Source organism: Podarcis vaucheri, assembly GCF_965113315.1.
Source record: "Podarcis vaucheri genome assembly, chromosome: 6".
Taxonomy (NCBI): Eukaryota; Metazoa; Chordata; class Lepidosauria; order Squamata; family Lacertidae; genus Podarcis; species Podarcis vaucheri.
Genome location: NC_138764.1, coordinates 24933649 through 25077827, shown reverse-complemented (window position 1 = coordinate 25077827; position 144179 = coordinate 24933649). Strand labels below are relative to the sequence as shown.

The 144179-nt window shown below is 43.7% G+C and overlaps 2 protein-coding genes and 1 long non-coding RNA gene across 8 annotated transcripts; all 3 read right to left on the bottom strand.

Annotated features, from left to right (window-relative positions):
- Positions 1-24986: 24986 nt before the first annotated feature.
- On the bottom strand, positions 24987-111784 carry PTPRC (protein tyrosine phosphatase receptor type C). 4 transcript variants are annotated; one of them, XM_082225426.1, is made up of 32 exons: positions 111645-111784; positions 111440-111558; positions 70622-70654; positions 67041-67232; positions 65856-65984; positions 63355-63456; positions 60166-60183; positions 57033-57263; positions 56011-56136; positions 55149-55295; positions 54222-54359; positions 52890-53048; positions 48703-48902; positions 48308-48371; positions 48025-48133; positions 46754-46794; positions 45813-45922; positions 44964-45054; positions 44603-44679; positions 44445-44481; positions 42435-42532; positions 40374-40499; positions 38717-38874; positions 36532-36667; positions 33866-34015; positions 33043-33133; positions 32779-32915; positions 31767-31901; positions 31408-31530; positions 28226-28407; positions 26759-26894; positions 24987-25932 (listed from the first exon to the last, which is right to left on the bottom strand). In XM_082225426.1, exons 2-32 carry the CDS (start codon positions 111501-111503, stop codon positions 25660-25662), a joined length of 3813 nt encoding a protein of 1270 aa, XP_082081552.1. In that variant the 5' UTR covers positions 111504-111558; positions 111645-111784; the 3' UTR covers positions 24987-25659. The 4 variants fall into 4 exon arrangements, with proteins under 4 accessions (XP_082081552.1, XP_082081553.1, XP_082081554.1 ...); XM_082225427.1 differs by lacking the exon at positions 67041-67232 and having other exon boundaries at positions 111645-111783; XM_082225428.1 differs by lacking the exons at positions 65856-65984; positions 67041-67232 and having other exon boundaries at positions 111645-111783.
- LOC309534681 lies at positions 98485-99584 on the bottom strand. Of its 2 annotated transcripts, none has more exons than XR_014220834.1 (3): positions 99323-99584; positions 98934-99274; positions 98485-98565 (listed from the first exon to the last, which is right to left on the bottom strand). It is a non-coding gene; the product is annotated as an uncharacterized lncRNA (long non-coding RNA). The 2 variants fall into 2 exon arrangements; XR_014220835.1 differs by having other exon boundaries at positions 98934-99270.
- A 10432-nt stretch (positions 111785-122216) lies between the features above and the next one.
- Positions 122217-143031, bottom strand: LOC309533857 (receptor-type tyrosine-protein phosphatase C-like). Of its 2 annotated transcripts, none has more exons than XM_082225518.1 (14): positions 142780-143031; positions 142056-142151; positions 140937-140978; positions 138116-138148; positions 136696-136779; positions 134623-134853; positions 133339-133464; positions 132508-132654; positions 128885-129093; positions 127163-127226; positions 126862-126979; positions 124323-124384; positions 122855-122993; positions 122217-122736 (listed from the first exon to the last, which is right to left on the bottom strand). In XM_082225518.1, exons 1-14 carry the CDS (start codon positions 142841-142843, stop codon positions 122724-122726), a joined length of 1428 nt encoding a protein of 475 aa, XP_082081644.1. In that variant the 5' UTR covers positions 142844-143031; the 3' UTR covers positions 122217-122723. The 2 variants fall into 2 exon arrangements, with proteins under 2 accessions (XP_082081644.1, XP_082081645.1); XM_082225519.1 differs by having other exon boundaries at positions 124350-124384.
- Positions 143032-144179: the final 1148 nt, after the last annotated feature.

Genomic DNA, 144179 nt, shown 5'->3' with positions numbered 1-144179 from the left:
GGGTGGGAGAATGACCTTGAAGTAATATGCCACTCCAAATAAGGAAAAAGTCTGAAACCTCAAGATCTAAGAAAATGTGTTTGAATCATGAATCTCCATCTTGTGACAGTAAATGGGGGGGGGGGGGAGAAGCCACCACTGGTATTAATTTCTGACTGCAATGAGATGGCACAAGTGGTTGCCCCAAATGTCAATGACACCATCTGACGTGTAAATCATTTTAATTATCAAGTACAATCCGTGCTAATTGATGCGTTTGTGAGGAAATAAGGAACCGGAGCAAGATCCTTGCTCCTGTGGAATTTGCTTTTAAAAATAATCTCAAAGGCCTCAAACTACACAGTGAGCAGGGTCACATGACACATGCTGGACTTGGCAATGGCTCCTGTGGAGGTGAAGGTGAGCCCAGCATAGAGCATCTAGAGCAAAATCCCTTTGTTGCTCAGACTGACAAGCAAACCTTACCTGAAAGCCCTTACAGAAGTCAGGGAGCACCGCCTTCTCTCTTTGGCCCATTGGTGCAAAGAGGCCCCCTGGTTTGATGGAACTGCTTTCTTTGCATTTTCTGCTTTGGTCAGAACTGGATGGACTGGATACCCAAGCTAGGTCCCTGGCAGCTCTCACATTGTCATAAGAGCTAGTTAGCCCTTTCATTGCCTATAGACAGCCACCCAATCTTAAACAACTCCTAACCCACAATAATACTACAACCAGACTTAACACGGACACTGGCACCAGAGCCTGCAATAAACCCAGATGCCAACTTTGCTGCCACATACACCCGGACAACACCATTACTGGCCCCAACAACATCACACATACCATCTCGGGACTATTTAATTGCTCATCGTCTAACATTGTGTATGCCATCAAATGCCAACAGTGTCCTTCAGCTCTCTATATTGGACAAACAGGCCAAACCTTACGCCAAAGAATAAACGGACATAAATCTGACATCAAGAATCACAAAACAGAGAAACCAGTAGGAGAACACTTCAATCTCCCAGGACATTCTATACCAGATCTCAAAGTAGCTGTTTTACTACAAAGGAATTTCAGAAATAGACTGGAAAGAGAAGCTGCTGAATTGCAACTCATTACCAAACTTAAAACCATGGAGAGACCTGGTCTGAACAAAGACATTGGATTCTTATCTCATTATACATGACTAAGCCATTTTTCACCTTCTCACCCCTTGCCTTTTCCTGTAAGACCTATTGCAGTCAACAGGCTCATCTCAGCTATCTGCCAATCTCCCATTCCCACCACCCTTCTGAGTAATACCCCTCCCCACCTTCTCACTATATAGAAGGGTCTGGCAACTTCTGTTTCAGTGTATCTGAAGAAGTGTGCATGCACACGAAAGCTCATACCAAGAACTAACTTAGTTGGTCTTTAAGGTGCTACTGGAAGGAATTTTTTTATCACAAGAGCTAGTTACCCTTCACCACATGAGGAAGCATTTATTGGTGTCTTCTGAAAATCAAGAGTAATGCCTTATACAGTAGCCATAACCTGGTTTAAGGACTGGCATGTCCCTGGGGATTTGAATTAGGGATTCAACAGCTTGAATCAGAAACTTGGTAGCCTGAGATGAGCCCTTAGCAGAGGGAGCTGTTGTGAACTGTACAGGCCCAGTGCTCAGAGCTGCCTTCGGACAAAAAAATTATAATAGGAGCAGTACTTCTTATGTGTGGTGGTACTCAATGGTACAAGACTCAGGATGATTGCTGTGTTGGTCTGACGCAGTCGAAATAAGTGTGCATGCACATGAAAGCTTATACAGTGGTACCTCTGGTTACAAACTTAATTCGTTCCGGATGTCCGTTCTTAACCTGAAACCGTTCTTAACCTGAGGTACCACTTTAGCTAATGGGGCCTCCCGCTGCCACTGCGCCACTGGAACACAATTTCTGTTCTCATCCTGAAGCAAAGTTCTTAACCCAAGGTACTATTTCTGGGTTAGCGGAGTCTGTAACCTGAAGCGTATGTAACCTGAAGCGTCTGTAACCCGAGGTACCACTGTACCCAGAACAAACTTAGCTGGTCTCTAAGGTGCTATTGGACAATTTTTTATTTATTTCAAAGGTACAAGATACTGTCACCTCTTTCCCCCCCTGTCCAAGGTAATCATTCTGCTCTGGCACTCACAGCACTTTTATCAAGTACTGGCACCTCATTATTCACAAAAAAGTGGAGGGGAGAGAGAACTGAATGGAGTGTATAATGTTGATTCTTGTGACCAGCTGCCTGAGTGTATGAAGACTCAGATTGGCCAGACTGGTCAACAGAGGACTACTTTCTAGCTCAGGGACCCTGAGCTTAACCCCCCCCCCAGCTTTTTCTCTAGATTTGGGCTGGCCCTGAGAATTAGTTGCGATAAAAGGATGGTCTGTACACAATCCTTTTCTCTTCCCGTCTTGCAACTCAGTGTTTTTCTGGATTTGCATGAGCAATATTAAAACAAATCTCCAGATCTGTGCTTCGTGAATCCTGCTTAAATTAAACCATGCAGCGTCAAGATTCCAGGTGGGTCAGCAAAGAATGTACAAAAACGTGAAACATGACATTTAGAAAATAGGCAACTTCTCACTAACTCTTTTGGCTGCCATAATTGTGCTATAGGTCTCAGTCAGGGGAGATAAGTCAAGATAGCTCGCACAGGCAATAAATCTTTGTGCACAAAGGCACAGTGTGCAATTGCCCCTGAGGAAATCTAACTATCCTCATACTACATTAGGCCTATCTAGTTTCACAGGGCTTCTTTGAACATCTTCACTTCTGTTGGGAGAGTTGCTGTTTTGCAATGCCAAAAGTGGCACTTTTAAACAGGTGGTTTTCAGGATCACTGATGATCAACCAGAAAGTAGCAAAGGCTTAACTTGTGCTCCTTTTACTGGGTGAGAAATTCTGTTTCCTCCCGTCTTAACAAAAAGCAGAGCCTTGCCTTCTGCTTCAACAGAACGATTGCTGACACGATGAAGCTGTTTGGCAGGCAAAGGTGTGCATCAGGGGAATTCAGAGCCTAGTCAAACTCAGATTCTTAACTAGCTGGCAGAACGTTTTGGCTTTGCTCACACACACACACACACACACACACACACACACACACACTGAGTAATAGGAAGGCAAGGCATTTGGACGAATATTGAGCACTGAAATCACTGGCTTAGAGCTTATTCCTATGAATGCAAACATCAATTTATGGGGTTCAGTGCCAAAAGATGTGATGATGGCCACTAGCTTATACAGGATCAGTCAAATTCCTGGAGGAAAGATCTATCAGTGGCTGTTAAGACAAGAAAAACAGCGTCCATGTACAGAGGCAGTAAACTAGAATAGCAAATGCTGAGAGTAGACAACAGAAGCACAACTTCACCTTTCTTACCTGTTTGTGGTTGCCTGGAGGCATCATGCTGGGGAAGCATTTATCTGTTACTTTTGAATACAAGCTTGAATCCACCATTCCTGCTCTGAACAGCTGCCTAAAATAACAAATCTAGTGAAGGAATGAGCTGATAACACTGGACTCATCCACAAGGCCAGAAGCTACTAGCAACTTCTTTACCATGCAATGACAGGTTTCACGTGGCAAGCTCTGAAATGGCCTCTTTATGCCTTTATGTCAACATGAGCTCAACGTGAGTAGAGGGATGAGCAGTGCCTTTTTAATACACTCTTTAAAAAGGGTGTACAGCAAGATGTCCAACTGTCCATTCAGACTTTGTAAGATGTGCTACTTATCTCCCTTGAAACAAGATAAGTTGGGCAGCTTCAGAGGCAGAGCTAGCTGCTCTGGGTGCCTGTGCAGATCTTGTTTTTGCTAATGAAGAGTTGACTCTAACATGATTGGTGTGATTGCTTCTGCCTTGTCCCTGTCAGTCTATCAGAAACTGCCCGGTAGTCCAGTAGGGCAGTATTCTTCAAACTTGGGCCACAGACTACAACTTCCATCATACCCTGGCCAAGCTGGCTGAGGATTAGACCTGCAATCCAACTGCATATATTGATTCTAAGTTGAGGAATATTGCAGGAGGGTACCATAGTGGTTTAACATGCACATGTTGCATTTGATACAAATTTACATGCAAAGTGTTGTTTTAAGTACTCAAGATAAACACCAGACAATGCACAAAATACCAGGAGCTTTTGCCTCTTTCAGGTATATCTGCCCTAAAGATGATAGGCTACAATCCTATAGCAGAATAGGTCCTGCTCCATAGATTTATCAGAGATATTTGCATGGTCAGTTGCTTAATCATAAGAGTTCCTCTTCTGTCGTGCTCAACTCTGTGCCTCGTAGCGGCCATGCAGATGCGTGAACAAGGAACAGAAACACCAAAGGCAAGGCCACATGAAATGAGGCCAGGGACAGCATCCTGTCAAACTGCAGCTGGCGGCACTTGCAGCTGATATTAGCAGCTGCTCCCCTAAAGAGCTGGATCAGCCGAGAATGTCAGCTGTGGTAGTCGGACCACTCCTAGCCTTGCCCAAAGGGCTTCTCCTTCTCCCATACTGGTGGAAGCCTATACACAAATCTTTGCAAACCAGCTGTTTCCAAACTTTAAAAAAAAAAAAAGATTTTTCTCCACCATTTGCTAAAAAGAAAGAAGATGAGAAGATTGCCTTCAAAACATCCAGTGTTTGGAAGCTACAGCTTTGTTTTCCTAAAAACAATATATGGTGGCATTTGGGGGGTTGGCTGTTGCTGTTGTTTTAAATATAAATTAACAATTAAAACTCTACCAGTAGGTAAATTTATTTAGCCTAGTATGCCTACAGCTTTTGCCTTTAGCTTAGGCTAACTGAGCTAACATAAACTCTCTTTCTGTCTGGCTAATTGGCTTCCCCACTTACAGAACATTTTACACAGAATGGGCTAACTTTCTGAAAGCTCTGAATTAGCTCTCAGGCAGAAGTCATTTTTACATTTTGTTCTACAAGGACATTTAAAAAATCCCTAGGAATTTAATTGAAATTTACTTCCACAAATGTGAGGTCGGGGAGGGGGGGTAGACTGTGTGAGATTTTTCCCCTTTTTCTTTCTTTCTTTGGCTAAAGGGAAACGATGCCAAAAATAAACAACTGTCTTTTTCATCTTTTAGAGTTAACATGAGAGAGAAAAACAAGAGATCCACAATGAGCAATTATGTCTTTGTCTTTCATGTCATTTTTTACATCATTCCATGATCAGCCAGGCTCAGAAGCTGGAAGGCAACATTCTAGGTCAGTAGCTTTTGCCTCTTGTGTATTTTGATAATTAAACCAGAAGCATTTAAATAACATTCTGAAGCAGAGGCAAAATAGCCAAAGATGTGTGGCACACTGAAAGATTTCGGCCATAATATATTTTATCCAAGCATCACGGTTATTCCTGCAGGAGAAGTAGCCTACATGTCAGAACCAGTGCTTCCAGGGTCAGTTCCAAGACACAAATTTAGGTCCATTCCTACTTAAAGTCACTATATCACAATTTACATAATTTTGGGCGGACTGATTAATGCAGTATGCAATTTGCTTACCAGGGCCGTCTTAAGCATATCCAGCGCCATGGTGCAAAGATCCCTCCGGCACCCCACCCCCTGTTTCCCAGAGCTGTCGACCTTTTCCCAAGCCTCTGCAGGGATCGCTCTCCTGCTGTGGGGGCTTGGGAGGCAAGTTGCACGCCCGTCAGCCATATGGTTGACGGAGCTGGCGGGTGTGCAGGAGGGAAAGGGGAGGCCGCCGGCAAAGCTGCGCAGCCACACCACTCGCTGGGGCACCCCTGAGAGGCCGGTGCCCTGGCGCAATGCACCCGTAAACCCAATGGGAAAGACGGCTCTGTTGCTTACTAACTATGCAAATCAAGGACCATAAATTTTACATTTCTAGCAAGTACCACAGCTGGTCCTGCCAATAGGAAGAGCAGGGTGGTCACTTCACGCTATACGATAGGATATATACAATATACGATATCTTTATTGTCATTGTTCCATACAGAACAATGAAATTGAAAAACTACATAAAACATTCAAAACCCCCTAAAAACTCTGAAACCCCATTTTAAAATACAGTATACTATAGAGACTCCTTATGCTGCGTTTAGAACCAGAATTGCATTTGCGTAGAAACTGTTTCTCAGGCAGCTAGTCCTGGCCTTTATAACCCTATACCTTCTTCTAGAAGGCAGAAGCTGAAAGAGATCATTTCCGGGGTGCGTACTATCCTGTGCTATCTCTGCAGCTTTCTTATGGCACCTGGAAGCATAGATTTGATCTAAGGTGGGAAGAGTGCACCCAGTTATTCTCTTTGCAGTCTTTACAACCCTGGACAGCATTGCTTTTACCTTGGCTTGCAGCTCCCAAACCACACACAGAGACCATAAGTTAATACACTCTCCACAGTGCAATGGTAAAATGCCATCAACAGGTCCTTTGAGAGATTCTTTTTCCGGAGGATTCTCAGAATGAACTGGATCTTGCAGGGCAGGGAGTGGCAAGGAAGTGTTGGAGGGCACCGCTGTGTCTTCCACGCAGCCCGTCCTGCATCATATAAGCTAGTTGTTGACTTTTGTGCAGTGCATTGCTCTCCTTACTTCCACTGCTCCAGCATTATATAGCTCTGCAGCTACACTTATTTCAGATACGAGAGGGAACCTTTTTTGTTGTGGGCCTTAAAAGTCTGGGCATGCTAGTGTGAAAAAAGGAGGGGGGTGAAAGCTGATCACCACTGTGCAGAGAGCTCCCAATTGCTGCACCAGTGGCATGTCCACTAAAAAAACAGCATTATAAAAGAGAGCCAAAGGGAGAAAACAACAGACAGAACAGTAAAGGTAAAGGGACCCCTGACCATTAGGTCCAGTCGTGACCGACTCTGGGGTTGCGGCGCTCATCTCGCTTTATTGGCCGAGGGAACCGGCGTACAGCTTCTGGGTCATGTGGCCAGCATGACTAAGCCACTTCTGGCAAACCAGAGCAGCGCACGGAAACGCTGTTTACCTTCCCGCCAGAGCGGTACCTATTTATCTACTTGCACTTTGATGCGCTTTCGAACTGGTAGGTTGGCAGGAGCAGGGACCGAACAATGGGAGCTCACCCCATCGCGGGGATTCGAACTGATGACCTTCTGATCAGCAAGTCCTAGGCTCTGTGGTTTAACCTACAGCGCCACCCGCGTAAACAGAGTTGCAAATAAGGGGGGAATTTGACAGATGCAGATTCTCATTTATTATTCTTATCTGACAAGCTGTGCCTGTCAAAAATCCTCTTAAAAATATACTGTTATTAAGGGACACTGATCCTGCTCTCTCAGTTGTTAAAAACAAGGGTAAGGACAGGCAAACACAGTAGAAATATGGGTCTGTTGTTGGGAGGGCTAGGGTTAAATGTGAGTCCTGGCAATATTACCATTTTGCAAGTGAACTGACTTGGCATCCTGGGATATTTCCCAGAATCCTCTGCAACATGCCAGGGTTCTATGCCGGTAACACATGGGGCTCTTCCGTTGAAAGGGGCAAAGTTTGCAAAGCACTAATGTGGGATAGCCGGAAAGTATTCTGCACCATGAAGAATATGCCCTGAAGAAATCAGTGGGTAATATATAACAAGGCCATTTGTTACCCTAATAAAAGCTATCCAGAACAAAGATATATATTGTGTCCGTTTCTGCACCACAGGAAGGGAAGGCTTTCTGCACTGACATTCCCAGCTTCCAACAGGTGCTGTTGCTGCTATCAGTGCAAAGGTCCCATTCAGTACAGTTTCCCGCTCCCATTACGTACCCTTATGAGAAGGAAAACAGGAGAAAACAGAGAGGTCGTTATACTAACCTTAAAAGCCCTCACACCCTGACCTCAGCTATGTGTTTCAAGCTGTGCAGATCACAGAAAAGAGGGGAAAGTTGTCCACAGAAGGATATTTTCTGCTCCAATAACCTTGCCTTTGTTAATTCTCTGCTTGGGGGGAGAGAGAGAGAGAGAGAGAGAGAGAGAGAGAGAGAGAGAGAGAGAAATGTCAAGCCGTTTTTAACAGCAGCACACAGGTGCAGCGCCCAGCTATCAAAAAATAAAAAATAAAAAGCTTGTTGTTGTTATCTTGTCCACCATTGAGATCACTGAGAGAGAGACAAAGAAAAAATGAAAGTAAACATCCATAGGAAGGCAAAGATTATCTTATTATTATGGACCTTTGAGATGTGACCCCCGCCCCTGCCCCACAATTGTTTGGTTTTATCTCAGGCATAAGCAAACTCGGCCCTTCAGATGTTTTTGGGACTACAACTCCCATCACCCCTAGCTAACAGGACCAGTGGTCAGGGATGATGGGAATTGTAGTCCCAAAACATCTGTGGGCTTTTTCGCTCTTGGGGGGGTTTATTTCTACCTTGTAAAATGCCTTATTCTGCTTTTATCTATGTCAAGAGGTTGCAGGCTAAAAGGTGGGAATTGATTTTTCAAAAGAAATATTTATATAAATATGAGATGTTCAGCACATCAGAGTATTTTTTTTTAAAAATACTCTGCTCCCTTAAGTGGTTATCACTCTCTGTAGGGAACTAGTTTACTTTTCTGAAGAAGAAAAAGCTTTCCCCCCCCAAATGTTCGTCCAGAATGTTTATTCTGTTAGCCTAATTAATGCCAATTTTGCATATGTGTGATTAATGGTCCCTACTGGCATTAGTAGGGGATGCAAAGTATAACCCTACTGGGACAAATATTGGTGCTGATACCTATACATTAGCACTTCAAGCACTGATACACAATAAATCAATTTTGTAGTCCTTTCCGAATCATAGATCAGCAAAAGCAGCTGTGTTTTGTTTTTTATTGCTTTTTTTATTGGGGGCACACACAAGGGGAAGGGGGAAAAACTTAACTTGCCAGTTCTACTTAGATATGTGCTCACATATGTGAAGAAGAGGCTACTGCAATCATTTGGCAATTGTGCTTAGCAGAGCTTCTTATTGCGAACCTGTTTGCAATACTAGGATGCATCTCCCTACTAGCTTGGTCCATTCCTGGCTTTCTATGCAAACCTTAGAATGAGATGATGAAACCCACTAGGTGGAATATACCACTTCAGACTATGGTGGGTGCTATGGGTACGAATATAACAAGCAGTTCAGTTCAGTGGGAACTCCTCATGTAGGAACTCCATTGAAGCGGACACTACACAAGAGAATAACCATTCATTTCACAAATGTTCGTGCAGGGAAGCTTCCTGTGTATATAAGGGAGTGCTGTGATCCAATGTTAGTGCTTTTTGGAGCTTTGCATGGCGTTATGTTATTTCTATAAACTGCAGCTCTGTGTTGCACATAGGATGCTTGGTCCTTGCCTGTTTTGATGCTACCTGAACACAGGGCTTTTTTCACCCAGAATTCACTGGAACTCAGTTCCGGCACCTCTCAGGTGGGCACCATTGCCATTATAAGAGAACAAGGGAGGTGTTCATGGTGAGTTCCAGAACCTCTTTTTCCAGAGAATTAGCACTGCCCAAACACAATACTTTTCTGGCAGTGAGGATCCTGCTGAGAGCTGAGTAACCAACAGGCAGTGTGAATGTGTTGTCAAGTATTATGGTAAGCAGTCTTGCTGAGTTGGAAGGGACCTCAACTTTAGTCCAAATAAGGCCTCCATTTTGGAATCTGAGCAGACCCCTCCACTTCGATTTTTTGCTAATCCTTGCCCGTTTTCCTCGTAATGCAGCAAAACACAAAACAAAAGTTTTCAGGCAGTCTTGCTACCTGAAGTACTTTGAAAGGGAATTCTTGGGACTAAATCTGGAACCATACACAGTGTACCTGGGCACATCCCGGGTGGGATTTAACCATTTATTTACCTCAGATTACCCCCAAAAGATGGAACATTGAAAATAAATAAAAGAGGGGGAAACTGTTCCTTGAGATACTTTGGGCCCCCAAGCTGTTATTACTCAGCTTTTAATGAGTTGCAGTACCCACATTTCCAAGCCTTTTGCCTCTTCAGAATTTGTTGTCAACAAGAGAGCTAAAACCATAAGGCCAGCCATGATTATTCAAGGGGGATTGCAGCAATAGAGAGGTGAGCAGGAGAGAGGGAAATGGTGAGAGGAATAAGAAACAGAAGAAGAAATTTCTAGAAACAGGAAAGGAGAATCATGGGACATTCTCAAGTGACTTCTCATGTCACTTTCTTCCTACAGTGTACAAACTCATGCTTAGGCAGAACGCCTGAGGAACTTGAGAAAAGCTAAAAGCATAATTAATGAAGATTTCCCCCCCACATTTATATGATGGCTCACTCACATATTTATTTATTCATTTGGAACATCTGTTGACCAACCAATCAACAAGGTCTGAGTTGCTCACCCAGAGTTTAAACAGCATTGGAACCTGGTTATGTTGAAAAGATATACTACAGTTCCTGGATCTCTTTCTTCTACAGCTTCACCAAATGGGCAAAAGCTCCCACATAGTGATTGCAGCACTGCACTGAAACTGTGGCTACCATGTCCGGATCAGCTCTCCCGATAATACAATCTGGCACTGCTGTTGTTGCATTTCAAATCACGAAACCAGAGACCTCAGCCCTTGAAGCAATCTTTCACACATTTCCACTAGACTTACCCTCCCTCGCTGCCTGTTCCAAAAAATAGCAAGCAGTCAGGCTCCCAAGAATGGTGCCTGGGTGTCTCAAAAACTGCTTATACGCTGCACATTTGTAGACAGTATGACTGCTAAAAAACAAAGCGGGGCTGGGGGCTTGCTTTATTTCAACACTTTCATCTCTAAATATCTAAGTTTACACACCAACCCGGGTATCTTTATAAATTACTTGAACACAGCATGAAATACTATTAAAGGCATAGATTCCAGGCCATAAATCAGAAATTGCCTGCTTGTTAGTAATAACTGTACAAAGTATATATTTTATAAGGAATGCAATTAAAGACAGAAACATATGTCTAAAATTACCAGAGATTTAACTATGAAGCCTATCAGCAGTCTTGTGTCTCCATCGGGATATATTTACTTAAGAAGAAGTCAGCAAGTTTTGTTTTGGTCTGTCCCCCCCCCCCCCCGAAAAAATAAGTCCCCTATTGTAAGAATTACACATACAAGCTTGGAATAATGTTTGTGTTTTTTTAAAAAGCCAGGTTGTTATTGCTGATACCTGGGAAAAGAATATGCACAGAATATATATATGTACCCCTTGGTGTACAGTGTGTCTTTTCCATGTTGTAAATTTCAAATTAATCAGATATGTGACTTGAGCTGTTTGCATGAGGATGTGGCTATGACTACATAGCAGTCCTCATGCAATGGAAACAAACAATGGATGGGGGCAGTGATGGAATTTGTGGTGGTGAACAATGCACCAAGGCTACAATCTTACAGAGATTGTAATCCTATAATTTTCATCGACTAACGGCTCTGTCAGAAATAATCAGAATACACAATCTCTCTCTCTCTCTCTCTCTCTCTCTCACACACACACACACACACACACACACACACACACACACACACGATGTGGTGAGTGAGAGAAAACTGAAAGGCTTATTTCTTTTAATCTTCACCATCGCCACAATCAAAAACTCATTTCAATAAACAATTTCACGTAACAAACCTATTCCAACAAGTCTGTTCTGCTCTGAATGAACCATTTCCTAGTTATAACCAGTGATCATCATCACGCATCATCTGTATGGGATTCAAAATACTGAGCCAGCCCTTTTGATCATCACTACTGATATCATTGTTCCCCCAGAAAGGGTTCTTTTTTTCCTGTATTTCTTACAGCTGTCTGTATTTTGCTTCCCTCCTTTTGCAGGTTTTTTTTTTGGGGTTGTGTGAAGAAGGGGCGGTTGGCTTTATCTGCCCTTCAGTTCCTACCTTCCTGCTTGCGGAGTCTATGCTTCCTTAAAGGAAGCATGAAATTATGCAAAGCTTTCCCCCTCAGGTCCTCCCCCATTTCCCTCCTGCAGACAAACCCTCTCACACGCCTAATGAGGGTAGCCAGTGAAACTCAGCAGCTGCCTTCACTCACCCCAGATAAGCTCATAATGAGAGGCGCTGACTTCTTGGAACATTGGTCTTCCATTGTGTGGGGAGAGCCCTGCTGCAGGCGAATTCCCTCATGACGCAAGTGCCAGAGACTGCTGGCAAACATCGCCCGAGTAATATTTCACATGAGGAAATTTGTGAAAGAGAAAGTGGACGCTTGCAGAAGCCCACAAACAAACACGGCCAAGCTGGGGGGGGGGGAAGAATATTAGTGGAAATAATTGGAATTGTAGTCCTATTCCCCTGCCCCAAGGAACTTCAAACATGGCAAGTGTCAGAACGACATAATGATCCACATAATGCAAAACAGAGTTGACACTTCAAAAAGTTATGCATATAGGCTCTCCACAGACATGTTTGTGAGATTGGAGGGAGAAATTTGCTACCTAGTTCCTTATATTGACTGTCAACTAAGATGATGTAAAATGAAATTACCGTATTTTTCGCTCGATAACACGCACCTAACCATAACACGCACATAGTTTTTAGAGGAGGAAAACAAGGGGGGGAAATTCTGAATGAAACAGTGGATGTATCATTTGTGTGCTTCATGCTGTGGCCACAGACATGTGATTTGACGGTGAGTTTGGGGTAGCCCAATGCAAAAATCCTGAGGATCCCTGTGGATCCATGCTTTGTAACCACGGTTTTTTAACCATTAACCATTACAGCCCCAGGCAACAGTGGGTGCATGATTTTTTTGGTGCAGGCTGTAGCCATGGACATGCTATGTGATCTGATGGTGAATTTGGGGTGACCCAGTGCAAAGATCCTGAGGAGCCATGTGGATCCGTGCTTTGTAGCCACGTTTTAAGTGGGGAGGGAAGGAAAAACATAGAAGGGACAAGGAGCACGAGAGGGGTGTGCAGAGAAGCAGCTGGCTAAGAATGCAGGAGAGGGATTTAACAGGAGGGAGGAAAGGAAGGCAAAAGTCCCCCCCACCCACCCAAGCTAGCGCCCCCTCTCTCTCTCCCACCTGCATGTTTTCTGGCTGCCTGGAATGCTTCCCTGGACGCAGCAGCAGCAGCACCGGAGCACGGAGAGGAAGCACGGATGTCCCTGCTCTTTGTTCTGTTTGAGCAAACACCAACCGAAACAGAAGAGGGTGGGCAGTAAGACCCTGAGGCAGAATGCAGGAAAGCACCCGCTTCCTCTTTTCAGGTTTCCCTCCTCCAGTGACGGTGCAATATGATTTTTGCCTGATTTTTGCCCCTGCACTCGGGACAGTCGGCTCCAGGGACCACACATTCGCTCAGTAACACGCACAGACATTTCCCCTTACTTTTTAGGAGAAAAAAAATCTGTGTGTTATAGAGGGGAAAATACGGTATAATCTTAATTATATGTTTATTGTTCTTTCTGTGGACATTGTATTAAATGTTTTAATTAAAAAAGAATTATGGCTATACAGTGGTACCTCGGGTTAAGTACTTAATTCATGCCGGAGGTCCGTTCTTAACCTAAAACTGTTCTTAAGCTGAAGCAGCACTTTAGCTAATGGGGCCTCCTGCTGCTGCCACGCCGCCGGAGCACAATTTCTGTTCTCATCCTGAAGCAAAGTTCTTAACCTGAAGCACTATTTCTGGGTTAGCAGAGTCTGTAACCTGAAGCATATGTAAACTGAAGCATATGTAACCTGAGGTACCACGGTAGTAAAATATTTTAATCCACCATGTTACAGATAGTGAGTTAAGTAAAAAATCTTACGACCATTGAAGCCAAGACCACAGGAAGCAGCCTCATAGCAGGTGAGGTTACATGCCCATCTTAACCCACTATTATCTACACTTGGTTTTCCCTTCCTCTTGCTTAATCTCCATATATTTTGAACTACAACTCCCATCGGCTCCACCAGCATAGCTAAAGAGCTGGTGGGAGTTGAAGTCTAAAACATCTGGAAAGAAGATGGTTGGGGAAATCTACTCTAATGGCCCAGGGGTCAATCAGGGTGTAAGAACAAGATGATGGATTGCAGAGAGCTAAGGACTGTAGTGTTCTAGCAACTGGTTGCTTTCATAGCCTAGTCGACTGGACCCTACCTGGCTGGACCTGTCTGCAATTTCTTAGGCCAGCCTTCTTCAGGGCCTGTTTCCCCCCCCCAATTTTTTTTATTGATTTTCCACAGATTTTTTTTTCCAAAACAAACAAATAAACAAACATAAAATTCCACCATAGTTGAATCAAACTTCATAACATTGTAAAGTGACTTCCTTGTATCCCCCTGGTTGGATTTCAGTGTGTATCATTTTTCCAACACCTAAATTCTTAAAAGATTAACTTAATCTCTTATCATATTTCTTTCTAAACAATTCAACTTTAAACATGTTAATTCATCATATCAAATATTTAAATCCTAGGCCTATCTGGTAATTGCAAGCTGTCTAATTAAGTTAATTTAACATATTTAACTAAATAGTCTTTAAATTTCCTCCATTCCTCCTGGTACTCCTCCTCCTTCTGGTCGTGGACTCTTCCAGTCAGGTCGGCTAGCTCCGAAAGGACCATCATCTTCATCTGCCAGTCTTCCACTGCTGGTACTTCTTGTGTTTTCCAATTCTTGGCTAATAAAATTCTAGCAGCAGTTGTGGCATACAAAAATAATTTAACATCTTTCTTGGGCAATTCCAATCCTGTTATTCCAAGAAGAAAGGCCTCTGGTTTCTTAATAAATGTATATTTCAACATTTTTTCCAGCTCATTATAAATCTTCTCCCAGAAGTCTTTTTGGGGCAGGTCCACCACATATGAAAAAAGGTACCTTCTTTTTCTTTACATTTCCAACAGTGTGGTGTAGTGGTTAAGAGTGGTGGACTCGTAATCTGGTGAACCGGGTTCACTTCCCCGTTCCTCCACATGCAGCTGCTGGTTTACCTTAGGCTAGTCACACTTCTCTCAGCCTCACTCACCTCACAGTGTGTTTGTTGTGGGGGAGGAAGGGAAAGTAGAATGTTAGCCGCTTTGAGACTCCTTAGGGTAGTGATAAAGCGGGATATCAAATCCAAACTCTTTGCTAATTTTACAGGAGTTAAGTACCATCTATACATCATTTTCATAATATTTTCCTTTAATTTCGTACATGCAGTGAACTTAACCCCTTTCTTCCACAATCTTCAAACAATATATTATGTCCAACATCTCTTGCCCAGTCTATCATTCCTGATTTAACTCTAGGTGCACGTTCTGGGTGCACACATAGAGTGGCGTAGGGCGGGTTGCTGGTGTCCAGGGTGGGGCAAGTATTGTGCTCCCTGCTGGACTGGGCAGCTGGGGTGGAGGCGTGGGGAGGTATGAAGCCCTCACAGAGGGAAGGGCGAGCCAGCCCAACTTCATCAGCCAGACCAGGGACATGCATCCCTTTGCTGGCCACATGACTACAGTGAAGGCAGACCAGTATCAGCCTGCTTTCCCTGTGTATTCATAGCTAATATGCCTGATGATTCAGAAATGTCTAGCCTTATCCGCCTCTGCCTCCATAATTCTGCCCTTAGGCAGTGCCACATTTTCCTAGCCTATAGGAGCAGCCTGGCTCCTTCCCATTTGGCAAGTTAGTGTTGAGCTGGAAAGTAAGTCCTTTGGTTTCTAAAGAACCCTGAGGTGAGAGAGAGGGTGAGGGTGGCGAGCTGGGCAGGTCAGCAGATATTCTCATAGATGGGTTATCATTTGTACATCTGTTGGAAAACCATATCAGTCACATGGTCACTAACAGCTGTTGCATCAGACTTATAATGAAGCACTATATACAAAGTGTGTGCATTTGTGTGCGCGCTGGTGGTGGGGAGGACATTGGAACAGATGATGGAAAGTGATTGTGCAGGATTCCTTGATAGGCAAGAGCAAACAGATTCCAGTTTCAGTAAGGGACAACTTTACTAAGCCTTGGGGGGGGCAGCTCATGTGTAAAGGGCTTTGTTATGAACTTTAGAAGCTACACAAAATGGAACAGTGATCTGAACACAAAGCAGCCTGCGCATAAGAAAAGTATCTTATGCTGTGCTGATGCATAGTGCTGAGTCTAAATAGATGAGATGGTATAATGTGCAGTACAGGATTGTGTGATGAAACTACCCTTTGGAGGTAGCAATATAGAATGTAACCAGTAAAATAAGAGAAGTCCCACACCAGTGTTCAAAGTGTTTGTGTGAAAGGGGCACAGTGTGCAAGACCCAATCCCAAACCACAGGGCTTCTTACACTGAGGAGGTAGGGAACTCCTAACCATGTTCTAACCCCCACAGGAACGTGCAGAGAATTTAGCGTGCCCATCCACACAGACTTAAAAGCTTCCTTTCAGAGCTTTCTGCCCATCACAGAATGGCTTGGGAGACACACATGGGCTGGAGCTGCTGGGGAGAGGGCTGGCACACACACACACACACACACACACACACACACACACACACACACACTTCTCTCCTTACACACTTGCCCCCCAGCTGTTGCTTGAACACCCAAACAGGGCTTCTGCCAGGCCTTAAGAGGGAATGTTTTGTTGAACTGACACCACAGCTAGTTATTATTAAAGCAATAACATATAAAATGAACGCAGCACCCCAAATATTAGTCTGACTTGGTTTTCCTTTGCCCTTAAGCACACACATGCAAAAGCAAGGTCTATTTGATTTAGTAATAGAATTCTGTAATTTTGGGCAGTGGAAAGGGGGGGGGGCTAAATGCAAGAGCACCTCATCACTCATATAATTGAGAAATTAATCTTGGGTACAGAAGGTAAATGGCCTATGTAAACCCCCCCTCCTCACCTTTGTCAGTGCTACTCTGTGTCAAGAGCACTGGCAACTTATGGCTGGCTTCCCAAGACTGGTCCTATGTCAAGCAAAGAGTGCCAAGGCTGCTTGCAGTGTGCTTGTGTGTGTGTGTGTGTGTGTAGGAGGGCGAGCAAACAACTAGATTTCAGTAAGGTTTTTGACAATGTATTCTTTTGACATGGTATTATTTATTTATTTATTTTGAGGGCAGGATATTTATTTATTTAAATTTTATTTAACATAATTGTTACACAATATAAGCAAAACACTGCAAATACACACACGCATATACACTTCAAATAAGCACATATACATAAAAAAGGAACAAAAGAAAAGAAAAAAGAAGAAGAAAAAATAAAGAGAGAAGAAGAAGAAGAAAAGTTGGAAGAATTTCTTCCAAATTTATTCTACAAATACAGTGGTACCTCGGGTTAAGTACTTAATTTGTTCCGGAGGTCCGTACTTAACCTGAAACTGTTCTTAACCTGAAGCACCACTTTAGCTAATGGGGCCTCCTGCTGCTGCCATGCTGCCAGAGCACAGTTTCTGTTCTCATCCTGAAGCAAAGTTCTTAAGCTGAAGCATTATTTCTGGATTAGCGGAGTCTGTAACCTGAAGCGTATGTAACCTGAAGCGTATGTAACCTGAGGTACCACTGTATCTCAATATGAAAATAATAATAAAATTTCATTGATTGACTTCCATCACTTACACTGCACTTCCTATATACATTTTAAGCATGGTATTCTTGTGGAGAAGCTGGTAACATGTTAGGTGGATTTGGGGCTGGTTGACTGACCAAACCCAGAGTGCTCACAAATGGCTGGATGCTCATCCAGTTTGAAAGATGACGCCAAACTGGGAGGGGTAGCCAGTGCTGCCAAAGACAGAATCAGGGTTCAGAATGACCTTAACAGATTGGAGAACTGGGCCAAAACTAATAGCGCTTCATGGGAAAGAACTGGTTAGTTTAGACAGATAAATGTTGGAGAAGTTGTGCTGAAATGCCCTGTAGTGTTTTCTCTCTGGTCAGAGATTACTGCAGATGCCAACTTTGATAGAAATCCTTTGCATTTGTGGATGTTCGCACACTCTTAAATTATATTTCTTTGGTGTGAGAACTAACAGAGGGACAACAAAAATGGATTCTGGGAACCCTGATGGTAGCTCACGCTGTAAGGTTGGAAGGGCAAATATTCGTTCACTCTCACTTAGAGGTTTCAAGATCTCACTACCCTTTCTATGAATGCAGGACTTATCATTGCTCAGTTTTGTTGAGACACCTATTTGGACTGCCTGAATTAGTTTTGTAAATTTAAAACAAGACTGGTGGGATATTGTTGCTGTTCAAGTCAACTGGCAGCGGTTTGTTGTTGTGGTTAAAGTTATTATTCTTATTTGTTAATTAAAATAAAAGACATGCCGATGGAGAGAGTGAAATTACTCTATGTGAACTGGTCCAAGCAAGCTTTTGTGCACAAATGCATGACTTAAAACTATCAGCTTTGCACTTGTGATGGCAAAACCTTATATAAGTTTCTGCTGAAATGAGGCTGTGCAAACATACAGTTGGCAGCAACGTCTGTTGTTTAATCTGGCATGCTCACTTCCCCCCAAAGACGTCCAGCAGCCTAACAGATGAACACCTGCAAAGACAGAGTTTCTTTTTCCTTTTTCTTTTTTTGGCCCAGCTCAAACTATATCCTGTTCTTACGTTTCTGTTTTTATTTAGCCCAGGTTCCTTTTTTTAAAAAAGCATTTCCTGCCTGTGTGGTCTTTATCCTGAAACCACTTGCAACAGGCCTTAATTTGCACTGAATTATTTCAAAGCCTGAAATCATTGCACATTTCTTTGTTGCATTCTTCTTTCTGGGTGGAAAAGTATTGCGTTGCAGCGCATGGGTATCGGTGTAGTTTATGGTTCAGTTTCAGAATGTTGCCAATAGGGGTGAATAAACATTTCAAATATGTTTTTTTTTAATATATAAAAAATATCAACCTTCCTGTTTGGTTTACTTTTTTGGAGTATGGTTTTAATTTCAGTTTTGGTTCGTTACAACTGTTTACCTTGGATTTGTTGGCATTTGATTTTCTATTTGAGCACAGAAGTGCCTGTTTTGACAGAACAAGTCCCATCCCATGATTCACACATCGCACAGTGGCACATCTAGGTTTTCCATGGAAAATACGCTGATCGCAGCTCCCTGAAGGGTGTACTCGCGATGTACATTTGCAAATCTATTTTGTTGCATCTGCGCTTAACATTTTAAGGTGTGGGCTGCACAGCACAATCCTGTCCATGTTTATTCAGATGGAAATAGGCCCCACTATTCCACATCCATGGAAGTGAGAGCTGGACCATAAAGAAGGCTGATTGCCAAAGAATTGATGCTTTTGAATTATGGTGCTGGAGGAGACTCTTGAGAGTACCATGGACTGCAAGAAGATCAAACCTCTCCATTCTGAAGGAAATCAGCCCTGAGTGCTCACTGGAAGGACAGATCCCAAAGCTGAGGCTCCAATACTTTGGCCACCTCATGAGAAGAGAAGACTCCCTGGAAAAGACCCTGATGTTGGGAAAGATGGAGGGCACAAGGAGAAGGAGACGACAGAGGACAAGATGGTTGGACAGTGTTCTCGAAGCTACCAGCATGAGTTTGATCAAACTGCGGGAGGCATTGGAAGACAGGAGTGCCTGGCGTGCTCTGGTCCATGGGGTCACGAAGAGTTAGACACGACTAAACGACTAAACAACAACATTCCACATCCCCCCATTCCATTTACAGAAGCCAACTGGACTGGCAATTGAATCTGGGAATTGGCACTGGCCACCATCCTCCACCAATCCAGATACCTGATGGCTAGTTTAGAGGGCACAAATCCCGCCACACGCACACACAATTCCATCTTCCAACACCTCACCACTGCTCTCTGTCCCTTAGAATCTGATCACCAAGGCAGACGCTCCACCCTGCCGAAAGTTAGAGCCAGCCCTGTGCGCATTCAAAGAATTCCAGAGGCTGAAATTGCCTTACTGTGCAGTTCAATAGAAGATTAAAGGACTGAAGGGTCACCACCCTCTGTCCTGCTGCCTAAAGTCACCCTTTACAGGAGTGATGGACTGCTCACAAATGATCTCTAAACTCATTTAAATACTATGTGATTAAATTGTAGGGAGGGACAGTCTACTGTAGGTGACCTGCTGCAGCCCCAAATGTGTCCATGTTAAGAAACATGCAATGGGGTCCTAGAAGACATTGTAGGAAAGAGGTGTTGGGGGCAACAACAATGGAATGGCTAGGGATGAAGTCAGGGGCTGAGGGGCTCCATAAATTGAGACCCAAAGGAGCAAGGCAGGGGTGAGGAACCTGTGGCCCTCCAGATGTTGCAAGCCTTTTTGGCTAGGGCTACCAGGAGTTGGGGGACGCGGGTGGCGCTGTGGGTTAAACCACAGAGCCTAGGACTTGCCGATCGGAAATGTCGGCGGAGCTCACCCTGCGACGGGGTGAGCTCTCGTTGCTCCTGCCAACCTAGCAGTTCGAAAGCACGTCAAAGTGCAAGTAGATAAATAGGTACCACTCTGGCAGGAAGGTAAATGGCGTTTCCATGCGCTGCTCTGGTTCGCCAGAAGCGGCTTAGTCATGCCCGGAAGCTGTACGCCGGCTCCCTCGGCCAATAAAGCAAGATGAGTGCTGCAACCCCAGAGTTGGTCACGACTGGACCTAATGGTCAGGGGTCCCTTTGCCTTTACCAGGAGTTGGAGTCCAGAAACATCTCAAGGGTCACAGGTTCCCCATTCCTGTTATTGTGAGGTCTTCAAAGCACACCACAGGGCAGCATCCTTTGCTGGTGCCCAGGGCACAGAGGGTAAACAAAACCCACTGCGTCGGCCAAGCCTTATTGCTGCCGCTTGCCAGATGAGCGCAGGGCACAGAGGATTCACGGGCCTGTGCTGCACTGCCAGTCCATTCAGTGGGGAGCCCGACTGGCCAATGGAGCACTTGACAGGTGCAAACCCCATTCTGGTTGGGTGGCCATTCAGCGAGGAGGCTGGGGGAGCGGCAGCAAGGCCAGGCCAGGCCAGGCTTGGCACAGGGCTCTTTCTAAGGGGCTTTCTCACCTGTTTTAGAGCCTCATACTGGAGCTCAGTTGGTTAGAGCATGGTGCTGGTAATGCCAAGGTTGCAGGTTTGATCCCCGTATGGGTCACCTGCATATTCCTGCATTGCAGGGGGTTGGGCTAGATGGCCCTTAGGAACCCTTCCAACTCTATGATTCTAGGTATAGATGTTCTGCACATTCCCTTACAAAGGCAAGCATTGTGCAAGTCTTTGTGAAGCCCATGCAAATATCTGAACGGGGAGTGAGTTAACTTCCTCGTCTCCTCTCGTGGCCATCAGAACAGTGCCATACTCAGCAGAGATGTAGCTAAAAGCTTTCCTCGTCTTATCCTCCATCTTACATTTATGAAGTCAAAGGAAGCAGTGACCACAAACTGAATTTCAAGGCCCTGGCAGCATGCTCCGTTTAATGTACAGTAGTACCTCGGGTTAAGTACTTAATTCGTTCTGGAGGTCCGTTCTTAACCTGAAATCGTTCTTAACCTGAAGCACCACTTTAGCTAATGGGGCCTCCTGCTGACGCCGCGCCACTGGAGTACGATTTCTGTTCTCATCCTGAAGCAAAGTTCTTAACCTGAAGCACTATTTCTGGGTTAGCGGAGTCTGTAACCTGAAGCGTATGTAATCTGAAGCGTATGTAACCCGAGGTACCACTATACATATAGATGCACCTGTATTGTTTTGTCATGAAGGAAGTATGATACATATTGAGGAGGCACTGGAGTTGGGGGGGTTAACCCCCACTATTAAAAAAAACACCAAAGAACAAGTTGCAGACCTCTGAAAAAAAGATTGGGAGTCTCATTATGGAAATACTTTGATTCTTGGGAAACTGGGCACACACAACAGCCGTGATCCTGCACAGTGGGCTAGCAGCTTAAAGTTAGGTGTGAGTCCCTCAGCCAGATAATACCCACCAAGCTTGAAAACAGGGTGAAACTATTTTTGTCCTTTAAGCCAAGGATGGAGAAGCTGAGGCCATTTAGCTGTTGTTTGACTAAAAACCTCATCATCTCTGACTTTTGGCCATGCCAGCTAATGGGAGCTGAAGAAGACCTCAATTTCTCCACCCCCATGTTAAGCAAAGACCCTGCAAATTTTTAGTGCCACCATAAAAGCCCTCCCTTGCTTACAGTGCAATCTAACCATGTCTACTCAGAAATATGTCTTATTGAATTCAATGGGATTTACTCCCAGGTAAGTGGGGCTAGGGTGCAACTTCAATCTCATTGTCATTTGCACCAATGGCCGTGAATTAAGAACCACAGGTTTCATCCTTCTTTCCGTATTATTTTACTTACTTGGAAAAAAAGTTATACAGGCTGTTTAATCTCTAAGTGGCATGCACAATAAAATTTTCTATAAAACACAGCTGTGATCTACAGCACTGTTAAGACATGAGAATAATAGAAACAGATAAAATCAATAAAACTTTTAAGACAAACATAGGCTAAATTCCATGCTAGGGTAGGTTTGCGGAAATAAAAGTTTTCAGTGGACATTTACTGCTAAGTATTTGTCTCAAAGCACTTTTTGTTTTAAAGATGAAATTCTATTTGAAATGTTTTAGCACAACCTAGTGGACAAACACTGTAGTTATATGGAAACCTAGTATGATACCTTTGGGCACCTGAAACAGACGGACAGCTGTCCCTCTTAGTTCAGTATATTTTTGTATTATCTCCCCGCCTGCTGTGAAGCAATTCCCCACCTTTCCTTCATCTACTGCTTGACCCTAATTCTGCTCCTGCCAAATTACCATTAAAATATTTGATACCTTGCTATTCTCACAGGTTTTAGACTATCTACATACCCAGGGACAATTCTCTGTCACATATACCTACCTGAGATGGACCCAGAGAAAATTACCATAAAGTAATTATTAGACAAGCTGTGATGTTTGGTGTCCTACCTCTTCTTAGCCCATAGCACTGGATGGAGGTCAGGGGAACCCGAGTTGACACAAATTTTCCCCTAAGCTTTATTTTATTTATTCTTTATTTATTCAACTTATACACCACCCTATACCTGGAGGCCTACATTCATGAGCTCCCGTTGCTCGGTCCCTGCTCCTGCCAACCTAGCAGTTCAAAAGCACGCCAAAAAGTGCAAGTAGATTAATAGGTACCACTCCGGCGGGAAGGTAAACGGTGTTTCCGTGTGCTGCTCTGGTGTTGTGCCAGAAGCGGCTTAGTCATGCTGGCCACATGTTCCAGAAAAACTGTCTGCAGAGTGGACAAACGCTGGTTCCCTCAGCCTGTAAAGTGAGATGAGTGCCGCAACCCCAGATTCGTTCGTGACTGGACTTAACTGTCAGGGGTCCCTTTACCTTTACCTTTATACCTGGAGGCCTACATTCATATTTTACTTTCTGCTCATGGCAAATATCAAGAATGTTAAGGGAAGCATAATAATAATAATCATATAATCATAATCATAATAGCAATCTGACTTGCAAAAGTGTGCTGGAGTAATGCACACCATCTGTAGAAGGAAAAATGTAGCCTTGTGTCTGCAGTGATTTAGGTTTATATACAAGGGATGCAGGTGGCGCTTTGGTCTAAACCACTGAGCCTCTTGGGCTTGCTGATCAGTGGTTCGAATCCCTGCAACCAAGTGAGCTCCCGTTGCTCTGTCCCAGATCCTGCCAACCAAGAAGTTTGAAAGCATGCAAGTGCGAGTAGACAATTAGGTACCACTGTGGCAGGAAGGTAAACGGCATTTCCATGAGTTCTGGCTTTCATCACGGTGTTCTGTTGCACCAGAAGCAGTTGAGTCATGCTGGCCACATGACCCGGAAAGCTGTCCATGGACAAATACCAACTCCCTTGGCCTGAAAGCAAGATGAGCGCTGCTCATACTATTCACATTCCTCAGTGCCACAGCACCAATACAAATTGTACAGCCCAAACTACAACTTTTTGTAAGTTGCTTTGAGTGACTAATAAATGCTAATAACCTTGTAACACCTATGTAGTTTGGCCCTGAAAACCATATATTTTGTGTTGCAGAAGACAGCAATTTAGGATGACCTGTAATGTGTGTGTGTGTGTGTGTGTGTGTGTGTGTATTTTTCAACCTACCTTGTTTATTAAAATGATGCCAAACCTTTTCTATGCCTCAGAATAATTTCTGAGGGGTTATTTTTATCTGATATATTATTTTTATTTCAAAGTAGAAAGAGAAATAAAACATATAAAACTTATTTTCATATAAAATTTGCATAATTTCAGGAAGAGTAGCATATACAAGAATAAAAAGAAAACCTATTTTAAGAAAAGCTTCATTCAAGCCAAAGAAAACTCTGTGTGTGTGTGTGTGTGTGTGTGTGTGTGTGTGTGTGTGTGTTTGTAATATTTCAGGTGTGGTAACATGTGGAAACCAAGTAAACTGACTGATGTCCGTCTAGCAAATTTCAAAACATTCAGTGTTCATAACTTACAAGCAACCTTTTTGCACATCCTAAGGGGAACAGTCAGTTGGATATCTATGAACACAGTGACATCTTGAGGCAGGTTGGAGAAATGCAAGTCTTGTAAAAATAGGATCTTGCAGCAGTACGGTTACTTCAGTATTAAAGGTAAAGGTACCCCTGCCCGAACGGGCCAGTCTTGACAGACTCTGGGGTTTGTGCGCCCATCTCACTCAAGAGGCCGGGGGCCAGCGCTGTCCGGAGACACTTCCGGGTCACGTGGCCAGCGTGACAAAGCTGCATCTGGCGAGCCAGCGCAGCACACGGAACGCCGTTTACCTTCCCGCTGGTAAGCGGTACCTATTTATCTACTTGCACCCGGGGGTGCTTTCGAACTGCTAGGTTGGCAGGCGCTGGGACCGAGCAGCGGGAGCGCACCCCGCCGCGGGGATTCGAACCGCCGACCTTTCGATCGGCAAGCCCTAGGCGCTGAGGCTTTTACCCAATGCTCAATGTCTACAATGGGCATTGTGCTGTGTATGCACCAATGCTACCATCTGCTCACCGGAGGGCTTATTCCCCAAACAGCATATAATTTATGCCTTCATCTGCCCCAGCTGTTACATGTCTCTCCCTTCCAATAGTTTAACTTCACCTCCAAAGGTGAATTCATCTCCATTGTCTTACAAGACACACAGACACCAACAAAGACAAGTACCTAGGGGTGCCCAGTGTAATTTTCTAAACCTAACCCCCTCACCCTACCCCACACTTTGATCTTCATTTTCTTCTGCCATATCCCAACCTTGTCTCTTTAAGAGTCTCTTTAATCTAGAAGTGTTGCACTTTGCTTTGGCTATCTGCCTGTACATTTAAATCTGTAGTTGCATATGATGGGTGATACGTATCTAAACTATGCCAGCGATTTTTCTCTTTTGTCAAAACAAACACAAACAAGTTAAGATTTCCTTTCCTCTTTCAGTGCTATGTAAAATACCAACTTGTAAAAAAGAAAATAAAGAGCTTGGTACTATACAATTAAAAAACAACAACAACCACACACCCCAAAGAGTGCAAATATCATCAAAGGATTAAAGATGGCGACTCTACACACAAACACACTTGCACAATTCACAGTATGCTGAAGCTATCTACAAGTTTCAAGTGACCTATTGCGTACCTTTGCGGGGAAACAATCTTTTCAGTTCATTAAAAAAAACCTTTCTCTAAAGAAAACAAGAGCTTGGGATTGTGTGGTGAGAGAGAACATTCCCCCAACATTTGCTGCTGAATGAACCATCTGTGAGGATGTACAGAAGCCTTGAAGGGAAGAATAAGCTTTTAGGCTATTTCAGTTAAAATTGGGTTTGTGGGTCCATTGGAAGAACTTTCTGCTTCTCTTGATCCATCCTTTGTTTTAGATTCTTCGTGCTTTTCCACATTATTCCCACTTGTCTGGACTGGAAGGCAGAGATCAACGGTAACAGAGTTAGCCCCTTCGTCTTCCTTTACATCATTTGGAATATTCACTTTGTGTTCTTGGTTTTTTTGCAGTTGTCCATTCTGGGCAGGATACACGCTGGCAATAGCATCGTACAAAAACTGATAATCCTCCTAAAAAGGAAGGAATTCAAAGAAGGGAAAGAGAAAGCAGAATGACTATCGGCACAATGGTGTCCTATACTGTTCTTCCTATCTCAAGTGGTTTCCCTGAGCAGGGGCACGAAGGCTGGGAGACAGGCAAAGTGTGGTTGCTGGGCTTCTTAGCATCAAATTCTGCTGGTGTAAAACAGTGGGTTTTATCAAATGAAACTACAGGGCGCCCAAGTTCCTAGGAAGCTTATCATGGGTTCCTTAAACAATGGCAGATACGCCTCTTTGAAAGACAGCTAGGCTTTCACTACCAACCTTCCCTGCATTAATCTAGCATTGTTTGATCTATAGCAGGCAAGCTCAAAAAGCTCAACAACTTTGGTCAATCCAATGGGTATATCACTGCCAGTTTTTTATAGTGGCAGTAGATCGCAGTCTCTTAGGAGTTGCACATGCCTGATCTATAGCATTTAAAAAATGGGGTTTCAACATTAAAACACAGTACTTAGTTACTTAAACCGACAGAGCCAGTCTGCATTTTCACTGCACTCACATTTAATTATTCTATTTTTATTGTTTTAAGCCAAGTTTTGCTAGCCACCTTAAATCGTTTACTTTAAAAAGTAGGATATGAATATTTTAATTAATTGATTAAAGAAAGCCACTCTGAGCCTGGCTTCGGCTGGGGAGGGCAGGATACAAATAAAATATTATTATTATAAGAAAGAAAGAAAGAAAGAAAGAAAGAAAGAAAGAAAGAAAGAAAAGCTCGATCCATCTGCTGAACTGCAGTGATATCTGTAGTATTATTCCCAAATAACAACTCAACTTAGTTTGATCCACTTACAAAGGAGGAAATCATTGCTGGCCGGGCTCGACGGAGAGATTTCACGGTTTGGAAAACATCTATTACGCCTTCAGTCTCTGCACTTTCCAAGAGATTCAGCAAAGCACAGAATACTCCTGTTTGCTGGGCACCATCACTACAAAATGATATTCCGGGAAATCAACAGTGTTAGTCTACAGAAGCCATATGACAGAAAGTTCAGCAATGCTTTGAAATAGTATGATATAAGTGGGACCTGCAGCCAAATATTGCGGACACCATGACCGCCACAACCACCAATTTTTTGCATTTCCATCTCAACAATCAGCATTTAGTGGCCACAGCGCTTGCTCAGGTGTCATTAGGTTGTTTTGGGATATCTCCCCAACAAATAGTTATATTTCTGCAAACATTGGTCCTCTTGTACTTAGGCCATGCTCTTTGGCTACATATGCAATGGTACTCAATGGCAGAATATTGGAAATACAAGGAATTGTGATATTTCATACAGAGCAGGAATAGACTATACACAATCTCAAGACTTGCTCTAGCATCTTGCCACGTGTAGTTAATACAAGCCAAAGTACAATGTCAGTAATGTAACTAGGCTAAGTTAGGAAAGACTATTACCTGGATGAGATTACATTTTATTTTATGAATTCTTTTCAGGCCAAAGCCTGAAATATGAACATCAAAGGATATAGCCAGTTATTGAAAGAATGTTAAATTATATATTTTATTTTGCAGCATGGAATACCTAAACACATTTTCAAGATGAGAAATGAAAACCAATTGTCTAGTATGGCCAACACAGAGTGTTACTGTCGCATCTTCTTACTGGCTGCATCTGTAGCCTAACACAGCACAACAGATTCTGGCATTTTCCAATGACATTTGGGATGTCAAAAAGCCCCTCACTGAGGTTTCTGTGTGAGCTAAGCTCAAAGTGGCCTTCTTTTTCTAGTAAGGAGGGTGAGGGGGGAAAGAAAAATCTCGCGAATTTTCTCAGCAAAATTCATTCTGAGAAATTTCTGCTTATCTTAGCTTATGTAACCAGTGAGACCAGCCTTAAAAGATCTGCACTCAGTCCTTTTAAAGAAAAAAAAATGAGGTTCTGGTACTCATATCATGATAACAGTGCCGTGGGCGCCAGTACAAAATGGCTGCCTTGAGAAAAAACAAAAAGAGGTGATGGTACTCCATGCCAGTGAATACTATCACAATAAACCCACTGCCCATGCTTATTCTTACCTTACGAGGGATGCAGGGGGCAGGGCACATAGAATTATAATCTTCCAGGTGTGACCACAAGGTATGAAAATGTACAGTGTGACCCAGCCCAAACCAAAGAGACGAGAGTTCTGGACTTATTACAGACAAATCAAACCGAATTCCATACCATATATAGAATGTTGAGAGAAATTGGAGAGGAAAAAATGGAAATCAAGCCTCAAAGCATGTTGCGATATCTCCAAAGTTTACACCTACCAGCAGTGAACAACAAGGGGGACATTGCTGCTCCGCATATTTGCTTCAGCTATTACATCTGGTGGTGGGAGCTTCTGTTTAAGGTCCTGGATCATGGTGACTAAGCTTTTCGGGTTCTCTGGTAGAACAAAGGTTTTCCATTTATGGTACTGGTACTGAAACACTTTTCGGGTTTCTTTCCTCTGCAAGAAACAGATAAAAGGGGAGGTTTTTCAAAAGATGACAAAACAAACCCGGAGGGAGTAGAAGTCATTTGGCTGAGAACCATTTAGAGAATGAAATTAATTGCACTCCTGTGCAGAAAGATACCTGGGGATGTGTTCCAGAGATATTGAGCTAATCCACCATTCTCCCCATAATAATAATAATAATTTTTATTTATACCCCACCCTCCCCAGCCGAGGCCGGGCTCAGGGCGGCTAACAAGCAATAATAAAAACAAGTTGAATGAATACAACTTAAAAACAAGATTAAAATACAACATTAAAATATTGAAACAATAAAATATTAAAATGCAGCCTCATCACAGGAGGAGAAAGGAAAAAGAAAAAAGAAAGAGGGGGAGGGAATCAAATTGGCTCCAAGCCAAAGACTAGGCGGAACAACTCTGTCTTACAGGGTCTGCGGAAAGAAATCAGATCCTGCAGGGCCCTGGTCTCATGAGGCAGAGAGTTCCAGCAGGCCAGAGCCAGTGTTGAGAAGGCCCTGGCTCTGGTTGAAGCTAATCTAACTTCCTTAGGGCCCGGGACCACTAGGGTGTTGCTATCTATGGACCTTGATGCTCTCCGTGGGGCATACTGGGAAAAGCGGTCCCGTAGGTACGAGGGTCCTAGGCCGTGAAGGGCTATAAAGGTCAAAACCAGCACCTTAAATCTGACCCTGTACTCCACCGGGAGCCAGTGCAGCTTGAAAAGCACTGGGTGAATATGCTCCCATGGCAGAGACCCCGTGAGAAGCCTCACTGCTGCATTCTGCACCCGCTGGAGTTTCTGGGACAGCTTCAAGGGCAGCCCCGAGTAGAGCGAATTACAGTAGTCAAGCCTGGAGGTGACTGGCACATGGATCACTGTGGCCAGGTCGGGGAAAAGTAAGGGACCTTAAGAAGACTGATAAGCAAGAGGCCTCAAAAGATTTCATAGATCACCCAAAACCTATGGTTATAGTTAGATTCCGGGGAACTGCCATCTAAAGGGGTGATTTTTAATTCCATAGTTGCATGGCCAGGTTTATTACATTTTTAAAAAATTCCCTGCTGTTCCTTATCTTAAGGTAGAGCTATGCACAGATGCCTCCGAATCCTATTTGTGGGTAGAGAAATTGTGGGGAACATTTCAAAGAATTTCTCTATAGAGATGAAGCATTTTCCAAGCACTTGTTGGGTATGGGGTTCACCATTAGCAGTGGTCGTTGCAAAGCTTATTTCTCACACATTCCCTTTTTATTTTCTTTTTTGCTGCTAATGCCAGCAGCAGCAGCAGAAAGCCTAATTCCCATTTTGCTTCCTACACAATGTCCCAGACATAGTGTCATTCTGGGGCATAAAGAAAAACAGTGGGAAATATCTGGAGAAAGCTCTACCAAATGTCTCTCTTTTCTAAAAGAAAACAAGAAAACATCTTTGGGAATTCTACCTGGGGGGCAAATGGCTTCTGAAAAGTAATCAGCTATGCTTTAAAGTGGTTATTGCTGTCTGTATATGGGTAACATGGAAGTAGAGAGACTCCTTCTCCAGAAATTTAAAGTCAGTGAGAAGGCGGGGTCACTTCTGATAGTCTAGAGTACCGTCATTCTGTTTCTTCTATTGCTTTATACTGTTTCACATAATTCAGTTGAAGAATAGGTCCCACGTTGTAGACAGCTGTTAAAAGAATGTCTGAAAATTTTGACTACCACTTTCAAAACTCTCTTTCTAACTTGATCTGCCTCCATTCCATGTGGAACGAATGGAGCATCAGGACATAAAATAATCCCAGCTGAATAGATTCAGGCCAAGGACCATCAACTCCTGTCCCAGAGTGGCCAACCAGATACATAGAGGAAGCTGCACAGGCAGGACCTCAACAACCACATCCTTTGCGTGTTGAGGTCCCCAAGCCACCCCCCGAACAACTCACACATAATTTTATTTAAGGTTTTTGGCATAATTTTGGCCACAACTTTATTAAAATACATAAATGTGAGTGGTTGCTTAGGTATTGGTTAAGACTATCTGTCCCCCTGCCTTGGGACAGAACTGACTTCTGGATTCCAGCGAAAGCCAGTAAGGGAAAACAATGTTGGGGAGAAATGGAGCTGAGCCACAGGCCCTCACCTCTCCCCGCATGCTCCTCGGGGCTTGCCAGCCCTAGCCCCATTCCAGGGATTCGGACGAAAACATGGCAAGCCCCTGGATTCCTTTAATGGAATTATCTTTCCGCAGCAACCTTGGAGGGGCAGGCCCAGCCAATCCTTACCCCTCCTCCAACCAATTGGATAACCAATGCCTAACCGCAACCTTAAAAGTTGTGATGATTTGCTATGCAGTATGCAAAAACCAAATGGCCCAGCCAATCAGCCAGATGGACAAAATTCCTACTAAGCCCCTGCCCCAAAAGCAGACGACCCCATGACAGGCATAGCAAGGTCAGCGCAAAACTCCCGAAATTAGGGCGGGTGATCCGGTGCATGCAGCAATAGAGAAAGCTCAAAGCCGTGTGCACAGAATATAACAGCTTTGATCCCTCCGACCAAATTGGCAGCATAGAAATTACCCCAGCAACCCAACCATCCAATCATTTCCCCAGGCCATCTTTCTAACCCTGCCTAGCAACAGAGGGGTAGCCTGGGAGACCCCACCGCAACACTTGCTCTCCATGAGGGAGAACACGCTTTGTGTGTCCCAGATGGCTTTTGCATTTGGGCATTGGCACTGTGGTGTGGCATCTCACCATAGAGAGCAGCTTCCACATCACAAGACAAATGCCTGGCAGGTGTAAGGAATGAGAATATGGCTCAGGTATGCCCCAATTTTGTTATTGCAAAGTCAGAAATATGGTTCAGAATGGCATAATTATATTACAAATGCAACAGCCTGGCACACAGGAGAAAGTGGAGGTGAATGGCAGCCCTTTTCATTTTCTCAATTTTTTGAAAGCGAAACAAAAAGGGGGAATTGGAAAGAAATCCAGTCCTTGTGTATTTACCTTCACGTGTGTTACATCAAAGGTACGGACAGTATAACTGGAACAATGGTTGACATCCTTCAGTTCAACCGCAATACCATCATAGGTCCTCTTTTCGTCTCCCCAGTACTGTGCAGAGAATTCCTAGAAAACGAAGAAAAGCAAAAAAATCACTGGTTCCCAGCACTGTAGCGTTGAGCTGGAAGATGTAGGGGATGCACTTGGAAAGAAGAGATGAGAGTGTCAAATCAGTATTCCATTGCTGTTTGTCCCAAAAAGACAAGCAAAAGCCTTTGGTGAGAGTAGTAGGGGGGAAAAAAGAGTTTTGGTATTTCTTAGGAGGAGACACCATGCCATATTGCAGACTCATAAAGACTAACCTGTGTGTCATCTTTCAGCTCCGTCAGCATAGCGATAACTTTCACTTTTCTTTGATACACCATGTTCCAGAAGTCACCAATGGTTTCTGGGAGAGGCCCTTGGGTTGCTATCATTGCATTTTGAAGCCAGTAGCCCTTTAAAAAAAGAGAGGAAGAGAGAAAGACCTGAATTTTTTGCAGATAAATGGGTGGTGGGATGCATGACGCCACACAGAGATTGATTTCATACCAAGTTAAGGGGGGAAATCCAATCTTTTAATTTTCCTCTGTGTAATATAAACCAAATTCAGGGCAACAGCTGAATAGTCATCTGTAGTTCAGTTGGGAGAGATCAGTAGAAAACATTTAAAAACTTGCATATTGTTCTGCGCCTTCATTTGCATGTCAGGCATTTAGTCGCCATTAGTTTTGTTTATTTTTTAATGGCACGTTGTGGTTTAGTTTTGAAAAAGTAAGTGATAATAACTTATCATTTTGTGCAGCTGGAATGGAACCTTGGCTATAAAGCTGGCATTTAAAATGCAAACCAAAACCCAGACCTCATCTCTTGGTTGCTACTTAAAAACTGGTTCTGTGTTTAAAATGACTTTAAAGGTAAAGGGTAAAGGGACCCCTGACCATTAGATCCAGTCGCGGACGACTCTGGGGTTGTGGCGCTCATCTCGCTTTATTGGCCGAGGGATCCGGTGTACAGCTTCTGGGTCATGTGGCCAGCATGACTAAGCCGCTTCTGGCGAAGCAGAGCAGCGCACGGAAACGCCGTTTACCTTCCCACCTATTTACCTACTTCCACTTTGACGTGCTTTCGAACTGCTAGGTTGGCAGGAGCAGGGACCGAGCAACGGGAGCTCACCCTGTTGCGGCGATTCGAACCACTGACCTTCTGATCGGCAAGTGCTAGGCTCTGTGGTTTAACCCACAGCGCCACCAAAATACGCTATTCCAATGGACAATAGTTACATCAATGTGACTTAAAATCTATGAGACGGATATGTTATCCAAACATACATACAGTTATATAGGAAGCATTGATATATTTGTTGGGCTCCTCGCATTCGCTCTCCTCGTCTGAATCCTCATCGTTGGAATCGTGCTCACTCTCTCGGCTGCCCTCCTCTTCACACTTGAACAGAACTCTGTTATAGTCATCTGCAGGGCAAGAAAGCCAGAACAAAGGATGCCATTTAGATAGTTTCCAAGGAGTTAATGTCAACCCTCTGTCACAGAAACCAAGTGTGTGAAATCTACAGTTATTTCTGCCTCCTCAAATACTCACATGGAAGGACTGTGGAACTCCGATTTTTACTTTTATTTTCATCTCTGTTAGCTGCTCTCTGTGTCTGCCAATTCCTGTATGAAGGCAGTCGCTAAAGAAATTAAATATAGAAGAGATTATTAAGTAGAAATGCTAAATAATCACTCAGCGTTCTTCTCTCTTTACGCTACATAGTTTTGCTCCGCAATCATCTTCCCAACTTCAGTCTAGGAGGAACAAAATGAAATGGGCCCACAATAAGCTGTTGAGAGGCAGAGGGTTGTATTCAACTACCGTATTTTTTGCTCTATAGGACGCACCGGACCATAGGACGCATCGGATCATAGGAGGGGGAGAACAGGAAAAAAAATTATTCTCCCCCTCTCTGCTCAGCGCCCCTTCAGCAAAGCGTCAGGAGAAATGGAGCCCCTTCCATTTCTCCTCCCACTTCACTGAAGGGGCGCTGCGCAGAGAGGGAAAACTGTGCAGCACCTCTCCAGCGAAGCGAAGCCTGGAGAGCAAGAGTGATCAGTGTGCACCGACCTTGGTGGAAACTCCTGCTGTGCTCCGAAGGCTTGCGGATAGCTGCCTGAAGCCCCTGGAGCGTTCGCAGTGGGCGTTCGCACTGCGCTTCGGGGGTTTCAGGCTTCAGGCGGTCATCCGCAAGCCTTTGGAGCATGGTGGGAACTCCTGCTGCGCTCTGAAGGCTTGTGGATAGCTGTCTGAAGCCCCCGGAGCACAGCGGAAGTTCTCTGCGCACACACATTTTCTCTTCACTTTTGGAGGGGGAAAAGTGCGTCCTATAGAGCAAAAAATACGGTAACTTTTACTGAGAGCAATTTACCTGGAATTCAGCTTCCAGTGGAGATGGGTCACTGGCAGGATCTCGCTTCTTCAGGTAATTGAGGCAGTTGTGTAGTTCTGGGATATTGACCTCTGTTTCACCAAACTGGATGTATTCAACCAAAGCTTGATGGATCAAGATGTACTGTGACTAATGTTCCCCAGGATTCCAGATTATGCCAGTTGCAGGATGGAAAAAATGCAGTTAAAAGAAATGTAGATACAATTCCATGACTACAGCAGTATACAGAGCAAATAGAGACTGAATCCTGGCAAGACAGAGGCTCTTTGAGTTGATGCCTCTGTAGGCTAGGAAGACTTGCTCTAGATCAGTGTTTCCCAACCGGTGTTCCGTGGCACACTAGTGTGCCGTGAGACACCGGCTGGTGTGCCGTGGGAGGGAGGCGGGCGAGTCGGGCGGCGAGAGGCGGCGGCGGCGAGGATCCGCGTCGAGCCGGGGGCGGCTCCGCGGTGGTGGTGCCGAGCGGCGGGGCAGCGCGCGCGACAGCGGAGGAGGAGGAGGCCGGCATGTCCGGGCAGCAGCAGCAACAGCAGCAGCAGCAACTCCCGGCGACGGCTCCTCCTCCGCCCGCTATCGCCGCCACCACCACAACAGCCGCCGCCGCCTCAGCTGCCGCCGTCCCTCAGTCCCTCGCTCTGCTGCCTCCTCCCACCCCGGCAAGGGGAAGGGAAAAAACGTTCACTTTTGTGCGTCCCTCCCGGCGTGACGCTGCGCGCTGACGTCACGGGGCGGGGCTTTAATGGTGGTGTGCCGCGAGATTTTTTTCCGGTAAACAGGTGTGCCGTTGCCCAAAAACGTTTGGGAAACACTGCTCTAGATAAGGGTGCACTTTCCGCAAGGGCCAAGTGTATACTTTGGGGTAGTCTTCCTCATTCCTCTATTCTTAAATTCAGTTCACATTTCTGTACCAGCTTACTGTGAATTTCTCCTTATTATCATTATCATTATCATTATTATTTAGATTTCTATACCACCCTTCATCCAAAGATCACAGGGCGGTTTACAATTTAAACAACACACAAAAATACGTACCAAAATGGCAAACCAAAACAATATGCACGCACCCTTTTAATCTAGGAAAGGGCAGGGCTGTAGGTGACATTTGTATGCTATTTTCCCTGCTGTTATCTTTACTAATATAGGCACACTATATACATAATTTGGTGTTGGGGGAATTGGGAGAAGTGCAAATTTCAAAGAAGAGCATATTGTCTCAGGAAGAGAAAATGTCCTCCCCATCCCTCCTTTGAAGACATCCTTCCACATTTGTTTCTGTAGCACTTGGGGAATTTCCATCTTTTGTGGTCATGCCATACAGATGAACGGACCACTCAAGTGAGCTCTTTAAAGTTCCTACCAGTGAGCAAATACCGTATTTTTCTCTCCATAAGATGCACCTGACCATAAGCTGCACCTAGTTTTTAGAGGAAGAAAGGGGGAAAGCCCTGTTTTTGGGGGGATCAGCTCAAAGTTGTTGAGCTTACTTTGCAAAGGGAAAAAATCCTGTTTTTATGGGGTTCGACGCACAGTTCTGTAACTTCTTTAGGAAAGGAAAGGGAAACCGTTTCTACGGTTTCCAGACAGATAATCTAATCAGCCAGTCACATGTCGCTGGGGAAACAAACAGCCTCTGTCTGCAGAACATTCAACAATGGAGGCCTGGGCAAGGGGGCAGGGCCAGAAAGGGAGCCAGTGATCACCACACATTCGCTCCATAAGACGCACAGACATTTTCCCTTAGTTTTCAGGAGGAAAAAGGTGCGTCTTATGGAGCAAAAATTACGGTATATTGCTTGAGTCGTCCACCAACCAATGGAAAGCAGGGTGCTGCTTACTAGACTCTAATCACAAGAAATCCAGAAAGCAGAGAGATGCACTACTGCTGGAATAACTGAGAAGGGGTGGGACTGCAATGGACCACCTGCTCCAATCAAGAGGCAAGATAGTCATATGCACAAATATGAAAGGATTTATTATTACCTACTATGGAAGAATGGTTATTGAAGTTAATGGATTTGGCTGAGATGGCAAAGTTGCCGCGCTTAATAATATAAAAATCATAGTTGAAATTTATTAATGATTGGAAGCCCCTTATGGATTTTTTTGCACCAAAAGGACAATGAGCTTGTGATATCTAGGTTTGAAGACTGAAAAGAGCTTGGCTTATGGGAAATAGAAGATTGATGTTATTCTGGAGCAAGAGTTTTGCATACATTTTTAAGGCTGATAGAAGGAGAAACGGAAGTCTTTTTCTTTTCTTTATTTACTTTCTTTTAGTTTTTATGTTAAAAATGCTTGACATTTGATGTTCATTTCTGTATATTGTTTTTTAAGCTTTAAGATAAATAACTTTTTTAAAAAGGGTCCCACAATATATGGGGAAGGAGATGCCAGCACCTGTCCCAGTGTGAATCCATACCTCTACAAGTAAACCCCACCCCTTTTTTCTTTTTTTTAACCCTACCAAAATATTTTCTGAGTGAATCAATCTTCCTACCGGATGGATCATCAACAGGCTCTAATAATCACATACAAGAAACAGTGGATCCTTTGTCTTGGTATCACCTGTAGGCTATTCCAAGGTTATCATAATGAATCATATATATATATATATATGGTCAACCATCAAAGCTCTGACAGCATACCTCCACCTGCACCATAAGACACCTCTGCCGCCGCAACTTGACAATGTAGCCATAGACATCCATTCTTCCTTCAGCCTCTAGGCCCTCCAGCATTGCATCAATTGCAATATAGGTTCCAGTGCGCCCAACACCAGCACTGACAAGGAGGAGAGAAAGCAATACATTGCGGATAACTGTGGCTGCAATCCTGTACAACTTACGTGGGAGTTAGGGCCACTGAACATAAATGGGGCTTTCTTCCCAGCATACTTGTGTTGGATTTTGCTGTAAGATATGCGACTTAAGGGAAATGACCACTCCACGCTTAAAACGGGGGGCGCCCTTTGCGTGGACACGCGCAGCCCCTAGATCTGGAGTGGCTCCAACAGCATAGGCTTGGTTTGCCTTCCCTCAGGTGGGATACCTGGAGGTCTCCGCCTACCTCAGTCAGTTGTCCAATCCTAGCTGGGGGAAGCGTTGCCAAGGAGACCAGGCCAGGTAGGGGAGGGATTACCTGCCCACACAATAGAGGGAGGATCTTACCTGGGAATCCTCACTTGGCTCCAGAGCTTCTCCCACCCTACCCACCCTCAGTTAATGTCTTATTTGCAGGTTAACTTTTCTTCACAGGTTTTGCAGGTTAACTTTTCTTCACAGGTATGCGGGCGCTGCTGCGTTAAGGTCGCTGTGAAAGGGCCGGAAAGGAATTTCCCTGCATTGGCAGGTTTCGCCTTTCCCGTAGCAAAACGTCACAACTTTGGCAGTATCAGGCCTTGGGCAGAATCCTTTAGTCCATCTTCCCCTTTGCGGCGGCGATACCAGGGTTCCCCATTAAAAGGGTTTCTGAAGGGAGGCTTTGACCATACACCGAAAGGTCGTCATTGCTCTCCCCGGTGGCGGCGGCGTAACGGGGGCGGCTATCTCTGCTTGAACATATGTTCTCCAGAGCCGGCCCATTCCCCCCCCACACACTGGATAACTCTGATGCCCCCTAGGTCCCCGGCTGGGGACCGGGGAGGGAGAACGCCCAATGCCTGAGCCAAGGTCTACCCACATTTGAAAGTTAATAAAGTTGTGGCCAATTTAATCCCATAGCACGTTGTCATGAGTCATTATTTCACATGACGGGGGGACCGCGCGGGATCTGGGGACTCCGCCTGTCCACGCAATACGTTCGCTTTTTAAAGCTATTTGAGGAAAATAAGCAAACACTGACCAAGATCAGATGTGCATTTCTGTAGGTATGGTTAACAGCAGTAAGAATTGTGAGGGGCAGGGCAAAATCTGTGTCTGTGTGTGTATGTGTTTGTTTAGATAGCAGTACTTGTAGAAGTGTACACACGTGATAATGTTCTCTGATTCAGTTTTCTTTGTAACTTCAGATAGCGAAGAGAACTACATGGAAATGAGGCTGTAAAATTCCAGAAGTGACTTGCATCGTTTCAGAGTGAGAATCACATTTTCGAATACTCTCCTATGTATATGAAAAAAGTTCCCTGCATACAGTTAACTAGCATACCAGGGAGAATGTGTTAAAGCACCCTTCTCTCTGTTGTGTATGTGTCTGCTTTACTTACGGGGAGTTTGAGGAGCATTCAGAAATAGTATCCCAAAGTGTCCCAGGCCAGACACTGAGGTCCAGCTCCGAGGGCCTTCTGGTGGTTCCCTCACTGCGAGAAGTGAGGTGACAGGGAAGCAGGCAGAGGGCCTTCTCAGTAGTGGCACCCTCCCCGTGGAACGCCCTCCCATCAGATGTCAAGGAAATAAACAACTATCTGACTTTTAGAAGACATCTGAAGGCAGCCCTGTTTAGGGAAGTTTTTAGTGTTTGATGTTTTATGGTGTTTTTAATATTCTGTTGGGAGCCTCCCAGAGTGGCTGGGGAAACCCAGCCAGATGGGTGGGGTAAGAATAAGGTTGTTGTTTTGTTGTTGTCATCTGAATACAGGTAGCACAGTCTAGAATTCTATCACTTCATTCTACTGCACCTATAGACCCAGCCTCAGTTAAGCAGAGAGGATGAGCTACCGTATTTTTTGCACCATAACACTCACTTTTTTCCTCCTAAAAAGTAAGGGGAAATGTCTGTGCGTGTTATGGAGGGAATGCCTACGGGTGGCATGCCTACGGATTTTCCTCCTCTAAAAACTATGTGCGTGTTATGGTCAGGTGCGTGTTATAGAGCGAAAAATACGGTAATTCTTACCTGCAGTGGACCACAACTGGGCCACTAAAAAAGTTGCTGAAAGCGTTAACTCTGCGTCGGAGCTTGAGAAGGAGATGGGGATTATCAGGGACTCCATGGTCTGGCCAGCTGGTGAACTGGATGTGGGTCACATCTCTTCCTGTGGTCTTTTCCCTTCTCTGGGTGAAAAGGAGTGCATGTAAACATTCGCCACTGTCGTTTCAATTGCAAATATAAAGAGCAAGGAAAGAGTGGGACTGCCCATCTTCCAAGTGGTGAACAAAGCTCTCCGGCTTCCTTGAGCTTAGCCAGAAATGGAGGGAGAACATGGATGGACTTCTACACTGGTCTGTCTGAGCAACTCATGTTATGATTAAGCCTCATGAGAGGATTCCTCCAGTGACATTACAGCACCACGAGCCATGTTCCTCCAAAACCAAATATCTGCTTAGTAGAAGAGCAGGCGAAGTGTAGTGCTTAAGAGAGCGGGAAGTGAGACACATTCCACCCGTCATGGTTTGCTGTACTTGCCTTACCTCTTGTCACTGGCATCACTGTGGGTTATCAGAATAATAATAATAATAATTTTTATTTATACCCCGCCCTCCCCAGCCAAGGCCGGGCTCAGGGCGGCTAGCAAGCAATAATAAAAACAAGTTGAATGAATACAACTTAAAAACAAGATTAAAATACAACAATTAAAATATCGAAACATTAAAATATTAAAATGCAGCCTCATCACAGGAGGAGAAAGGAAAAAGGGAAAAGAAAGAGGGGGAGGGAATCAAATTGGCTCCAAGCCAAAGACTAGGCGGAACAGCTCTGTCTTACAGGGTCTGCGGAAAGAAATCAGATCCTGCAGGGCCCTGGTCTCATGAGGCAGAGCGTTCCACCAGGCCGGGGCCAGTGTTGAAAAGGCCCTGGCTCTGGTTGAAGCCAATCTAACTTCCTTAGGGCCTGGGACCACTAGGGTGTTGCTATTTATGGACCTTGAGGCTCTCCGTGGGGCATACCGGGAGAGGTGGTCTCGTAGGTACAAGGGCTTTAAAGGTACATGAAGGGCTTTAAAGGTCAAAACCAGCACCTTAAATCTGACCCTGTACTCCACCGGGAGCCAGTGCGGCTTGAAAAGCACTGGGTGAATATGCTCCCATGGCAGAGACCCCGTGAGGAGCCTCGCTGCAGCATTCTGCACCCGCTGGAGTTTCTGGGTCAGCTTCAAGGGCAGCCCCGCGTAGAGCGAATTACAGTAGTCAAGCCTGGAAGTGACCGTCGCATGGATCACTGTGGCCAGGTCGGGGAGGGACAACTCTGTCTTACAGGCCCTGCAGAAAGAAATCAGATCCTGCAGGGCCCTGGTCTCATGAAAGACCCTGGCTCTGGTTGAAGCTAATCTAACTTCCTTAGGGCCTGGGACCACTAGGGTCCCACTCGGAAGGGGAGGGCAAGGTGGTGGTGAGGTTGGCATGGTACAAATGCCAGTCTGTTCCTCCAGGTGGCATGTTCGCACCATGCCAACCTTCCCGCTGCCCCAGCGCTTCCCCTCTCCTGTCGCTGCGCACCTCCTGCTTGGTGGTCCTTGGAAAACCACTATTTGCTTTACTTATTTACCTCTTTTACACAAGTATTATTGCAAAGGCAAGATTATGCAAAGCTCTGCAAGTGTTGCTGTGCTTACGTTTGTGATGTGCAGCTTCTGAATGTTGTAGTCGGGGCACACTTTACATTCGTTTATCTTCACAACGATGTCTCCGTAAGATGCGGTCTCCTCTTCCATGGATGGCCAATATTTGGCACATTTGACCTGTAGAAACGCAAGGACCATCAACTGCAACCAGCCCTAACATAGGTTTGCATTTATTTGTTTACTTTAAAAAATTGTATACACTGATTTTCTCCTCCACATTGGAGTTGCTCGAAATGGCTTACAAATAAAAAAGCAGGCATAAAAGTAACCAAGATCCAACCGTTAAAACTCAAATTATCAAACTAAAAATGGCATAAAATAAACCAGTTGGTACTGCAGTTCAACCCTTTGTTCTGTAAGACTGAGTAGGAATGGCTCCAATATGTGGTATAGTAGTTAAGAGTGCCAAATTAGGGCCTGGGAGACCAGGGTTCAAATACCCTCTTGGCCATGAAGCTCACTGGGTTACGTCAGGAATCAACTCTCGGCCCAGTCCAACCTCACAGGGTTGTTGGGAGAAAAAATGAGGAAGGAGAAAACCATGAATGTTACCTTTTGCTGCTTGGAGAAAAGGTGAGATACATCTGAAGGCAGCCCTATTCAGGGAAGTTTTTAATATTTAATGCTGTACTGTTTTTAACATTTGATTGGGAGCCGCCCAGAGTGGCTGGGGAAACTCAGCCAGATGGGCGGGGTATAAATAATAAATTATCATTATAATTATTATTATTATAAATGTAAAAAAAATTACAGTCAGATGTGATCTTGGCTGCGAGTCCTGGAAGACCTGCTCCTTTCCCTGAAGGAATTTTTCCGCCTCACCTTGGAGGGCCGGGCCCTGACTGACTCCAGCTACAAAAGCTGAGGTTTGCTGGGCAGACTTTAGGGCTGGGGTATTGTTGCTGTTGGTTTTTTGTATTTTTATTTTAGATCTTTTGGAAATTGTTCAGTTTGGTGTGTTTTTTTAAAGGTTTTATTTATTGTTTACAACAACTTTTGGTACGCTGTAGTTAGGTATGGCTTTCATGTTGCCAGCCACCTTAAGCATCATTTGAAAAGACAGCATACAAACAAAATTATGTAGAAGAGTAGAAGAGTTTGGATTTCATATCCCGCTTTATCACTACCCGAAGGAGTCTCAAAGCGGCTAACATTCTCCTTTCCCTTCCTCCCCCACAACAAACACTCTGTGAGGTGAGTGGGGCTGAGAGACTTCAGAGAAGTGTGACTGGCCCAAGGTCACCCAGCAGCTGCATGTGGAGGAGCGGGGAATCAAACCCGGTTCACCAGATTACGAGTCTACGCTCTTATCCACTACACCACACCACATCACACGTACAGGCGGTGTCCATTTTAGGCATTTCCAATTGAAGCCATGGGTCATTTCTGACCCAGAAGAGGAATGGATGGGGTGGAACACGGGTGCTGCTGAGGTATAATGGTGGGGTGGACTTATGCATGCTCTGTCAACATGAGCTTTGACCTGGAATGCAACCCCCACAGAAACGGTTTTGTTTTTTGTTTTGTTTTGTTTTGTTTTAAAAGAGAGAGACAGAGGAGAGCTCTGTTGGGTCAGCCCAAAGGTTCTTCTGCTCCATCTTCTCATTTCCCACAATGGCCTGCCTGATGCTTCTCAGAAGTCCCTGTGCATAGCATGAGGAGAAACAGTTTTCCCCCACCCCCCATTCCAGCAAATGGTAAGCATGCGCTTCTTGGGAAAACTTGGCCAAGACAAACCATAAGAAATGGTAGTAGCCATACACTGGCAGCAGAGCCTGGACAAGTGAATGCATGCTGCTGATCAAGCCAGTAGCCATTTCCTGCATCCAGATTACCAGTGTCTCCCCAGAAGAATTTGGGTTGGCTCATAAATTCATTAGCAGAAGTTATGACCCACCACAGAGCCACAACAGAGCCTTTGTACATCCTCTTGGGTATTTTGTGGCCAAAGAGGTTTCCCATAATTAACCGGATTGGTGTAAGAATAAAGGAAGCAGAGTCATGCATATTTTTACAGTAGCCACAACAGGGGAGTGCACCTCTTTCCCTCACCCTGTTTCCTTCCTCGCAGCGAGTCACCATGACAACGATGGTTGCCTTCTGCTCCCAGATCATTCTCCAGAAATCATCCGTTGTCTCCTCCTTGGGACCTGGGCAGAAATATTTACTTTAAGCAGTTGGCGTGATTGCCATGGGCATGACCCAGCCAAAGATAGAAGCACTTTTAAAGAGAAGGAAAGAGAGTTAAACGCACGCCCCACAGAAATCAAGGAAACTTAAAAGCAATTAACTTTGGCTAGGTCAGGCCAAATCCATGCACAGTAGGGTGAAGGAGGTCTGGGAACAGGGCAAGTGAGTGGCCCAGCTGATCAGGTGAATGAATGGGTGAGTAGTCTGGGAGAAAGGGGGGGACACAGCTGGGGACACAGGCCTTCAAGTACTCTCCACTGTCGCCACCACCATGGAGGGGAAAGTCTTTCTTCCCTTCACTGATGCTATCGGCAGAAGGAAGTGTGCGTTTCACAATCCACACTTCTTTCTGTCAGGGCAGGACAGAGAAGAGACTGTCCCCTCTTCATTCCTCCCTCCTCTGTGACTGGCAGCAGCTGCATCCTCTTGGGATTGGGGCGAGCTGTGAGGAGATGGGGAAGCATTGGGCAAGCAAGCTGTGAGGTGATGGAGATTTGCAGCGGACGATGGCGGGTAGGTGAGGTTGAGGTGGCAGATAGATGAGAGACTGGAGCTTAAAGGAGCTGTGAAAATATAGGGGATTGAAGGGGCTGTGTGGATATGGGAGGAATAAAGGAGATGTTAGAATATAGGGAGGTTGATGGAGTTATGAGGCTATGGGAAGCATGGGTGAGGGGTAAAGGGAGGGGATAGGGTTGGAAAGGGTGGGAGGTGGGGCTGGTTAGCAATGCAGCAGCCCCTCATATGTATGAGCACGGAGAAAGAGAGAGAGACTACTTTCTTGAATGATTTAAGGTGGAAAGGGAAGGAAAAAGAAAATGTGTGCTTTGGGGGGGGGAGGTTATTGGGTTGTTGTTCTTATTTTGAATATGTATTTTGTGGTATTTTGATTTTATTCTGTGAACTGCCCTGGGACCTCCGGGTATAGGGCGGTAAAGGTAAAAGGTAAAGGGACCCCTGACCATTAGGTCCAGTCATGGCTGACTCTGGGGTTGCGGCACTCATCTCACTTTACTAGCCAAGGGAGCCGGCGTACAGCTTCCGGGTCATGTGGCCAGCATGACTGTTAAGTTGTGGGTTGACATAGCAGACGACACAGCAATTTCTCCAAAGCAGCTCTTTATTTTGTAAGCTGGAACAGAACTGAACTGAGGAGCTCAGTCAGCCTGCTTATATAGAGCTCCAGAACAATGTAACTGTTGCCATTTTCTAAAACTATCCAATCACTGAACGTCACTTTTCCATCCTTCATTTGCATAGCTATCTACAGTATCCCCCTGCTGGCCCAGGGTGAGAACTTCAGTACATAACAATGACTAAGCCGCCTCTGGCAAACCAGAGCAGCACACGGAAATGCTGTTTACCTTCCCGCCGGAGCGGTACCTATTTATCTACTTGCACTTTCGAACTGCTAGGTTGGCAGGAGCAGGGACCAAACAACAGGAGCTCACTCTATTGTGGGGATTCGAACCACCGACCTTCTGATCAGCAAGCCCTAGGCTCTGTGGTATATTCAATAAAGAAGAAGAAGAAGAAGAAGAAGGAGGAGGAGGAGGAGGAGGAGGAGAAGAAGAAGAAGAAGAAGAAGAGTTTGGATTTGATATCCCGCCTTTCACTCCCCTTCAGGAGTCTCAAAGCGGCTAACATTCTCCTTTCCCTTCCTCCCCCACAACAAACACTCTGTGAGGTGAGTGGGGCTGAGAGAAGTGTGACTGGCCCAAGGTCACCCAGCAGCTGCATGTGGAGGAGCGGAGACGCGAACCCGGTTCCCCAGATTATGAGACTACCGCTCTTAACCACTACACCACACTGGAGGAGGAGGAGGAGGAGGAGGAGGAGGAGGAGGAGGAGGAGGAGAACCAAAATACCAACCTTGGGCAGCAATGTATTTTCTTGGTTCTGTGAAGCCCTACAAGATAAAGTAATTTGTTATTATGCCCGGACAAACTAATATCTGCACATTCTTAGGAATAATTATGAATAACGTTTTCAATCTGACATTAGGAATTTTGCTAACAGTGGTCACTCACGTCAATATGGCTTGCATTTATGTAGTCAGATCCAGGGTCCCCGAGTATTGAAGAAAGCTCCACACGGTTGTAGTCATCTTTTCATATAAACAGTCATAAACAAAGGTTAAGAAGAAGAAGAAGAAGAGTTTGGATTTGATATCCCGCCTTTCACTCCCCTTCAGGAGTCTCAAAGCGGCTAACAATCTCCTTTCCCTTCCTCCCCCACAACAAACACTCTGTGAGGTGAGTGGGGCTGAGAGACTTCAAAGAAGTGTGACTGGACGTTATCAAAGGTTATCTTCAGTTTGATATAAATTTAAGGGAAGGGGGGAAGGATAAAGGATTCTCACGAAGAACCCAATTTGCAATATGTACTTACAAGGGAGGATGTCAATGTAACGGTTTTTGTTCTGGTTGTAAGACTTGCGTGCATCTTTTATTGTGAATTTACTGAAAACTCTGGGAATGCTCTGCAAAAGGACAACAACCTCAGCAAAAAGAATTATGTGAAACCATTGCCACCACAGTTAGGGATAAATGACATATTTAGCTCTTCAAAACTATTCACATTGAAATATTCTCAGAGTCGCAAAGTGATTTCATGCTCTTTATTCAGCTCATAGTGGTGAGGAGGAATGAATGAAAGTCTGCTTTATATACATTATTTACACGATGGGCTGCACATGATTGGCTAATTCTTGAATTCTACTGTAAGCTAATCAGGCTGCGGATTCACTTATATCTGGAGCATGATTGGGTGGTTCCTGCCAACCAATCATACTGCTGCATTGTTCTAGGACCAATCAGACTGCTGCATTCTGGATCCTATTGTTCTAGGACCAATCAGACTGCTGCAATTTGGATCCTATTGTTCTAGGACCAATCAGACTGCTGCAGTTTGGATACTATTCAACTCAGTACATAACACACATCATAATTCATTTCAACTGCACTCCTTAATCCAGTTTATCCACACTCAGGGCTGCAAGCCAATTCCCATTTACTAAGGACTAACTGCCAAAGGATTCAGCAAGACTCATCTCTTATAATGCAATTCTAGCCTTCTGAGCTACACAGCTGTGCTCTGCACCTCCCCCCTCCCCCCCCCAACCTTGAGCCCTTCAGGGAATTTGGGAACTTCTTACCCCATAACAAAAGCAAGCCAGCCACCAGCATTACTCATATTTCTGATTTACACTTGGCTAATGTCTTTTAATGGGGCACCAACCTGAAATTCATCCAGGAAAAGTCTTCCTTCATCTGCTATCTTCCTCTTATATGTTTCCCACAACAACTCTGCAGGAATTGGGTCTATGTTCAGCAGATGTTTCTCATCATCTTTAAAACACGGAGAAAAACATATATGTCATGACATTTGTTTCTTTTAATACATATCACACAAAGGCAATCCATATTTAAACACATGCTCAGGTTCCTATAGTTTTGTTATAGGTTTGCAATCAAGTTATACAGCTTGAGTGCAATGAAATGACATTTGGCAAAGCACTACCAAATAATTCACATTATTTAAGAGTATTACATTCTCTTAAAGAAGGCATAGAAATATGTTGGATTACAACTCCCATAATTCCTGACTATTGGCCATGCTGGCTGAGGCAGATGGGGACTGGAATCCAATATCTGAAGACCATGGGTTCCCCATCCTTAAAACATGTACATTTAACAGCATTACAGAGTTAGGTCTGGAAGATTTGTCAGGTCACAAGAATTCCCTGATGTTACTGTTGGAAGTTTGGATGCAACTCAGTTTAGAGAACAGGGTTTTGCATTTTCACATATTGAGCTTCTCAGGCAAACAATAGGCTTGTTTACCTTCTTCCCAAGGTGAAGGGAAGTGACATAGGCTAAGCCAGGCAAGACAGCTTACTCTATGGCATTAACCCCTTCATCCATTAAGTAGACTGAATCATGTTGGTTATATGAGACTGGTTATCCCACATACTCTGTGTACTGAAGGGTTAACCGAAAGGTAATAAATCCTGTTACCCCAATAGTTATAATGCCCACAAAGGTCCATGAGGAAAGTTTCTACATTACGGCTCCAAGAAGCATGCTTCGGGGTTCAGTACTGCTACAAAGGCTTTATGGTGAGCTAGACAGAAATATCAATTAAATGCTTGCACTTGCCCAAAGCTGGAGAATACCAACCTCTGCCTATGATAAGAGGCTGCATACCTGTATCTGGATCCCTGTAAGAAACATAAACGGTTATGAAGCCTAAGAGCAATGCTCCATGTTAACAAAGCATTCTGCAACCAAATTCTAAGGTACATCCAGCAAAGTTTACGAGTGAGATCTGCAGGCTCGTGTCTGGTTTGGTCCTATGTCACTCCAGTATTAGTAAAAGTCATAAAAGCGATGCTGTTCAAGGAATAACAATATAACTCTTTCCTATGTGACTATAACCCAACTCCCATGGAGGGTACTTTAGCATGAGAAGGAATCAGGAGTGGCCAGCAGGAAGGGGCAAATGGTTCGCCTGGCCTCTGAGCAGCAGTGCCACTGTAGTTTATAGAGACGGAGAGGAGTGAGGTGGCAGGGAGGTCGTTCCTGCAGACGCACTGGTGGTGCCCAACTGGTTTCAGCAGTGCATTTGCACAGCCTTGACCCTCCCACCCCTCTTCTTTCTGGTAAGCTGCAGTGATGGCGCGGATTGGGGGGGCCATGTGTGTCTTTTTAAATATACATTTATTTATCTGGTTTTTCAGATTAAAGTTTTACAATCCCATATCCAACATACAACATAAATACAAGATTCCACAGAATCTCCTGGCCTCCCTCCCCTCCCCTACTGTTAGTCATTTCCTCCTGCATCTTTTATAATAATCCAAAACTTTTACATCTCCATTATGTCCCAAAGTCACCATTAAACTACAAGTGTTATTCCAATCCTACTAACGATTTTAGCTGTTTACAGTGGTTTTTAAGATAAATTATAAATTTTCCCCATTCCTTATTAAAATGGTGGTCTTCCTGATTTCTGATTCTTCCGGTCATTTTTGCCATTTCAGCATAATCCATCAATTTAATCTGCCATTCTTCTCTGGTAGGGACTTTATTTTCTTTCCATGGGAGGCCCTGTGTGGCTTGATGTAGCTTCCTGTCCAACCACCCCGTGAGAAATCTTCACGTTTCTCTACCTTACTTTACACTTCCTGACATGTGATTCCTTATAGATATCACCGGAGAAATATGCAACCAACAGACCATGGCCAAAGGAAGCCACTGCGAAGCAGGCGTTAGATGGTTGGAGTAGGATTCTCGTAGGGTTGTTGCAAGATGGGAAAGAGATAAACTATGTACACTTCCTTGAACTCCTTGGAGCAATGTAGTAGGTAAATAAAGGAGAAAGAAATCTCACGCCATTCTACATTATATCGATAAGTACTTAAGAGAAGAAAGGAAGAGGGGTTACTTACGATGATCGTTTTTTGTTAAGAGTGTAGATTTTATACAAAACAAGGAGCAAAGCCACAGAGGTCACAATAATGAGGAATGCCAAAAATATAATCAGGGCTTGAGAATTATCTGCAAAATTCGAAAGAACAAAGGGAGAGAGAAGCTATGTTGAAAAGGTTTAAGAAATGCTAGCAAAAGTTTGTTCCATTACTCGCTTTCTAAGCCTTATGTCAAGTCCTGCTTTTGTGGTTTACATGTAAATTAATCAGTAAATTGATAGGAGTGGTTGAAACTTTAGCTTACATCTGGTTGTTACTGGATTAGAGGCCAAGGCTTCCGAGGTATAATTCCCGTTGCTAAAACCAACCTAATAAACAGAAAGAACAGCGGATACTATTTTGATTTGTCAAAAATGTATCACTGAACACAAACAATATCCTAAATGGTTTCCCATCTAAACTGAAGATGCAATAATCAAAAGAGCTACTTTTACACAAATGGCTATTGCCCATTGGGACTGGTAGGGCAGCAGACAGGGAGCCCAGCACTAGGTGGCGCCAAAGCCAGTGGCAGGAAGAGCCGACTAATTCTAGTTTTGTCTGCAGCTTCCACAAGGGAAAACACCATTACCCAGGGAGGTAATGAATTAAATGCATCTACCTATATCTCAATGTAAACATCAGAATTAAGCAGTTTACCTTAAACGTGTATGTTGTCAGATAAGCTAGGTCTTTAACTTCAAAAGAACAATCTTTCTTCGTTTTATTCTCATCCTCCAGGTACAAGATATATTCTTCTTTGGGGCCGTTTATTTGTTCTGGCTTTGAGCATTTGATCTTAACAGCATTGTTTGCTTCGTTTGATAAGTCCGCTTTGAGATTTCTCACACCTGTTGGTTCTGTTTGAAAGACAAATAGTTAAGGCATAATAATAATAATAATAATAATAATAATAATAATGCCATTCATTTACAGTGGTACCTTGGGTTAAGTACTTAATTCGTTCTGGAGGTCCGTTCTTAACCTGAAACTGTTCTTAACCTGAAGCACCACTTTAGCTAATGGGGCCTCCTGCTGCGCCACCGGAGCACAATTTCTGTTCTCATCCTGAAGCAAAGTTCTTAACCTGAAGCACTATTTCTGGGTTAGCAGAGTATGTAACCTGAAGCGTATGTAACCCGAGGTACCACTGTATATACTGCTTATGATGTCCAAAGCAATGAACTATACACCAAAAGAAAAAATTATACAGTGGGATTCAACAAAATGCCATCAGCAGGCAAAGTACCAAAGGCCTCCCAGAACATAGACTGAAGCAAAAACCTTGTAAGCTAAAGCCTGGAAAGTTGTTTAAAAAGTTTAAATTTCCTTCATTTATAATTACTGAAACCCCCTTGGAAGCAGGAGAAAAGGGGGGGCGACTTTGTTTAACGCCTGCAGGAGAGGGAGTGAAGAAAGATAAGTTTCCACCGTCTCTAACCTGGGAACGGGGTGTCAGAGACAGAAATTCTTGGAGAGGTTCATTGACTGTGAATGGAATACTTTGACAGATAGCTAAAGAAGAGAAATAAATTGATTCCAATGTTGCCTTCTGCATTCGAAAGAAACAAAATATCTGAAAAATGAAAGTAATTTTCCTTTGTTGCACTTGCCTTAAAAAAATGGATACAAATAGAAATTGTCTCCTCTAGAGGGAGCTTGCTAAATTGTTGGTGCAGTCTACGTGAGGACTCTACAACTGTCAGGTTAAGATCGTGGGACCAGTCCTTTTTGACCTTGACTAAATATGAGCTGGGAGGAAGTTTTGGTGCCTGCTTTACGCAAGACAAGTGCCTTGCTGGAACAGATGCATGAGAAGATGGATTTGATGAATGAGAAAATGGATTTGATGACTGTTGTGGTTAATAACTGTGGACAAACAGGGAATACTGATATAGAAACTATTCAGGGACCAACTCAGGAACCTGTACTGATGGGGCAAGTGCAGAAGATAATGGAGGAGGTTGCGGTTGCACCTCAAATAATACAAATGGAGAGACCCAAGGCCCTACAGGAGCATAAGCCGCTGTCTTTGAAGATTGAAGTTGGAGTCGGCCAGGGGGAGTCTGGAGCTGAGGAGGTTCTTAACTTTGGAGAGACCTCGAAATATGTTTTTAAATATGTTTTGGACTATATTGATGACTGTGGGGAGTGGGACTCTGGGGAATGGGCTGGTTGGATGAAGGGAGACGAAGATAATTTTGGGTTGGAATCCCCCAGAGACCTACTCCCCAACGAGAAATGAAAGAAACTAAGAAAGAGACCAACAAAAGACAAGGAAAAGTGCAAGTATAAACAACAAGAAGAAGATCTGCAGAAGGGACATGGAAGAGACTTAAGGGCCTCGGACATTAGATTACCAGGTTGATGGACTAGATGGAATGGACAGTAAGGACTGACACGACCCGAGACCAGGAAGAAGAGACGTTGGATGAAGATCGGAAGGAAATCTATAAAGAATTTTTTTTCTAGGGAATTAGCTTAAAATTAATGAACATTAGGGAAAATGTTGGAATGAAACTATATGACTCTAGTGGAAAAGATATCAGGAGTTATGTATAATCGAGTATTAAGTGTTAAGCTCTAAAGTATTTTTTGGTAAGATAAGGTTAAATAACTTAAGGTAATTTGAATAACAGAATATGGGGAAAGGATGGAAATAATTTGTTGAGTTAATTAATAGGTTAAATTGTTAAGATAACTTATTTAGTAAAAATTGAGAAAGATGGAAAGAATTTGCTGAAATAATCAATCAAACTAGAATACAAAAAGGGAGGTGTGAGGAGGTCAATGAAACAAGCAAATGGAAGTTAAAGATATGTAATATGGGATTTGTGTCTCCCCCCCTTCTTTTTTATCTATTTGCTGTATTGTTGCATTGGTTTTTATGTCTTTTTCCCCCTTTTTTTCTTTGTATTGTAGTGTTGTTTTTAATTCTTTTTTTTCTTTTCTGTAATTTTGAAATTATTAATAAATATTATTTTTTTAAAAAAACAAAGGCCTCCCAGAACTCTCTCCCTGGAGAAGCCAGACTGGCTCCCTCCTTGTCCTTCCACTGGCAGGTGAACTATTTATTGGTCCAATAGCCTTTTGGAGACAAACTGCTTTTAATGAATCAAAGATTTCAAGGATTGACACCATAACAAAAGATCTTCCCCTTCACTCCCCTAGAAATGTTGTAGGCTTTGAATCACTAGCCAAGAAGTCATTGCACTCAGAGTTTTCCTGCCACAAGTGGCAGCCAGTGAAGTAGCGAGAGGGCAGGAAAGCGAACCTCTTGCCACAGATATGACTTATCCATTTGTTTCAAAGATCTATACGCTGCCCTTCAATACGCTGTGCTTCTAGAGTGGCTTGCATAAGTTCAGTAAAACAGCAGACAAAGCACAATGTAAAACAGTAGAAAACCGAGAAGTGTGACACACTAAAAACAACAGTCAACATAACACTCTTTCTGTATCTGTAGTTGATCCATCTTTTCGTGTGGCTGCACTGACATTTTGGAGCACCCGGCCTAGGGACATCAGGCAGGCATACTTTTCTCAATGCTTGATAAAAACATTTTTGTTCAGACAAGCCTACCCGGATATGTAGAATGCTTACATGTGTTTCGTTCTGTTTTTCGCTTATTCCTGATTTTAATTATTATTTGAATGTTTTAAATAGCAGTTTCTAACTGTTTCTATTGTTTAGGTTTTTTTATAAACTGCTTTTGAGGGTTTTCTTCTTCTTTCAATCAAGCAATATATAAGTTGGATGAAATAAATGTCTTAGAATTAGGTAAAGGGACCCCTGACCATTAGGTCCAGCCGTGGCCGACTCTGGGGTTGCGGCGCTCATCTCGCTTTATTGGCCGAGGGAGCCGGCGTACAGCTTCCGGGTCATGTGGCCAGCATGTCTAAGCTGCTTCTGGCGAACCAGAGCAGCGCACAGAAACACCATTTACCTTCCCGCCGGAGCGGTACCTATTTATCTACCTGCACTTTGACGTGCTTTCGAACTGCTAGGTTGGCAGGAGCAGGGACCGAGCAATGGGAGCTCACCCTGTCACGGGGATTCGAACCGCCGACCTTCTGATTGGCAAGTCCTAGGCTCTGTGATTTAACCCACAGCACCACCCATCTTAGAGTTAGAGGAAGCTTTTATTAGTAAGCAAAGGACTAGCCTGACCATTTCTCCAACCAGAATATTTGCACTCTTAGAGGCATTTCATTATCGCCTCATGACAACAATCTGCTCTAGTCCACCCAGGAAAAATAAAGAAAATGTCTTCTTCCTGTCAAGTCATACAGGCCCTTTTGTTTTTGCTTGCTCCTTTGTTTTTCATGAACATATTTTCAACATTCCTCCAAAAGTCACCCCAAACACCCCTCTTTACATGGCACAAGTATTCCTTCCAACATAGCTGATGACAGAACATTTAGACAAATTAGTATAAATGCTTTCCTATAGTCTGGGACAAAATATGACCTCAAGTACTTAGCTCAGCCTCCTTTGGTTCCATCACAACCACCAAACGTAACGGAGAACGAACATGTAGGTAGATGTTATAGACCTCTGATCATCAAGAACTTTGAGCCATTCTGATAAGTCAGATGATGCTTGGTTATAACCCAAGAGGGTGGGGAAATAACAATTTATTTCACAGGAAATTATTCCAATCATTCCTATAAATTTCATGCATTAAATGTTGAAAATGAATGATTTCCACATAGATAAATTTAGATGCAGCTGCTCATATGTAGTCTGCAATGCATACCGTAGCAGATTGTATGTAGCAAGTTTTTAAATAGGGGGGACGGACTTTTAGTCATAGCGTTAGCACAATATTTGAGAACACAACTTACTTGCTGCTTTAGTGGGAATTGTCTTGCTACTTCGTTGCCCTTCCAGTACTGCATCATTCTGTGTTTTGGTGTATGCCCAGACATAGACACTATAATTTTTGTAGGGCTTTAAGTCATTCCATATATAACTGGTATTCTTTGAAACATTATCTGTATTTTCTAATTAAAAAAAACATTTTTAAAAGATTAGAAATTACATGGAATGGAACAAGATAAAACCATCAATACAGATAATAGCCAGCTTTCAACAATACATAACATTACAGTTCAGGCATTTGCTTGAACACGTGGAAAGTTAAACTGGAAGTGGGGTGAGGGGTGTGCACAAAAGTCCACCCCAACATTCCCAGACTGCTTTTCTTTGTGCAAATAAAAAGAATGTTGAATAGGCCTTCTTTGGAATAGACCTCAAGGCACATGGAGGAACATATGAGAAGAGACACTGCTTCAGAGTCAAGAAGGCAGAGATGGGCGCAAGCACTCCTTGATTTCCATTTCTCTCAAAAAATGAGCTGATCTACCGTATTTTTCACTCTATAAGATGCACCAGACCACAAGACACACCTAGTTTTTGGAGGAGGAAAACAAGAAAAAAAATATTCTGAATCTCAGAAGCCAGAACAGCAAGAGGGATCTCTGTGCAGTGAAAGCAGCAATCCCTCTTGCTGTTCTGGCTTCTGGGATAGCTGAGCAAGCCTGCATTCGCTCCATAAGACGCACAACACATTTCCGCTTTTTAGAAGGGAAAAAGTGAGTCTTATAGAGCAAAAAATACGGCATTTACCTCCCAATCAGAAAATGGCTCTGATCACTGGTGAACCCCTATAAATCAATGGAGAAATTTCCCTGCAGCCTGTGTGTTAGGGGAATACTTAGAAAAAAGAGGGCCAGGGCTGTTGGCTTGTAATCAACTCTTCAAAGCACACCCCCAGTAAAATAGTTTTTAAATGATCTAAAAATACTCGCCCCAAAATAAATGTCATCCTCAGAACATTAAAAATGATTCCCAGGGTGCTGCTACCTTCACTAAGGGCTTCAATGCAGGGAAGGAACTTGCAAGCAAGCAGCACCCTGCAAGATCTAACCCCACTGCTCTCCCCTCCATCCCATCTGTTTAACTAGGATTTAAGATTAACCCCCCACCTCCTTGATACAGGACTGGATGCGGGACAGAGTGGTGGGGGTCACTCCCCAGAGAATCACAGAATGGGTCTGCCTGATCCAGGGGCCACAAAGCAGATCAGAAGATCTCTGCACACACACACACACACACCTAATATCTACAAATGGACTTAATATGCTTTCTGGCAAAATGATGCAAAATGTACATACCTTTTTCACTGCAGTGGTCCCCGAGGCAGACCATGTACCCATCAATAGGGCCGTTTTCTTCAGATTGTGGCTTCTTCCACGTGATTTCTATTGTAGAATTACTTGAATTCCATGAAATATCTTCAGGCTTGCCAGGTGCTGATGCAGGAATTTAGCGGGGGGGGGGACTCTTTTAAAAATTATTCAGGAACCCAGTGATAGTTCATAGAATCACAGAATCATGGAGTTGGAAGAGACCCAAGGGTCATCTAGTCCAACCCCCTGCAGTGCATGAATCTCAACCAAAGCATCTATGACCCATGGCCATCCAACCTGTGCTTAAAAACCTCCGGTGAAGGACAGTCCGCTACCTTCCGAGAAAGTCAAAGTTTTACTGTTGAACAGTTCTTAATGGTGGAAGGTTCTTCCTGATTTTTAACAGTTCAACAGTTCAAAAAGTACTAAGCAATTAAAGATATAAAAATGTTTAAAAAGCAGTAGGGATGGATAGATGAATGAATGAATGAATGGATGGATGGATGGAATGGGATGGACTTATGATTGATCTGTCCATCCCTACTGTCATTTCCCCTGTCCTCTGAGTGAATGTGTAGTGAGAGGAGTAAGGAGAAAGAGCAGGAGACTCTGCTTGTGGCTCCCTTTGGACTGCCATGCAGTTTTGTCTCAGGAAGGCCAGAAAATAAACAGTGGGGAGAAGAAGGTGGACCCAGCTGGAGAAGGGGCCCACAGTGGACATCTTACCCAAGGGCCTCCAAACCTGGATCAGGCACTCCTGCCCAGATTATAATCTATCACGGTAATACATTGAATCCCATTTGTATGCTTTTATTTATATGTGCCCATAGATACCCTTCTTCATTATAAAAGTTTAGTTTCTGGGATGAAGGCAAGTTCATAAGTGACTAAGCATCATGTTGTCATACTCACTTCCATAATCTGTTGTTAGCTGTTTGTTGTCAGTTTTCACATTTTTGCCATTATACCATATTTCTGATGAACAACTGTAGTTCTTGTTGGGTGATAAACCTGTCACTGTACAACCATTCTGCTCCTCAGTGGGCGGAAAATTCTTACCTATAAGAAATTGCAAAACATCATTGCTCCGTACTTCAGACATCCAGAAGCATCTTTGCCATGGATGGGGAATTTCCTTACCATTGGCCATGCTGCTTGAGGGAGCTGAGTCCAAGAAGATATGGAGGGTCATGTAGGCTAGTTTGATTGACAAATAATCAAGAACATGCTACCCCACTGTCTTGCTGATAAGAACTGGCGCTATGGTGAGCCACTTTGACAAGATCCCTCTTCCTTCCCCTGACCTCACCTCCAAGTGAGCTGCTCTTTGACTGTAGCTATATGTTTTAGGTCTCCCCTAGCCTACACTTCTTTAGCACCATCCATATCTAATGCTTCACACAAAATATTGCACCCTTGTTATCTACAGTAATAAAACCTGGAGAAACTATCAACAACTTGTGATTTTTTAAGGACTTGAGACCACTCGTGTAGAGTAAGATCCTTCTGGACAGCAGGAGGTATTTCTTCTTGCTATTTCATTAAGGTGAGAGAGAGAGAGAGAGAGAGGGAGAGAGAGAGAGAGAGAGAGAGAGAGAGAGAGAGAGAGAGAGAGAGACTCATACCTTTACCAGACTTGCTTGCCTTTCTACCTCTCTACACTTATTTCTAAATATGTCCATACATAGGACACAGAAACAAAGGTCCCCGATAAAGTGCATTTAATTATCCAGCCAATAAAGACAGAAATGCAAAAACTTCCAAAATCTCCTACCACGAGGATGACAGCGACAGGAATATCTTAAATGGCAATGATGCTTATCATATTCACGATTGTTCCAAGATAAAGTCACACTGGTGTTACTTTTTTTGGGTTCTTCCAGTTTCCACTTATTGGTTTCTTCCAAATAAAGAAAAAGGAGAAAAATATCACGATGACATTCTGTTCAGTATTTCTTTTTCAGTTTTAAAAGCAAGCTGGATAATATATTGCTTAATGGGTTGTATCATTTTACCCCCAAATGAGTACCTAACACAGTTTTCAGTGTTCATCTATTCATTTTGAATTAGCGTACTTTTATGTGTTACATGACTATGAGATATGATGGAAGGAGAAATAAAAACATTGCTTAGCTTTAAAAGCCTGTTATTGTGAGAAATCTAGTGAATTATCACTCATCTAGACTTGAACCAAGAGTACTGGGCACAATTCAGCCACAGCTGAGCATTTTAAAATCCCAATAGATTTCAAAGGTTTAAAATTTCCCTCTTTGATATATGGGATTTAGTGGTGCTTATGGATTATGTCCAGCACTTAATTCTAATCATTACAGCATCATTCTAGAATCACTACAGTCCTTCACCTCTTGCCAGCTTCATGCATTCACTTCGTTGGCATTGCTCATGACTCAAGGGGCACAACTGCTTGCTGTTTTCAATATAAAACCAATACAAATCTGAACACAATAACTTGAAACAAAATCTCTTTGATTTTGGTGGAGCATGGCAACGACATTTCCTATTATTAGTTGCACATTTTTTTATTCTAAATAGCATAGAGAAGCCATCAGAGTTACTGTGAGATTAACAGTGGTTGGAAACCATCAAAAACAGAAAACCAGTATATTAGCTGACAGCAAAAAAATTAAAACTGACTTCCCGCACCCTCTCTAGCCCTCTGACTCTGACATAGATTCTCCCAATAGCTTAGCACTGGGGGGGAGGACAGCTCATCAGAGTGGCTGAAAAACAAGAAGGCAGATTTTGCTTAAATAAATGAGAAGTATCTGATCTTACCAGGGGGGACATAAACTGGGAATATTAAATCATCACATCCATTAAAAGATGCTACTATCTTGTATTCGTCACATTCTTGAAGTCCAGCAAGTGTGTTTCGGTCCTTGTCCCAAGTACAGTGGGCATTTTCACAGCTAACATTTTGCAGCTCTGCCCTTTTCATAACTGCAAGTTCTGCAGTGACGCCTTCTGAATTGTATTTATAACGAGCCACTGAAATGTTTATACGACCTAAGAGATGAGAGATATGTTTAAATGCTTGTTGCACTGAAACATGTTAAAAACAATCAAACCACAAATAATGTTTAATGTGCATTAACAGTTTAAAGAGAGGCACAGTATGTGCACTACAGGTGAGAGAAACTGTTCTTCTGCTGATTACTTAGATTTGCAGCTGCTTGTTTTCCTTCAATTCATACTGGTAATATTTCAGTTCATTAACCAGATCTGCCCAACCTGTGTGACTCACCAAGCCAAGCGCAGCTCATTAGCAATATATATAATGGCCACCGGAGGCTCATCAACAGAGCAATTCCCCCATAAAAAAACACCTTTGTGTCAGGCTGGGGTGGTGGTGGAATGTGATTGGGCAGAGCTGTCCCCCTGCACAGCCTAGGTGGCCTCCTGCCAGTCATGCCAGCATCACTCTATTGGTTTGGCACTTCTCCACACACACATCTACAGACAGGCAAAAGTGCCCCTGGCAGGATCCCCAACAACAGCAGCCAGCAGAAGGCCCTGGAATCCATTGACCCAATTGGTGCAGCAGCTCCAGTGATCCTGTCCCCTTCCTAGGCATGGAAGGACTTGTCAATATTGGTTGTCTCCATTTCCAGTTTTTGTAAGTTCAGTTCCCTGCATTTCTTCAGCAGTTTGTGGTTTTAAAAGAAAAACCCTTGATCAATTTAGTGCAATTTTATCCTAATAAACACATATGTTGACTAATCTACACATATTACACCCACACCAAGTATCGGTGTTGTTGTAAGCAGCAGTCAGTTGGAGTGCTACACAGCAAAATTTGGATTTTTGAAGGACACCTGTGTTTCAGTTCTCACGTTGCTTTGGAAAGAGCGGGTGTGAGTGATTCAGCCTTAAATGCAAACTCAATTGGCAATATGTAATGAGTATAATAATCATATTCATTAGAAATTTATGGTATTAATGGAGGAATGAGTGTAGGCCTGTTTTTAGGCTGAAGAACATCACTCTAAAATGGAGTCTCACTAAGACTTTTGGAACTGATAAGGTTGGCAAGCGAAGTGAGGAAGAGGTGCTGAGCTCATGAGACCTGACGTACAAACAGGTTGATAATGAAGGACGGGTGTTGAGCAAGATTGACTAAGAAGGGTGTGATGAACTCTGGAACGTGGTGAACAACTTTGATGATGAACAGATGGCAGTGAATCACCAGAGCTGTATTGTCTGTTATCTTCTCCTTCCTTGGCAATCACTCGTAGCTGAGTAAGATTGTCTTCCATAAACACGGTTTTAACAATGAGTCCGTAAGTGACTATGGAGGCCAGTTCTGGACCCACACGTCCTTTCACAGTGGGGACATTGGTTTCCAGGTGGGAGTTGATCATGGTGTGGATTTGCCAAGCGTGCCTTCCTCTTAGCACGTTTCTCCCTTGCGTTCTGAGTTTGAGTGTCTTCAAAGTCCATGATACCTTTGGTAAAGGCTGCTCTCCAACTGGAGCACTCGCAGGCCAGTGTTTCCCAGTTGTCGGTGTTTATACTACATTTTTTTTAGATTTGCCTTGAGACTGTCTTTAAACCTCTTTTGTTGGTCACCAGCATCACACTTTCCACTTTTAAGTTCAGAATAGAGTAGTTGCTTTGGAAGACGATAATCAGGCATCTGCACAACATAACCTTCCAATGAAGTTGGTGTTGAAGAATCATTGCTTCAACACTGGTGATCTTTGCTTCATCCAGTACACTGACATTAGTTTGCCTGTCTTCCCAAGTGATGTGTAAGATTTTTCAGAGACACCGCTGATGGAATCTTTCGAGAAGTTGGAGATCAGCTACTGTTCAGCTACTGCTGTAAAGTTGGTGAGTATGATTGAGAATGTGTGTGTGTACGACTTATAACTGAAATGTAACTGATATGAAGATTATAGAACACAGTGATATAATATCAGAAATGAACTCAATCCACCATGTGGGGAGCCACTTTAACTAAAATGTATAATTGGAAGTTGATTGGCATTTTGATAATTGTATAATTTGGGAATTAATTATTATAATAATTTGGCTACTATTGGGGCTATATTGGAATACTAATAACAACTTTACAAGAGATTGTGTGTGTGTGTGTGTGTGTGTGTGTGTGTATTAGGGACTGCAATTGTAATGTATACAATAAATAAGTTTTGTTGAGTTGCAACTCTCTGGGTCTACTTGTGTTCCCTTCTCCTAAAGAACCAGCTAAAAACGAACCTCTGATTTGTAAGATTTCTCCCCCAGTCTCTGCCCTTTCCTGTCCTGCCATCCCAGCCACTAAACAAAGCAAGGCTGTTGATTCAGCAGCTACCTGTATGGTGGGGAATGCCCTCCAGCTCTGCCAAGTTTGGCTTGCGCCAGGGAAAGGAGAGCCTGACTGATTCAGTCGCACTGGGCACAGAGCCTCAGGGGCACCATACGTAACTATGCTGAAGAATGGAAGGTGAGAGGCGGGGGGCACCAAATTTTGGAATTGCACAGGGCGTCGTTGAAATTTGAAGCCCTCAGATCTGCCACTGCTTGTGCTTCATAGCCCTTTGATCTTTTCACTGCTGTTTGTGTAAGAGGGGCTGCAAAATACAGGAGAACCTCAAGTTTCTGGGAGGCCACAGCTGTTGACCTTCATGAAGTTCAGGGAATGAAAAGGAATGGTCAATTTTTAGCTACATATTTAGCTTACATATTATATGGATATTCAAAGATATTTCTTGTATGCACGAGTCATATATGTGAATGGTCCCATTATTTGCTAGTGACTCCCAAATCTTGCAATTTACAGGCACATTTTTAATGCCTGGTTTTCAGTATTTCATTATCGTTCTTGAGAATTATCTGTGTCCTCGAGAATAACAAAAGGGATGTCTAACAAGCTGGGTCCTATCTTCAAGAAAACATTAAAACTTACTGCAGTCCACGGGAGTAGCTGTAAGAAAGAAGATAAAATCTTAGAAGGCTCTTCATTATAAACGTATCAAAGAGAAAATAATTATTCACATACAGTATGTATATGTGTGTGTGTTTATATACTGCTTAGTGCCAATATAAGCTTCTAAGTGTCTTACAAAACATAAAAACCAATTACTTTAAGACATTAAAATATAAGCTTCCATCATTAAAATATCTATATAACATTGTACCTTTTATTCTATGGTTTTGATCTTTTTCATGGTATTTAAGCGTAAACACAGTTAACTATACTGTACATTGCATTGAATAATTGAAATACTGCATAATTACTGGGGACCAATGAAATAGCATTCAAATGGAGGTAAATGCAGTATACAGTACTTGAGGTGTGGCCTACAGACCTTGCTGCTCTGATATGATATACACCCCAGGCCCAGTGAACACATGCAGGCACCAGCAAACCTCAACCACAGCTAATACAGCGTCCAGAAGACAGTATTCCTCCACTTGTGGCTCTGCTGCAATTGGTCTCTTGGCAGCTGAACGGCCTCCAAGGCCTTGTTACACTGGGCTGCTACTGGTTGCAGCGGTCCTAGTCAGTTGCAGGATTCTCAGTAAAGGTGGCCCCACAACTGAGCCATGGTAACTTGAGCCCTACAAATGCTTGGTGTTTGCCGGGAGTTTCTGTCACCTGTCTGTTCTTATATTGGGGTAGACATCATGTCAGGGCAGTGGCATCTTCAGAGCAAACTCTTACAGCCACAAAACTACAACATTTTTTAATTGGTTTCCCCCAAAAAACATTTCCTGTGTAAACATTATTGAAATGAAATTAGACCTTATGCAAGAGCGCCTGAATTCTGTTGCCGATGCTTAAGTCTCAAAATGTGGTTATTTGGACTTTATATTGCACCTGCACCTTACAGAGATTCTGTATGGCTAAGTCCCATCTCTGAGTTCCCCTACCATCTGAGCCTTTTGGTGGGTGGTACCCTCTCCAGAAGACCTCATCTTGGGCCCACATTACATTAAAGCCAAGTAAATTAAAACATCATATCCTTGGGCAAATAGTTTATATTAGTAATAGTGCAATCTAATGCACGCTTTCCCTAGTGGGACCTCTCAGCAAACATGTCTGCATCCTTACTGTATATTGTCATACTTGTTCAAAACGACGTGACAACTTAGGTCACTGCAAAATGACTAAAAATGTTTTGCAAAACTAGCAATTTCCCACTGAAACCGCCTACTTATAATCTTAGCCTTTCCGAATTTCCTATTTTCTATTTTCTACTAATCTGTCCTCAGAAGACAGGTTCTGACAAAGTGTAAATTATTTTCCCTAATAAGCTATTTAAATGCTTGCAACCGTTGATACAGTCTGAGGTTAATTCAACGGCTTGTCAGATAGCCAAACATTTATTTGATTGCCTCACTATTCTCTGATCTTGGGGCAGGCCTGCTGCATGTGGGGTTTGTCTACATTTATTGTTGGAGAAAAACAGTAATTCCATTTTTGCTTTGTGATGTTTGTTTGACTTATCGCTTGAACTTTCTTGTGAAGTTATGAGGTTCGTTGCTTTCATTCCATTGGCAGTTATTCTTCCTTACATTTTCCTACATTTTCGTTGACTTGGGGATGGATGAATTGGTCTATTTGCAACTTTCAAAAGTGTGTACACATAGGACTGTTCTGTCCTGCTTCCATAAGAAAATGTGCCTTTAAATACCTATATCAGGTGTGAGGAACCCTTTGTCCCTGCATATTCTGGTGACCTACCATTCTTATCATCCCAGGGCGTTTGCCATGCTTGCTGGGGTGAACTGGGAGCTGTAGTTCAGCAGTGTAGCCCAGTAGCACTTTCTAGGGAATCCAACACTTTAAAACGTTTAATGATAGTCTTACTCCACCTTTCTTGCATGATGGAATTCAAGGTGGAAAATCTAGGAGTCTTAAATGGTCTCCCATCAGAGCAGTGACCAAATCCAGGGTTTCGTGAGCAGAATTCTGTTCATTCAATGGGACCTCTGCTTCCTCTCCTCTCTCCCAACCTCCAAAAACTGCTCCAGGGGGTCCTCCAAAGTCCTTTGAGGGTGTGTGGGGAACTGCAGGGAAGAGGAAAGGAAGAGGACGTTCCATTGTTCACAGAAAAGTCTGTGTGGTGTAGTGGTTAAGAGCGGTGGACTCGTAATCTGGTGAACCGGGTTCGCATCTCCGCTCCTCCACATGCAGCTGCTGGGTGACCTTGGGCTAGTCACACTTCTCTGAGGTCTCTCAGCCCCACTCTCCTCACAGAGTGTATGTTGTGGGGGAGGAAGGGAAAGGAGAATGTTAGCGCTTTGAGACTCCTTCGGGTAGTGATAAAGCGGGATATCAAATCCAAACTCTTCTTCTTCTTCTTCTTCTTCTTCTTCTTCTTCTTCTTCTTCTTCTTCTTCTTCTTCTTCTTCTGTGAGTGGAGCTGCTGCATTGTAACCCCAGGGCTACAATTTAGTTATATTTTAGCAGCACTTCCAAGTTGGTTTACCATTTATAATTTTTGCCATCTATTTTCTGCTTTTATTTTTATTTAGTCTTTGCTCCTGCTTTGCTTTCATTTATTTTCTGTTCACTCAGCTCTACGCTTTTTATGACCACCAAAACTTTCCTTAATAAGTAGCAGGAACCTTTTAGATCAATTCCTTTTTAAATTATAATTTATTATAATTTTGATGTTATTGTGAAATCTTGAATATTCATATTATCCTCAATTCCAATCACTGTTACAATACATTTCAGTATGACTGGTCACCAAGTGTTATGGTCTTCTGCTGTTAATGAAATTTTATGACAAATACACAGTAACAGAGATTGCAAAGTGCTGTCTGTTGTGAAAGCCACCTAAATTAAATGGATAATTTGCTTAAAGCAGCAAGTTCTTATGTTTGTTGCAGTGCATTCCAGAATTGGGGTAAGATATGCCAATTTAGATAAAGCAGTATCCCACTTCTCAAATGGCAGATGTCAGTCTTGGCTCTTAAACCAGATTCTTGGATTGGAATTCATAAATAATTTCTGCACGAATCCAATTCATTTCAATTGTGTTTGCACAGGAAAAATTTCATTCTCAAAGGAATTTGGATGCCATTCAAAGCCATGCATGCATGTAGTGCTAGCAATGCTCTTAAATGTGTGCAGGTTTGTCACCTATTGGACCACGGGTGGTCTCTGAGAGAGCTGAAGGGATGTTTGCTGGAGTGCCAGAGGACGCTGAAATGTTGGTATGCGTGGTGGAATTATCCCCATCATCTGCCAGGAAATAAACAGAACGTTAGCGTTACATTCAGCAATTATTGATGCCATATCCCCATGAATGGAAACAACCTTGAAGAAGAAGTGCAAGCTGAGAAAATGTGTTCCTTCTCCTGTAAAAAGGAAAACTAGTCTTCTTAATGGGAATATAAAGTACAGTCCTACACACAGAGACCTGCAGATAAGCACCATTGAAGAGAGTGGGTCTTACTTCTGAGGGTGTTTTCACAAGATGCTGCTGCAACTGTTCTTCCCTGTTCATACCAACTCAGAAGTAAGATCCATTTAGTTCAGTAGGACTTAATCCCAGATAAGGATGTACAAGATTGCAGTCTTAATATCTTACTCGAAATGAAGAACAGAAGTGATAATTCAGATGTCTACAAAACATTTCACTTTGATATATGAATAAAGGTTCCTTCCTTCCTCATTTTTACAAGTCTACCACGGTGGGTGGGCATGCATTGGATTATGGCTCCTTTTTTTTTGAGAGATCATTGGTTAGTTTAAAAACTATAGGTATTCTTTTGGGTGTAGATTGTGTCTGGATAAATATAACAATATGGAATCCATTTATCAAGAGTAATTCTACATTTATTGGAAGAATTGTATTACTGATATACTCAATTGTATCACGATTTCAATTTTTCTTTTGTTTGTTTTCTTCTTCTTTATTTTCTTTCACATCATTCCCTCACTATATATACATATAAAAATAAAAGTATATGTGTTCTTATCAACTCAATTAAAATTGAGAATGAAAAATTTTTTCTATTCTAAATGATTTTAAGATACTGGAAGACAAATTAACTCTGTCCTGGTTTTATACAAATTTGTAACATCAGTGCAAATGTGGTGTTAATTAGAAATGGCTCAAATGGCCAGCATCTCTTGGGTTAACACGTGTGTGTGTGTGTGCGCGCGCACGCGCGCACGCAATGTGACTCTTACCTTTTGGCCTCAGTACAGCAAATATTTATTACCCAACTACACAGTATTAAATGCTGACTTCAACAACACTGGGCCTTAAAAACAACAGCAACTTCATAATATATTTGTTCATAGCTGTGAAACCTTTCTTTGGTTCAAAGCAGCCTAGACTCTCGAGTCATAAAGCTCCAGGGAAATTCTACATAATTCTACATAAGAACCACTGGCATTTATTTAGTTAACTGTTTCATTTAAAGGAGTTCTACCATTATAGACATATAAAACAGGATGTGTAAAACAGGAGGTTTGCAAAGGAGATGCTCCCTGTTTGTTATGTCCTTGCTTACTAAAAACTGGAATTAAGGTTAACCTTTCAAAAGTGTAATATTTAAAATAAACTATCTGCACATGGAATCACTTCCAGGAAGAATTTTACACTGGCAAAAGTAATTCCTGAATTTGCTATTCATGTAGGGTTCCCAATGTTCTTTCTCATCCTGCTTCTGAGCCTTTGAAACCACTGTAATATGGTAAAATAGGTGGGGCTTTTCTTAGTGTGTAGATAAAGTGATGTGGAAACCCTCCGCCACCGCCAGAAAAAGATACATACAAGTAACTTGTCCCCCAATGATCCTTTTCACGGGATCCTAGCTTTTAGTACATTGATTTGTTTGGTAAGTACATGCCTGGTTTAATGTATCAAGGGGCAGGAATAACTGGTGAGAATTCTTCTATAAGACATAACCCATGTGAACAAACATAGCTGTCATTTCACTCCTCCTTTCTTCGGATCACTCTAACCAACTGAGCTAAGCGTTGACTTAGCATGATGTGTGCACCAGCACTCATAGCGTGTTTCCAAGCAAATCATGACATTGTTTAGGAGATCATGTGAAGTCAATGTTCATGGTTAGATGTCCAAAATGCACTAAGTTGGCCATTGACGTGATATTTTTAAACTAGACACACAGGAATGCATCCTCCAATGACTACCCAGCTTTATAATGCAATTAAAAGCTTAAAGATATCCAGATTTCAAAAGAACCTCAACAATCACCTGGTTGACATCCCTGCCAATACAGGGAATTCAATATAAAAAAATTCCTCCCAGTAGCACCTTAAAGACCAACTAAGTTAGTTCTTGGTATGAGCTTTCGTGTGCATGCACACTTCTTCAGATACACATGCACACGAAAGCTCATACCAAGAACTAACTTAGTTGGTCTTTAAGGTGCTACTGGAAGGAATTTTTTTATTTTGACTATGGCAGACCAACACGGCTACCTATCTGTAAAGGGAATTCAATGCTAAAGCATCCCTCAGAGGTGGTTGTCCAGCCTCAGCTTAGCAACCTCAAGCAAAACATATATGCATTCTGATAATGCTTAACTATCCCACAAACTGAATATTCACGCCCAGTACTTAAGACATTGCTCAGGAGCACTGCAAAGAACAACATGGCAAACCTGGCGGTGCGTGCGTGACGGTGGAGGGAGAGAGTGAAGGAGGGGCAGCAGTGCTGCTGAGTGCCAGAGTGCTGGAAGAGTTTGCGTCCGTGCGAGGGAGGGAGGATGAGCTGCTTGTTGGAACAATCTCTGCAGTAACAAAAGTGCAATAATTTTTATTACCATTGTTACGATACAACAGCAAAACATTAACTGGTTAACGGGTACCCTTCAGAGAAGGAAGCCGTATTCCTGATCTCTTGCAAAGCTAATTCAGCAGCAGTACTGTGAAACATGCTGCGGTTGCTACCTGGAGCATCAACTGTGTGGGCTCACCAGGTGGTTCTATGGGACGCGGGTGGCGCTGTGGTCTAAACCACTGAGCCTCTTGGGCTTGCTGATCAGAAGGTCAGCAGTTCGAATCCACATGATGGGGTGAGCTCCCATTGCTCTGTCCCAGCTGCTGCCAACCTAGCAGTTCGAAAGCATACCAGTGCAAGTAGATAAATAGGTACTGTGGCAGCAGGAAGGTAAACGGTATTTCCATGCGCTCTGGCTTCCGTCACAGTGTCCCATTGCACCAGAAGTGGTTTAGTCATACTGGCCACATGGCCCAGAAAGCTGTCTGTGGGCAAACGCTGGCTCCCTTGGCCTGAAAGCAAGATGAGCGCAGCAACCCCATAGTCGCCTTTGACTGGACTTAACCGTCCAGGGGTCCTTTAACTTTCGCCTTTAACTTTAAGCCTGATTCTAACCACGCTTTGGAGGGGAGGGGGACAGCCTATCATTAGTACAATTGGCCCAGCTCACATGCATGCCCCTTCATTCATGTAGCTAGCCAAGCAGAAAAAGGTCATAATGGGATCAGCTCCCCGGTGTGAGCAACTCTGCAAAGATGAGTGAAGTGAGCCACAAAGCCAGCTTCAGTCTTGCTAACACAGAGATGCTTCCTGTCCTCAGCAGCTGTCCATGCGTACCTCTCAGCCCCCTGACCCAATGCCTGTTCTCCTAATTTCTGCTCTAATTTTATGGTTGTAGAGTCGGCCATTCACCATCCATTGCATTGCAACTCAACATACTTATTCAAGTAAAGTTTCCAGCCACGTAGCAGTTATGTGATGAGGCTCCCCACCACCAACACTCTCCCGAGAGAGGACAGTGTTCCTGGGGCAGTACAATCTCTTATCAGAAAACTCCCAAGCAAACCTGTGATGTTGGCAGAGACAGCAGTCGCAGAGGTGGCAGTTGCTTTGCTAACAGGTATTCCGGAAGCATTGGAGGCCTGGTAAGTGGGGGTCCCTGCCTCCTTGGTCGCAGAGCCAGGCTTTGCTTCAGAGGTGCTTGCAGGTGAGGGTGGAGTGGTGCGTGGAAGTATGGGAGAAGAGCCAAGAAGAGTTCCTAAGGTGAGCACGTGAGGGGGGAGGGCAATTAACAAATCAGCCATGTTACACAGCAGAGTCTTAAACAGAGTGGCATTGCAGCATGGCAAGACACCAACAGTCTGTTCAACCAGGATGAATTACAAGGACTGTTATGCTTCCAGGGGTCTGCCATTCCATCCTTACCAATATGGATTAGGCTATGGTGTTGGAAGTGCCATAACTGGAACAGCCATGCTTTGCAAGAGGGGGGTGCCTAACCCTATGCCCTTGTCCAACAACCCAAATCCAGATCACTTTCCAAAGTCACTATTAGCCCCAGGGAGAAAATCTCACAGACATTTCACTTTCTATGGATAACAACAGCTTGGGGTGTAGGGGAAAGGGTAGACTTCAACCCTCCAAATCTGGGCCTTTGTCTTCCAAGCAAGGAACTCCCATGTCTCGTGTAGTTCAACTCCAAGTTTACAAAATCCCTCGCTTCAGATATCATGGGACACGGACGAGGTAGGCCATGTTGGAGGCTGGAGAATACCCACCCTTGCAAGCCCTCAGTAGGGATGTGTAACTGCGACTGGCACTCAGTATGGAGACCTGTTTTAGGGATGGGGAAGCTGTGGCCCGCCAGATGTTACTGGACTACAACTCCCATCTTCCCTGAGCCCTGGCCATGCTGGCTGTGGCTGATGGAAGCTGCGGTCCAGCAACATCTGGAGAGCCACGGGTTCCGCATCCCTGCTCTATTCAGATACTCAGTGATGAATGAAGGAGGGGGAGAGAAGGGCCACACCCTCTGGCCCCTCCTCCTCTGACATGTCCCCATCACCTGGTCTTCTTCCCTCAAGGTATTGTGACGGTGGAGATCTGCAACTGGACGCCTAAAGAAGTACAACAGGCTCCTCCCTGCAGACCTTTTTTCTAAGTGGAGGCAGCCCATGGCAAGAAGCATATGGCAGAGGGGGCGGTTAGCTAGTGCATCCCAGCAAAACTCCTTGTGATGGCCTGGGATTCGGACTCGGATTTTGAACCTGAGGGATCCCAGCCTGCACAGGAGTCCCCGCCTCCAGAACCAGCTGAGCCGGAGCTTGGGCATGAGCCTGAAGGGTCCTCACCTGTGCTGGGTCCTCAGGTGCAGGCATCAGCTGAGTCTGCTCTGGCTCCTGAGGTGATGGAGGACCCCTTGCCTGCAGGTGCTCCACTCTCAGCCCGTCAGAGGAAGCTGAGGTTGCCTCTGGGTCCAGTAACCCTCCAGCCTCTCATGAGCTGCAGAGGCTCAGGGCAGAGAGGCGGAGGGAACTAAGTTCCCGCAGAAGGAGTGCTTGCCTCCAGGCCTGGAGAGGGGAGTCACCAGAGGATCGGGGCTGCCCTATGCCTCGGGGCAGATAAAAGCCGGCCGGCCCCAGTCCCAAGTTGGGGGAGCAACATTGTTGGTTGTTAGTTCCTGCCTGAACCCTGCCCTGCTTTTCTGCCAGAGCTCCTGACCTGCCCTGGCTCCCTGCTTGCATGCCTGTTCCTGACTTCACCCGACTCCCTGCCCTGCACCCAGCTTCAGCTACTACGGACTGCCTCCATATTGCACTTTTGACCATGGACCGGACTTTGACCTCGCCTCTCAGGTAACCCACGGGACCAGCACACCCCTCATGGAAGGCCAGGGCTTGTTTTTCAACCAGAACTCAGTGGCCGCCATTGCCATTCTAAGCGAACAAGGGAGATATTCATGGTGAGTTCTGGCACCTCTTTTTCTAGAAAAAATAGCACTGAGCATGACTTCTTATCTTTGCCAGGTGCAGCTCACAATTTCAAGGATATTTATCTGCTGAACACACCCTTTGGATAAAAATCGAACATGGCTGCCCCTGATGGCAATAGCCTTTGAAAAATGTCACTAGCCTTCTTGATCATATGCAGTGGTGCCCCGCAAGACGAATGCCTTGCAAGACGGAAAACTCGCTAGACGAAAGAGTTTTCCGTTTTGGAGGTGCTTCGCAAAACGAATTTCCTATGGGCTTGCTTCGCAAGACGACAATGTCTTGCGAGTTCCTGCTGGTTTTTTCCCCTCCCCCCCTTTTTCTAAGCCGCTAAGCCGTTTATCAGCTGATCCAAACAGCAGATAAGCCGCTAAAAGCCGCTAATAGCGCTAATCCGCTAATCCTTCAATGGGCTTGCTTCACAAGACAAAAAAACCACTAGACGAAGAGACTCACAGAACGGATTCTTTTCGTCTTGCGAGGCACCACTGTGTACATACCTATAGTGATGTGAGGCACATGGGTGGTCCAAAAGAAACCAAAAAAGACCCACATCTCCCGTCTTACCAAACTTAAGCTGAGTTGCCGCCTGCTGGCAACTCCGATTTGCTAAAGGCTGTCAGGTAAGTAAGTGGCAGTTTAAAAGCCTGACAAATACCTTGCGGCTGAAAATATGCTATACACTGTATGGAAGATGGAAGAAGTGGCAGGAGCCCACCCAAAAGTCCTCGTGTTCTTTGCTAATTAATCCAGAACAATTTCCATTGCTGGGTTCTGGATTTGCTACTAAAATTAACCCAGATTAAGAACACTTCCCTGATAAAATGCATTGTAGGGCAACCTGTGTATTTGTGCAATTAATTCCATTAGTATTTTTAATGCTGCATTCTTTCAAAAAGTTTTAATGCTGCATTCTTTCAAAAAGTTTTAATGCTGCATTCTTTCAAAAAGTTTTAATGCTGCATTCTTTCAAAAAGTTTTCTGGAAGTTGAACTAGATGTTTGAACTGAAATAAGTCTGAAACATGAATGAGGGAAAATCTGTTCTTTAATTACTATGCATTATATCCAGATCATGCTTAGAACAGAACAGAAATCTATGGGACCTAGGTTAGAGATCAGTGTAAATCTCATTAATTTCAAGAGGTCTCCCCTAACCATGACTATGCCTACAGCCAACTCTATATTGGCTCTATATTCACGACAACTAAAAAGTGACAAAAAGCAATTAAGTCACAATTAATCCAAGTAAAGTCTTAAATATAGTTCCCAGGACTGAGGAGCAGGTCAAAGGTTAAATGGGAGAGAGAATACCCAACAAAATTGTAAAAAGAGTGGGGCAAGGAATAGTTATAGGCTTGCACAGCAAAATTGGCAGTGAGTAGTTGTATTCCTGATGAAACTCAATTTATTTTTAATCAGTTGGCAATCTGATTTTCAACAGCAAATTCTTGATATATTCATTCTCTGTAAGATGTAACTGAATCCAGTCCGCCTGTGATGTATATTCTGGATGTTTGTCTTGCAAATAAGGGAGCTGACCCAATCCCTCACGGCTTACTTATTGCCCTCCCCACTGCCCACCCCACTCATAGAACTGGATCATGACCCATCTATAGCAAATATTTAACATAAATGTGATAAACAACTTTTCTTACCTTGGGGAGTAGGAGCAGTAGGATTCTTTGCCACTGTTTCAAGAAAGAAAGGAAGAAAAAAAGAAAAGAGTTTGAGATGCAATTTCTTGATTTTTCTCCCACAAGGGAATTTTGTATCCTTTGGTGTATTTAAATTTTACAGATATAGATGAAATAGAGATAGATGATAGAGATATGAATTATCAGCAAAAGTAAATCATAGTATACTGGTTGTAATTATGTATTTCTTATATATAATAAAATTGGACAGAATAAGCATGGGAAACAGTTTTTTTAAACCAGCCAGGAGCTTTTAGTGGTGAAAACTCAAGAGTTACAAAAGACAGGGCATTTATTTTGAGCTGCCTTTTCTTGGACTTGTAGGTCTTCAAGTGAGTGTCTGTGATCCTTTTGTGACCTCTTCCCTTATGCTGTGCAGTATAATAGGTTTATTATTATTATTATTATTATTATTATTATTATTATTAATGATGATGATGATAATTAATGATTAGATTATTGCAACATAATACCACATCCTATGCACATAAAGCAAAATATCCCACTCTTGTCCGAAAGAGAAAGTTTAGGCAATACATCGGGGGGGGGGGGGACGACTATCCAAATAATATTATTTCCTGTCCCAGACAAACATTTGTACAGAAGGCAACATAGGGGTTAAGCTAACCAAAGAGTTTCATGATAGAAAGGCTTCCTCTGTTGTTTTGTTGTTGTTGTTGTTAGCCATATACATAATAAAGCTGCACCAAGAAGTAGCAATTATACTCTGTATAGCAGTACTGTAATGCACAGAAAGTTTAGAAAAAAATCTGTAGATGGCACCATAACACTACCAAACTGTGTGCAGTAAATATCCGTTCCATAGTCAAATGAAGAGAAGTCCTTTTTTGAACAGAGGATGTTAAAAACCATAGGGCACCTGATTGTATATCTATGATCTATTCCTTTCTATTCATATTATTATTAATTCAGCTTGGGAGTCACTTTTTTATTTAGTTATTTTACAAAAAGTAAGTCAGAGCAACGTACAAAAAGCAGCATGTAAATTAAAAGCAGCATAAGACTAAAAGAGAGTGAAAGCTAAAACTCATCCATATTTATATATAAAAAAGAAGGATTAACCCACTCTACCCACAAAGGAAGCCACGGATAATTGAAGGCCAAAGGCCTACCAGGAAAGGAACATTTTTGCGTGGCACCTGGAGACAGGTAATGATGGAGCCAGGGGTGTCTTCCTGGGAAGAGCATTCTACAAGCAAGGGGCCACCACTGAGAAGGCCTGTTCTCTGAGAACATGGAGAAGGACCTTGGGTGATGAGTGCAGGGTTGGGGTTGGTTCATGTGGGGAGAGGTAGTCCTTGAGGTCTTGGGGTCTTGAGTCACAGAAGCCTTTATAGGTGAAAACCAGCACCTTGAACTGGGCCAGGAAACCACTTAGAAGCCACTGCAGCTTTGTCAGAATTGGTGATGTGCGTTCAGATCCTTTTGCATTGGTCAACAATCTGGTTGTGGACTTGTGCACCTGCTACCATTTCTGAACCAACTTCAGAAACAGCATTGCAGTAACCTAACCTAGAGGGTACCAGAGCATAGGCAAGCAAACCTAGGCTGTTCCTGTCCACAGAAGGTTACATTATCATTTCTTCAAAAGTACTAATGGTAAAGGAATGGCAGCACTTCCACAACCCAGAGTCACCAATGTTATATTATTATCATGCAGTTTTTTTATCTGCGTTCATCAGTGGTGCTCATCTGTATTTTTAAAGCCACATTCCTAGTCTTACTAGGTTTCTCCCATGCAGGGCAATGCTGTTGTGACTGGAAAAACAAGGAGGATGAGTGAAGATGATATGTACACTAATCAGATGTCATAGGAACCTAGGTTCCACCCGGCTCAGTATTGTCAGAGAGGCACAATGAAGCATATACTCAGGCAAGTGTGTGTATATGAACACAGCCTAAAACCTTCTAGTAAACGTTGCAATTTTTTAAAAAAGAGAATATTCTTGCTTTCTGTTATGTGTTCAAACACTTTGAGGTCAGTTTGCTGGTTGCTGCTTCAGCACAGACCGCTGCAGATTAAATTATTGCAGCAGAAACACCACCAGCAATGTGCTATTGGGGAGAGGCTAAGAAATTAACTCCAATAATAATAATAATAATAATAATAATAATAATAATAATAATAATTTATTATTTGTACCCCGCCCATCTGGCTGGGTTTCCCCAGCCACTCTGCTTCCATAGAAACAAAAAATACAGTAAAATATCACAGATTAAAAGCTTCCCTGAACAGGGCTGCCTTAAGATGTCTTATAAATGTCAGGTAGTTATTCATCTCTTTGACATCTGATGGGAGGGCGTTCCACAGGGCGGGCGCCACTACCGAGAAGGCCCTCTGCCTGGTTCCCTGTAGCTTTGCTTCTCGCAATGAGGGAACCGCCAGAAGGCCCTCGTCGCTGGATCTCAGTGAGATTAAGGAAAGAGATGGAAATCAGGAATGTTGATCAACATCAATATTTTCAGATTAGAATAAGAAAATGACCACATTAAATTCTTTCGATGAGTAAGCAGTGATTTGGCACAAAGCATTGTACGCTTGTCAATCATGAGATTTTTTTACGCTTTGCTCTCATTCATGCACAAAATATTATTGCTAGAGTAGATGACATTCAATGTACCTACTGTAGCTGCTGCCCAGTGCTCGTTCACAAGACATTCATGCTTCAAACACATGGTGGAGTCTCCTACTTTGGAGGTCTTTAAGCAGAGGCATATGACAACCATATGTCAGGAGTGCTCTGATGGTGTTTCCTGCTTGGCAGGGGGTTGGACTCGATGGCCCTTGTGGTCTCTTCCAACTCTATGATTCTATGATTCTATGATTCTATGATCCCCACTCCTGAAATCTGGAAGCGCAGCACATCCACAACCATGGCCACAACCCCTCAGTCAGATCACCTCTTTATTTTATTAGAACATTCTGAAGCCCTCCACTCTGAAGTTCAAAAGGGGCTTTGGACAGAAAAGCAACATTTTTTAAAAAAACAACACAACACAATAAAAGCAAATAATTGTTTTAAGAAACAAAGCTAACAAGATACACTGCAATCAACAGCAGTGTCTGCTCAGCAGTTGTGGGCCTTTTTTGGATAGACTGCAAGTCAAGAGCAGTTGTAAACTTCATCAGGAAAGTCGTTCCACGCTGTGGAATCCACAGCCTTGGAGCAATTGCAGGGAAGGTCTTAATCCTTGTTGCACACAGATGTCCTTATGGAGGAGGGACTACCGGGCAGAACATAAACAGAGACAGGACTTTATGGAGTCTCCACCCCAGAAAAGCTCTCCTGGCCCTAGGGATGGACAATGTCCATTTTAGTTTCTCTCAGCTTCTCACTTTTTTCAACCTTAGTTTCAGTTTCCACATTTCCACATCAGATTTCAATTTTTAAAAAAGAGAGAGAGAAGTGCTCATGAAAATTCATCGGCTTTTCGGAGTTAAATTATCTCAATATAACTTTTTTGGGGGGGACACGGGTGGCGCTGTGGGTTAAACCACAAAGCCTAGGACTTGCCAATCAGAAGGTCAGCGGTTCGAATCCCCACGACGGGGTGAGCTCCCGTTGCTCGGTCCCTGCTCCTGCCAACCTAGCAGTTTGAAAGCACATCAAAGTGCAAGTAGATAAATAGGTACCACTCGGGCGGGAAGGTAAACGGCGTTTCCGTGCGCTGCTCTGGTTTCACCAGAAGCGGCTTAGTCATGCTGGCCACATGACCCGGAAGCTGTCTGCGGATAAACGGCGGCTCCCTCGGCCAATAAAGCGAGATGAGTGCCGCAACCCCAGAGTCGGTCACAACTGGACCTAATGGTCAGGGGTCCCTTTGCCTAACTTATTTTTGCATGCAATTTTGCCTAATGTACACATTTTCGCAAAGCAGTTTTCTCAAATGTAATACAGGCAGCAACCATAGCACATGTACATTGCTATGGAAGTGGCAGGAAAAGGAGTTGGAACAGGGGTGGGGCGAAATGGGGGCGCGGCCACCTTCTGTACATGACTGACAGTCCGTATTTGGCTTCGAGGTTCACAAGTTGCTCCGATCTTCCTTAAGCATTTAAACTTCCACACTAGGTCATATGGCTGCCATCCCTTTTCTTAGGAACTGAAATTATATGTCCACTCTGTTGCAACCCCGTGTGCATTGTGAGAGTTTCCCATTATCTGACCCCCATTATATCAGGCCATTAGCATAGCATTGCTGCAAAGGCCTCCTTCATTTGTGGTTTCGCTTTGCCGACTTCTGTTTTTCTTCTTCGGGAGGCTGCATAAAAAAAGGAAGAGGGTGTGCAGCGCTCTGTGGTTTAGTACGCGAGTTCTTCTCTGTGGCGAAACTCGGTTTCCATAGCACCAGCATGCTAAAGGCATCGACCCACTCTGTGCTAAAACCACAACTTCTCCAGGGTAGTTGCGAGCTTCCTGATTCAAACCCTGTGCTACAAATTCAGAGCATTTATGTTACCTACATTTGCTTGTACCTCAGATGACAGTAAGTTGCCCTGTCAGGCCCAGATGAATAAGAGTGGATCCATATACTGGTTTTTATTTAAACCAGGCCTATGTTGTTGTTGTTGTTGTTGTTGTTGTTGTTGTTGTTGTTGTTGTTGTTGTGTGTGTGTGTGTGTTGTGTCATGCCTAGCCTGTAAAAGAAACTTCTCTTCCCCTCTCTGGTTGTTTCCTCCAGAGCTCAATGGGAACTGGCCTTTAGTCTTGCCTGGGGTAGGAAGCCATAGCTGCTGTTTTGTTCTTCATAAACACAGTGGTACCTCAGGTTACATACGCTTCAGGTTACATACGCTTCAGGTTACAGACTCCACTAACCCAGAAATATTACCTCGGGTTAAGAACTTTGCTTCAGGATGAGAAGAGAAATCGTGGCGCAGCGGCAGCAGGAGGCCCCATTAGCTAAAGTGGTGCTTCAGGTTACGAACAGTTTCAGGTTAAGAACAGACCTCCAGAATAAATTAAGTTCCTAACCCGAGGTACCACTGTACATACAATTATTGGCGTTTTCCTGACGCCTGATGCTTCCTGTCTCACCAGAGTGGTGCATGCTCTAGTTATCTCCCACTTGGACTACTCTAATGCGCTCTACGTGGGGCTACCTTTGAAGGTGATCCAGAAACTACAACCAATCCAGAATGCAGCAGCTAGACTGGTCACTGGGAGTGGCCGCCGAGACCATATAAACACCGGTCCTGAAAGACCTGCATTGGCTCCCAGTACATTTCTGAGCACAATTCAAAGTGCTGGTGCTGACCTTCAAAGCCCTAAACAGCCCTGGTCCTGTATTCCTGAAGGAGCGTCTCCACCCCCATCGTCCAGCCCAGACACTGAGGTCCAGCTCCGAGGGCCTTCTGGTGGTTCCCTCACTGCAGGAAGTGAGGTTACAGGGAAGCAGGCAAAGGGCCTTCTCAGTAGTGGCACCCGCCTTGTGGAATGCCTTTCCATCAAATGTCAAGGAAATAAGCAACTATCTGACTTTTAGAAGACATCTGAAGGCAGCCCTGTTTAGGGATGTTTTTAACGTGTGATGTTTCACTCTGTTTTAATATTCTGTTGGAATATAACTTCAGAAGATGGAATATTTGTTGAACTAACATTCTATTTAACAATATTCAGCTATAATTGAAATTCTAACAATATTAGCTGTAGCTTAGTGGGGGAGCATCTCCTTGCATGCAGATGGTCCCAGAGCTAATCCCCAGCATCTTCAGGTAGGGCTGGGAATGAAACCTTGGTAATCCCTGTCATCCTAGGCAGAAAAGTTTCCCCAACCCCTGGGCTAGACTGTTGGCCTAGGACTGGGAAGAACAGCATTTAAATCCCCTATCAGCCACACTGGGTGCTCTAAGGCCAGTCACCAATCTTCACTTGACATGGGCTGCACACACACACCATTCATTTAAGGCACATGGCTTCCCCCAAAGACTTTTCGACACTGTGGTTTCTTAAGGTGTTGGGAATCACAGTTCTGTGAGGGTTAAATTACTGTTCCCGGGGTTCTTTAAATTATGTCTTTGAATGTATGTTGCATATTCAGCTAGTGTGAGGTTAAAATTGAAGGGTGTGAGAGAATTATGTACATTGCCTCCAAACGCTTTGAAGGAAGAATGTAATTAAGCGCTGTTGGTTAAACCACAGAGCCTAGGACTTGCTGATCAGAAGGTCAGTGGTTCGAATCCCCATGACAGGGTGAGCTCTCGTTGCTCGGTCCCTGCTCCTGCCAACCTAGCAGTTCAAAAGCCAGTCCAAGTGCAAGTAGATAAATAGGTACTGCTCCGGTGGGAAGGTAAACGGCGTTTCCGTGAGCTGCTCTGGCTCGCCAGAAGCGACTTAGTCATGCTGGCCACATGACCCGGAAGCTGTATGCCGGCTCCCTCGGCCAATAAAGCGAGATGAGTGCCGCAACCCCAGAGTCGGCCACGACTGGACCTAATGGTCAGGGGTCCCTTTACCTTTTTTTATATTTTAGTACTTAAAAGAAGGGTGGTAATATTACAGGATGGTCTCTCTCTCTCTCTCTCTCTCTCTCTCTCTCTCTCTCACACACACACACACACACACACACACATTATAAAACATTTTCTTTGCTGTGTGAGTGAACTTTAACCACACCTTAATTAAATTTTAGTAGAGCCACTTGGAATCAGATAAAATGCTTTGTGGGCCATATCTGGTCTCTGTGTTGCTAATGGACTGCCGCTGATTCAACAGGCAGTACAGCTTCTTTAATTTATCATTGTCTGTGCAGTAAAAAAGTAAAAAAAAAGTGGAGAGGAGGAGTCAGATGGGGGACACATGGCAGTCTTCATTCTGAACAGACAATTCAGACTTATCTTTGCTGTTCTGCCACAATGCAAATCCTCTCCCTGTTGTAATCCTTTGAAGGCTCTGAAATGTCCAAAGCAGCCAAGGAATGATCTCAACCGCAATAAAGATACCATTACAGCAAGGCTCGTACAAGAACTTTGTTTTCCAACAAGCTGTCACTCGGGATCCCACCGTTTCTTGTTACGAGCTTAATGGAACCTTCAGCAGCCTTTGCCGTCTCTACATCTGATTCCCAGCCATCGTGTCACCAGGAAACAAGGCTCTCTAAACCACATTGCCAGTCTTCTCTGTTTATCATGACCCAGATTTCTGAAGAAAGTACCTAACCTTTGCTGGCTGATAGATATCTAGCACCTGCTCATTCATACAAGGGCACAGTGATGGGGCTGAGGGAGAGATATCATTTTACCCTCTTGCAAACATCCTAGGTTTCTCAGCCAGAGCAATCCAAGTGCAGCAAATTTCTGGGTTTTGCCTTAAAATACATAAATGGCAGACCCTCCAAGTGCCCCTATTTTCCAGGGACATCCTTGATTTAGAGAAGCCGTCCCAGTTTCTGTTTTCATCCTGGAATGTTCTGCTTTTCCTTAGGATGTCCCTATTTTCATCAAAGAAATGTTAGAAGGTATGGAATTATCCCATCCCCTGAATGCAATCCTATATTGGGAAGGTTTTTTTAATGTTTAAACTTTTATTATGTTTTTATGTATGTTTGGAAGCTGCCCAGAGTGGCTGGGGCAACCCAGTGAGAGGTGTGGGGAATAAATAGTAAAATGATCATTATGGAATGGGATGTCCCTATTTTCATCGGAGAATTGTTCATGAAATGGGCATGAACCAGTCAAAGCAAATCATTTCTACTTCTCATGGATTTCAGTGAGACAAGTAAGCATGTGTATAATAGCATACCTTCCAATATTTCTCCGATGAAAATAGGGACATCCTATTCAACAACAAAAAGGGACGCGGGTGGCGCTGTGGGTTAAAGCCTCAGCGCCTAGGGCTTGCCGATCGAAAGGTCGGCAGTTCGAATCCCTGCGGCGGGGTGCGCTCCCGTCGTTCGGTCCCAGCGCCTGCCAACCTAGCAGTTCGAAAGCACCCCCGGGTGCAAGTAGATAAATAGGTACCACTTACCAGCGGGAAGGTAAACGGCGTTCCGTGTGCTGCGCTGGCTCGCCAGATGCAGCTTTGTCACGCTGGCCACGTGACCCGGAAGTGTCTTTGGACAGCGCTGGCCCCCGGCCAATAGATGTGAGATGGGCGCACAAACCCCAGAGTCTGTCAAGACTGGCCCGTTCGGGCAGGGGTACCTTTACCTTTACCTTTATTCAACAACAACTTTATTTTTTATACCCTGCCCATGTAGCTGGGTTGCCCTGGCCACTCTGGGCAGCTTCCAACATATAGAAAAACATCATAAAACAGAAGTCTTCTAACAGTTGTATAAAGCGTGTTCTCCCTCATAGAGAGCACGTGTTGCGGTGGCGGCTGACAAGACACCTCACTGTTGCTGGGCAAAAGAGTTTGGCCATCTTTAAGCAGGGGCGGACTGTTACTGGGGGGATTTATATGTTGCCATTTATTGATTGACAGCTCTGTTTGTTAAATACACTGCACACAGTGACGAGCTTCTTCTTTCGCTGCATGCTTCGGATCACCCGCCCTCCCTCCCTAATGTTAGGCTGATTGCTTGACCTTGCTATGCCTGTCATGGGGTCGTCTGCTTTGGGGCAGGGGCCTGGAAGGAATTTTGTCCATTTGGCTGATTGGCTGGCGCCATTTGGTTTTTGCCTACTGCGTAGCAAATCGTCACAACTTGTAAGGTTGCAGTTAGGCATTGGTTTGGGAATTGGTTGGTGGAGGGGTATGGATTTGGCTGTGCCTGCCCCTCCAAAATGCTGCTGCTGCTGCTTCAAGGGTTTTCCGTTAAAGGAACCCAGGGGCTCGCCATGCTTTTGTCCGAACCCCCTGGCAAGGGGCTAGGGCCACGCAAGAGGTCCTGGGAGCATTCTGGGGAAAGGCGAGGCATGGTTCCCAGTCCCGTCTCTCTCCCCAGGTGACTTACCCTTTCTAACTTCGCGGGGGGTGCGAATGTCAGAGCTGTCCCCATGCGGGGTCAGTTAGCCGCTACCAATGCCTAAGCAATCACTCACATTGCTGTATTTTTAATAAAGTTGTGGCCAAAATTATGCCAAAAACCTTAAACAAAAATCAAGTGTCATTGTGTTCTTATTTGGGGTGTCTTGGGGACCTTGACGCGCAATTACTTATCCTCTTGGCTCAGGGGTCGCATTAACACCATACCCTCTAACATTTCCTACCCACCAATACTTTTCTTAAGGAAAAGTCAGATACCAGGGCAGCTTCCAGGGACTGTCCCTGGAAAATAGGGATTCTTGGAGGGTCCGTAATAGTGTGTGTAAATATTTCTCATTGCAATTAATGGGACATTGTTCCATAAAGAGATATAGATATCTACAGTCACAAAAATTATTTTGAAAAAAAACTTTTTCTAAAACTCACTGTAGCTACTATTTCAATCCTATATATATATATAAGCTTAACTGATAAAAAGCAATTAACAAGAAGAAAAAGCACACTTGGGCAGCACTCCCTTAAGAATCTTAGCCAATGAGTTGCATTTTATTTATTTCCAGTGCTTTTTTTCTGGGGGGTGCAGGGGTACTAAACATTTTGTGAATCTAAGTTTGGCCTCATTGAAGAGCAGTATTTAAATACGAGTAGGAAAATGAGAGTACCCCCTAAACATTTTTTTTTGGGGGGGACACTGTTTATTGCCATACTTTGGCTTGAAAGACTGTAGCAGGCGAGGGAAAATAAAAGGTTGATTTTTTTAAAGCCCACTTAGGTACAGAATCTGTAAGAGTGGCCGAGTCTTTGAAAGTCAGCTGTGGACTTTAAAAAGCCTATACTTTAGGCCCCAGATAAAGCCTTCGGGCAATAGCTGGGAGAACATGTGATTACATGCTCCAGTTACCCTCCTGTCTCAGAGACAGCATTGAGGTACATGAGCTAGGGAATTCTACAGACCTGTAAACATCTTTCCTGACCTTGACAACAAGCTATTTCAGAGGTGTACAGTGGCATTTCAGTTATTACCGGTGAGACAGGGAGAGAGAGAGAAAGAGAGCAAACTATTACAAGGAAGAGGACATCAGTGCTATTTGTTTTATCAACAAAACAAACCTCGGTTTGTAGCTACAAAGCTAAATGTTTGGCAGTAGCGCTGCCGGTAAGAGTGCCAAGAAAATAAACCCTGATAAAATGCTGCCATAAAACAGCAGAGGAACATCTGTGGAGGACTAAAGTTCTTTTCTGACTATCCTAAGCAGGTAAATCTTTTTAATATATTAAATGGTATTCACTTCTTTACAAATTCTCGTCTTAATGGGCTTGCGATGCTTATCTTCGTTAAAACTGAGGAGGTTTGACTGCAGGCCACTCTGATTCAAGGGAACAGCTTCAAGCAATCTTTCTCGTGTTAGTTGCCAGTAAGAATGTGTGGGAACATTCGGTGAAGAAGCGAGCACTTTGCTCTTAAAGGGCAGGCCTGCAGAGCTGGTGAGCTGCTATATGCAATGCCTCCTCCAGGAAATGATAAAACTCTTGCTTTTCCTGTTTGCTCAGTGCTGGGGAAAAAACGGGGGCGGGGAGGTTGTTAAAACACCCAGCAGGCCATACAGGTGCGCTGTGGCTGCATTCTGATGTGGGGTTTATTGGGTTACTTTTGCTGATGGTAATGCTAGCACTTCTGTCCTGATTCCTAATGTCCCTTCTACAGTGGTACCTCGGGGTAAGTACAGTGGTACCTCAGGTTACATACGCTTCAGGTTACATACGCTTCAGGTTACAGACTCCGCTAACCCAGAAATAGTGCTTCAGGTTAAGAACTTCAGGGTGAGAACAAAAATCGTGCTCCAGCGGCGCGGCAGCAGCAGGAGGCCCCATTAGCTAAAGTGGTGCTTCAGGTTAAGAACAGTTTCAGGTTAAGTACGGACCTCCGGAACGAATTAAGTACTTAACCTGAGGTACCACTGTATTTAATTCGTTCTGGAGGTCCGTTCTTAACCTGAAACTGTTCTTAGCCTGAAGCACCACTTTAGCTAATGGGGCCTCCTGCTGCTGCCGCGCTGCTGGAGCATGATTTCTGTTCTCATCCTGAAGGAAAGTTCTTAACCCGAGGTACTATTTCTGGGTTAGCAGAGTCTCTAACCTGAAGCATATGTAACCCGAGGTACCACTGTACACTGCAACATCCAGTTGAGTGCAGTGAAATTTCCCGTAGGGGAACAGTTAGGGCCAGAGGTCCCAGTTTGCAAGGGCAATTGGGGGAGGGGGACGTTGCGTGTGTGACATCCTGATGTCGCACACCTGAGCATGTCAGAGCATTGCACCTCCCTCCCTAAGCTGGGCAGAAGCTTCCAGGGTTTTGGGAAGGAGGCACCAAGGGAATATTATGGGGACTATCCTAATTCCCCTAGTTCACTGACTGCACACCACTGCCAGTAATCTGTTGTGTTACGGAACCATGGCTTTTTGATCAATAAAGAAACGTGTGCCAGTATATCACCCCAAATTTGATCACATGAAAACACTGCAATTTTCTGAATTAATGTGGTTGCAAACACGTTCCGCTCTCCCCCCCCCCCCGGAAACAACACAGAAATGAGTGCTAAACTTTCACTAAATTTTCAGAAGCGGCTGTCATGTTGTGTGAAAGATTGCACAAAATGAAGAAATTATCAGGTAAGGAAAAGGTATTTTCCAAATGCCTTTGGCTTAGTTGACTTTATGTATTAATTTAGTTCATTTACATATTTGCAATCTACACTTTCATAAGAAAATATATCATGGTGGTCTGTAACATAGAAGGATGAAATCGGCAAAAATGTATCCAGGAAACTTTACTTTAAGAAATCAATAAAATGTCAATAAATATGGATTCATTAAAAAGAGAAAAGTTATATTGCAAGGCCTTTTCTGAATGATAGTTTTCCAAAAAATTAGTTTTCCAAAGTTGTCTGGAGAAAGGGACAATAGAGGTTCCTGCTGAACCTCTGTTGGTAGCGAGTTCCACAGGCCTTCTCACCAATGTAGAACACTCCACTCTCTCGTCTGTTTATTTTGGTCCTGGTATTCGGCTGGGTGTTCTGGGTGCTGATGGGGAATGCCATCAAAAGTCCGTGCAAAACAATTAAAAAGCAGACAAGCAAATGGCTTCAAGTTAAATAACTGTAATCAAACAAATATTTCAATTCAGTGCCAGGCACAGAGCAATTTGAAGTATCTTTCCTGAAGGATACTTGCCTATATATTTCCTTTTCCAATGTTCTTGTCTAAATCCCATTCATTTCAATGGGTTGGCTATGCCGTCTTTCTTTGAAATCAGTGGACCTTACAAGTGCTTAACTTTGGTTGGCTCGCCCCCCCTTCTTCTTCTTCCTTCTTCTTCTTCTTCTTCTTCTTCTTCTTCTTCTTCTTCTTCGCTCAAAATTGAGAGAAGGAACAACCGAAAAATTGCCAAAGGGTCCCAGTCCCTGCTCCTACTGAGATGAGTCACCTTGAGAGTTAGCCTCCTCCTCTGCCGATTAAGCTTACTAAAGAGGACAATCGAGCATTACTCAAACTTTTTAAGTTTTCAGGAAGATATTTTGAAATTTCACTTGTATGCTCTGCAAAGCTCTGGCCTTGCTTTGCACAAGTAGGAGGCGGAGGAGAAGAAAGAGAAGAAAGAATTCCATTGGAACGCAGTGGCGTAGCGTGGGTTGTCAGCACCCGGGGCAAGGCAAGTAATTTGTGCCCCCTAACCCGTGGATTTGCGCCCCCTAACCCCAACCCCCAGATGTTGCGCCTGGTGCGGCCGGCCCCCCCTGCACCCCCCATGCTACGCCACTGTTGGAACGTCACCAGTTCACAAACCACTTTGCAGCTTTTGCAGATAGTTCACACCTGAGCACAGTACAAGGAAGTCCTGCTCCGCTGCCCAGATGTAAATAAACAGGGTAAGGGTTATGCATTTTGGTAAAAAGCAATGGGGGGGAGAGAGATATCACCTGCAGGTCGGTTCTATAATCATTTAGACAACAGAAGATACACACACATTCTTACAGCTTACTTAGATTACTGTAGATATGAAATGAAAATAATATTTGGGCGAAAATATAAAGTGGGACTCTTTAAAAAAAATAATGAAATGAGGAGCTCAAATGAAGGAATATTTCATTTTCACTGAACACCGCACCGAAGAAACAAATGTAGCTTCATATGTGTGTATGTGGTTCTTCGCATGTGAACTGGTTTTGTTTCCTGACACATGACTTCTAGCTCAAACGGCGAAGGGCTGCCGGATGTGGCTATGTTAATTTTATCTGCCGCTTGCAGACCCTATGCAGTCGTAAAGAGCATGTGTCAGCTTGCAGTCCTTAGCAAGCCGCCGTCTCATTCCCACGTTGTGCTGCTTGTAAGCTCACAAATGAATAAATGTCTTTGGCACCGAGACGGGTGAATTGTTGCAGTGCGCCAGGACTTTAAGGTTTTGTGAGAAGGGTGTCCAGGAATAAAAGAGCATGAAGCTTACAGGCTATTCATGCCGTGTGATGGTTGGTATAAACACAGAGGAAGTCCTGATCAATTTCACCTTCTCAACCCCTGTCCATGCAATGAAATACATAGTTCTTGTTAGAAGTGCAACACCAGAGATATGTAACTTAACAGTTAATTTTGAATGTGTTAAAGTCAACTAGCTAAGTGCAGAATGGCTGCTGCTTAGCAACCACGCTGAGTGACGTGATGCTTACTGAAGTGGCAAATGCCCTAATTGGCTGCATAGTTCTGGGGGTTTCTTCCCCTCTGTATGTTCGGCTGAATGACTTCCTGCTACGTACAAGGCCTGAAGTAAGAAAGACAAAACCTCTGTGTTCCTTTCACCTCAAATTATATACCGTTTTTGTTCAATTTACCCAATAATGTATAATCAGGTTCTTTTCTCTCTGGACTCCATCAAGTGACCCTGCTAATAATTCTGACTATGTATGGTTCCTCCCTAACACGATTACCATTTTTATGGCAACCTGATACAGAAAGTAAAAAAGCAAAGGGGGGGGAGCAAAAGAAAATGTGGCAATAATGGGTGATTTTTTGGGTTCCTGGGAGCTCAAGGCATGACAAAGCAACAACTCAGGCATGCCATCAAGCTGCAAGAAAGCCCAATACAGTGGTACCTCTGGTGACAAACGCTTCAGGTTACGAGCTCCGCTAACCCGGAAGTAGCTGCTCCTGGTTGCGAACTTTGCCCCAGGATGCGAATGGAAGTCGTGCGCTGGAGGCGCACGCGCAGTGGGAGGCCCCATTAGCGAAAGTATGCCTCAGGATAAGAATGGTTTCAGCTTAAGAACGGACCTCCAGAACGAATTAAGTTCACAACCAGAGCTACCACTGTATTAAAATATAAAGGGGAAGCTTTTGAAAATTGGGAAAATAAGACAGTTTAGTTAAAGCTAAATGTTACAATTTAGGAGGGTTTATACTATGGTTGGGACATGGGTGGCGCTGTGGGTTAAACCACAGAGCCTAGGACTTGCCAATCAGAAGGTCGGCGGTTCGAATCCCCGCGACGGGGATCCCCATAGTCGATCACGACTGGACCTAATGATCAGGGGTCCCTTTACCTTTACCTATACTATGGTTTACACTGCATTTCAAGCAGAATGTGAGGGGTATTTTATAATAATATCATGAACAACTTCAGGATGTGACATAGGCCCATTTTCACAAATGGGAGCTGAGATGGAAAACCTGCGTCTTCATGGTACCACTTCAATTTCTAAGTGGGAGCTCACATGATTGAATCTTCCAGCATTTCAAAACCAACCAACCATTCCCTGTACACAGAAAGCTCTGTCACAGATTTCATAAATTGCATGAAATAAATAAAATAAATTCAACTAGGTGGTCTTAGGGAGACAGCTTTCTCTCAGTCTGAGCCCAGATCTTCAATATGACCCCCTTAGAGGAGTTGATGTAGCATTACAAATAAAACACTTCATGTTGTGAAGTCATTATATAAAATACTGTATTCATTTAAGTTCTCGCATGGCTTAGTTAACAAACAAATTGGCTCCCGAACGCTGAAAACCTGGAAGTAAATGTTCTGGTTTTTGAACATTTTTTGGAAGCTGAACGTCCAACACAGCTTCCACTTGAGTGCAGGAATGGATTACGTTCGCGAACCAAGGTACCACTGTATTTTATCATTATCGTGGGATGATCACACAGTTCTGACCCTTGACAGTTCTCTAATCTGTCGCAGGAAGGATGTACTAAGAAAGGAGGAACTTCCAGGTCAGAGATCATTCTATAGTCCCTCCCTAATATAGTTGTACCTCTGGTTATGTACTTAATTTGTTCCAGAGGCCCGTTCTTAACCTGAAACCGTTCTTAACCTAAGGCACCACTTTAGCTAATGGGGCCTCCTGCTGCTGCTGCCGCGCCACCGGTGCACAATTTCTGTTCTCATCCTGAGGTAAAGTTATTAACCCAAGGTACTACTTCCGCGTTAGCGGAGTCTATAACCCAAAGTGTTTGTAACCCGAGGTACCACTGTATCATGGCGGATGGGTGTCCCTCTTTCTAAACATTGCAGTTACTGCTTATCTGCTGAAATACTCCATCTGTGGAGACTTGCATTATGACATTCTTTCAAATGTGCCTTTTCACCAAAATAGCTATTGTTCGACAAAGGTTGAAACTTCCAAATGTTTGCTGCATTAAAGTACATTATTGATGATTTGGGCATTGTATAGCATGTAGAAGTAGCAGCACTATGGCACATTTTGCTGAAAAGTTAAGCACAGTTGCCAAGCAGAGGTCTCAGAAGGTTTCTAGATGTGCCACCTACATCCTTCCTGTATGGAAATCATAGATGCAGGATTATTCTACCCACACTTTCTTGAAAGCAATCATAGCTTTATTTGTCTGACATTATCACAGTATCTATCAGGCAACAAAAACAACAGCCCATTATTATTCAGGTACAAAAAAATGGCTGACTTGATAAACCAGAGGACGACTTTCTGATCGCAAAGCACCGTATTTTTCGCTCTATAAGACGCACCAAACCACAAGACGCACCTAGTTTTTGGAGGAGGAAAACAAGAAAAAAAATATTCTGAATCCCAGAAGCCAGAACAGCAAGAGGGATCGCTGCACAGTGAAAGCAGCAATCCCTCTTGCTGTTCTGGCTTCTGGGATAGCTGCGCAGCCTGCATTTGCTCCATAAGACGCACACACATTTCCCCTTATTTTTTAGGAGAGGAAAAGTGAGTCTTATAGAGCAAAAAAAATACGGTACTTGAATAGTCATGCAAGCAAACGTTTGTTACGTTTGTTGTTTTGTTAGTTTGTTGTTGTTATTCACACTTCTGTACTACCTAAATTGTTCTGGAATTGAGAATGGGCTCCCTCTTGTCTTTTGCTTAGGAAGCAAAATGCCATGGACCAGTTCTGAGTAAAAGGTCAAATTGGTAATGATACAAAAGAAAAGAGGAATGGGGAAGGGAAGGGAAAGGAAAGGAAAGGAAAGGAAAGGAAAGGAAAGGAAAGGAAAGGAAAGGAAGCCCTGTAGCAGCAGCTCCTTCACTTCTCCCACTTTCATCCCAATGTTTGAATTTTAAAACAGGTAAATGTGTTGTCGAAACAAGCTGAGAGGAGTTGTTGTTGTTGTTGTTGGTTTAGACACACATTCAAGGCAAATCTAGGAAAATGTTGCCTTAAGAAAGTATCTACATGAAGATGCAGCTGTCACTGCTATTTGGCAGTCCTGAGGCCATTTCAGACTCAAACACCAGGTATGGGAAGTATTGGAGGGAGAAAAAAACATGGGGCCCTTCACAGAAGTGAATCATGGGACCCATTCACACATCTGCCGCCTGATTTTTATGTGTTTATTTCCTTCTTTTATGCACTGTCATTGTCTTCTCTTGGATCCTGTCCATGTTTCCATTTCTGCCTTTCCAATATTCAGTGCCACATTCCCTTCACAGAATTCATATGGCTTCTTGGGTTTCAACTACTTAAACCAGATAATTTTGGTTGATGTATGGTCTAGAAATAGAATGTATGAATAAATGGTCCCCATACAATAAACTAGCATGTGGTGGAAACAAACTTTCCATCCTTCATACTAGGTTTTGTTTTGTGGGGAATAATGGCTACATAGAAGAGCAATTCCCTTCTCCTACACACTCATTGTCATCTGAAAAGATTACATCCAGGAAAAACTGTAGATCAATATTCTGCACCATGTGTAGTTCAGCTCTGAATCGCCAAAGCTAAGAGTTTTTTAGGCCTAAATCTGCATAAAAATAATGTATTTTTAGTTTTGCTATTTCATATTTAATACGAAACAGCCTGATTTTGAATCACTTGGCAATGGTTCAGTCTTAAAAAGGTAAAGGTACCCCTGCCCGTATGGGCCAGTCTTGACAGACTCTAGGGTTGTGCGCTCATCTCACTCCAGAGGCCGGGAGCCAGCGCTGTCCGCAGACACGTGGCCAGCGTGACGAAGCTGCTCTGGTGAGCCAGCGCAGCAAACAGAACGCCGTTTACCTTCCCGCTAGTAAGCGGTCCCTATTTATCTACTTGCACCCGGGGATGCTTTCGAACTGCTAGGTTGGCAGGCACTGGGACCGAGCAACGGGAGCGCACCCCACCGCGGGGATTCGAACCGCCGACCATGCGATCAGCAAGTCCTAGGCGCTGCGGTTTTACCCACAGCACCACCCGCGTCCCTAAGCTTCAGTCTTAGATATATGCTAACAAACCATACAGATTCTTTAAGGTTTTCCCCCTCGCCTGATCTGTGTGACAGAAATACATCCCAATAAATAACAGTTGCTTGCTGCTTGCTTTTACGGTTACCTATGATTATCTTATTTTTTTCTTAAGAGATACAGCTATGAGGAACCACACAGAAAACATTTTAAAGCCGTTTTTAGAGTTACAGTACATTCCTAGGCATGTCTACTTGTAAGTAATTCCCACTGTGTTAAATGGGGGTTATTTCCAGGCAAGTCTGTCTAGGGCTGAGCCCATACATTTAAAGCATCTCTAATGCACACAACTTCCCCAAAGAATTGTGGGAATTGTAGTTTCCCCTCACACATAATTCCTAGCACCTTTCAGAAACTACAGTTCCCATGATTCTGTGGGGGAAGCAACATGCTTTAAAAGCAAGGTGCAATACTTTTCTCCTTTCTAAGAAAGCCAATTACATTATATAGCTGTTGTCATATGCCGAAGATGGTGAATGGGGCAGAAAATTGATTTCACTTCAAATGTAAAGGCAAATCTACTTAATTCATACTTTCTGAAACACTCTGGGAACCAGCTTTAGAAATTTGCACTTTTATAAATTTCACAGTGCAGATCTCCAGTCAAGTAATGTGCACATGGAAGCATATGCTAAGTTGAACTGTCCATTAAAAATCATGTATTAGTGAAAGTTAATATACACAATTGCATTATATTAGGGAAAATAGAAATATTTGGGGGGAATATGCAATGTTGCGTACAAAATGTGTATATTCGTAAATTTCAGTGGATGAATTTTCATGAGGATTTTTTTTTTAATCACAAAGGAATGTGGAAATGTGATCAGAACTAAAGATGGGGGGGGGAGAAACTTAAAAGAAGCAAAAATTGACAGATTTGTCCTTCCTTGCTGAAGATGTACCTTTTACACCTGAGAGAGAAAGAGAGAGAGAGAAATAGGTACCACTCTGGCGGGAAGGTAAACGGCGTTTCCATGCGCTGCTCTGGTTCGCCAGAAGCGGCTTAGTCATGCTGGCCACATGACCCAGAAGCTGTACGCCGGCTCCCTCAGCCAACAAAGCGAGATGAGCACCACAACACCAGAGTCGGCCACGACTGGACCTAATGGTCAGGGGTCCCTTTACCTTTACTTGATCAAAGCTTCATGGGCGGCAGCAGAAAATGACTGCCACAGACCAAAAAAAAAAAAAAAAAGGAGCTGGCAGTACTCTATACCAGTGTTCCCCAACCTTGGGCCTCCAGCTGTTTTTGGACTACAACTCCCATAATCCCTCGCTAGCAAGACCAGTGGTCAAGGATGATGGGAATTGTAGCCCAAAAACAGCTGGAGGCCCAAGGTTGGGGAACACTGCTCTATACTGTCACAAAAAGCACTAACATCACAGAGGCTGAGGCACTGCAGTAAAAGCAAGTGGGCCAAAGTTGGCAGTGCCCTGCAAATCAGGAACCTGAGGTGGAGCCATGTTGCAGAAAGCTGAGGAGGAAGTAGGGCCCAAACGAAACTGAGCATAGGACTCAGAGACAGCAGAAGCTTGGTGCTATTTTCAGAAAGGGAAGTTTACAAAACTGAAGACTGGAGCCCAGGTAGGGAACAGGGCATAGGTATGTTATATATACATTCTATACAGAAATATTTCCCCAGTTGTTGCTTCTACTGTCAATACAACGCTACTCACAATACCGTGAGCCTATTCTAAGGGGTCGGTGAGGGGAAAAAGAATATGAGTTGGCCCACTAATCCTTTGGTTGAAACCTTCCAGAAGCTCCTTTAGGACAATGATTCTCAAACTCTTTTGGTATGGACCCACAAGCCCAAATTTACTTTGTGCGATGACCCATCAGATTTTAGTCACGTGAATTTTGGGCTTTAGGTCTTCTCTCCCGCCAACCGCTGGAGAACGTTCTCTGGTTTTTAAAAGCTAAGGCTCAAGCCTTTCTGAGATTCGGTTACAAGTGGCAATGCAGCTTTATACAGTGGTACCTCAGGTTAAGTACTTAATTCGTTCTGGAGGTCTGTTCTTAACCTGAAACTGTTCTTAACCTGAAGCACCACTTTAGCTAATGGGGCCTCCTGCTGCTGCTGCACCGCCAGAGCACAATTTCTGTTCTCATCCTGAAGCAAAGTTCTTAACCTGAAGCAGTATTTCTGGGTTAGCAGAGTCTGTAACCTGAAGCGTATGTAACCTGAGGTACCACTGTAATATGCCAACAAAACAAATAGTTGTACGAGGCATTAATCCTACTGGTTTAAGATTATAGGCAATAATTATTTAGGGTTTATATGTGACCTACAGGTTGGGAAACACTTTTTTTTGGGGGGGGGGTGTTTTTTTCCTAGTGGTGGGGATTGGGTCTGTCTGGTTACCTGGAATATTTTTCCACTTACCCCAGGTGACCAGGCAAGTGACTAATTGCATACCTGCCATATAGTTAACTCACTGAAATATGAAATATGGGCTTTTTTCATTGGGTTGTTATTAGTGCAGTATTATGTACCCTGTGGGGACGCGGGTGGCATTGTGGGTTAAACCACAGAGCCTAGGACTTGCCGATCAGAAGGTCGGTGGTTCGAATCCCTGTGACGGGGTGAGCTCCCTGCTCTTGCCAACCTAGGAGTTCGAAAGCAGGTCAAAGTGCAAGTAGATAAATAGGTACCACTCCAGCAGGAAGGTAAACGGCATTTCCGTGCGCTGTTCTGGTTCGCCAGAAGCGACTTAGTCATGCTGGCCACATGACCTGGAAGCTGTACGCTGGCTCCCTCGGCCAATAAAGCGAGATGAGCGCTGCAACCCCAGAGTCGGTCACGACTGGACCTAATGGTCAGGGGTCCCTTTACCTTTACCTATGTACTCTGTATCCCTGAGGTTATTATTGGTAGGGTGGGGGCAGGAGATCCATTTGGGGTATGGTATATCGTGGTCTCCTTGAATAGATAAATAGTGCAGGGCAGAGATTTTGGAGCACAATGTGATGATAGTGGCTACTTTCTGGGGCTGCAAAAATTTCCAAAACTAGATTTAGTACCGAAATGTCATGCCCTTAGTACTGGATAAATATATGACTATAAGGGAAGTGTGATATTCATAGGGCTGTCACCATGTTATATTAAAATAGGGGACATGGTTGAGCTGTGACAGTTCATCATTTTCTATGGAATGGTGGGTTCTTTTAAATTATGGACATCTCTTAATACAGGGGGTCAGGCTGACAAAAAGGGAGACATTAGCACACGAAGCAGAAATGTGAGCGCTAAAATGGTTTCATAATACCCAGTGCAATTCATTTCTTCTTTAAAAATTCAAAGTAGCACCCTCAGCCACGAATGAGTCATTCTTTTGCATTTTTAAAATCTTAAAATGAGGACCCTTGGATGCAAAAATTGCACTAGTCAGAGTGCCCTAATATGTGGGCCACTCTACTGTCAAATTAGTTACTAGGCAAAAATATCTATGGAAGGTCTACCATTGTTTGGCTCTTGGTGGTATCGTTCTAGTGCAGACTTTGGCAAAGTGGCAGTAGTTTTATTTCAGGAGAAGGTGGGAGAGACTGGGCTTTCCCCATCTTCTCTTTGGAACGTTCAGAAACAGGAAGAAACGGAAAAGAACAGGAAGTAGCATGACATTCAAGCAGGAACAGGAAGCTCACTAGTTTGTAAGTGGGACTCATTCGGGTTGCTTTCAGTCAGACTCACTCTTAAAGGTAAAGGTAAAGGTACCCCTGACCATTAGGTCCAGTCGTGACCGACTCTGGGGTAGTGGCATTCATCTCGCTCTATGGGCCGAGGGAGCCGGCGTTTGTCCGCAGACAGATTCCGGCTTATGTGGCCAGCATGACTAAGCCTCTTCTGGCAAACCAGAGCAGCACACAGAAACACCGTGTACCTTCCCGCCGGAGCGGTACCTATTTATCTACTTGCACTGGCATGCTTTCGAACTGCTAGGTTGGCAGGAGCAGGGACCCAGCAACAGGAGCTCACCCCGTCGCGGGGATTCGAACCGCCAACCTTCTGATCAGCAAGTCCTAGGCTCTGTGGTTTAACCCACAGCGCCACTCGCGTCCCTGATTCAATGCTCTTATCCCATGCAAAAACCAAAAGAAACCCCTGCTTTACTATGGGCCAACTGATTTATGCAAGTCATCTCCTGGGCCGCCACCACCCCAAATTCCTGAGGAAGGTGGAACTACCAAGAGGGTCCCCTCTACCATTCATGAAACCTAGGGAAGAAGGTGGTCTTTCTGATATTTGGGCTTAATTGATTTAGGCTTTAAACCCTAGTGTGAACTAGGGAGAAGGGTTCTAGGAAGCTTTCGGGGGGGGCTATGCTAATTAGGGTCAGGGAAACGAAGTGAGGGGTCATGGGCAACGGAGCAGTGTCACATAGGCCAGATTACAGAAATACAGATGTTCTTCTCCTGCCATACGTATGGAAAGTTGAAAAGCTAAAACCGATAGTGATAATAAGAAAGATGGAGTCAGTCCAAGCCATGCAGCTAAGTAGTGTAGATAAAGTAGTTTTCTAAGGTCAGCACTGCTTTGGGGTGTTATGTAAAGCCCTACACACCCTTGCACATTGTGCTTTCTCGATGTGGCTGAGGTGAAGGGTCTGGGAAGATCAGTCAGGCAAGGGATGCAAAATGTTAAGCATGCCTCCTGTAAAAATAGATAGATAACACCCTTGTATCCCATCAATGACTAGACACAACTGATGGAGGCAGGCTGCTGTATGCATACTATGTCACTGAAAGCACATTTCCCCTCAAGGAATCCTGGGAACTCCAGGTTACGCTTCTCTGGGAAGCTAAAATCCTCAGCACCATTACCAAATGACATTTCCCATGATTCTTTGGGAGTGGGTGGGGATGTGCTTTGAAAGTATGGGGTGAATGTGGCCAATATGACAATTGTCAAAGAAACATATGTTATCTTGAAGAATCATTTCTGAAAGTGCTCTGCTCATGGAAACAGAAGTGAGAGTACATCTGTGGGAGTTCTAGGCAGCATACATGCCATCCTTTTAAATCACATTCTCCCCTCCAAAACAAGAATAATGGGAGTGGTAGTTTGTTACGGGTGCTGGGAATTGTAGTACTGTGAGGGGCAAACTACTTGAACCACGATTCTGTGATTTAAATGTGCTTTGAATGTATGGTGAATGTATTGTTCACACAAGTCCCTTCTCCATCTGATCCTTCTACATGGTAGTGATCAGGCAGGATCAAATATTATAACATTGATTTTTTAAAATCTTTGCTTATAAAAGGCAACACTGCAATATCTTATCATAGAATTATAAAGCTTTATTTTCTGTATTGCTTAATTTTTGCTGGTACTATATACATAAATTTATTCACTTATCTATTTATTTTTGGATTGATTAGATCTATACCTCGGCAGATAATGAAGATTCTCCCTTGCATAGACTAGATGACCCCGGGGTCCCTTTTAACTGTACAGTTCTGTGATTCTATTATATACTATACAATAATAGAGCATATACTGAATCACTACCAGAGCAATCTTGAAGTCAACAATTAATCATGAAAAGAAGACAAATGGAGCTTCAGCATTTTTATTCCTTTTCTTTATTGTTTAAGAATAAAGACCTCCTGACTCTTGTAGCATTGTCTGTATCGATGTAAATGAATTTCCTGATTCTAATGCAAAGTTCCAGTGGATTTAATATGTCCTCTGCTGCACTCAAAAGGGATGTCTGGACCATTTTTCATTACTTAGTAAAACTGCCAACTTCCGTACCTTGAAAACAACACAATGTACATACCTCGTATAAATTCACAAAACAAGAACCTTCCCTCATTAGACTGTGTGACTGGTTGACCAAAACACTATTTTTCCTACAAAGCCATTTCGTCTTTCCTGTTGTCCATTTCAATATAAAATCATTAGATCCCCACTGCCTTGCACATATATGCTAAATACCATTTCCTTATTTAAAATGTTGACACATTGTGGAGTCTATTGTGCCATGACTCTCTGTCGGGAAAGCAACACTTCTCCTTCTGCGGTGCTCATCTCAAATAGCCTGAGAAGTTTACAGGAAGTGCATTAAAGGACTCTGAAGTTGGTAAGCCCACAAAGAATGACCTCATCCGAGCTCAGCAGATACTCAGCAAGTCTGAAACCACAAAGGCCTAACCTTATGGAGGCTGAGCTGGACTCAAATATGTCTTGGTGCACTTACAGTCAGTTAAGACTTAACCAGCTGGAAACAACCAAGTGTGATCTACGCAATCAGTAGGCAGAGAAAAGCAAAGGAAGAAACTAAAAGACCTAAAGCTCAGAGGAAGCTATGAAGCTGTGAGTCTCCTGTGATACTATAATTAACTGCCTGGTAACAACTTGCCCTTGGAGGAACTGAGATTACCAAACCAATCATGTGATAAGTATAGAGGGAATGCAGTTTCTCAGCAGTTGCAATAATGGGTGGCTCCACCACACTTGATGGCTTGATGGCCGTACAAAATTGCCTCCAATGATCACACAAAGTGCAGGGTTTTCTGGCTATGAGACATTATTTGATTATGCCCTCCTTGAGTCCGGGCATGCAAGTTGTTAGAGACGCAGCAGCCACACACCATAACACCAGGTGGATTCAGGCCCTGCTGAACTAGCGATGGAGGAGAAATTTCATTCAGGTGAATCTGCCATATCCACGTTTTTTGAAACAGTTTGTGAGCCAAAGCACAGCCATGCCTTGAAATTTGTACTTCTCCGAATTTGGCAGTGTGCTTCTCCAGCCAAGCGGTTGTGCATAAAAATGCATATATTTGTGAAAATGGCTGCATACAAAAGTGTTTTTATGAGGAGAAATTAGCTGGTGAATTTTCACGGGGATTTTTTTTTTAACCCACTAATTGTTACAGAATTTGAAGAACTGAAATTATGACTGGGAAAATGTGAAATTTGGGGAACCAAAATTGCTGGATTAGTACACCCCATGGGAACATCAGGGACTGAGCATCCTGGACAAAACACATGAGGATTGTTGGGGAAGGTTTGCAGGCATATCCCTAGCTTCCATCCACTAGATGCAGGTACCTAAAGACAACTTTACACACAGTTTGGCCTAGTTCTCCATATCCCCACATATGGCTGGGCGGAAAGGAAAATCTAAAGAGACTGTCACTGGTCTCTTCTGGCATACTCCATCCAAAATGACCACCTATTCCTTGCTTTCAACAGCCCCTTTGGACATTATCCATGCCATGCTAATCCTATGTTGAAACCAAAGGGAACAATTTTCAAATTTTGGTTTTTTGAGTGGGCTCTTGCTTCTTACAAAAGATCAGACCAAACTTGGAAGAGCCCTGAACAGAGAGCATGACACCATATCCTTCTGCGCTTCAATTTATTGATGACCCAACCAATCTCCTTCCCCCTAATTACTTCAAAACACACTTCACTACTGATGTCCATCAAAATACAACCACCCAGAAACAGCAGCATTAATATCTGTGTTCTTCTTACAAACCCATCTTGGTAGGAGCAAATTGTGTTCCCAGCATAAATTTCCCTAATAACATTTTGCTTTGTGAGCCATCTAGTTCATTTAATGAACTTTAGTTGCTATAGGTAATACAGAACGTGGCTTTGATCTGCTGCCCTTTTCTCCTCACCTACCAGTTCTTCAGATGTTAGTCTGGTTTTTTTTCTTTCCCCTCCACCATTTGTCAAATAAAGCATATTTCAAAGGCGATTTTAAAAATTGCTCTGCAGAATCTATCTTTTTGTGAGAGGTTTTTTTGGTGTGGTTTTTTTTTTTTTTGAAAAAGAGAAGAATTCATGCCCCCTACATACAATAAAAGATATGGCTGACGCTAATAACTTTCTCTGTAGAGTTGTGAATGAGGAGCAAAAGGATTATAAGTCTTTGAATCTACAAAATAGAAGCCAAGCAAGCATTCCAACCGAGGACATGTTGACACAGAGGGAATAATGGCAACCACAGAACACTGAAAGAGGGAATTATCAAAAGGAAAGCTAGAAAATAGCTCCTTTTTCAGTATAACATTATGTACATTGTGGACTGGTCTGAAACACTCACAGCTAGTTTTTTTTTATTAAAAAAAAAAAAATCCTGATACCCGGGGCTGCAATTGGCTTTTATTTCAAAGACTGGAGAAAATGTCTGAAAATAGATAAATGGTTTAGCAGTTCTTGAAAGACCAGCAAGCATGACCTGTTTGCAAGGGTTCTGTTTTATTGATATATGCAGTTGGAACTCAGCAGACGGCACCTCTCGCTAGAAATTTATTATCCAGCTGTGCTTTCCCGTTTGTATCTTATGACAGCCTTTTCTCTTGGACTCAGAAAACCCCTTTAAAGTTAATAAACAGGATGATTTTTTAAAATGATATGGAAATCTGCAAGATACACAGGAAATCTGTCTGCATCTCCCCAACACCACCCTGCCCTCCTCCACATTTGCAAACAGTGGGTTTTTTTCTGGGGGGACGCAGGGGTACGCATACTCCTAAACATTTTGTTGATCTTTGTACTTTTGTTCATTTACTGTATTTATTTTTCCCCGATTTGAACTATAAAATGGTGATTTTCTTGAGTCAAAATGAGAGTACCCTAAACATTTTTTTAAAGGAAAAAAAGCACTAGTTGCAAATATAAAATTCGTAGTCAGAACGGATGGCTTTTCCCATTTAATATCTGTATCTATATAGATATATACACATATGCACACACTTTCTAGCTATTCCATATTTTGCTGTTCCTGAGTTTTACACCACTGCACAAAAACGTGTGACTTTGGCATTGAAATTTGTATATTAAAAAAGAAGAAAAAGTTCCAGCTGTAGGCTATTCCCCTTATTTAAGAGAAGCAAAATGGCTGAAAGTCAAATAATTATGCTGTACACCAGAGGCAAATGCAGTAAATGCAGCTCTTACCACCACAAACCCTGACAATGGTGGAGAAAAGAAGGGCATTTGGTTTACTCCTTGTGATGTCATCAGGTGGTTAAGTCTGTAATCCTGTGCCCATGTACATGGGAGTAAACCCCATTGAACTGAATGGGACTCACTGTTTGAGTAGGCATGTGGAGGATTCTGCGGTAATAAAAAATGGGTGTTGGAAGTGCAAAACTTAAGCAGTGTCTACTACTTGTATATATTCTGTTCAAGTGTGTGTGTGTGTGTGTGTGTGTGTATGCGCGCGCATGTTAACCATAAGATGGAAGGGCATTGGTTCCAGTTTCATCTCAGCCATTGGGTTCAAAGCAAGCTGTTAGGTTTCAAAGTCCTATGTTACATCCTCAGCCACTGCTATACAATGGAGGACTAGAGAATAGTGGTATAAGGATTGGTGTAAGCATCGCCGTAAGATAATAATTTGAGACAAATTGTATTTGGTGTCAAGCAGGACTTCCTAAGTCCCCACTCCAGGACCTGCTTTCAGTGCCAGGGAACTAGAACAATACAGCAAATCTCTGTATCTCATAGGGAAGAGCTTTTTGATCATAAATCACTGTTTCCAGAAAGATTTGACCATCTGACCCAACACTTATTTTTCTAAACATGGATTTGGGGACTTAAACTCACAGCATGGCAACAGACATTCCAGCTTGTGCACCACAACCAAGTTAAAGGAAGGAGCCAGACCACCAAGGAAACCTTTTAACATCCCTAGATCAGAGCAAGTATCATGCAGGGCCCCACACATTCTAGAGGAATTGAAAGCCAGCCATTGACTCTAGGGGTTAGTCAGGCTCAGCCAACAGCAGCCCATGAAGTGGCATGGATGCAGCCCAATTGCTTTCCAAGACACTGGGTTGCTGGAGCTTACCAAGAGGGCATGGGGAGGGACAAGGAAGGTGATGGACTCTCCTTCATTGGAGGTTTTTAGGCAGAGGCAGGATGGCCACCTGTCATGGATGCTTTTGTTGAGATTCCTGCATTGGACTAAATGAGCCTCAGGGTCTCTTCCAGCTCTACAATTCTGTTATTCTATGAGGAGCTTTGCCCAGTGCAGTGCATGTCAGCTGAGCCAATCCAATGCTCTCGCCTTCAGCTTTCTCTCTTCATGCTCCACAGAGGCAAAATGTTGGGTATCTCAGTGATGCACCTATGGATCAGGAGGTGAGAGACCAAGAGCAGAGGTGGCAGCGGTGTGTTTAGTTACATCTACTCCCCTCTAGTGCCTGATGCTGAATTGCATTACAATACACACACTCACAGGGATGCGGATGGCGCTGTGGGTTAAACCACAGAGCCTAGGAATTGTTGATCAGAAGGTTGGTGGTTCGAATCCCCACGACGGGTGAGCTCCCATTGCTTGGTCCCTGCTCCTGCCAACCTAGCAGTTCAAAAGCACGTCAAAATGCAAGTAGATAAATAGGTACCACTCCGGTGGGAAGGTAAACGGCGTTTTTGTGTGCTGCTCTGGTTCGCCAGAAGTGGCTTAGTCATGCTGGCCACATGACCTGGAAGCTGTATGCTGGCTCCCTCAGCCAATAAAGTGAGATGAGCGCCGCAACCCCAGAGTCGGCCACGACTGTACCTAATGGTCAGGGGTCCAGTTACCCTTTACTTTACACACCCTGAACCATTTTGAAAGATCATTTTCTTCCTTCTGTTTTTGAAAAATGCATTCTTTTGGTGGAATCTGCTAGGAATATTTGTCAGAACTACATTCCCGGTCACTATTAGTGGCTATATTTGTGGCCCTCTGATCATAGGGTACTGTTTTGCTGTATTTGTGGCCCTCAGATTATGCCTGATGTCTGTTTTACTCAGCATCCTGAACAATGAAGTTTCTCTCCCACTATTTCCTGTGGGACAAATGGCCTCGGCTTCTCCCTGACATAGCTCTTGTTCTCTGTTTCTCTTTTTCCCTTATTCTCTCTTGTTCTCTCTCTCTCTCTCTCTCTCTCTCTCTCTCTCTCTCACACACACACACACACACACACACACACACACAAAATTTACAGAAACTAGGTATGGTATATAAATATTATTGCACCAAGCTCTAAAGCTGCTTCAATAGTTCTCAAGCATGCAAGCCATGAAACACAGCAAAGGGGAAGGAAATTATGCTTGACTTCCGTTTCTTCACACCCACTGCTCTTACATCCCCCTTACCAAGGTAACCACCAATGTGGCTCGAAGGACTCTTCATTCTTTTACTGTAAACGTTCAAAAGTTCAGAGCCTGCTTTCCGGCTTTCTGAGTGGCCATTGTGAGAACTGGCTGGTAGACTAGATTGGTTCTTGGACCGACCCAGCAGGCTCATAAATAAAGGTAAAGGGACCCCTGACCATTAGGTCCAGTCGTGGCCGACTCTGGGGTTGCGGCGCTCATCTCGCTTTATTGGCCGAGGGAGCCGGCGTACAGCTTACGGGTCATGTGGCCAGCATGACTAAGCCACTTCTGGCAAACCAGAGCAGCGCACGGAAACGCCGTTTACCTTCCCGCCCGAGCAGTACCTATTTATCTACTTGCACTTTGACGTGCTTTCGAACTGCTAGGTTGGCAGGAGCTCCGACCGAGCAATGGGAGCTCACCTCGTCGTGGGGATTCGAACCGCTGACCTTCTGATTGGCAAGTCCTAGGCTCTGTGGTTTAACCTAGCAGGCTCATACCATACCATATTCTTATTTGAGGCTATGCCCTACTCACCCCCTTGCCAGCCCCCTCCAGCTTCCCCCTAAGGTTTAACCTAGCAGGCTCATACCATACCATATTCTTATTTGAGGCCATGCCCTACTCACCCCCTTGCCAGCCCCCCCAACTTCCCTCAAGTGTTTCCCCTTCCCACCCTGTGTGACAGCTAAGCTGGCTTTTCACCTACCCAACCCCATTTCCGAAGCCTCTTCTCTCGCCTATTCTACAGCCATGTTTTCGCTTTCAAGCCCGTGCCTTCGACTCACCTTCCACACAAACCACCCTCATGGAAAGCTACATGTTCCTCCTCTCACAGATTGTAACTGCTAAGCAACCTTTTCACCTTCTGTCCAGTTGTCAAGCCACCATCCCCTCCTGTTCTTCAGATCCTTCAACCCCCATCCCAGTGCCTCCTGCTCCCTCCTTTTCCACAACCCCTTTTGCACTCACATTTTCACCTTTGCTCCTTCCCTCCCCCTCCGCCTGCTTTCAGCTGTCCCTTGTGCACAGACCACCTGGTTTCCATGCCTTTTCAGTTCTCCTATTCTTCAGCCCCCTTTGCGCACACACACACACACACACACACACACACACACAACTCATGCTGATGTATGCAACATCATTTAAGATGAATAGACTCTTGAGAGAAAGCATGGCAGTTGGCTTGTTCAGTTAGAGAAGGTGGAGTTCAGTTAATGGACATTGTGCACGTATGCGTGCTTGGTTTTTTAGGAAAACATCTCTTCTAAATTACTACACTGAATCTAGAACTTCAGGTTGAAGACAAAGCATGGTAACAGGAATTAAATACATTCTGAGAAGGCACTATGGACTATTTGAGGGCTCTTATCTCTCACCCATGAGGCAGCTGAAGAACGAAAGGGAAAAGTTTAAAACAGTCATTTCAGTGTGCCCCCTTTCTTGCTGCACTCAAACAAGAACAGAAGTGTGAATAAAGCGAGAAGAGAGTAATACTGAGACAAAAAATGTGGATTTAAACACCTTAAAGGTTTGAGATAAGCAGGGGTGGATAGACACCCAGGAACTGTTTTTTAAAAAACAAAAGCACAAAAACTCAAACCAGTTTTAACAAGGAGAAAAGCAGATATGGGTACAATGGGACTGGCAAACGATCAGTGTGTATCTGGTGTATGTGTGTGAGTGCAAGTGTGTGTACGTGAGGTATACAGAGGTATTTCACCTCCTCAATTAACTCCCTTTCCTCCATCTACACAGTGCACAGAGCTCTATGGCTGCTTCAGTAGTTCTCAAGTATGCAGGCTTTTCCCAATTGCCCTCTCACTGTATTTGGCAATTCTTCTTATTTCCAGCGGCGTAGCGAGGGTTGTCAGCACCCGGGGCAAGGCAAGTAATTTGCGCCCCCTAACCCGGGGCAAGGCAAGTAATTTGCACCCCCTAACCCCTAACCTGCCGCTGCTGCCAGCTTCTTCTTGCTGCTGCCTGGTCTGGTCTGGTGTGGTTCTCTCCCGCGCTCAGCGCTGCGCTGGGTGGCCGCTGCACTGTCCCTCCCCCAGATAGTCCCTCGCTCTCTCTCTGCACCGCACGCCTGGTACCCTCCCCCTCCACAGTGGGCGGCGACCCGGCAGCTCGTATCGGATTCGCACAGCCAGCACTACAGTGAGAGAGAGTGAGTGAGCCAGGTAGGGGCAGAGAGCTGCGAGTGCGAGCGTGCCCCCCCCAGATGTTGTGCCCGGTGTGGCCGGCCCCCCCTGCACCCCCCATGCTACGCCACTGCTTATGTCAGCCCCTGCCCATTCTCTGCTCCAGCCTCTGACATTGTTTCAAAGCACCATTTTTTAAAATAGTAATTCATTTAAGGTAGTAATTATTATTATAAATGTTTTCACCCGCTCTGTTGAACCCACCCAAGAAAGCAAAATAGAAGGAAAGAACACAGGGCAGAATAAGTTCAGAGAGTGAGCAACTAATCTTGTTTGCATTTGATTCACTTTAATTTCCAAAAAGAATTGCGGATTGACAATAAATCTCTGGCACAACCTGAAATATCTTTGATCAGGCCTAGGGAGATGTAGAATTTGTTTTACTTTCATTCAAGGATTCTGGAGATATTATCCACATTTACGCATGGGTTTGGGGTGTTCTGGTACCCTGAAGTCCAGCCCAGAATGACCTCCACCAGCTTATACTATATTCTTCTTCAATCTTCTTGGTGAATTAGTGAGTGCTGTTTGGCTCCACGAAAAAAGAAAACCCTTTTCTCCCCACATAAGGGAATGTGGCACATTATTTACATAACGGAAAAAAATGGTCTGACCATGGTGTAAATTCCTCCCCTTCTGGGGACTTTACAGTGGTGCCTCGCAAGACGAAATTAATCCATTCCACGAGTCTCTTCGTCTTGCGGTTTTTTCGTCTTGCGAAGCACGGCTATTAGCGGCTTAGCGGCTATTAGCGGCTTAGCGGCTATTAACGGCTTAGCGGCTATTAGCGGCTTAGCGGCTTTAAGAAAAAGGAAACAAACTCGCAAGAACTCGCAAGACGTTTCGTCTTGCGAAGCAAGCCCATAGGGAAATTCGCCTTGCGGAACGACTCAAAAAACAGAAAACTCTTTCGTCTTGCGAGGCATTCGTCTTGAGAGGCATTCGTCTTGCAAGGTACCACTGTAATCTTAACAGCTATAAAATCCCAGAGGTGGATGGGATTGGTTGATCCATTAAAAAAGAAAGGGAGAGGGGTTCACAAGTCTTGGCAGAACATACAAAAAGCCCTGCTGGATCAAGCCAAGGACAGATCTGGTCTAGCATCCTTTTCCCACAATGCCAAGAAGATGCTTCTGAAAAGCCAGCAACCAGGACCTCAGTGCAGAACCTCTTTCCCTACTTCTGATTCTTGGCAGCAGATTCTTAGAAAGAGGCCTGCTGCTTTGGACAGTGGAAGAAGAATGTGGTTATCATGACCAGTGGCCATTGAAAGCCTTATTGTCCATGAATTTGTCCAATCCTTGTCTAAAGCTAAAGTTGGTGGTCAGTGCTACATCTTGGACTCCACAGTGTGAAGAACAGGCACAGCCTCGCTGGTGCACCTCAGCCATAACAACACTTTATCTGTGCAGCACCCACAAGATTCTGCAACTGTGTAGCATTTTCCTTCTTTTTTTAAGGGGTTAATGGGTCTCAGCAGAATAAGCCTCTTTGTGTAATATGCTGACAATACTGCTCCCAAATGACATTATCTCTGACCATTATGTCTGCAAATCACTTGTACAGTGGTACCTCAGGTTAAGTACTTAATTCGTTCCGGAGGTCCGTTCTTAACCTGAAACTGTTCTTAACCTGAAGCACCACTTTAGCTAATGGGGCCTCCTGCTGCTGCTGCACCGCCGCAGCACGATTTCCGTTCTCATCCTGAAGCAAAGTTCTTAACTTGAAGCACTATTTCTGGGTTAGTGGAGTCTGTAATCTGAAGCGTATGTAACATGAGGTACCACAGTACATGACCAACCCTTCAGTTATGCAAAAGCCACATTCCCAAAACCAAAAGCAATGCGACAAGACATCTACTGAACAAAACAAATTGGTGATCCGCTCAACGAAAGGTTATCTACTTAACTAAGTAAACAGGATGCGGAACATCCTTTATTATATAATGAACGTGTCTAAATGTTAAAGAAATGAACAATGTATAAGTTCCGGGGGCAGGGTGGGGCAGGGAAGGGACATAAACAATTTTACTTTCATATATGGGACTGGACAAATTGGGAGGTTCGGGAAGGAATCCAGACTACACACAGGATGACGAAGTATGGATTTGCTCATCACTAATTGTGCATAGTTAAGCGGCTACTAAAACTGGTGGATGGGCATGGAGGATGGTGAATGATCTAGCATTGTAGCTTGATGCCTGCCTCTCTTCCCCAAACTTTCTGTTCATTTCCCCCTCACAGCTCTTCCCGCCACACACACACACACACACACACACACACACACCTCCATAGTCCTAACTCTTTCATCTATTCAAGGCACATCTCAAATCTCACCTTCTGAATGCAGCTTCTAGAGCTGGGGACATGCTGGGTCCACGTTGCCACTTTTGGGAGAGGGTTACAATGCTAGACCACACAGTGGCCAGGAAGCCTTCATTCTCCCCTCCCAAAAGAGAGAGAGAGAGAGAGAGAGAGAGAGAAGGAAGGAGGAGAGTACAGAAACAAGAGAACGCCACGAATTCACACTTGGTTCCTACTTAGGATTGCAGCCTACAATAGGAAGATTCCTTAAGGGATCACTAAAGTGTTTGCAAAGGTAGGCATGCTTTTGGTGTTACTTTCCATCTTTGGAAACAGTTGTGTCAAGCCCTTTTCTAAAAATAAAACCAATTTTCCACAGCACCTTTGTATATTTTCCTTGTGGTTTTGTTAGGAAGAGAAAGTGAGGTAGCGGTGTTTGCCTTCTCCACTTCCGCCGTATTAGTTGGGTTTGGAACACAGCGTGGAGAGAGAGAAGTGCAATTGGACAAGGTGAAATGACTCAGTGAAGGGCACAATACTTCTTTATCTCCCTTCTCCTCCCCTACATCACATCTGCCACCCTAAGCACACAGAACTTTGTGTGCTGTGTAGATGGAGGAAAGGAGTTAATTGAGGAAGTGAGATACCTCTGTAGGCCTCACTCGCGCACATACACAGATACACACTGATCATTTGCCAGTCCCATTGTGCTAAACCTGAAGCATATCAAAGTGTTTGAAGTGAGGTGCTGGCTGATATATCTATATGTATACCAGCCCCTCCATGTGTCCCTATTTTCCAGGAACAGTCCTAGATTTTTAGGAGCCATCCCAGTTTCTCATTTGATCCCAGAATGTCCTTTGATCCCTTAGGGTGTCTCTATTTCCATTGGAGAAATGTTAGAGGGGATGGAGTCATGCGATCTCCCGAGCCAAGGAGATAAGTAACTATACAACCTTTAGAAGACATCTGAAGGCAGCCCTGTATTGGGCCTTTTTTTAAGGTTTAAGGTTTTATAATGTTTTTATATATGTTGGAAGCTGCCCACAGTGCCTGGGGCAACCCAGTCAGATGGGTGAGGTATAAGCAACAAAATTGTTATTATTATGGAATAGGAGGTCCCTGTGTTCAACGGTGAAATGCTGGAGAGTATTATATACATGGTGGTAAAGGTAAAGGGACCCCTGACCATTAGGTCCAGTCGTGACCGACTCTGGGGTTGCAGCACTCATCTCGCTTTATTGGCTGAGGGAGCCGGCGTACAGCTTCCAGGTCATGTGGCCAGCATGACTAAGCCGCTTCTGGCGAACCAGAGCAGCGCATGGAAACGCTGTTTACCTTCCCACTGGAGTGGTACGTATTTCGAACTGCTAGGTTGGCAGGAGTGCTTTCGAACTGCTAGGTTGGCAGGAGCAGGGACCGAGCAACGGGAGTGCACCCCCTCACGGGGATTCAAACCACCAACCTTCTGATCAGCAAGTCCTAGGCTCTGTGGTTTAACCCACAGTGTCACCCACGTGTTTGCAAATATCCTCTTGATATACTCCACCCTAATTTGTTGGCAGAGTTGTTGGCAGCACCCTTTCACCAAAGCTCTCCAAGGAGAGGAGGAATTCTCCAACAGCTTATTCCCCCACCTTTCTTCTTCCTTTGCTGCTGCTTCAGTTGGCAACAGCAGCAACATTTTGGGCGGCCTAGTCTATCATTGGGCATTTTTTCCAAGGCCCCTGATCTCATGTTGCTCTGAAGCTTGGTGAGGGGTGGTGAGATGGGAAATGGCAGCTGCCACAAAACAAATGGTGGAGAATACCTAGATAAAACTGGCAGATAGAAGAGTAGAAGTATCTCTCTTTTTTCTATTTCTGTTTTTTCTTATTTAGCTTTTGATATTTTTAAATTAATGTTCAATAATATTATTTGTAAGTATGATACGAATGGCATGATATGAAGGTACAGAGAGAAGACTGATAGAAGAGATCTGTCTGAGAGACAAAATAGAGTGGTATTTCTCAGGGTATGAGGCTGAGAAAGATGGGAGCTGTCCCAGGTGGGAGCTGGGAAGTGGGGATCTCTGTGAATTGAAGATTGAGATAGGAGGTTGATAGAATATAAAAATGTGTGTTTGTGTAGGTGTGTTTGTTTTTTCTTTCCCCGCGCCCCCCCTTTTTATTATTTTGCTCTCTTTAGATATTACCTTTTTTGGGGGTTTTATTGTATTATATGTTGGAAACCTTTAAGTTTAAAAAGAGAATACCTAAAGAAAATACTGCAAAACCGACTTCTTTTTTCTAGTTGGGGAAGTGGAGGGAGGGAGATAAATCTCAGAATTTTTCTCAGGGCAGAGTAGGGGCTGGGTTGAGCTCAACACTAATATATGATTTAGCTGAGTAATTTAGCCTGCAGTCCTAACCCCTCTTCTCTGAATGAGCTTCTACAGAATTCAGTAGGGCAATCCTCTAAGTAGACCTGGTTAGGATTGAGCTGTACATCTGCAATCCTATGCACACTGGGCTGGGGATAAGCCCTTATGAGCGCTGTGGTGTTTACTTCTGAGTAAACACACATAGGGTTCTGCTGTGCCAATAATTTCACACACAAGCCTCTTTTACATGAAGCTGTCTGACTGCCTGGGAAGAGGTACGAAGGGCATTATTTTTAGAGAATAAAACACACACACAGTCCCTGAAAAAAAGGCAGGTTGACCTGCTTAAGAACAAGCACACTAGGTAAAAATATTCCCTTCAAAAAAGGACTGGTAACAAAGGGGGAAAGTTACCTTCTTATCTGCTTCACAGTTGTGAAATAATGTAATGCTCTTTCAGCGCCGCAACGTTTCCTAAATCTTGGTAACTCTTAGGATTTCTATAGCAACAATTAGTTAGGATAGCACATGCCCCAGGCATCTACCTCATGCAGGCAAAGGAGATGAAAATCTGTCTTTTGAAGAAAACTATTGTCGCACACTCTCCCTTCCAGCCCCCTTCTATGCCTTCTCTGTTAGACATTGCATAAAGTAACAAAAGAGGTGAGTTGCGGAGACAGAACCTAGCCTACTCTTTCTAAAGAAAGGAGAACAGCAGTCAACTGTAGGAAGTCAGTTATAAAAATGAAGAACAGCCACACAAAAATTCACAAGAAAAGAATCCTGTTCTTTAGCAGCTTGGTGTGTTTTTTTATCATATGCAAGAGTTACCTACCATTTGCCTCCATTTATTGCTTTTTTAATTTAAAAATAAGGGGAGGAAATGCATGCGCATAAATCGAAGTGAGCACCCTAACTGAGAATGGACATCCTAAGTCTGAACTTCCACTTTGCATAAATGCTCAAAAGAAGAAATCCCGAGTATGAAAACGGTGACAAACCATTCCCCCCCCCCTCACATTTGGTCTTTACACTATTGGGGATTTAAAAAATAAAATAAAAATGAGAACCTTTGTTTTAAATGGATGCTGGTTCAGAGACCGCTGTAAGATTTGACGGAGACGCAACATTTTAAAACCCGAAAAATCTAAAACATACTGCGAGTGACAGCTTCGGAAAGATAAAGCATTCTTTCTTTGTTGATAAAGGGAAAGCTTTGCTCTGTATAGTCATGAGCACGAATGGCAGAACCTCTTTAGTGTCTGTATGTTTTTAATATGCATATGAAGCAAAAAAACACTAAATTCTACTGTGTTTCGCAGTAGCTGCTGGACAGAACTGGGCAAAGTCGTTTCCCCATAATGTTAACTTTGGGGGCAGAGGGTAGACACGGACTTACTTACCGGGGAGAATCAATAAGCAGAAATGCCGTGCTTAACCCTTCCTCTCCCTTGCAAACTGCCTTTCCCCCCACAGCTAAGCTTCAAAACTGGAAGTGAACCACACTGGGGTGGGTGGGTGGCTGTGGGAAACCAGATTCAGGAAAACCAGCAGATTGTTTGCATTCTGTGCCCACTCACTGTCACTTCCCTACAAGTTGCCTTCTTGAGCTTCATTATATTAGCAAAATGCAGAATCAGGCCCATGTGTACTAATTTCCACCATTGTAATCTCAGACGTAGATCTTATAGAATTAGTTTCTGGGCCCAATTCAAACTGCTGGTTTTGACCTATAAAGCCTTAGGTGGCTCAGGACCGCGATACCTCAAGGACTGCCTCTTCCCATATGAAGCAAACCAGACCCTGTGATCATCATCTGAGGCCCTTCTTCATGTGCCTCCTCAGAGAGAGGTCCAGAGGGTGGCAACATGAGAAGGGGCCTTTTCTGCAGTGGCTCCCCATCTATGGAATGCTCTCCCAGGGAAGTTCAGCTGGTGCCTTCATTATACAACTTTAGGCACCAGGCAAAAATGCTCCTCTTCAACCAGGCCTTGGGCTGATTAATATTCTACGTCTTTTTAATTGTGTTTGTGGGGGGGTGCTATTGGTTTGCTTTGTTTTTGCTCATTTTTATTATTCTGAGGTCCCGTGCCAAGGGCCTTCTGGTGGTTCCCTCACTGCAAGAAGTGAGGATACGGGGAGCTAGGCAGAGGGCCTTCTTGGTGGTGGCACCAGCCCTGTGGAATGCCCTCCCAGCAGATGTCAAGGAAATAAGCAACTATCTGACTTTTAGAAGGCATCTGAAGGCAGCCCTGTTTAGGGAAGTTTTAATGTTTTATTCTGTTTTTAATCTGTTGTGAGCCGCCCAGAGTGGCTGGGGAAACCCAGCCGGATGAGTGGGGTATAAATAACAAATGATGCTGATGATGTCCCAGCCAACAAGGTCAGTGATGCAGGGATGATGGAAACTGTAGTCCAGCAACATCTGGACAACCCTGAGCGGAAGAGAAAGCAATTTTGTCTCCCTTCCTGGCCATTGGCGCCCCAACTATGGAGGCTGAAGCATCCCCAAAGAATCACAACTCCATTGGGATTTCTGAAAGCGAAGAGTCGTTTCAACATCCCCAACTATTGCAAGGCCCCTGTTGTCAAGCCTAAACTATGCACTCAGCAACAACCCAGGTCTGGAAACCTAGGCTACCATTTTTCTGCTGCAAAGCAGAGCACCGTTTCCAGGGGAGACACTTAATACATATCCCCCCCCCCCGTTGCTTTCTCTTGCAAGCCCATCCATCAGGTAAGCATCTCCGCAGCGAATGTTCCCCGGTGCATGTTTCTTTACTTCTTCTGAATCACCCTGGGGTATTTTTGCATGGAAGACCTTAAACATCCATTAATAACGTGGGCGAAAGAGACTGTTACTTGAACCTTGCAAATCATGCGCCCCCCCCCCAACAGCTTTGCAGCAAAGTAGCAGTGCCCTGGGCTCCAGGTCTGCGTTTACAAATAATTTGGTGCAGTGGAAAGGGAATAGGTAGCAAGTAATGTCGAGAGAGGTAGGGTGCGTGGAGGACCCCCAACAGGGGGGAAATAAGCAGCACAGGGAGTATAAAGGGAGTGGGGGTTCTGTTTTGGAAAGGCACAAGGCGGAAGGTCATCATCATCATCATCATCATCATCATAACAATAATTTATTTATTTATTATTTATACCCCACCCATCTGGCTGAGTTTCCCCAGCCACTCTGGGCGGCTCCCAATCAAGTATTAAAAACAATACAGCGTTAAATATTAAAAACTTCCCTGAATAGGGCTGCCTTCAGATGTCTTTTAAAAATAGGATAGCTGCTTATTTCCTTCACATCTGAAGGGAGGGTGTTCCATAGGGTGGGCGCCACTACCGAGAAGGCATAAATGGAGAAAGAGGGTGCAAGACATGTCAGTGACTATGAAGCTGATGATTGAATGAGGTTCCTTGAGCTCTGGGCAGCAGTATTGTTAGGACCCCACTTCAGGACAGAGGTAGTCATAGCTTAGTGGAAAAGCACATTGTTTGATCCCCAGCATCTCTAGGTAGGGCTGTGGAAGATGCTTTTCTGGAACACTGGGGAGCTGCTGTCAGTGTTGACCGTACAGTGGTACCTCAGGTTAAGAACTTAATTCATTCTGGAGGTCCATTCTTAACCTGAAACTTCTTAACCTGGGGTATCACTTTAGCTAATGGGGCCTCCCGCTGCCGCCGCGTGGCCGCCACACGATTTCTGTTCTCACCCTGAAGCAAAGTTCTTAACCCGAGGTACTATTTCTGGGTTAGCGGAATCTGTAACCTGAAGTGTCTGTAACCTGAAGCGTCTGTAACCCGAGGTACCACTGTTCTGAGCTAGATGTCCATGGCCCCACTCAGCAGAATAAGCAGGAGTCATCCTCCCGCCCCGACCGGCACACACATAAATGCAGAATGATTTCATTACCACCATTTGACGCACACTGTCATCTAAAAAGGGGGGACATTAAAACAATTAAATCCAGAGACTGAAAATACCTAACTGGACCACTGGCTCTGGGAATCTGTAATTATATCCAATATCGCACACCTACAATCTGATAGTATCAGTTGAACACATTAAAAAAGAAACTTCGGTGCAGTAGAGCTTGAAATTTGAGGAACTGAATACAGGATCTGAGATCAGGGAGTGGCTCAGAAGTTAATGGAGAAGTCCATTTTAAAGGGGAGGAGAGACAAACCCAGATGTAATAGCATTGCTTTAGAAAGTCTGAGAAAATGAAAAGAAGGTGTTTCCTTATGTAACGTTAAAACGCAATCCTGTTGAGTGGTATGTATTATTTGAAAGAAGTGACTTAGTGCTGCAATCCTAAGCATTCTTTCTAAAGTTGTCCCAGTTCTAAACATTTTCAGACTAGAGTGGTAAATGCATCTATTTATTTTTTTAGATAAAAAACTATATATTGAGGCTGCACCCTGGGTGCAAATCTTATTGAACTCAGTGGGACTTCTGAAATGTGAAGCATTTCAGAATTTGCATCATGGCGAATCCTTGCTCGCCACGTTCAAAAGGAGCGTTGCCTTGATTCATTGTGAATATTTTCACAACGCAGACAACCCAAACTCCAAATGAAGAGGGACACTTGATATTCCTACTTGGTTGACAACCCAAGATTCAGGATGGAGGGGAATCTGGCAATGACAAACCAAACAGCGTGTTTGAGATTACCGTTGAGCAGGTTATCTTAAAGCAGTCATTTTCAAATAGCTAACTCCTAACAAACTATTTCTGTGTCGAATTGTTAACCCAAGTAACTGCAGAGGATTCTGTGGCCGTACTACAGGAGCTGTCAATAAGTGCTGGACAGACCTGAAGGTCTTGTCTCAATTACTCCATCTCAACTGAGTGTGGGCCAGAAACTTCTTCCTACCCAGTGGTAATGATGACTATGTCACCATTCAGATAAATGCTGTAACTGATATTCTTAAGATTCTGACACACCTCAATCATCATAGGCACTCAGGCATATGAGATACACAGACCTAAGACGTTAGACCCAACCCTTAGATCTTGTCAAGATGGGTTTAGGATAGTTCTTTTAAATAAGTTTCCACGATAAGCAAAGTGAACAAACAAGCAGCGGCCACCTACCTGAGTCCTGTCCATCCACAACGAGGGCCAAGCCAAACGCCAAGAGTTTAAGCCACAAAAACATGGTTACATCCAGGGCTCATGTGTATCCTCACAAAACAGCATGTGTGTGTCAGTCTCTGGAAAGCAAAATAATGGTTATTGCCCTGTGCAAAATGACTTGCCAAGGTCCAAATCAAATGTAGAATAGGCTATGCGCACGTACATTGCAATGCGTCCTTATCATTCAGGGAGCAGCTTCCTCTGACACCCGGAGACTAAGCACACACACACACACTTCACAGCAAAGTGATGTCACAGACAATTTTTACTGACTTCTCTAAAACCACTCTTCTCTCTCTTTCTCTCTTGACTTCAGTTTCCAGGAAGTCAGAGGTTTTTCTGAAGCTGTTGCACTTGTTGTGACTTCCTGGTCGAAAAGCAGATGCCGCCAGAATTTCTGAGGAACTGAGACGGGTTTCTCTGTCAAATGCTGAAAGAGTTAAAATGCTTGTGGCTGTGGAGAAAGTCCCACCCCTACAACGATGCCGGGTAATGTTAAGAAAATTGCATGCCAGCATGCTTAACTGACGAGGCCACCACCGTTGATCACAGCTAATATCTCAAGTGTTCGCTGCTTTAAAACAGACCTGGAGAAGTCTCAGATGATGCAAAATGTTCTCCTTCTCCAAAAATGGCTTCACTTAAGGTTTGATCCATTGAAGTGTGAGTGCCACACCTGCACACAGAGGGATGGCCACCACAGTGTACTTCCTCCACCATGGTGCTCATGCACACACCCATGCAAAGTACTGGCCACTATGGGGATGGGAAGGTCCATGTGTATCTGCCATATCATGATACAACCTTCCCTCTGCCTAGGTCCAAGTGTCTTATAGTGCAATCTTATATATGCATTTTGGCTGGTAGGCATGGAACTGTAGCCTTAAGCTTGGAGCATGTGTACCCAGCCTGAATGGGGAAGGCTGAATGGGGGTACAGAGAAGGCAAATATAGACCTCTCATCACCATAATGACCCATTGACCCAGCCTGCATGTAACACTAAGCCAAACTATGGCTCAAGGCAAAAAGGTAAAGGACCGCTGGACGGTTAAGTCCAGTCAAAGGTGACTATGAGGTTACAGTGCTCACCTCGCTTTCAGGATGAGGGAGCTGGTGTTTGTCCTCAGACAGTTTTCCGGGTCATCTGGCCAACATGACTAAACCACTTCTGGTGCAACAGGACACCATGACGGAAATTAGAGTGCATGGAAACACCATTTACCTTCCCGTCGCAGTGGTAGCTATTTATCTACTTGCACTGGTGTGCTTTTGTACTGCTAGGTTGGCAGGAGCTGGGACAGAGCAACGGGAGCTCACGCTGTAATGGGGATTTAAACAGCCGACCTTCTGATTGGCAAGCCCAAGACGCTCAGTGGTTTAGACCACAGCGCCACCCACATCTAAACGTGAATGAGCAAGTGTAACCAGAGCTACCCAGAGTGAAGCCAGCCCTAACCCTAAGAAAAAAATATTGACTAGTTTCTGGTTTTTTTGGAGTGAGACAAACAGTGAGTCTGGGTGCATGTATGTAATGCTAACCCAAAACGTGCCTGAGCTCTGAGAGGTTTGGCAGCAACAGACGTGAGGAATGAAGCAACTGATTTGCACACTTGCTTGCCCAAACCCTTGCTCATCCATGCTTAGCCACAGTTTGGTTTAGTGTTGTGAGGAAACCTAGCCACTAGGCCATCGAAATGTGGTGAAGGAATTTGAGGTTTATTGCTTGTAAGCCACCTTGGGATTCATTTGAATGAAAAGCATTAAACCAATCAAGTGTTTTGCCAAGAAGAAAATGCAGACATATGGTATTGTAAATGAGGTATAATCCAAACAGGAGGGTTTTTTGTGTGTGAAGCATCCTAGGAACATATGTAAATAAATTGATAGATTTCTTTCAGATAGGCAAAGGAAGGTGCCATTTGATTCAGAAAATTCTATAGAATCAGAATTTCAGTGGTGGTACCCTCTGTGGTAAAGGTAAAGGGACCCCTGACCATTAGGTCCAGTCTTGGCTGACTCTGGGGTTGTGGCGCTCATCTCACTTTACTGGCCGAGGGAGCCGGCGTACAGCTTCCGGGTCATGTGGCCAGCATGACTAAGCCACTTCTGGCGAACCAGAGCAGCACACGGAAATGCCGTTTACCTTCCCGCCGGAGTGGTACCTATTGATCTACTTGCACTTTGATGTGCTTTCAAACTGCTAGCTTGGCAGGAGCAGGGACTGAGCAATGGGAGCTCACCCCGTCGTGGGGATTTGAACCGCTGACCTTCTGATCGGCAAGTCCTAGGCTCTGTGGTTTAACCCACAGTGCCACCTGTGTCCGTACCCTCTGTGGTAGATATCACCAAATCAAACGGCACTTTTCTTCCAGACACCTACCCACATCATGAGATTCTTACAGTGTTTAGCACACCCACAGCATTGAGTTGAGTCACAACCAGGGTTGCAAATCGAGGACAGTATATGCTTTGCAATCCTCATTCAGACAGCAAGTGCTAACTGTAGTTTGCAGGTTCAGAAGCAATTGCAAACTGTGATTTGTGGATGGGATCCAACTAAGTTGTTGTTTGCATGACAGAAGGTTCACTTCCACGATGGGACTGCCCTCTCTCCTTCCCCTGTCCCCCATCCCCTAAATCTCATTCCCAGTGCACATAGCCCACTTGGAGCTACACTGAATTCCACCCCATGTTTTGGCCTTTGGAGCAATCCTTAACACCCATTTGGGGGTTGTGGGACCTGTAGAGGGAGTGAAACATCTTCCTGCTGACTTGAAATGGTGGTGCTTAGCTAGGGAAGAGCTACAGTGGGACCTCAGGTTACATACACTTCAGGTTATAGGCGCTTCAAGTTACAGACTCCGCTAACCCAGAAATAGTGCTTCAGGTTAAGAACTTTGCTTCAGGATGAGAACAGAAATCATGCTCCGGACGCGCAGCAGCAGCAGGAGGCCCCTCTAGCTAAAGTGGTCTTCAGGTTAAGAACAGTTTCAGGTTAAGAATGGACCTCCGGAACGAATTAAGTACTTAACCCGAGGTACCACTGTATATGAAAAGTTATCACTCACACTTGACAGAGTTGGCTCACCCACAGTTAGTTATGCATCCCTCGTTAGTGTTCCCTACTGAGGATCTGTTGTGTTAAATTAAATAAAGATGGTCCAGTTCATCCAGCCTTGTGTCTTGCTTTCACATTTCCCTGTGTGGTTGCGACCGACACTTCCAGACTCCGCTTTTTGTTTGCTTCTCAACAATTCCTATGAATTTTTACGAGTTTATTCAGCCAACAAATTGTCCACACTGGCATGTTATTGTGTACGCATAGCAGCTTTATGAGTTTAGAGCATGTTGTTGATTTTCTAATCTGAAATTTTCCTTTCCTTTTTTTTGCACTCAGCATCTTCTTGTAAAAGTCACAGAAAGTAACTCAGGAAGGATGGAAACGAAACTTCAAACTCTCTGGAGTTCATCCTAAACCGATCACATTCTCCTGAACAAACCCTAAAGTTCTGTAAACCAAATTTATGGAAGTACCTTCCAAGCATCATTCGAGAGGGCAAGGCTGCATTTCTATCCACACTTAAAGGTAAAGGTAAAGGGGCCCCTGACCGTTAGGTTCAGTCGTGACCGACTCTGGGGTTGCGGTGCTCATCTCGCTTTACTGGCCGAGGGAGCCGGTGTACAGCTTCCGGGTCATGTGGCCAGCATGACTAAGCAGCTTCTGGCAAACCAGAGCAGCGCACAGAAACACCGTTTACCTTCCCGCTGGAGCGGTACCTATTTATCTACTTGCACTTTGACGTGCTTTCGATCTATCCACACTTACTGGGCAGTAAATCCCAATGAACTGTATTCATAGAATCATAGAGTTGGAAGAGACTACCAGGGCCATCGAGTCCAACCCCCTGCCAAGCAGGAAACACCATCAGAGCACTCCTGACATATGGTTGTCAAGCCTCTGCTTAAAGACCTCCAAAGCAGGAGACTCCACCACACTCCTTGGCAGCAAATTCCACTGTCGAACAGCTCTTACAGCTCTTACCTATACATTCGTCAGTAGAAATGTATAGGATCACACAATTAAATTATGGAATAGTGGAAAACTTCCCCAGTCTCCCTCCTTCCTTCCTTCCTCGCCTCCAGTTGTCAGGTGCATCAGGAAAAAGTAGATTGCTCCTTGATGCTGTCAACTATTCTGTTATTGATACATCTCCTGTATTTCTTGGGTGGATGTGTATGAACAAGCTCACTACAAAAGATTACAAGCTTCCACATGCACACATTTCTTTAGCCAGCAAGTGAAACTTGAAGAACAGTATATGTCCATGCTGATTTGTTCCACCCAGAATGCACTTTGTGGCTGCCTGGAAAGAAACCATACATTTATTTACATTTACATTTACATTTACATTATTTATATTTATATTTATGTTTTTTATTTTAAATTTATTTATTTGGTTTTTCAGATTAAAAATTTACAGTCACATATTCAACATACAACATAAAAACAAGATTCCAATGAATCTCCTGGACTTCCATCCTCCCCTTTGTGGGTCCTATTGTTAATCATTTCCTCCTGCATCTTTTATGATCATCCAAATCTTTTACCTCTCCATTGTGTCCAAAATTCACCCTTAAACTACAAGTGATATTCCAATCCTACTAACGATTTTAACTGTTTACAATGGTCTGTAAGATAAGTTATAAATTTCCCCCGTTCCTTGTTAAAATTTCGGTCTTCCTGATTTCTGATTCTTCCAGTCATTTTAGTCATTTTGGCATAATCCAGGCATAGGCAAACTCGGCCCTCCAGATGTTTTGGGACTACAACTCCCATCATCCCTAGCTAACAGGACCAGTGGTCAGGGATGATGGGAGTTGCAGTCCCAAAACATCTGGAGGGCTGAGTTTGCCTATGCTTGGCATAATCCATCAACTTGATCTGCCATTCTTCTCTGGTAGGGACTTTTCCTTCTTTCCATCTCTGGGCCAATAACATCCACACAGCCGTGGTCACATACATAAATAGTCTTTTCTGCTCCCTTAGGATTTCGACACCTGGAATTCCTTAAAGGAAGCCTTCAGGTTTTTTAAGAAAGGCTATTTTAAACATTTTTTTCCAACTCATTATATATCATTTCCCAAAATTCTTTTACTACCTTGCATTTCCAACACATATGATAAAAGGTGTCTTCTTTTTCCTTACATTTCCAGCACATTTATTTATATTTAGCTCTGAGCAATGATTCACCCCAAACCCGGGGATCCTTGGCTCCTACCAGATCAGTTTGAAAGCTGCTCCACTGCCACCTTTCAACCACCAGTCTGCTTCCATGTTGGCTCAAATAATCCATCAAATGTAAGTCAGGTTGCTATCATTCCAAAGGGGGAAGGGGCATAGCTCAGCAGTAACGCACCCTGCACTGGGTTCAGTCCCATGTATCTCGAGCTAGGCTAGGAATGCCAGTCAGTGTGAAAAATACTGAACTAGGTGTACCAATGGTCTGACCTGGGGCTAATCTGCACTGGTTAGTTACCGTATTTTCCCATGTATACGACGAGCTTTTTTGACCCAAAAATGAGGTTCAAAATTTAGGCTCATCTTATACACAGCTAGTGCTGAGGGGGGATGCACGAATGGTTTTTGGGCACGAGCCTGAGACTGTAAGCGGTGATTGGCTGCTTGATTGGGGGGGGGGGGCGATGCCAAAAATTGCTCACCCGCTGGAACGCAGCACACAACCGCTCTCGTCACAGCTGCCTGATCGTCGCCATTAGCCCTCCTTTTTGCCGCTGCGGCAGCCAATAGACAGCTGCCCTTGTTGCACCAAGTGGGATTGTAATTGGTGGCTGCTAGTGGCGATTGGGGAGCTGGTAGGTGGTTTCCGTTCGCCAGCAGCCACCAATCACACTTCCACTTGCTGCAACAAGTGCAGCTGTCTATTGGCTGCTGCAGCAGCAAACAGGAGGGCCAATGGTGGCGATCAGTGGTTGTGTGCTGCGTTCTGGCAGGTGAGCGATTTTCAGCATTCCCCCCAAATAATCCTTCCCAAAAGCTCCACCCCCCTTATTTTCTAAATTTTGAGGCCCCCAAAATAGGGGGCATCTTATAGACTGGGGCGTCTTATAGATGGAAAAATATGGTATAACATAAAAAATGTGTTATGAAAATGTGACACCAGAGGCCGCTGTAGAGCAGTGATCCACCATCAATGGGAAATTACATTGAGAGCTATATTACGTTTGGGGTTTTCTTAAAGCATTTTTTCAGCTCAGTGTAGATCCAGCCTTTGTGTGAGGCAGATTCCTATGTTCCACCCTGAATCCTCTTTCTAAGACACACCGAGAGAAGACAGCGGCAGATTTTATGGAAGATGGGGAAATATCTTAGAAGAGAAGGCAAGGAGAGGAGAAGGGCAGGCCAATACGGGTCTGGAAACCAAGCCTTATGAGGAATGGTTGAAGGAGCTGGGTATGTTGAGCATGGAAAAGAGGAGACTGAGAAGAGATACGATAGCCATCTTCAAATATCTCAAGGGCTGTCACATGGAAGATGGAGCAAGCTTGTTTTCTCCTGCTCCAGAGGCTAGGATCCAAAACAATGGTTTCAATTTCCAAGAAAAGAGATTCCGACTAAACATCAGGAAAAAACTTTCTGGCAGTAAGAGCTGTTTGACAGTGGAGTGGACTTCCTCAGGGGGTTGTGGACTCTCCTTTCTTGGAGGTTTTTAAGTAGAGGTTAGATGGCCATGGGACTCCTGAGAGTCCCAGGACTGCAAGAAGATCAAACCTATCCATTCTTAAGGAAATCAACCCTGAGTGCTCACTGGAAGGACAGATCCTGAAGCTGAGGCGCCAATACTTTGGCCACCTTATGAGAAGAGAAGACATCCTGGAAAAGACCCTGATGTTGGGAAGGATGGAGGGCACAAGGAGAAGGGGATGACAGAGAACGAGATGGTTGGACAGTGTTCTCGAAGCTACCAGCATGAGTTTCACCAAACTGTGGAAGGCAGTGGAAGACAGGAATGCCTGGCGTGCTCTGGTCCATGGGGTCACAAAGAGTCGGACACGACTAAATGACTAAACAACAACAAGAACAACAAACAGATGGCCATCTGTCAGGGATGGTTTAGCTGAGATTCCTGCATTGCAGGGGACTAGATGGCCCTTGTGGTCCCTTCCAACGATTCTGTAAGGAACTCTTTGACATGCAGCGCTCATGCCTCCTTGTCAACAACCCTCAAAGATTCTTTCTTTCCTTACTGCCCACACTTGTTCAAGGACATAGCTGACAAGCAAGGGTAGGCAGGGTATGCCGTGCCCCAGATGCCATTTCCTTTCTGCAGAAATCCTTCCCGTAATAAAATTACAGCCACCGAGCTTGCATTTCCCTTTGAATTTCACTTGGGGGGAAGGAACAGATCTCTGATGCGTTCGGCAAAAGGAACGGCTGCCTTGAACAGTGAGGAAGCGGAAGATGCCAAGTTCATGCACTCTTTGCTGTCAAGTTAGATAGATTTTGGCTCCTAATGGTTGCCAAGGGAACCCTTTTATACATATGAAAAGGCACTGGAAATTTGTGTGTCGCCTCGCTAATAATGCCTCCCACACAAAACTTAAGAGGGCTAAGACAACAGAGGTCATCGCAGGTGAGATTTTAAGAGACAAAGAAATTCTACACCACGAAGGAGTGGGGGAGATAAGGCTTTTGATTGACTCGATCCATCCCAAAGAAAGAGGCATGAGTGCAATGGAAAGTAAACATCAAAAACAGAGGGGGGGCACACAGAAATGAGAAACGATTCAAGGAACTAATGAGAGGGGAGCTGAAAAGAAGTGGTATGGCACACCAGTTCCAGATTTTGGGGGGATCCTAGCAAGATACCCTTAGCGAGCTTTCCTCCTCTCCTGCTGTCTACTTCCCTGCCCTCCCACTCTGCGCAAGGGACGGCAGCGAAATTCAGTTCAGTTTGCACTTAAAGGCAAACCTGCCTTCTATGCACTTTTCAAAGCAGTACACAAATTTGCAACCAAGTATGTGTACCCAAAAAATGCATGTATTAGGGAAAGGTGTACACAAAAGGATCCATTACTGAAAAAAATATTTAAAAATGCATTATTTTAGAGAAAGCTGCTTTGGAAAAACATATATGTTAGGCCAAAGTGCGCATAAACAATGTGTGCTTTGGAATAAATTTGCACTACGACGGAAAAGAAGAGTGTGGCGGTGGGCCCTCTGTAGGAGTGTGGAGCTCAGTAGGTGCCTTAAAGTGCTTACTTCTTTCTTTTTTCCATTTTATATGCTTTATTGAAATTAAAGAAAAGTATGATGCGGGTGGTGCTGTGGTCTAAACCACAGAGCCTAGGGCTTGCTGATCAGAAGGTCGGCGCTTCAAATCCCCGCGACGGGGTGAGCTCCCGTTGCTCAGTCCTAGCTCCTGCCAACCTAGTGGTTCGAAAGCACGTCAAAGTGCAAGTAGATAAATAGGTACCACTCCAGCAGGAAGGTAAACGGCGTTTCTGTGCGCTGCTCTGGTTCGCCAGAAATGGCTTAGTCATGCTGGCCACATGACCCGGAAGCTGAACGTCGGCTCCCTCGGCCAATAAAGTGAGATGAGCGCTGCAACCCCAGAGTCGTCCGCGACTGGACCTAACAGTTAGGGGTCCCTTTACCTTTTTATAACAAATAATTGCATGAAAAATCCAAGTGAAAATACAAAAGAATATCGACATTTGCTCATTCATATCACCATACATTCTTGTTAAAATTCCTATGACTTCCCGCCACCCCACCATATATTTACCGTTTTACTAATTTGATACACTATTAATCTCTATCTCTTTTTATTAATATTCGTCACTGTTATATTCTCTTATTTCTGTTCATTGTAACACAGAAGTCATTCGAATGCTGCCACTGATGTCACATTACTGCAATAATCCTCTAGGTATTTTCTGTACATGTCCCATTTTCGAATAAAGGTCTGCTCGGTATTACAGCTTTTCTGTCATTTTTGCCATTTCAGCATACTCTAACAACTTACTTTGCCACTCCAACTTTGTTGGGATATTCTCTCCCTTCCAATTCATTGCAATCAATATTCTTGCTGCTACTGTCGCATACAAGAATATTTCTTTTGCATTTTTTTGGTATGTCTGGGCCCAGAATCCCAAGGAGGAAAGCCTCCGGTTTTTTTAGAAATGATACTTTGGTCGTTTTTTAAAGTTCATCATAAATGACATTCCAGAATTCCTTAATTTTCTTGCAGGTCCACCACATGTGTAACATGGAGCCTTCCACTTCCCCAGACCTCCAATATTTACTTGAAACATTTTTGTACATTTTAGATAATTTTAGTGGTGTCAGGTACCATCAAAATTGTATCTTCATAAAGATTTCTTTTAGGGTGTAACGTGATAAATTTCATATGAAATGAAATGAAAAATACAGCGCTTACTTCTGACACTGGCTCTGTTTGTATCCTTGGGCAAAGATTGGAAGGGATGCTGTAAAGGGTTGTGATAGGAATTTTTAGGTCTTAGATATATGTAAATGTTCATAAATGTACTAACCAAGCACATACATAGATCAGCACAGGAAGACGAACCTGGAACCATTTTGATTCCTAAACTGAGCAAATGTTTTCTCTGCAAGGTCAAAGTGGGAAACCTTCCCATTGTCTCTTTCCTCACAAATCCTGTCTTAAGGGCACATTTAAGATATGAATAGGGTGTGAGCCTGTGACCTGGCCCAGGAACTAAGTATTTATCAGTACAAAAGACTGGCCAGGCTACCCAGGAAATCCAATCAAGTAACCTGCCAGATAGGAGATAAACAATGACAGGAGAAAAATAACATTCAAATTTCTGTTTTAAGACCGCCTTTTCTGTGATGTAGGTATGATGTATCTGAGGGGTGGTCTTAGGTTACACCCCTTCTGTGATGTATGTATGATGTTTCTGGGGGTGGTCTTGATCTACAGGGTGGCCTTGCACAGCATTTTTTCTGGGTTCTTCCTCTCTCCTGCGGGTGAGGGGAGCACCCTGTTGCAACAGATCAATAAAGATCAAGCTTACTAGCTGCTTTGCTTCTCAATATTCTCTGGTTGGCCTCTGTTATTCTCTCCTACCAATATGTACAGGACTCTATATGGGTTCTTGGATACCCCATAAGGGAAAAGGGCAATTTTTGTTTATAACAGGGTACAGACAGAAAACAGAATACCTACAAAGAAAAATAACCCCAAACCCGAGGGAAAATTTTCATTCAGAACAAAGCTTCTGTACATGGACCTGGCGCATATCCTCATGCTAAATGTCATAACCATCAATATATTTTGTTATAAAAGTGTTTGTAGCACTTTGGCAAGGTCTTAGACAGACAGACAGATCTCCCTGCCCAACAAAGGGATAACAATTTCAACATCAGGGATAACAAGAGATGTTGGAATGAAAGGAAGAGGGAAGAGTAACAAATGGAGAGGTGAAGGGGGCAAGGGAGCCAAGGGGATAGAATAACAGAAGCAAAGAAGGGATCACAGTGGTCCTGTAATCCGACCTTCTGCAACGTAGGAATCTTTTGCCCAATGTGGGGCTCAAACGCCTGACTCTCAAATTAAGTCTCACACAGAGTTACAGAAGCAGGGTTTGTTAGAGGGGTGAACGTGCAGTATTTCCTGTGATAGCAAAGTTTATAAGGCGTTGTAACAGGAATCTAAGGCGTGAAGCCAATGAACTTTACACGTCTCTTTGCTACTGTTTCTACAACTGATCTCAAAACAGTTTGCAACTGACATTGAAGCATCCAATAAAACAATGCAGAATAAAACATTACTCAAAAGTAAAGCATGCATTCAAAGCAACATAATCAAAATTAAACATTGCAAAATTGGTCAACGACGGAATGCACATTTACAAACCCTCCAGCAGATGAAAAATGAGAATAATAATGGCTAACATGCCATTCCAAACAACAACATTTACCATTTAAAAAACAACGTTGCACACATGTGAAAGAGGTGATGAAAAGTACCAACAATTTGTATAATATTAAAGCTGTGCTGTAGTACATCATATGGGGGGGGGTGTTAACATAAAAATGGCAGCAGATTTTGAAACCGACTATTGCTCTTCAACTCCAGCTTGCATCCTCAAGTGCTTTATCTCTTGTGCAGCTCCAATATGTCCTCATGCAAAGAATGATAGACTTGTAGAGGTGTAAGGGATCCCGAGGGTCATCTAGTCCAACCCCCTGCAACACATGAAAAAACTCGGTAACATTGGTAACCTTCATCACTGCTGTACAATTAACTGCTGGTTATTTATTTATTTTAATGGTAAGGGTACATCTGTGATCATTTCTCACTTACATGTTTAATTCATTTTCCTCTCTATGCTCAACACGATTGCCTGGACTTCTTACTGATGTACACATCTGGCTTCCTGTTAGAGGTTCTGTCTGCTCAGTCACATCCATTGTCGTGTGCTGTGGCCCACAGTTTTCATAATCTAGAAATAAGACAAAATACTTAGTATGGAGCAGTCTTGTTTACCATATTTTGCGCCCCATAGGACGCTCCGGCCCATAGGACGCACCTAGTTTTTTTGGGGGGAAATAAAGAAAAAAAAATATTTCCCCCCCAGGTGCAGGGCTGGAAGAACCGGGTCGGGGAACAGTGGGAAGGCACACCCTGCCTCCCCGCTGTCCCCCGAGCTTCTGGGGCTGGCGATGGGGAGAAGTGTGCTGATCCCGGGACTGCAGGCAGCTCTGCGCGGCCATCTGGAGCGGGGCGGGGCTTCGGAGCCGGTCTCCCGAGGATTGCGCAGAGCTTCCTGAAGCCTGGAGAGCGAGAGGGGTCGGTGCGCACCGACCCCTCTCACTCTCCAGGCTTCAGCGAAAGCCTGCATTCGCCCCATAGGACGCACCCAGATTTCCCCTTCATTTTTGGAGGGGAAAAAGTGCGTCCTATAGGGCGAAAAATACGGTATTTATGTTTATTTCATAAAATGTATATGCCGATTGGTTGTAGAAATAAAAAATAAATTCTCAAGGCAGTTTCCAAAAAGAATAAAAGAAATTAAACACAAATAATTAAAACATTCAAAAGATAATTAAAATCAGTGATAAACTATAGACAGATTAAAGCACTCTGCACATGTGGGTAGGGTTGTCTAAAGAAAAATGTTTTCAGCAGGCACTGAAGAGTCCAGTGAAGGCGCCTGCTAATGTCAGTAGGCAGGGTTTGAAAAATCAATTTCATACAAATACAAAACAAGTATTAAATGGCATCTGTAACAATGGGTGGACCTACACTCGTTGTTTATAACGTTAAAGAGGCGTTATTAAAATGTGACACAAGGGGGTGCTGCAGAGCAGTGAGCCATTGGCAATGGGAAACAGCGGTTAGCTTTATATAATGTTATATTTAATAACGTTTTACAGGTCAATGCGAAACTCTGACAAAGAAGTCCATAAAAGATCATACCGCCCAATCAAAATCTTTCAAATTACATTAAAACAATTCAGATTACTAAAATCAATGCCACAATAAAAGTGAGGAAGACAGAACCTTAAGTTGCACTCAAAGCTTAGTGAAGAGGGCGGAGTCTGAGCAGCTCTTCTTGAAGCTTAAGAGTGAAGTCAGTGGCATATTAGCCACTTGGCAGCACAGAAGTAGCTATGGGAGGTTCATCAGGCCAATTCCCTGATTCTGCAATGCCTGCATGGGTCTATGAGGAAAGTGTCTACCTTACGACTCCAAGAAGCATGCTTCAGGGTTCGGTACTGCTACCAAGCCATTGTCATGAGCTAGGCAGAAACATCAATTAAATACTTGCCCTTGCCAGAAGTAGGAGAATACCAACCTCTGTTAAGAGGCTGCATAGGTACATCTCGATCCCTGTAAGAAACATAAACAGTTATGAAGTATGAGAGTAATGCTCCATGTTACTGAAGCTTCCTGCAACCAAATTCTAGGTAACTCCAGCCAGGTTGACGAACGAAATCAGCAGGCTCATCTCTGGTTTGGTCCTTTGTTGTGAACAGTGTCCTTAAATATCCTTAAATCGCTTAAATGTCCGAGAAAACCCAGATGCATTGGCTAATTTTTCTTTTAAATATGGCAACCCTACTATCAGCCAACTTTAGCTTGAGAAGGAATCAGGAAGAGGCAAAGGGTTCACTTGGCCTCTGAGTAGCAGTGCCACTGCAGTTTACAGAGAGCGAGAGGGGTGAGGTGGCAGAGAGGAGCTTCTGGATGGCCGAGCTGTAATGGCTCTCCTCGTTGTCGTATCTTTGGAATCTATAAACCTCTGCTCCAATGGTGATTAACGACCTAAGCCTTTAATGAGACTTCAGGCACACTCCCATTATACAGAGTACCCGGACAGCAGCAGAAGAGCCAGAAATATGTGCTACATTGCTACGTTTATTTCTAACTATGCAGGACAGAAAAGAACAAAGAATCAGGAAACCAGTAACTTCAACAACCGTCTCCCGTCAGTCTTCCAACACTCTGGAACGTAAACAGAGTCTTGTGACTCCAAAAACTGCACAGTGGCATAACAGAAATCTAACAGTTGCCACGGTGCAGACGCACTGGTGGTCCCCAACTGGTTTCACCAGTGCATTTGCACAGCCTTGACCTCCCCACCTCCCCACCCCTCTCCTTTTTAGTAAGCTGCAATGGTGGTCTGATGGGAGGCCATGAATGTCCTGATGTTCTTCCTCTCCAACCATTCCCAGGAGGAATTTTCACTTCTCTTTATCTTACTTTACACTTGGTTCCACTGGAGAAGTATGCAACCAACAGACCATGGTCAAAGGAAGACACTGTGGAGCAGGGGTTAGATGGTTGGATTGGGACCCTCGGAGAACAGCGCTCAAATTCCTACTCAGTCATGAAACGCTCTCTCTCAGTCTAAGTCACCTCATAGGGCTGTTGCAAGATTTTACAAGGGTGATTTCAGGGAATCGGCTCCCTTCCCCCCAGCAGTAGATAAGCAGAATAAAGGAAAAGGAGACTTCTTACCAGTTAGAAACTTTAATCACAGCGAGAGAACAAAGACTATCTCCTAGAAATGGCAGAGCTCCCAATTAAGTTTATTAATCTACAGTGGTACCTCGCAAGACGAATGCCTCGCAAGACGAAAAACTCGCAAGACGAAAGGGTTTTTGGTTTTTTGAGTTGCTTCGCAAGACGAATTTCCCTATGGGCTTGCTTCGCAAGACGAAAACGTCTTGCAAGTTTGTTTCCTTTTTCTTAAAACCGTTAATACAGTTGCGACTTGACTTCGAGGAGCAACTCATAGCACGCGGTGTGGTAGCCTTTTTTGAGGTTTTTGAAGACTTTGGTGATTTTTGAAGCTTTTCCAAAACTTTTCCGAAACCGTGCTTCGCAAGACGAAAAATCCGCAAGACGAAAAAACTCGCAGAATGAATTAAATTTGTCTTGCGAGGCACCACTGTACGTCACTTCTACGTCTTGTAATCTGAGTTTGTACCCTCTGTGCTTTCTGTTCTGCCACTTTCTGAGTTCTCTGTGACTTTGGAGAAGGGAGGGTGAATGCTTTCCAGAAACTGTGAGTCTGTTAACAGTGTTTCTTCTCCTAGCTGTTTCACCCATCCAGTATTTCCCAGCTTCTGCCTTCTGAACTATGTCCCTCTGCAAACCACTTCTCCAAATCTATACTGTCCTCCTGCCCCTGGGAAGATTCAGGATCTGGAGCAGGATCAGGGGGAGGGGGAGGGGAGGGGGAGGCTTCCACCATTCCTCCTCAGTGCAGCCCTCCGCAGCATACTCCCTGAAAGGTGAGAGGAAAACTGCCGAGAACTCCTTGGAGCAAAGTTGGGATATAAATGTAACAGGGAAAGAAAGAAAGAAATCCCACACCATCACACATGATAGCAAATGAATTGTATCTTAGCCTACGCCTAAGAATAAAAATTAGGGGCGTGAGTGGCGCTGTGGGTTAAACCACAGAGCCTAGGACTTGCCGATCAGAAGGTCGGCGGTTCGAATCCCCGCGACAGGGTGAGCTCCCGTTGCTCAGTCCCTGCTCCTGCCAACCTAGCAGTTTGAAAGCATGTCAAAGTGCAAGTAGATAAATAGGTACCACTCCGGCGGGAAGGTAAACGGCATTTCCATGCACTGCTCTGGTTCGCCAGAAGCGGCTTAGTCATGCTGGCCACATGACCCGGAAGCTGTATGCTAGCTCCCTTGGCCAGTAAAGCGAGATGAGCGCCGCAACCCCAGAGTCGGCCACGACTGGAACTAATGGTCAGGGGTCCCTTTACCTTTTAAGGAAAAAAAAATGTTGCGGTCTTCTCATCTAATTGCATATACTTAAGAGACGAAAGGAAGGGAAATAGCCTAACCTTGAATTTTTTATGATAAGGTTGTGGATTTTATGCAGAAGAAGGAGCAAAGCCAAGGACTTCCCAGTAATGAGGAATGCCAAACACGTCACTAGGTTTCCATTATTATTTACAACATCTAAAAAGAAGAGAGGGAGAGACAAGCTATGTTGAAAAGATTTTAGAAAATGTTAGCAGAAGTTAGTTCTGGCACATCTCTTCACTTTGCTTTCTGCATGTCATGTCATTTCTTACTCTGTGTTTTAACATGTAAATTAGGTTAATCAGCAAATTAAAAGAAGCAGTTGAAACTTTAGCTTACGTCCTCTTCTTACTGGGTCAGAGATCACAGGGTCTGAGAGATATTTCCCATTGTAGAAAATAACCTGATAAACAGAAATAACAGGGAATGCTGTTATTTTATTAGTCCAAAATGTATCACCACAAACAATGTGGCAGACCTTCCAAACAGTTTTCCGCCTAAACCAAAGAAGTGATATCATAAAGAGAGCTACAGTGGTACCTTGGGTTACGAACTTAATTCGTTCCGGAGGTCCGTTCTTAACCCGAAACTGTTCTTAACCTGAGGCGCGCTTTCGCTAATGGGCCCTCCCTCTGCCACTGCGCCACCGGCGCACGATCTCCATTCTCATCCTGAGACAAAGTTCTCAGCTCAAGGTACTACTTCCGGGTTAGTGGAGTTTGTAACCCGAAGCGTTTGTGACCCGAAGCGTTTGTAACCTGAGGTACCACTGTACTTTTACACAAATGTAGGGCGGTAAGGAGGTCCAACAGTAGGTGGAGCCACTTTGAATAGCAGGCAGAGCAAACTAATTCTCATTTCATTTCCATGTTCCTTCCTGCTGAGTTCTACAAGAGACAAAACTGAGACTCAAGAGCTGGCTGGGGGCAAACTGAGGTTGATGGGGCAGTGCTAATAGACCAGCTTCTACTGCGTCTACCTGTGGGTTGGGTAATAATGGAAAATGTTGAAGGGGAAATAAAGTCATTTTGTTTAGTTGTTTATTTCTTACAACGGGATGCGTAGTTGGAGAAGGCTATGGGATCTAAGAAAACAGGCATTCAGGTGGGTGAGTTTGGTGAAACTAGAGCCGCCCTAATGCATAGCTGTCAACGTTTTCCTTTTTTTAAGGGAAATTCCCTTATTCCAAATAGGATTCCTCGCAAGAAAAGGGAAAAGTTGACAGCTATGCCCTAATGGGTTCTACTGCAGTACCATGTCTTTTTCTAAGGCCAGGAAGAATATGGCAGCTCCAGAACAACCGGTATGCATTGTGCCTCAAATTTTTGCCCCACTGCCTTTAGAGGCAAAGGAGGTAATCTCAGGGAGATGCAATTGGCCATTCAGTAAATCCCCAGATCAATCTTATCCTCCACAATTCATCCCGCAGGGGAGATCAGAAAGAAGATGGAAATCTGTGTGCATTCAGCCAATCTCTTTATGAAAGAGGCTGCTCTAGAGAAAAGTTGCCCGAAAAATCTGCCTGGAAAGAAAAAGAATAGCACATCATTCTGTTTAAATACTCATTCAGATAAAGCTAATGGTTCAGGTGTGGACCAGAACAAAGCCTGCTCCACTCCGCGATCACACGTCACTTGGACACACCTAAAATGGTCATTGCCTGTAAGGTAAAGGTAAAGGAACCCCTGACCATTAGGTCCAGTCGTGACCGACACTGGAGTTGCAGCGCTCATCTCACTTTATTGGCTGAGGGAGCCGGCGTACAGCTTCCGGGTCATGTGACCAGCATGACTAAGCCGCTTCTGGCGAACCAGAACAGCACACGGAAACACCGTTTACCTTCCCACCGGAGTGGTACCTATTTATCTACTTGCACTTTAACGTGCTTTCAAACTGCTAGGTTGGCAGGAGCAGGGACCAAGCAATGGGAGCTCACCCTGTCGCGGGGATTCAAACCGCCGACCTTCCGATCAGCAAGTCCTGGGCTCTGTGGTTTAACCCACAGTGCCACCCACGTCCCAGGTCGTTGCTGACCGTAAAAGTTAGAATTAAGCAATTTACCTTAAACTGGTATGTTGTCGAATGACAGAGGTTTATAACTTCAAAGTAACAGCTTTCGTTAGCTTCAATCATGGTCTCCATGTCTAAGAAGTACAAATAATATTTTTCTTCAGGACCATTTATTTGTTCTGGCTCCCTGCACTTGATCTTAACAGCACTGATTTCTTGGTTTAATGGGTCGACTTGCAGTTCTCTCACTGGTGTTGGCTCTGTTTAAAAGAGAAATGGTTGATATTCATAGTCTGCATGCTAAAGCTTTTAGATCTCATGAACAGATTAAAAAAATCAGTGTGGACTCTGAAACACTGTAGGTTTTTAGTTTTATTTTCTTCTGAAAAAGATTGCTTTGCGCAATCTTTCATCCCTGTTTGCTGTGTTATAGGTTTGAGGGGGTGGGCAGCCCTCCTTTGGAAACTCTGGACCCACACCTCTTAGACTTGGAAGGATATGATAATCGATGAGGATGGCACACGTACTTAGCATATGGGAAAGCAAAAGTTCACAGGAACTTTTCAAACCATATTATTAGGAAATCCCTAATGACGTTTTGGGAGAAGTTTAAAAACCTGCTCGAACCCAAGGTTCCCTGGTGGATCTCGCCAATAGAGGCGAAGGCGGTTAAAAGAAAAAATACCCAGGAACTGTGGCCAACATATAAAGTACTTCTAAAGGAGGAGAATAACCAACTGAAATTTAAAAGCTTCAGGGAAATAAGAGAGTGCATTGGTGATTGGTTTCAATATCACCAATTATTTGAGACATTCAAAATTGATAGACAAAAGGGTTTCTCCACTGAGACTTCCAGATTTGAATCGGATTTGGTGAACTCCAGAATTGAAACACATTCTAAAGGAGGTGACAGCAGCTATGATTAAGTGGTCACAAGATTTTGGGTACTCAATAACAATGGAGCAGTGGGAAAACCTGTGGAAAATAAATTGGCATTTTACAGCCTGTTACTCGCTGAGAGAGAATTTTCTTTAAATGCAGCATTAGCCCCCTGGAAATTGTTCAAGATGTTCAAAAATGTCCCCAATAATTGCTGGAGGTGTAAAGAAAAGCCAGGTACTTTATTCCATATGTGGTGGCAGTGTATAGAAATAAAGGTGTTTGGGGAGGATATCCACATAGAATTGGAAAAAATGTTAAAAATATCTTTTAATAGGAAACCAGAAGCTTTCCTTTTGGGAATCACAGACTCGGATATTCCTAAAAAGGCTAAAGAGATTGTCTTATGTGCTATGGTCACAGCAAGAGTTCTCATTGTGGCAAATTAGAAAAGTGATAAAGACCCATCAAGATTAGAATGGATTCAAAAAATGACTGAATACGCGGAATTAGATAGCATGTCAGAAAAGATGAAAAATAAACCAAAACAGGTATTTCTCTCAGAATGGGAAGTTTTTAAAATATACTTGAAAAATAAAAGTAGTAGTTTAAGGTCATACACAGAGTTCAAATAATTTCAGTAGCAGTGTTAAAAATGTGGCAAAACCAATGAATGGATTAAGGGATATTGAAATTGCACAAACTCGTTATGCAATGGCAGTGAACAATTAATACAGAATCTGTAATAAGGAATAGACGGGAAGTCTGGCGCATAGAAAAAAGACCACTTTTATTTTATGTATTTAATGTTTTGAAGGTTATTAGTTGATGTATTAATTCTCTTTTTTTCTTTGGTGGTTATGGAATTTATTTTCTTTTTTCTGTATGGTGTGTTAATGTGAACGGTAACAATAAAAAAATAAAAAAGAAAAAGAAAAGAAAAGAAATCTCTGGAATCAGTAAAGGATTAGAGTTTAACAGTGGCGGACCAAAGCTGTTGAGCTTTTCTTAGGGGAGCCGCCACTCCCCCACAGTGCCTAGGACACCCAGCAACTGCCATGCCGCCCTCCAGCTCCTCTGCCACTCAGAATCCCACCCCTGATCCCTAGCAGTGATCGTGCCAACCTACAAACCCCTTTGCCACCCTACAGGACAGCCCACCACCACCCCTGCCTAGCTACGCTACTAGGATTTAAGAAAAAAGCCTCTCCCCGGACCCTGGTCTTAGCTAGTAACAGGCCTACAGTTTACCTGAAGAGGGTGAGAGAAAAATCTTTGGAGTCTAGGAGTGGCAAGATGGAGGAAGCAGAGTCAGAGACTATCTGAGCTTGACTCCAACATGGCAGCTATGGCAAAGACAGGACCCTCTTGGGAGCTGCATGCTCTGAACTTCCCCCTATCTAGGTTCTATTTCTAGAACAATATCACCTTCATATATTTTGATTCATCAGCCTGTTACATCCTGTATTCACGTCAAGCTACAATTCTTTTTTAAAATCTGCACAATAATTTTCTTAGGAATAAAAATGCAGTATGGTGTCATTCTGGTTGCATCCTCAAATAATATCCAGTGCCCATCAGGGTCAGCTTCAAAGATCACCATCATTGGGTACCTACTGAGGCCCGTGCTCAGCAGAGCAACAACTACCAGCTTCCTCAGTCCTGTATACCTGAAGGAGCGTCTCCACCCCCATCGTTCAGCCCAGACACTGAGATCCAGCGCCGAGGGCCTTCTGGCGGTTCCCTCATTGCGAGAAGTGAGGTTACAGGGAACCAGGCAGAGGGCCTTCTCAGTAGTGGCGCCCGTCCTGTGGAACACCCTCCCTTCAAATGTGAAGGAAATAAGCAGCTATCCTATCTTTAAAAGACATCTGAAGGCAGCCCTGTTTAGGGAAGTTTTTAATATTTAATGCTGTACTGTTTTAACACTTGATTGGGATCAGCCCAGAGTGGCTGGGGAAACTCAGCCAGATGGGCGGGGTATAAATAATAAATTATTATTATTATTATTATTATTATTATTATTATTATTATTATTATTATTATTATTATTATTATTTATTCCAGAAGTCTGGGATTTGCTACTCCTCTTTCTTCTTGTATCTGCCTGCTAGGGATAGAGGGGGAATTGGTTCAGCCTGCTCTTTGCAGCTGTGTGACCCAATTCAATGGCCCTAAACTTGCTTTCGGATCAGAATGCAACTTCCAATCTGACAGTGCACATCACCCAAGAAGGGCACATGAAATGAAGTATTGTTGAGGTTATGTATAAAAGGCATGCTTCATAGGAAACCATGTTGTAAAGCCTTGAAAAAATATGCACTCCGGGGAAATATGTACCATAATGTAGATCATTTAAATGGTAACCTTTTAGGCATTCTTTCAAAAAAATCCACGCAAAATGGATGGACTTATGATTGAATGCCAGTGAAAATGTCCTCTGAGTGAATGTGTAGTGACAGGAGTAAGGAGAAAGAGCAGGAGACTCTGCTTGTGGCTCCCTTTCGTTTACCATGCAGTTTTGTCTCAGATCAGGAAGGCCAGAAAATAAACAGTGGGGAGAAGAAGGTAGACCTAGCTGGAGAAGGGGCCCACCATGGACATCTTACCCAAGGGCCTCCAAACTTGGATCAGGCACTCCTGCCCAGATTATAATCTGTCACGGTAATACATTAAATCCCATTTGTATGCTTTTATTTATATGTGCACAACAATACCTTTCTTCATTGTAAAAGTTTAGTTTCTGGGATGAAGGCAAGTTCATAAGTGACTAAGCATCATGTTGTCATACTCACTTCCATAATCTGTTGTTAGCTGTTTGTTGCCAGTTTTCGCAATATTGCCATGAAACAATAATTCTGATAAACAACTGTAGTTCTTGTTGGGTGATAAACCTGTCACTGTACAACCATTCTGCTCTTCAGTGGTCCGAAAATTCTGATCTATAAGAAATTGCAAAACATCATTGCTCCGTACTTCAGGCGTCCAGAAGCATCTATGCCATGGATGGGGAATCTTTTGCCCTCAAGACTCCCAACATCCCTTACCATTGGCTGTGCTACTTGGGGCTTTTGGGAGATGAGTCCAAGAAGATATGGAGGGTCATGTAGGTTAGCTCTGATTGACCAAAAATCAAGAACATGCTACCCACTTTCTTGCTTCTTTCCCCTGACCTCAACTCCACGTGAGCTGCTATTTGACTGTAGCTATGTGTTTTAGGTCCACCCTAGCAAGCAGTTCTTTGGCACCATCCATATCTAATGTTTCACACAAAATATTGCACCCTTGTTATCTACAGTAATCAAACCTGGAGAAACTATCAACAACTTGTGATTTTTTAGGGACTTGAAACCACTTGTGTAGAGTAAGATCCTTCTGGACAGCAGGATGTATTTCTTCTCACTATTTCATTAAGGTCAGAGAGAGAGAGAGAGAGAGAGAGAGAGAGAGAGAGAGAGAGAGAGAGAGAGACTCATACCTTTACCAGACTTGTTTGCCTTTCCACCTCTCTATACTTAATTCTAAATACGTTCATACACAGGACACAAAAACAAAGGTCCCCAATAAAGTGCATTTAATTCTCCAGCCAATAAAGACAGAAATTCAAAACTTCTAAAATCTCCTACCATAAGGAACACAGTAACACAAATATCTTAAATGGCAACGATGCTTATCATATCCACGATTGTTCCAAGATAAAGTCACACTGGTGTTACTTTTTTGTGGTTCTTCCAGATTCCATTTATCGGTTTCTTACAAATAAAGAAAAAGGAGAAAAATATCACAATGACATTCTGTTCAGTATTTCTTTTTTAGTTTTAAAAGCATGCTGGATAATATATTGCTTAATGGGTTGCATCATTTTACCCCAAATGAGTACCTAACACAGTTTTCAGTGTTCATCTATTCATTTTGAATTAGCGTACTTTTATATGTTAGATGACTATGAGATACGATGGAAGGAGAAATAAAAACATTGCTTAGCTTTAAAAGCCTGTTGTTGAGAGAAATCTAGTGAATTATCAATCATCTAGACTTGAATCAAGAGCACTGGGCACAAATCAGCCACAGTTGAGCATTTTAAAATCCTAATAGATTTCAAAGGTTTAAAATTTCCCTCTGTGATCTATGGGATTTAGTGGTGCTTGTGGATTATTTGTCCAGCACTTACTGTATTTTTCGTTCTATAAGACTCACCAGACCACAAGACGCACCTGGTTTTTGGAGTGGGAAAACAAGGAAAAAAATATTCTGAATCTCAGAGGCCAGAACAGCAAGAGGGATCGCTGTGCAGTGAAAGCAGCAATCCCTCTTGCTGTTCTGACTTCTGGGATAGCTGCGCAGCCTGCATTCGCTCCATAAGACGCACACACATTTCCCTTTACTTTTTAGGAGGGAAAAAGTGAGTCTTATAGAGCAAAAAATACTGTAATTCTAATCATTACAGCATCATTCTAGAATCACTACAGTCCTTCACCTCTCGCCAGCTTCATGCATTCACTTAGTTGGCATTGCTCATGACTCAAGGGGCACAACTGCTTGCTGTTTTCAATATAAAACCAATACAAATCTGAACACAATAACTTGAAAGAAAATCTCTTCAATTTTGGTGGAGCATGGCAACGACATTTCCGATTATTAGTTGCACATTCTTTTATTCTAAATAGCATAGAGAAGCCACCAGAGTTACTATGCGATTAACAGTGGTTGGAAACCATAAAAAACAGAAAACCAGTATATTAGCTGACAGCAAAAAAATTAAAACTGACTTCCCGCACCCTCTCTAGCCCTCTGACTCTGACATAGATTCTCCCAATAGCTTAGCACTGGGGGGGAGGACAGCTCATCAGAGTGGCTGAAAAACAAGAAGGCAGATTTTGCTTAAATAAATGAGAAGTATCTGATCTTACCAGGGGGGACATAAACTGGGAATATTAAATCATCACATCCATTAAAAGATGCTACTATCTTGTATTCGTCACATTCTTGAAGTCCAGCAAGTGTGTTTCGGTCCTTGTCCCAAGTACAGTGGGCATTTTCACAGCTAACATTTTGCAGTTCTGGCTTCTTCGTAACTTTAAGTTCTGCAGTGGCACCCTGTGAATTGTACTCATAACGAGCCACTGAAATGGTTCTACGATCTAAGAGAACAAATCAATGTTAAAACGCTTGTTGCACTGGAACGTTTTAAAAACAAGCCAACCGCAAACAATGTTTAATGTGCATTAACAGTTTAAAGAGAGGCACAGTATGTGCACTACAGGTGAGACAAATTTTCCTTCTGCTGATCACTTAGATCTGCAGTTGCCTGTTTTCCTTCTGTTCATACTGGTAATATTTCAGTTCATTAACCAGATCTGCCCAACCTGTGTGACTCACCAAGCCAAACACAGCTCATCAGCAATATATATAGTGGCCCATCAGAACACCTTGGCATCAGACTGGGGTGGTGGTGGTGGAATGTGATTGGGCGGAGCTTACAGTGGAGGCTCAGGTTGCGAACGTGATCCATGCGGGAAGCACATTCGCAACCCGCAGCGTTCACAACCCACAGCGCTGCGTGTGTGCACAAGCAGGTTGCAATTCGGCACTTCTGCACGTGATTTAGCGCTGTTTCTGCATGTTGTTTATTGCCTTGACATCTGCTGGAAGGGCGTTCCACAGGGCAGGCGCCACTACCGAGAAGGCCCTCTCAGCAAGGGAACCGCCAGAAGGCCCTCGGTGCTGGACCTCAGTGTCCGGGCAGAATGATGGGGGTGGAGACACTCCTTCAGGTATACAGGACTGGGGCCGTTTTGGGCTTTAAAGGTCAGCACCAACACTTTGAATTGTGCTCGGAAATGTACTGGGAACCAATGAAGATTTTTCAGGACCGGTGTTATATGGTCTCGGTGGCCACTCCCAGTCACCAGTCTAGCTGCCGCATTCTGGATTAATTGCAGTTTCCGAGTCACCTTCAAAGGTAGCCCCATGTAGAGCGCATTACAGTAGTCCAAGCGGGACAAAGTTGGTTTGCATTTCTAATCAGAAGCCAAAAGCTGCATTTCAGCTGGATGAAGATCTTATTAAAGTTCATTGTATACAAGTTGGATGTATTCTATAAATAGCAGACCCATTGAAATGAATAGGTATGAGTAACAGTGCAATCCTAACATAGCTGTTAACTTTTCCCTTTTCTTGTGAAGAATCCTATTCAGAATAAGGGAATTTCCCTTTAAAAAAGGGAAACTTTGACAGCTATGTATCCTAACTGTGTCTATTGAGACACAAGTACTACTGAATTCAATGGCACATACTCCCAGGTAAGTGAGGTGAGAATTGCAGCCCGCTATTGTTTTTGTTTGTTACTATGGGATGTATTTTTGTGTTTATATATTGTAAGCTGCCCTGTAATTAAGGGCAGTACGAACTTTAATAACAAATAAAAGCAAATAATGCTAGGTTTGTTCATTTCAGTGGGTATACTTCTGAGTATGACTTAGTTGAATACAACTCCTATGCTATTACTGTCAGCTGCTCCTAAAATATTTATTATTATTATTATTATTATTATTATTATTATTATTATTATTAATACCCCGCCTATCTGGCTGGGTTTCCCCAGCCGCTCTGGGCAACTTCCAGCAGAATATTAAAATACAATGATTCTTCAAATAGTAAAAGCTTCCCTAAGCAGGGCTGCCTTCAAATGTCTTCTAAAAGTCCGATAGTTGTTTATGTCCTTGACATCTGATGGGAGGGGGTTCCACAGAGCGGGTGCTACTACTGAGAAGGCCCTCTGCCTGGTTCCCTGTAACTTTGCTTCTCGCAATGAGGGAACCACCGGAAGGCCCTCGGCATATTGATTATGTCATGTTCCACTGCTTTTGGGGTGATGTATGTAAATATGTGGATATGTGGATCAACACAGCTCCTGAGTAACCGGGGGGGGGGGACTTAATAAAATTAGTCACATTCCATCTTCAAGGAAACAATAAACTTACTGCAGTCCACAAGAGGATCGTGGCCCCCACCTTTACGCCAAAAATCACCCAAATAACTCTCAGACATCGGAGGCACAGGTGGCCCTGAAATTACATTCGCAACATCTTTTAGTGCCCTTGAATGCAGCCATGAAGATTTGAATTCATTTAAAGTAGCTAGCAGCTGAGGGGTCCAGAGTAGCTGGTGTGCCTTGCCTGACCACCCAGAGTAGCAGAAGAAGGGTCTATGGAACTCACACAATTTTTGCACACACACACCCTGGGCCAACCTGACCAATTGCTAAGTCAACCCCTGGTTATCAGCATCATGCCCTAACCAACTGAGCTATACAGAGGTTTTCAAACAACCAATTCCCAACAAACTCTTTCCACACGTAAGTATTTGTTCAGGAAGATAGAGGGTTCTGTGGTCCTGTCTATTGGTGCTCTTAATTTAAAAGAGGGCTGGCCAGACCTGAAGGCCTTATCTCAATTATTCCACCCCAACTGAATATGGTCCAGAAATTGTTTCCCACCCGATGGTAACGATGAATATTTTACCCTTAAAAGAATTACTGGTGCTCTTCTTTTCAGAAAAACCCTCACTAAGATCTTGACACACCTCAGACCTAAGATTTCAGACCCAACCCTTAGATCTTTTCAAAGTGATTTGGGCACTGTAAGAAAAAGGACACTGTTTTATAAGCTGATTTTTTTATAAAAGTATTGAATTATCATTCAATGTTGCATACACACAATTTATATACTGCTTAATGCCAATATAGGCTGCAAAGAGTTTTACAGAAGATAAAAACCTATCAGAAACTCAAAAAGATATAAATATCCATAATTAAATACACAATACAGCAATCTCATTAATGTATTAAAACCTAGTTAAAATTCCCTATGGTCCCTATAGAAATTCATTTTGTTAGCTTGTGCCCAGTTCTCTAACCATTTTGAATTTTGATTCTGTTTTCTGTTGTATTAGTTACCCCTCCCAGTTTTGTTTCAACTACAAATTTCATGAGCATCCCCTCAATTCTTTCAAACAAGTCATTTATAAAGATGTTGAACAACAACGGGCCCAAGTCAGCACCCCACATCACTTTTTTCCAGGATGAAAAAAGGAACCATTAATGAGCTACAAATCCATCTAACCATTACCTCATTCAACCCACACTTTACCAGCTTCCTTGAGATAATATAAAGGGGGACTTTGTCAAAAGCCTTACTGAAATCAGCATTTCTCTGATCCAGCAAGTTTGTAATTCCATCAAAAAAAGAAATCAGATTGGTCTGGCATGACATATTTTTGAGAAACACATGCTGGGTCTTAGTAACCACAGCATCCTTTTCTAAATGCTCACAGACTGATGTTGAATTATCCGTTCTAGGACCTTCCCTGGTATTGATGCCAAGTTCACTGGCTGGTACTTACCTGGGTATTCGAATTCACTTGTCTGGACCATGTCTGTAGGGAATTACAGTACAGCATTACAACAATCTCATTAAAATATAACCATCCATAATTAAAAAACATATGTAACATCAGACCTTTTGTTCTATGGTTGACTGATTCTTTTTCATGGTATTTGAACATAAATACAGATTACTATACATTACACTGAATACTGTTGACTCAGAGCTTGTTGTGTTCAGAGATTGTGCATAAAGCTGAAATCGTGTATATCTGGAAGAATCCTGGAAACACTCGCACCCAGCACAACCGTCTGTATCCTTCTGGAGGTGGCGTGTTGCGTGCTGCCCTACCCTCACCAAGCATGGCAGAAAGCCTTAAAGCTGCTGACATTTTTCAAAGGCTACTACCATCATGGGCAGCCCTGTTCTGATTTTTCCAGCGTGTGTGTTCACCAGATAAAAATCCCTGAAATCAGTGTTCCAAGCTTCACCAGGCAGACATAAAAGGCCAAGCTACTAGCTAACTCATGGCAGCATTGGGTCTCCAAAGGATCCCAACTCCTGTTTGATTGCTGGAAGTGAAAAATGGTTTTGGTGTCCCTGGTTGTTGCAGGGTCTTTGGGGCCAACAGTATGCTCAGCAACGACATTCGTCTGGAAACCTAGGTTACCATTTTTCTGCTCCACAGTGGAGCAAGGTATGGTTTCGAGGGGAGAGGAATCAGATGGAGATTAAATCTTTTTCATACCTAATGACTTGAAAGCCCATCCTTCAGGTAGGCTTATTGCCCCTACTGGAATTCCCCAATGCCTGCTTGTATCATCAAACGTTTTTTGACTTCTTGTGAATCATAGAATCACAGAATTGTAGAGTTGGAGGGTACCACAAGGGCCATCTAGTCTAACTTCCTGCAATGCTAAGATCTCACCAAAGCATACCTGACAGATGGCCATCCAACCTCAGCCTTAAAACCTCCAAGGAAGGAGAGTCTGCAACCTCCTGAGGGAGACTGTTCCACTGTCAAATAGCACTTACTGTCGGAAAGTTTCCACTGATGAATAGTCACAATCTCCTTTCTTGGAGCTTGAAGCCATTAGTTTGAGTCCTACCTCAGTGGCGGAGCTTCATGCTCCGGAACCGAGGGGCGGAGAGCAGGCAGGGCGTGGCTGGCGTGAGTCCCAGGGGCATGGTGCTCATCCTGGGGGTGTGGTGTGCTGCCCATAGGGGCATAGCACCCAGCACAGACGGGGGGAGCCATGATGGCACCTCGCCATGATCACGCTGCCGGGGGGTGTGCGCTCCCCCCGCATGCCTCTTCCTCTGCCAGTGTCCTACCTTCCAGAGTAAGAGAAAACAAGCTTGCCCCATCTTGCTCCACCTTCCACGTGACAGCCCTTGAGATATTTGAAGATGGCTATCATATCTCCTCTCAGTCTCCTCTTTTCCAGACTAAACATTCCCAATTCCTTCAAGCGCTCCTCATAAGGCTTATTTTCCAGACCCTTGATCATCTTGGTAGCTCTCCCCTGCGCACCTTCCAGCTTGTCAACATCCTTCTTAAATTGAAGTGCTCAGAACTGGACAAAGTATTCCAGGTGTGGTTTGACCAAGGCTGAACAGAGTGGTACTACAACTTCCCCTCATCTGGACACTATAGGTCTGTTGCTAGAGCCTGGAATAGCAGTCACTATTTTTTCTGCTGCATCACGCTGTTGACTCATGCTAAGCTTGTGGTCCACCAAGACCCCTAGACTTTTTTCACAGGTACTGATAGTAAGCCAAATGTCATCCAAAGGAGGAGGGCAACCAAAATGGTCAAAGGCCTGGAAACGATGCCTTATGAGGAACGGCTAAGGGAGCTGGGCATGTTCAGCCTGGAAAAGAGGAGGTTAAGGGGTGATATGATAGCCATGTTCAAATATATAAAAGGATGTCACATAGAGGAGGGAGAAAGGTTGTTTTCTGCTGCTCCAGAGAAGCGGACACGGAGCAATGGATCCAAACTACAAGAAAGAAGATTCCACCTAAACATTAGGAAGAACTTCCTGACAGTAAGAGCTGTTTGACAGTGGAATTTGCTGCCAAGGAGTGTGGTGGAGTCTCCTACTTTGGAGGTCTTTAAGCAGAGGCTTGACAACCATATGTCAGGAGTGCTCTGATGGTGTTTCCTGCTTGGCAGGGGGTTGGACTCGATGGCCCTTGTGGTCTATTCCAACTCTATGATTCTATGATTGTGCATCTGCCAGCCTAAGTGCAGAAGCTAGTTGAAATCCCTTATTGTACTTATAGAAATTCATTTTCTTAGCTTGTGCCCAATTTCCTAGTCATTTTGAATTTTGATTCTGTCTTCTGTGGTATTAGCTACCCCTCCCAGTTTTGTTTCAACTACAAATTTCATCAGCATCCCCTCAATTCCTTCAACCAAGTCATTTATAAAGACCTTGAACAACAACGGGCCATGTCTGAACCCTGCGGCACCCCACTTGTCACTTTTTTCCAGGGTGGCAAAGGAACCATTAATGAGTACTCTTTGGGTTCAGTCAGTCAACCAGCTACAAATCCATCTAACCATTACCTCGTTCAACCCACACTTTACCAGGTTCCTTGAGAGAATATCATGGGGGACTTTGCTAAAAGCCTTACAGAAATCAGCATTTCTCTGATCCACCAAGTTTGTAATTCCATCAAAAAAAGAAGTCTGCCATGACTTATTTTTGAGAAATCCATGCTGGGTCTTTGTAATCACAGCATCCTTTTCTAAATGCTCATGACTGACTGTTGAATTATCTGTTCTAGGACCTTCCCTGGTATTGATGTCAAGGTCACTGGCTGGTACTTACCTAGGTCTTCAAAGTCGGGGTCAAGATTTGTCTGGACCCAGTCTGTAGGGAATTGCAGTACAGCAATACAACAATCTCATTAAAATATAACCATCCATAATTAAAATACATATATAACATCAGACCTTTTGTTCTATGGCTGATTGATTCTTTTTCATGGTATTTGAACATAAATAGAGCTTACTATACATTGCATTGAATACTGTTGACTCAGAACTGGGGCGGGGGGCGGATACAGGTTCAGAGATTGTGCATAAAGCTGAAGTCGTGTATATCTGGAAGAATCCTGGAAACACTCACGCCTGGCACAACCGTCTGTATCCTTCTGGAGGTGGCGTGTTGCGTGGTGCCCTACCCTCACCAAGCATGGCAGAAAGCCTTAAAACTGCTGACATTTTTCAAAGGCTACTACCATCATGGGCAGTCCTGTTCTGATTTTTCCAGAGTGTGAGTTCACCAGATAAAAATCCCTGAAATCAGTGTTCCAAGCTTCACCTGGCAGAGGTAAAAGGCCACACTACTAGTTAACTCATGGCAGCATTGGGTCTCCAAAGGATCTCCAATTCCAGTGGGATTGTTGGAAGTGAAGGATGGTTTGGGTGTTCCTGGACTTATTTTTGAGAAACCCATGCTGGGTCTTCGTAATCACAGCATCCTTTTCTAAATGCTCATGATTGACTGTTGAATTATCTGTTCTAGGTATTGATGTCAAGGTCACTGGCTGGTACTTACCTGGGTCTTCGAAGTCGGGGTCAAGATTTGTCTGGACCCAGTCTGTAGGGAATTGCAGTACAGCAATACAACAATCTCATTAAAATATAACCATCCATAATTAAAAAACATATGTAACATCAGACCTTTTGTTCTATGGTTGATTGATTCTTTTTCATGGTATTTGAACATTAACACAGCTTACTATACATTGCATTGAATACTGTTGACTCATAACTTGGGGGGGGTCAGGTTCAGAGATTGTATAAAGCTAAAATTGTGTATAGCTGGAACCCCCCCCCCAACCTGGCACAACCATCCGTCTCCTTCTGGAGATGGCACACTGAATGGTGCCCTACCCTCACCAAGCAAGACAAAAAGCCTTAAAGGTCACTGGCTGGTACTTACCTGGGTCTTCAAAGTTGGGGTCAACATTTGTCTGGTTCCAGTCTATGGGAGCCCCACCTTTTCTTGAAGAATTGTCAAAGATAATTAAAGAAGGATCTGAAATTACATCCACAAGATCCTTTAGTACCCTTGGATGCAGTTTATCATGCCACGAAGAGTTGATTTCATTTAAAGTAATGCAGCTAGCAGCTCCTCTGCTGAGAAGTCCAAAGGAGCTAGCATGCCTTGCCTGACCACCCAGAGCAGTCTAGGGAACTCACACAATTTTTGCACACCCACCCCCGGGCCAACCTGACCAATTGCTAAGTCAACCCCTGGTTATCAACATCATGTTCTAACCAACTGAGCTATACAGAGATTTTCAAACATCCAATTCCCAATAAACTCTTTACACATGTAATATTTGTTCGGGAAGGTGGAGGATTCTGTGGTCCCGTCTATTGGTGCTCTCAATCTAAAAGAGTGCTGGCCAGACCTGAAGGTCTTATCACAATTATTCCACCCCAACTGAATGTGGTCCAGGAATTGTTTCCAAGCTGCTGGTAATTATGAATATGTCATCCTTTAAAGAATTACTGGTGCTCTTTTTTTCATGAAACCTAAGATTTTGACACACCTAAGATTTCAGACCCAACCCTTAGATCTTTTCAAAATGAGTTTGGATAGTTGTTTTAAAGAAGATTCCAAGATATGCAAATTGAACAAATAAATAGTTGCCACCCACCTGTGTTTTGTGCATCCACAATAAGGGCGAAGCCAAACACCAAGAGTTCAATCCACAAAAACATGGTTACATCCAGGGCTCATGTGTATCCTCACAAAACAGTATGTGTGTGTCAGTCTCTGGAAAGCAAAATAATGGTTATTGCCCTGTGCAAATGCCTCACCAAGGTCCAAATCAAATGTAGAATAGGCTGTGCACATATATAATGCAAAGTGTCCTTATCATTCAGGAATCAGCTTCCTCTGATACCCAGAAACTAACCACACAGATACACTGCACAGCAAAGGGCTGTCACGTATAATTTTTACCAAGTTCTCTAAAGGCACTCTTTCTCCCTCTCTTCTATCTTTAGTTTCCTGAAATCCACAAAAGGTTGTTTTTTGTTGTTGTTTTGCAATTCTTGTGACTTTCTAGTTGAAAAGCGGGTATCACTAGGAACTGTGAAGGATTTCTGTTTCCCTAGCTGAAATAGTTGAAGCGTTTACGGCTGTGGAGGAAACCATATTCCAACAAAAAAGCAGCCTAATGTTCAGAAAATGTTATAGGATGCACGTACAAACAGCTTTTCAATGAGATCTCCCTCCAAATGGTTCTAGAAGGTGTGTTTTGCCCTGGGGCATCCTGGGTTCTCTACCATCTGGATAATCATTAATATGTTCATCCTCATCCCTGAGTGATGATTTATCCCAAACCTGACATTCCTCAACAACTGTTGAATTTCCCCCATCGATCAGTTTTTCAGCTGCTCCGCTATCACCTTGCAGCCACCAGTCTGGTTCCATTTTCGTTCAAGCGATCCATCAGTTCTTAGATGTAAAGCAGCTTTCTGTCCTTCCAGTGGAAGAAGATCCTAGCTCAGTGGTAGAACACTTGCATCTTCTAGTAGGGCTAGGAATATCCTTTCTCCAAAAACTTGGAAATCCACTGCCAGGTAGTGTAAAGAAAACTTAGCTGGATGGACCAATGTCTGACAGATTCCTATGTTCCATCATGAATCCTCTATCTAAGAGAGAGCGAAAAGGCACCTGTTGAAGATTTTATGGAAGATGGGGAAATATGTTGAAAAAGAAGAGAACACAAGGAGAGGAGATGGATGGGTGAAGAAAGAAACATCATCTGCAGAAACATTCATTGCCATACAGTGCTCATGCCCTCAAATAGTCTTTTTTTCTTTACCTCCACTACTTGTCCCAACACTTGTTCAAGTGCATATTTAGGCAGGATTCAAACAGTGCTACACGTGCCATATCCTTTCTGCAGAAATCTTTTCTGTAATAAAATTTCAGCCATTTCCCTTTGGATTTCAATTGGGGGAAGGAATATATCTCTGGTGCATTTTGCAAAAGGAGTTGAACAGTGCCTTGAACAGTGGAGAAACAGAAGATGCCAAGTTCATGCAC

Coding starts and splice junctions, on each gene's coding strand:
- PTPRC (XM_082225426.1), bottom strand. CDS start 111,503: ATGTTTTTGTGGCTTAAACTCTTGGCGTTTGGCTTGGCCCTCGTTGTG. Junction 54,360..55,148: donor GCTAACAACAGATTATGGAA/GTGAGTATGACA, acceptor TTCCTGCATCAG/CACCTGGCAAGCCTGAAGAT. Junction 44,680..44,963: donor TTACATTGACATCCTCCCTT/GTAAGTACATAT, acceptor TTATATGAAAAG/ATGACTACAACCGTGTGGAG.
- LOC309533857 (XM_082225518.1), bottom strand. CDS start 142,843: ATGTTTTTGTGGATTGAACTCTTGGTGTTTGGCTTCGCCCTTATTGTG. Junction 136,780..138,115: donor AAGTGAATTCGAATACCCAG/GTAAGTACCAGC, acceptor ATGTAATTTCAG/GGCCACCTGTGCCTCCGATG. Junction 132,655..133,338: donor GTGTTACTGTGTTCCTTATG/GTAGGAGATTTT, acceptor AATTTCTTATAG/ATCAGAATTTTCGGACCACT.